Source organism: Podarcis bocagei, assembly GCF_964188305.1.
Source record: "Podarcis bocagei genome assembly, chromosome: 4".
Lineage (NCBI taxonomy): Eukaryota > Metazoa > Chordata > Lepidosauria > Squamata > Lacertidae > Podarcis > Podarcis bocagei.
The window spans coordinates 76,196,155-76,340,333 of record NC_138128.1 but is presented as its reverse complement, the minus strand read 5'-3'; the positions used below and the strand labels follow the sequence as shown (position 1 = coordinate 76,340,333).

General features: G+C 42.8%; 2 protein-coding genes and 5 long non-coding RNA genes across 11 annotated transcripts in view; 6 read left to right on the top strand and 1 right to left on the bottom strand.

The window, feature by feature from the left end:
* Positions 1–10,007, top strand: part of REEP3 (receptor accessory protein 3) — a 28,688-nt gene extending 18,681 nt beyond the window's left edge. The window contains exons 3-8 of the mRNA XM_081190973.1: positions 1,864–1,940; positions 2,247–2,367; positions 2,549–2,662; positions 7,437–7,587; positions 7,854–8,005; positions 9,658–10,007. Of these exons, the coding sequence (XP_081047099.1) occupies positions 1,864–1,940; positions 2,247–2,367; positions 2,549–2,662; positions 7,437–7,587; positions 7,854–8,005; positions 9,658–9,714 (672 nt within the window). The 3' untranslated portion in view covers positions 9,715–10,007. The remainder of the gene's footprint in view (positions 1–1,863; positions 1,941–2,246; positions 2,368–2,548; positions 2,663–7,436; positions 7,588–7,853; positions 8,006–9,657) is intronic.
* Positions 10,008–22,506: 12,499 nt separating this feature from the next.
* Positions 22,507–47,618, top strand: LOC308585294 (solute carrier family 22 member 15-like). 3 transcript variants are annotated; one of them, XM_081190936.1, is made up of 12 exons: positions 22,507–22,870; positions 24,733–24,879; positions 31,828–31,960; positions 33,578–33,742; positions 36,965–37,094; positions 38,795–39,016; positions 40,092–40,232; positions 40,396–40,484; positions 40,790–40,898; positions 42,925–42,997; positions 43,594–43,752; positions 45,700–47,618. In XM_081190936.1, the coding sequence occupies exons 1-12, from the start codon at positions 22,787–22,789 to the stop codon at positions 45,724–45,726; spliced, it is 1,479 nt and encodes a 492-aa protein (XP_081047062.1). In that variant the 5' UTR covers positions 22,507–22,786; the 3' UTR covers positions 45,727–47,618. The 3 variants fall into 3 exon arrangements, with proteins under 3 accessions (XP_081047062.1, XP_081047063.1, XP_081047064.1); XM_081190937.1 differs by having other exon boundaries at positions 43,594–43,757; XM_081190938.1 differs by lacking the exons at positions 22,507–22,870; positions 24,733–24,879 and adding an exon at positions 27,395–27,578.
* Positions 47,619–49,294: 1,676 nt separating this feature from the next.
* LOC308585344 lies at positions 49,295–70,791 on the top strand. The gene is made up of 7 exons (XR_014007307.1): positions 49,295–50,189; positions 55,960–56,181; positions 58,270–58,513; positions 63,718–63,829; positions 66,709–66,893; positions 68,894–69,045; positions 70,644–70,791. It is a non-coding gene; the product is annotated as an uncharacterized lncRNA (long non-coding RNA).
* A 372-nt stretch (positions 70,792–71,163) lies between these two features.
* Positions 71,164–90,165, top strand: LOC308585343. Of its 2 annotated transcripts, XR_014007305.1 has the most exons (5): positions 71,164–71,250; positions 72,625–72,719; positions 85,454–86,552; positions 86,680–87,222; positions 89,865–90,165. It is a non-coding gene; the product is annotated as an uncharacterized lncRNA (long non-coding RNA). The 2 variants fall into 2 exon arrangements; XR_014007306.1 differs by lacking the exons at positions 71,164–71,250; positions 72,625–72,719 and adding an exon at positions 83,703–83,716 and having other exon boundaries at positions 85,454–87,222.
* A 661-nt stretch (positions 90,166–90,826) lies between these two features.
* On the top strand, positions 90,827–109,024 carry LOC308585371. Its single transcript, XR_014007341.1, has 3 exons — positions 90,827–91,613; positions 107,560–107,737; positions 108,760–109,024. It is a non-coding gene; the product is annotated as an uncharacterized lncRNA (long non-coding RNA).
* LOC308585357 lies at positions 101,384–129,250 on the bottom strand. 2 transcript variants are annotated; one of them, XR_014007322.1, is made up of 4 exons: positions 129,205–129,250; positions 105,909–105,970; positions 103,733–103,849; positions 101,384–101,647 (listed from the first exon to the last, which is right to left on the bottom strand). It is a non-coding gene; the product is annotated as an uncharacterized lncRNA (long non-coding RNA). The 2 variants fall into 2 exon arrangements; XR_014007323.1 differs by lacking the exon at positions 129,205–129,250 and adding an exon at positions 125,733–126,076.
* On the top strand, positions 126,214–131,297 carry LOC308585387. The gene is made up of 2 exons (XR_014007359.1): positions 126,214–126,673; positions 130,929–131,297. It is a non-coding gene; the product is annotated as an uncharacterized lncRNA (long non-coding RNA).
* The last annotated feature ends 12,882 nt before the right edge of the window (positions 131,298–144,179 follow it).

The window sequence follows — 144,179 nt, the reverse complement described above, 5'->3', positions numbered from 1 at the left end:
ATAGTGACTACAGACGCTTTTCTTGCCCATAGCATGCTTTGAAAATCTGTGCTCTCTTTAAAAGCACATTTTAAGGAAGACTCTCCATGACATTTCATCCAGTCTGTGCTTCTGCATTCAGATTCTTTTGTCTGGTCCACTTACTGGTCACGTTTGGATGACTGTATTCACTTAGGTTGAGATTTGAACAAGATACACCCATACACACACCCTTTTCATAAGCTGTGATTTAAATCAGGAAGTCTCTAATCACACTTTCCCCTTTCTTTAGAACAGGGAGACCATGCCTACCAAATTCAGAACAAGTCAAAATCTTGAAACTATGGCTCAAAACTGTTTTAAAGAGTCTGCCTTGTTCCAGAATCGGTAAATGGGTGAAAAGGGAAATTGGTTAGAGAATGTGGTTCAATCACAGTTCATGCAAAGGGGTTGTAGGCACAGGCCAGAGACTTATTTGGAGAAGGGCTATAGCTTTATAGGAGAGCATGTTTTGTTTGCAGAAAGTCATAGGTAGAGCTAGGAAAGACTTGCACCTGAAACTATGGAAAGCTACTGCCAGTCTCTATAGAGTCAGTGGGTCAGTGATGGAACAGTGATTTGGACTGGTGTGTTTCTGTGTCTTATTAAATCAAGATAATGAACTTCTGAACTGGATTGGAACATGGTATCATTAAGTGAGTGTAGCATGCCAGTGGATATTTTGCTCATAAAGTATAAGCCTACCCACTGGAGCGAGGGATAGCTCTGATTAGCCTCTGTATAGGATGCTGGAAAGGGACGCGGGTGGCGGTGTGGGTTAAACCACAGAGCCTAGGACTTGCTGATCAGAAGGTCAGCGGTTCGAATCCCCGTAACGGGGTAATCTCCCGTTGCTCAGTCCCTGTCCCTGCTCCTGCCAACCTAGCAGTTTGAAAGCACGTCAAAGTGCAAGTAGATAAATAGATACCACTCCGGCGGGAAGGTAAACAGCGTTTCCATGCGCTGCTCTGGTTCGCCAGAAGCGGCTTAGTCATGCTGGCCACATGACCCGGAAGCTCGGCCAATAAAGCGAGATGAGCGCCGCAACTCCAGAGTTGGCCACAACTGGACCTAATGGTCAGGGGTCCGTTTACCTTTACCTTAGGATGCTGGAGGTCTCAAACTGAACACAGGCGATGGGACCCAGCTAAACCACTGTAATCTTTGCAGTGATCTGGTAGCTTGCTAAGGGCTGGAACTGTTGGACTGTATAGATTCCCATAGGTTATATTATAGCTATTGGGTTAGCAACAGTCCTGTGATACAAAATGAGTAGGGTTCCATCTGACACTAACACAAAATTATCAGCACTCTCACAAAATTAATTTGATATAAAATTTTCTTTTGGTGGAGATACCTATCTATCCATCTGTCCTGTACTGTGTACTGCTACTGCCAACACTAGCTTAAATGGACATGTATCACTTTCTGCAGCTTGCTTAACCAGTAAGAATTATATTTAGAAGATTCTCAGTGGTGCTACTTTTCGAGTCCCCATTTTAAGGAAAGCGATGGAATGGAGGGTATTTTCTCCTTGTTGTATGATTTAACTCATGGTAGTGAAACAATAGCTGCTTCTTCCAAATAGGTTGTTTTGTTCCTTTTCCGGCAGAAGTTGGTCAGACTATCAGAGCTGCTTTGATTTAAGCTAGAGTAAAAGGGCTGTTTATCAGAAAGGTTCTGACTCTTTCAGCTGCTGTCTGCTACCTATGGTTCCCATCTTTCTAAAACATATGAATATAAGCAGCAAGTAAGCATAGTTTAAATCATTGCAAAATCTGTATCCTGTGTTCCTGTCATTGATGTATTGGAAATTAAAATGGTTGTCACATCTTTCCTTTTCAGGTGCGGTGGATGATGTACTGGATTGTGTTTGCTCTTTATACCGTTACTGAAACAATAACGGACCTCATGATATCTTGGTAAGATATGTTTGGGTTCAGAGCATAATGTTACAATTCCAGTTGTGTTTTGACATATTGTAGTTTATAGTGTGACATACCCTTTATCCAAATTATCCTATGCTAGTTCTGAAAAAGGTAGAGTTATAAAATAGCAGTAATATGTAAAACTAGATTAAGGATTATAGATAATTAAAGTAAAGCCAAAAAAAGCTTTTGATTAAAACGCGTTATTATTCAATATCATCCAGAGCTTTCTAATCTAGAAGGAATGTACCTGTTTCTAAAATAACAAAACCCAATTTTGAATTCTGATTTGTTTTGCAGGTTTCCATTGTACTACGAGTTGAAGATTGCATTTGTTATTTGGTTGCTCTCTCCATATACTAGAGGAGCAAGTTTAATATATAGGAAGTTTCTTCATCCTCTTCTTTCTTCAAGAGAAAGGGTGAGACATTCCTCTCTTTGTGTTTTTAAAATAATTTATTCCATAATATAAAAAAAATTAATGCAATTGGGGTGGGGCGGGGTGGGGAGGAGAAACTTGCATTAGTACTTTGTATTTAACACTGAGAATGCTATGTCAAATTAGATTAATGTCCACACTGTTTGCCTGTTTTTCCCCTTAGGAGATTGATGAATATATTGTGCAAGCCAAAGAACGCGGTTATGAAACAATGGTTAACTTTGGTAAACAAGGCTTAAATTTAGCTGCTACTGCTGCAGTGACAGCAGCTGTAAAGGTAAAATATTACTTAACCGTTCATTATAAAAATACATTGCATATTAAGTTGGATAACTTTTTTCTAACAGCATGTTCTAAAAGTATGTCCTCTCTTAAACACTAGCTATATTATGATTTTTTTAAAAAATAGTGAAGATGACCCTTTCTTTCTCTCTTGTTGCCTTTTCTTGCTGGTAATCACACTCCGTAGGATTTCTGGCTTCTTTCTGCTGTTTTCCTTCAATCAAGTTGAGGTAATTGTTCATGGAAATTAAAGCATGAAGCAGTGCTACAGTACATATGAGTTGGCAAATTAATATGAATCCCCACTGAATTCTCTTTACCTTTTTCAGAATAAAATATTAATTCACTACTTGAACTTGAACCATAACTATTCTTGCTTAGAGTTGTGTGATATTGGAAAACATTAATTTAATTGGGCTGCTGCACTTGGACTCAAAAGGTGTGCTCCTGACTTTCTGTGAGGTGTCTAAGTAATAAGCTTCTCGGCTCTTCCTGTAATTCAGGCATGTAGCTAATGGACACTAATGAAGTCAACATTTGTAACTATAGCAATATAAAAGGAGAATCTATACACCTCCAATCAAAGATGTGCTTAGAATAAATGGTACAAGACAGGTTGAACAAGATGGACATTGCCTGCAGTAAATTTCCATGCATTAGTGAAGGGTAGCTTCCTCTTTTCTCCCTGTCTTTCATATTTCTAGGAAATTATAACTGCAACTAGTAGAAGTGTAACCTTCCTAATACTTGTAGCAATGCTTTGTAGACAAGTTTCACCAGCAGTCAATGGATCAGAAACAAAAAGGTAGTGCTTAAAAATATATCTGGCTAACTTTAAAGAGGTATCTTCAGAGCAAAACCCCTGCCCTTCTGTTTCACTTTCCTCAAGGTGAAGGAAATCTCAGAACAAGAAATGTGAACATTTAAACAGTCAGATTCACATTAGATATTACAAGAGAGGCAAAAACAAATCAGTAGAGCAGGAAAAACCAGCTTGCAGCAAGGCATGGATATGTCAGAGCAGTCAGGCTGAAATCCTTCCTAAAAAAAACCAGATGAACCTCGTGCCAGAAGAATCAGTTGTTGAAACCCTAAGGAGAGTATTCTATAAAATTGACACTGCCGCCCCAAAGGCCTTACTCGTAGCAGATACCTGATGAACTTCAGCTGGCAGCAGGACACTGGACATAGCCTTAGATCAAGCATAGCCAGTGATCAGGGATGATGGAAGTTGTAGTGCAGCAGTATCTGGAAGGCTACAGGTACCCCATTTCTAGTCTAAAACTTTGCATATGAGTGGAAATGTCTGTACAGCACTTCAGTGGCCCCTGCTTTTGGGTTTGATGTGCTAAGAATAATTGAGATTGTTACCACTCCTCAAGGAGTGCTGCCAAGCGAAAAGCTTTCAAACAGCCATAATCTGTGTGTTGTGTTTAGGCAGCAGGATAACGTTTGAACTGGTTGTCAGATATTCTTGGTAAACAACTATTCAAATTCTGCACACGGCCATTTTATTCAGGAAATAGCTATTGCTTTAATTGACACTAGATGAGATTCTGAGGAGGAATAATTACTAGTTGGCAAGGGTATGCAGAATTTGCCATTCTTAGGGGAAATTGCTTAACTGCATAAGGCCTCAGTTGATCAAATCATGCCTGTCTTTGGCATATGTGCACTCACACATCTGCACCAGGGAGAGAGTATGTGAGCGCATGACTTGCTGTGGCTTTTTTATTTTAAACTATGGCTTAGTGTTATGTCTACCTCATCAGTTCTTTCTGAATTGGCAGTAGCCTGGTTTGATGTGACCACTGTGTTCTTACAAAGGCAGAGAAACCACACATCCAGGATTTCCTAAGGCTGAGACATGAGACCTAACCTTCCTCTCTTGAGTCTTGATCAAGGCAGGATTTTCCTGAACGTTGGAGCTCAATTTATTGAAAGAAAACAATAACGTAGGGTCGTAATGTTCAGCTTTTGTCCTATTTGGCTTGTTTATGGCTTCCATTTTTGCTGTACCTGCTCTTCTCAAGGTTTCATTTCCTCAACTTCAAACGTTGCAAACTGCTAATGGTATGCAGCCAAAGTAGCTCCTCACTTCGCTTTCATATGTAGTGTTTTATATTTGGCCATGCTTTGCCTATTTACTCTTATCCTGAGAACTAGCTGTTTAATGAAGACCATTATATTTCCAAATGCATAATTTAGTGTTCTGAGATGATTCCTCTGCTGGTTTATCTACAGAGGTTCAAAACGGCCTTTGGTTACTGCCAATTTGTAGCTTTTTGTTCAAGGACAAAGATTTGTATGAGAAGTTCTGACCATTTATACCATGTTTCAGATCTATGTTTAAACAGGTTATTATATATCATGCAACCTCTAAGGATGTTACTACAGTACTAATGTGTTGACAGCTGAAAACAAGAAAATGAATGGCATAAGGCTACTTTGTCAGCCATAACTGCAGCCCTTTGTTAAACCAAATTTCTCCCAAATGTGCTTGAAAGGATTGCTGGTCCTGTTAGTGAATTAATTCACGTGGGCCGAACTGTTTAATATAGCACATGGAAGTTTTACAGCAAGGAAAGTCACCATCTGCATGCTTAAAATAAATAAGGAAAAGGTAACTTGTATGAGCTTGCATGCTTAAGTGTACATTCAGTAATTATATTTTAAGAAAATTCGGAACTTTATGGCCAGGCAATTGTACCAGATGGAATGGATATATGAGGCACAGTTGGGTTGGCTGCATTAAAGATCCTATATGACAGGAGGACACAATTAAAGGCAATATAGGATAGGAAGCTAGTTGGGTCAAAGATGCTGTTCCCTGACAACTGGAGGCCTATAAAAGCTGGAGAGCTGTAAAAATTCTCAGAGTAAGTACATAATTATAGGACTATTTTTAATATATTGGGGCTTATTCATACAGAAATTGTGATCCAGATGCTAAATAGAATTTCACAAAAATGAGTAATCTGGGTTGGGTATTTGAAATGGTCCTGACTTACACTTAAGATGGAGGGAAATGCTTTTAGTTGAGAATGCTGTTTCTAACAGTAACAAGCCAAATACTTCCAGGAATCCCACAAGCAATTCATGAAAGCAACAGCAATTTGTACATCCCAGCACCTCTGAACACTGAGGCTCCATTTAGCTGTGGTAGCCAGTATCCATTGATTTACCAATTTTCCATGATTTTGTTTAATCTCTTTTAATGCCATCTAAGCTTGTAGCTATAACTGCGTATTATGGCAAGCAATTCCATAAACTGAGTGTTGTGTATGAAGTACTTTCATGTGTTCTGTATCTACAAAGTAGTTACATGACAGGGGACCCTTTGCACAGCCAATACAGTGGTACCTCTGGATAAGCACACCTCTGGTTGTGTATCCTTCAGGATGTGAACACGGCAAACCTAGAAGTATTTTTCCAGGTTTTGCTGCATGCGCAGAAGCGGTCCCTCTGGTTGCGGAAACCTCGGGATCCATCCGGAGCTCCGGAACGAATCCCATCCGCAACCGGAGGTACCACTGTGCTGACTATCTGGGCAAATACATGTGGTACGTAGTGCAAAACACTGAATACTGTGCTTCTACTGGCTTTCTACTTACATTTTTACTGCTGGTTTTCTGCATTGCCCTACTAGTACACTTTTGTCACTTTGGCTTCTACAACTTGGATGGATCTCATGATAAACCTTGTTAATGACTAGGAATGAGGCTATCCGAGCCTCAAGACTTGTGCATTCCCACCACCACCACTTCTTGTGCAGCTGTGTGAGGAGCAAATCAGAAACTTTTGTTCCGATTAACCACAGTTTAGTGTTTCCTCTGAACCCTAAACTGTAATTAATCTAAAACTCTGGCTCGATTTAAAACAAGCTGTTTTGTTTCGAACCAACCATGGCTGGGTTTGGGCAGCGCAACAAGTGGCAGTTAATCTAAAATGGAAGTGGAAGTATCCAAAAAACCTTCTTACACACATACCGGAGGAAAAAGCAGAGAGAGAAGTGCAGGAGCCTCAGGCTTGCACAGGCTTGTTCATGGACTATAGAACCTATTGCAGGTGCTACATGCACTTGCATGCTTCAGCCCCGTCTTGCACATGCGCGCGCGCACACCCCCCCCCATCCTTTTTTAAAAAAACAACAACAGGTGTCATCTTGACACTTGGAAGCATTGCTAGATAAGAAATCTTATTTGTTGCATTCAAAACTGTCAGCTTGCCCAGAACTTTATATGCCCCTTATAATTATTTAAAGTTGACAAGGGATAGAGTTTTTCCAGGTGTATTTTTTGCAGCTCCATTTCCGTAGAGGCACTTGTACATGTGCTATAGTGCAATAGTTACAGCACGATCAGGAATAAGCTCCAGTGATTTCAACGAGAATTATTCAGTGGAAGATGTATGTAGAATTGCGTTGTCACTCCCTTAATCTACAGCCAGGAGTGTAACAATACAGTTCAGCTCTAATACAAAACTGGGAAACCTCCATTTGTGCAGAACATCTGGCATTATTTTTAAAGAGATAATGTGATTTTATAAATTGGTTTACTAGTGTAAATTTTGTATTATGGAAGTTTTAAGTTTATGTTTAAGCAAGGTGCTACACAAAAGAACACAATATGCTTGATGGAAATGGAAGCACTGCATGTAATGCCTTGTAATAGTACAATTTGTATTTTGACTGTTACAAATAAACTTTGGGGGGAAATGATCCTTTTCCTATTGAAACATTTCTCTTCCCCCCCCCCCTAATTTTTCAGGGTCAAGGGGCAATAACTGAAAAGCTGCGGAGTTTCAGTATGCATGACTTAACAGCTATACAAGGTGATGAGCCAGTGGGACAAAGACACTACCAAACATTACCTGATACAAAAAAGAGAAGCAGAAGCTCCACCACCAATGAAACTTTAGGTTTGTATATTACTAAAAGAATTGGGATGTTTCTGTTTTTGCTAGATCATGTGATAACTGATATTGGGTGTTGCCCATTAAATTTTGTATAAAGCAAGCAGTGGATGAATACAACCATGTTATTTTACTGGAAACTGAGAAAGCCTTGTTCCTGCAGATTTTATCAGAACAGTCCAGCTTTGTCTAGTCCCCAGTATTCACCTTATTTAAAGATAATTTATACCAATGATTTCTAATTTAACAAACTTTCAACTTTGCAATCTCAGGTTACACTATTCCATTAAAAAAAGATTCTGAAGATGATAAAACAGATGAGGAGAGGGAAGGGACGTATTCAGAGGATGAGACGTTCACTCAGAGAGGTCTCCGGCGAACACAAAGTATGAAATCGGTAAAAACTATCAAAGGCCGCAAGGAGGCAAGTACATCTCTACTTAGTAATATAAAGTTCTGTGTTCAGATGGTACAAAGAAATAGAGCTGTATGTCATTTACATATTGGCAACACCTCACTCCAGATCTCCTGATGGACAGCAGTAATGCACTCTCACTCCTGTTTGGTTAGGTTCAGATAAGAATTTATGCTATCTGCGCTCGAGCAGTTGATCTTCCTGTTTATCACATGAAGGTCACTAGAGTACCAAGACAACCTTCATGCTCCATAATGTTGGTGAGGGCACTTGGAAGCCATTTTGTTGACGTCCCTTTGTGTCCTGCAGTTCAGAGTCCTGTTAGCCAGAAACCCTCCCAGACCATTCTGCCCCCAGCAGAGTGGGGTAGCTGCTCCAGGTCATGTCTCTGACAATGGGCACATGACATAACACCTAATAAGCTGAATATTTCCAGCTTGCTCTGCAGCAAGAACCAGATCAATGGAAATGTGTGTTTTATGCAGCTTTTTCCACTGTTGTTACTGACATCTTTTTGTTTTGCTGATTTTTTTGGTGATTCTAAGGCTGCCTGGAAGAGAGACTCCCCCCCCCCCCCCGGTGTTTTATGCCTTTCTGGGGGAATATTTTGAAACATAGCCTTTCTTTTTTCAAAATAAGGTTTTATTAAAGCTTTTTCATAATACAAACGGCCTTTAAATATTGTTGGCTCATCATGCTACCATAGTTGGATGTTCAAAGTGTTATAATTCAAAAGGTGCATCTGGCAGTCTTCACCTATGAACGTTTTTTCAGTGATGCACTGGTTGCCTTTTAACAGTAGTTAAGCAGCCTTCCCAAGCATGATGTCCATGGGAATTGGAGTCCCAACAAAATCTAGAGGACACCAGCTTGAGGAAGGCTGGGTTAAGCAATGGGGAGCCCCCTGCTCATTCTTTCTACTCCCTTCCCTCTCAGGACTGCATTCCCCCTTCTCTTGTACCATAGGTCAGGGTAAGTTGGAACTGAATGAACATGTGGGTTCAACGCCTGCTTAAAGGAATAATGCTGAAATCCCTCTGAGTTATGCTGAAGCTGGGAGGGGGAACATGTTTTCCCTAGGAGGGAGGGAGATTGCTGCTCTAGCAGTTGGCTCCGGATCTCTCGAATTGTGTTTTAAGTGACATTCACACAGCATTAATATGTTCCAGCTTTCAAATATATTTGTTTTTATCTGTTTCTTCTTCATGTCCTGCTTTGCCAGGTTTTTCTGTTCAGTATTTTGTCAAATCATTCATATGCTAAGGGAAATAAAAATGGGCAGGGGGTGCAATAGCTCTTGATGACTGTACTGTATGCATCAACCTTGTTGTGTGTTCTGTAGTGGTCATTTGGGGTAACCAACATAAAACCATCCAGATGTTTTGGCCTACTATCAGCTGGCACGTTCAGAGATGGTGGGAGCTGTAATCAAACCACATGTGAAGGACACCATATTGGCTACCCCTGCGCACAGACTGGCAGTTTTTAAAGGCTGCTAATGATCTGAAGCTGTTTTTATTGCACATAATTGGATTAACACTTTCATTCATGTCCTTATGCTTGATTCTATTCCTGACAGAAAATAAACAGCCAGTTTTACAAATTTTGCACCAGATTTTGCTCTTTGTATCTAAATCTTCCATGCCATTTTTTTCTTTCAGGTGCGGTATGGCTCATTAAAATACAAAGTGAAGAGAAGACCACAAGTGTACTTCTAAACGATCTTCACAATTCAGCATGTCAAACTGCTATATTAGTTGCTTCCTGCAGGCCCACAATAGGGCCTTGTCCTGCATAGGACTTCCCCATTCTCTGAAGGGAAACACTTGGCACATGTGTGGATTCCCTTTGCCAGTGTAGAGCATTTTCTTGATCATTGAAGAGGAAGGGGAAAGCCCTGCATGCACAGAGCTCTGTGTGCATATCTGACTTAACTGGCCACTATGTTTAGGGATTATCCTTATCAATAATTCAGTCATGGTGGTAAGAATATATTGCTTTAAAGAGTGGAGTTCTGTTTAATCTCAGTTTCTTAAAACTAATTGCTAATATGTTTAGGTTAGCACATTACGCTTTTGTACTTCATAAGTGAAATAATTTAACAGCTGACTCTTGGAGACTTTTAATTGTGGCTTTGTGGATGAGCATTAAGTGCTTGGTTAACACTTACTGAAAATCTCAGCACTTCCAGAATTTCCTTTTTATACTTGGAAAGCTTATACTTGAATGCATCATTGTGCTAGATTCCTTAAAAATTCTTAAAATGCAATGTAAGAGTATTGAGTGTGAAAGAAAAAGTCATTCACAATTAATCATCTTAATGGCTTGGATCCAAAGAACAACTTATGGCTGTTCGAGGGGTTTCTGCTACCTAGTGGAATTCACTTTCTTAAAACATGACAAACTACTTTTGATAATTTCCTCACTGCTATGTGACATGGGGAGACTGCTTTATTCAGTCTGAAGTTGGTTTTAGGTGAAATTCTGTACGCTGCATAGATATATTTTATATGAATTTGCAGTATAGAACTAAAATAACAACAACAACCCCAGAAGGCTCACATAACTTGCTTCATTGTTTGGAGATCTGTATATTGCTTTACTGTAACCAGGGATTTGAAGGTAGCCTGTGCATACAGCCGAGTTGATCACTCAGAACATTATCTCTTTCCAGAGCAGCCCCTGTGCTAGTCTTTTGCAGCAAAAACAACAGGCATGAGCTTCCATGAACTACAGTTCACCGATACATGAAGTGTTACCCTGAGTTACAGGTAGATGTGCTACACAGGTCCCTTTGCTATCTGTATCTGGACACTTGCATGCTGTGATCTGTAGTATTGCAGTTCCAATTGGTTTTTTCAATGCAGTGTTGACCAAGGAACACAGAAAGCTGCAACACACAGTCAGACCGGTGGTCTTATCTAGTTCAGTATAGTCTACACTGGCAGCACCTCCTCAGTGTTTCAGACAGGTATTTCTCCAAGCAACACCTGGAGACCATCAGGGATTGAACTTAGCACTTTCTGCATGCAACTCTTACCAAGTTTATCTTCGTGTGGACTTTCTCTTATGGGTTCACTGCTGCATGTGAGAGCACGCAGCTGAGCAATATTGGCCAGGTGCCTTTTCTTTTTGGAATGTATATAAAGGAATTTAACTACAAGACCCAAAAGATTTCAAACCTTTTTGTTGGATACCAGCAGTCGTATGGTGTACCGTGTACTAGACATGTCAAACTCAAGAAACAGGAAAAACTTGCACACTCTAAATTTAGTTGTTCTATTATTTTAGAGTCCTGTGTTTCTAGTGTTTAATAATCATCTTGCATATGCTTTTTATTGTGCTTGTTTTTTTTAATTCTTTTGTAAAACATTGAAAGTTTTATGTTGGCGCACTGCAGAGAATTGAAGGCCATTTCAGGAACACGAGGGTGGTATGCAACCAAGCAGTTGCAAGATTTTTCATTTCCAGTGTCATATTTGCCCTTTCCCTGCATGTCCTCCCCAAATCTGCTGCAGAGGGTTGGTGAAACCCCAGAACAGATTTAGGGCTCTCATGGGAGAAGAAAGGAGAGGGAAGGAAAGTTCAGCTACACAGCCAGATACTGAAATACTTTGTTGGATACGACCCAGAGCAACTGGGTAGTTGGGCTTACATATATGTACATATCTTATGTAAAACAAGCATAATATGTAGAGCTTGTGTTAACTTGATACACTTCTGTGATGTTCATTATGCCATTCAAGAGTAGCACTTGAAATGTTCTAAATCTTGATATTCTTAAGTGTTAAGTAGTGAACACTTAAGAATATCAAGATTTAGAACATCTGGCTCACAAAATACTATTATTTTTGGCTAGATTCCTGAGGAATGTCTTGACTTGTCCTTTTTAGACAGGTGAATCTTCCAAAACTATTAGAATAACCAGGAGTTTTAGTAATGCTTCTGGATGCAAGAACCATGTCAGACCCTCAGCCATTAAATGTTATTTAAGAAATCACGATAAGAGGTTCACATTTTAAGCCTGATCTTCACAGCTTTGAGTGCTGCACACTTTTTAACCGAACACTTGAAAAAAATTGCTGCTGTTATATATGTTGGTACTAGGGTTTTAACTTGGTAAAGTGGTTCCAAAGGAAGTGGTTCCAAATATGTATATGTTTCACAATTTTTAATTCATGCCATGTGGAAGTGTCTCTTCTCCAGAAAAGAATTTACCATTTATTCTGAATACTGACAGCTTGCCCCAAATAAGGAACTAAAGAACTGTTTTCTCTTCAGCTTTGGAAACAGAATTTTAATAAGAAACAATGCTTGCTTTTACATTTTTGTACCCAACTTGCTAAGATGCTGTTCACAAAATTAGATACATGATTGATTTTTTAAAAGGTAAATTACAGCTGCTGGGGATGGGGCTGATTGGCATGGAGCATCCCCCCCCCCAATTGAAAATCGGGGGGGGGGGTACTCCCACACAAAGTTCCCAATTCAGACTGATGTCTCTGTGGCTGCAATTTATTTTTAAAAAGCCACCTATGTAGCTGCTAATTGTTGAATGGTATCTTCTCTAGTTTGGCCCTCAGAGTAGCTACTAACATGGTTACACTGAGTGTAGGGAGAAAGGAGTATAGTATCTGAATTGGAGGTATATTCCCAGCATGATCTTTCAGAAGTCTTTGTTGTATAATCTCTCTGTTAACAAAATTTAAATCAGCCTTAGGTTTTTTTTGAAGCCTACATACGGGAGGACCGTAGTTCTAAAATAAGCCAGCCTAGTTTTCAACTTGTGTCTTCCACTTTTGCTTTTAAAATAACTTGTGGCTTGTTATGTAGAAGCACACACCATACTGGGTCAGACAAAACAGTTTTGTATCTTCCTACAACTGATCCAACCAGATAATTTCAAAGGAACTGTATAGGAAGTGATTGCGAAATGATATGTTATTTCAGTTATTTTTTTAAAATATATCCATGCCTTTTGTCAAACAGACTCATCCTGAAAATTTGTAAGGCTTAAGAGCTGCTTTGTATGTTATGTTGTTGGTGTGTACTTGTATCATGAATACTCAAAAGTTACATGTAGTGCTTGCATGTGTATGATGCAGGTGTGATTGTACTTGTATGGTATGGGTGTGATACAAAGGGAGCTCTTGGTTGGCTGAATCGTCCTGGTTCAAGTATATCGAAAGACTATGGTGTACACCCATGGCAACTACAAGTGGCACATTCCTTGGACACTCACCCAGTGAGGTTGTCCTTCAGTGAAATGAATGAAAAGCAATTCCTTTCTCCCATTTTTAAAATCCATTTTTTAGCTTCTTGGATTCAAAGAATGGCAAAATAATTGCTGCAAATTAAATATAATGGTTTTACCACGTCAGAAACAAGGTATTTTGTTGAAAGATGATAGATCAATGTTGAATGAAGTACGTATTATGCAAAAGAAACATTAAACTATTTTCAAGGACTGCGTCTACTTACCAGCTCTTACAAATGCAATTTCAACATATTGACTAATTGCAGCTTTAAGACTGTAAGCTTTAACTTTCCCATCTGTAACAGACTGTCAACTTGTTTACATATTTGTAGTACTGAGTTTTGTACTGATACTTCTTTACCTATGTATATGCTATTTTTGAAGATGCAATGGCTCTTGAAAAGATTTTTTTTTTTAAAAGATACTTAATAAAATGAATACTTTCAATGTCTTTGTCCTGTCTCATTCAAATGCCATGCAGCTTAATATCTGTAGGGAAATAAAAACATTATAGGAAGTAATGTACTGAGCTGCCTCAAATCTAAAATGGTTGGAATCATACCAATTGCAAATTGTCATTCTTCCACATCTCTCTTTAAACCTGCTCTGATCCCATGGATGCTTGCAGGGGCAAGACTCCTTTAGCCTAGCTTAAAGCCTTTGTCTCCTCTCCAGAAAAGATCCCCAAAGTGATCTGATACCAAGCTGAACTATCTCACTTTCAAATGCAGTCGGGGGGTGGGGGAGTGAACTCCTGGTTGAGCAAGAAATAGCCTGAAACCTCTTTAGTTGTGCTGAAATAGTTTTCATGGTTGTTTTAAATCCTGATCATAATCTCAGACATCTGTCTAAATCAGTGTTTCCCAAACGTTTTTGGGCAACGGCACACCTGTTAGCCGGAAAAAAATCTCGCGGCACACCACCATTAAAGCCCCGCCCCGTGACGTCAGCGCGCAGCGTCACGCCGGGAGGGACGCACAAAAGTGAACGTTTTTTCCCTTCCCCTTGCCGGGGTGGGAGGAGGCAGCAGAGCGAGGGCAGCTGAGGCGGCGGCGGCTGTTGTGGTGGTGGCGGCGATAGCGGGCGGAGGAGGGGGCGGCGGCGGGAGTTGCTGCTGCTGTTGTTGCTGCTGCTGCCCGGACATGCCGGCCTCCTCCTCCTCCGCTGTCTCGCGCTCCTCCCTTTTGCGCGCGCTGCCCCGCCGCTCGGCACCACCACCGCGGAGCCGCCCCCGGCTCGACGCGGATCCTCGCCGCCGCCGCCTCTCGCCGCCCGACTCGCCCGCCTCCCTCCCACGGCACACCAGCCGATGTCTCACGGCACACTAGTGTGCCGCGGAACACCGGTTGGGAAACACTGGTCTAAATCAGTGTTTCCCAACCTTTTTTGGGCAAAGGCACACTTGTTTGATGAAAAAAATCTCGAGGCACACCACCATTACAGCCCCGTGACGTCAGCGCGCAGCGTCACACCGGGAGGGACGCACGAAAGTGTAAGTTTCAATTTTTTTTCCTCCCCCTTGCCGGGGAACCTCCAAGCTTTGGGGGTGGGGGGGGCAGCAAAGCGAGGCAGGAAGGAGAGCGCGGCTTGGCTGGGTGAGCTTTGGCAGGGGCAGGGAATGAGAGCCGCGAGGCGGGCGCTGCGGACGGAGGCGCTGTCCGCCGAGCTCGCAGGCAGCCAGGCAGGCAGACGGCGAGAGCCCCGCGCTGGGCGGCCTCTCCTCGCCGCCGCCGCCCCGCCTCTCGCCGCCCGACTCGCCCGCCTCCCTCCAGGCAACATCTCGCGGCACACCAGGCAACATCTCACGGCACACTAGTGTGCCGCGGAACAGTGGTTGGGAAACACTGGTCTAAATGTGGTAGGGTCATTTTTAGTAATGGTGGCACATAGTAGCAATGGTTACATTTTATGGAAGAGTAAAAGCACAAGCTACTATTTATTTTGAGCCAGAATATCCTCAGGCGTGCCCTCTTGAGTTGCAATGATCATGTCTTGCCAAGCTTGAGAAAATATTCTCACGTTCCTTTCAAAACTAAAATATAAGGATGTGATTTCATCGTTCTTATAAAAACAATTGTTTTTATTTTTCTTCTGAACATATTTTTCACTTCCATGGTGGTTGTTTTTTTATTTAAAAAAAGCTTACGCCAGCACTGTTGATAATTTTGGGAAGGAGCTTTTGATTGGAAACACTTGTGTGAGTGAGCTATATGTGACCTTCCAGCGTCTTTCCTCCACTGGGATGGGAAACGTGCAATTTTGCTGAAGACGAAATGTCTTGGAATCAACTAAGTGGGTTGGCTGCTCACTCCACCCCCTGAATTCTTCATGTGCAATGCTTTTAACATTTGTATTAGATTGTCTGTGCATCTTGTCAGAGACAAGTACATCTTAGGATTCTGTTGATTTGTGTCTTGCCTTACAGTAGAAAGATGTTTGACAGTGGGGAGTTCTAATGTTTTTGCTTTTTTCACTTAAGATGTTTAGGATAATTTATTAAATTATCCTATAATTTATTAAATAACATAGAATGAATTTTTTGCTACACTGGAATTTTGGTGTCAGTGCACAGAGGGATGTGGATTAGTGGAACTGCTGAGTGGGCAGCATCACTTGGAAAGATGGATGTACAGGCCACCATTTTTATATTTCTGAACAGCATGGATATCTTTTTATGCTGTCTTGTTGGATGTGACCAATTTTCTCATGGGAAAGTTACAGAGCAATAAGAGGGATGGAATACATGAAAGGAAAAATGGGTAGTTGTAAGTGGCATACATTCACCTAGCTGTTGGGTGTTGCCCAGGAAGCAGAACCCAGTGCCCAGTGGCACTGTTAAGACTTGCAATTATGGTTCATATGCACACTTGAAGAATTGCACATGGAAAATATTGCTCTGCTAAGAGGGGCAGATCTAATAAGTGTTTGTTCCACTGTTCTGGTTTCTGATACCCTGTACCATACATGCTGCCTGTTTCTAACAACCTTCCTCACTGAATAAACCATTGGGTATGCTGCCTTAGAGATTAAAAAGGTTTTCATACATTCTATGAAATACGAAGCTGAATGCTGGAAGAATGTACTTCTTCACATAGCGCATAGTCACACTACGGAACTTGCTCCCCTAGGAGGTGGTGATGGCCGCCAACTTGGATGGCTTTAAAAGAGGATTAGACAAATTCACGGAGGAGAGGGCTACTGATGGCTACTAGCCATGATGGCTATGCTCTCCCCCCACAGTTGGAGGCAGCAATGCTTCCAGATACCAATTGCTGGAAACCATGGAAGGGGAGAATGCTCTGTTTACTGGTTTCCCAAAGGCATCTGGTTGGCCACTACGAAAACAGGATGCTGGACTAGATGGGCCTGATCCAGCTGGCTAATCTTAGATTCTTAGGAGAGTAGGGTTGCACTTGGCAGGTACCTTTCAATGCACCAAACTGTTTGCCCTGCTCCTCAAGCTCTTTCTTCACAGTCTCACAACATACTGCTGGCTTAAAGTGCAAGTCTCTTCTCTGTGGCTTCCCAGCTCTTCGAGACGGCACAGTGCAGAAGCCCCTGAATGGGTGCTTTTGTAATTTGTAGTCTTGTAATGTCAAATTGCACAGGATGAATGGGTATTATGGCAATACCGTAATAGCAGCCATGCAGCAGCAGCAGCAATCAGACCTCACAACATAGAGCTCCCCAAAGTCTCATCTCTCAACAAATGCAGAAAACTCCTTTTGGATTGTCTTAGGCATTAAAAGTACCGTACATTCCAATATTTTTCAACACACACATCTCTGCCTTCTATTCTTTGAAGAGTAAAGTAACTTCCCTAGCAGTATTCAAAGCCAAGCTGGCAATGAGAGTGATAGAGTGCTTCTAGGAAAATGGCCCATTGCATGATCTTGAAGTACTGTCATTCCTGTTGTGATGCCCTAATTGGAAACTCAAAGAGAAAGCCCCAGAGCAGTGTTTCTGTTTACTAAACTAAAAACCATCAAGCTACAATTATCAGTGCTTTTTGCCAGCAAAGAGGAGAGATGCATGTTGTACAGTGGTACCTCAGGTTACATACGCTTCAGGTTACAGACTCAGCTAACCCAAAAATAGTGCTTCAGGTTAAGAGCTTTGCTTCAGGATGAGAACAGAAATTGTGCTTCGGTGGCGCGGCAGCAGCAGGAGACCCCATTAGCTAAAGGGGTGCTTCAGCTTAAGAACAGTTTCAGGTTAAGTACGGACCTCTGGAACGAATTAAGTACTTAACCTGAGGTACCAGTGTAAAATGTTACAACCCTAGTCTCTGAATGGTGAGAGACTCCAAGGGTCCCAAGTGTTTTCTCAGGGTGTGGTTTCCTTAGAACGAATGTCAGTTAAGGCTGTGGATGTATTTAGGACATATGGTTATATTTACACATATATACAACCTGAGCGTAGGATGGTGGGGCATGATCATAGCATTAACACCCCAACAGATCTTACTTCGCCTTAGGTTTCCAGGGGAGCCCCAAAGTCCAGCACAGAGCAAAACATGGCTCAATCTTCAGCTTTTCAGCTCACAACTGGCTATTGTTCTATGTAGCTGCTGGGTGTGGGAAGAGAGGCCTACCCATTAGCTTGGATAGTACCATCACTTAGTTGTAGCTCTTGCAACCTAGTTCATTCTTTTAGATACTGAGGAGAGCACTTAACTAACAGTAAGAGCTGTTCTGACAGTGAAGCGGGGTGAACTCTCCTTCCTTGGAGGCCTTTAAGCAGAGGCTGGATGGCCATCTGACATGGATGCTTTAGTTGAGATTCCTGCATTGCAGGGGGTTGGGTTAGAGGACCCTTAAAGTCCCTTCCAACTCTATGAATCTCCTCTTAATAGTGGATGCCAAGAGAAATTGTCATGTCGTTCTCATGCTCTGTATGCGCATTGATGGAGGGGTTGTGTGCATCTTGGAATGTTTTTGGAAGACCCACACAGTGAGACATATGAGAACTTCCAACCACAGTGGTCACTAAAGGACAACAATCCCAAACTCTTGTTTTTTTAAAGCAGGGGCTCCCTGATGGAAACAATTCTCAGATCCTGTATTATAACAGCCAAGAAAAACACTGGAAATAGTATACATAAACTTAGTAGTGTCAGTTAAAGTGGAGTCGATTTCTTTACAGAATTAATTTTATGTTGTTTCACTGCACCCTATCTCAAAGGCTTAAGATACAATGTATTTAATATGACACATAAAAATAAACTTTACCTAAAACGGGTGGGCAATCTGTGGCTTTCCAGATGCTCAACTCCAAATCCCATCAACCCCAGTCACTGTGGTTAGTTGCCAAGGTTGATGAGTCATTAGTTCCCCATCCATGATCTGAAAGATGGAATGCACACACCCCAAGAAGTTCAAAATATTGCAAACAAAAACCTGTCCCTTGCTGCCTCTTTAGCCCCGCCCACTAAAGGATGGGGTTTTAACTTGGGTCAGGTGGTTTTACAATGATTTTAAACGTTATATGTTAATTTGGTTTTTTATCTGTATTTGAGGGCTGGGGTATTGTGTAGGAGCTTTTGTTGGGAATGTTTGTGGGGTTTTTTAGCTTGTATTGTTAATTCTTTCAAATTTTTTATTACATATTTTGTACTTTATGTTGTGAACCGCCCTAAGACTTATGGGTATAAGGTGCTGTATAAAGAAGAAGAAGAAGAAGAAGAAGAAGAAGAAGAAGAAGAAGAAGAAGAAGAAGAAGAAGGAGAAGAAGGAGAAGAAGGCGGCAGCAGGCAGGCACAAGTGGCTTTCAGAAGTTGCTGTGCTGGGCAGGCTAGTTTTCATCATCTGTGGCCACTGGCTATCCTAGCTGAGGCTAATGGCTGCACTGTTGCAGCTAAAACCACCACACCCCATAGGGTAGTCATTTCATACACACATGGCTTTTGCTGCAGTTTGACTTCAGATGATTTGGCTTTGTGGTAGTACCCAACCTGCACAAGCAACAAGAGTGAACAGGATGGGCTTTCAAGACGTCTATTTCCAGAAAAGTGCTTGAAGGCCTGCAAGGAGGAAGATACAGTTATAGAAGGTGCAAGGTGTTATAGAACTTGCTTTACACATTGTATATTTAGAGGTACATCCTGTACAAATCTTGAGTGTGGTCCCTATACTACATTTGCTAGACAATTCTATTTATTCAGGTGGTTTTGTGTTGTTTTTTAAATTCATTTTATAAATTGGCAAGCAATTGTGTTGTTTTCTTCTGTATTCTCTTTTTCTTTGCAGGGATTTGTTTTGGTAGCATTGCTTCAGTTGAATATATCATGGATTCATCTAGTTTCATGCCCAAAGCACTGTCATGATCTGCAAGAGAACTGAGTTGCCCTACTAACACTATGCCTTTTTTCTTTTTCGTTTAAGTAGAGGATGAAAGTGGAAATACGAGGTTCCCAGAAGGTGCTTGAGGAAAATCAATTGGGTCAGAAATCTAAATACGGATTGTGTGTCTGGTGTAATGTCTAAGCTCTTAAATCTAGAGTGCACCTCAAGGTGGTTGTCCAAAGAATAAGAGAACTATGGTCAGTTCAGTGAGCTTATGCATGCTTTATTTATGAAGTGCTCTAAAATTTGAAATGTTTATAAACATTGGGTCATATTAAAGAAAATTATGTATGTAGGAATTTGCTGAAAACCCTTTGTATTAATGCCTAAGCACCACCAGCTGGTTTGCTGCTAGCTTAGCCTCTTATCAGGCAAGCCAGATGATACCGAAAGATACTGTTTTCCTACCATATGTGCCTTGAGACATAGGCATGCTAGGCTAAATTAAAAACAGCTTTAGTGCTATCCAGCCATTTCCTGACTTTTGTTAGTATAAGCCAGACATTTGTCACAGTTAGTTATTTGCTTGTGGGTATGTCTACATAAGCTATTGTGTTTGTGGGTTCATCCTGTCCCCCCTCCTCCCTCCCCATCCTATTCAATCTTGCCTATATTAGGTATGAAAAGGTAAGTTTGCATGAAGAGGGGAAAAACAGGTAGCACACAGATGACCCGCTCTGTTCATAAATGATTATAGGCTTATTTTTACATTAAAAGGAATTTCTGAGCTGGGAAAGCTGTGTATATTATCTTTGCTTAGCCTAATCAAGTACCAGTGCTTCTCAGTCAGATGACATCCTTGGCTGGTTCTTTTATAGCAGTTATTCTCTCTCCCACAAGGCATGATCCTGATTCATGATCAGAACTTGTGTGTAAAAATAACAACAAAATCTACAACAGTGCTCCAAAGAGGATTGGGAAGGGATTAAACCATAATCTTCAAAGCACACATACTCCCAACAGAGAAAATATTTAGTCTCCTTATTTTTGTGAACAGCATAATATGAATTCTGAGAGGGCCCATTATTTGCTGTTTTGGTCTTAAATCAGTTTTTATGATGCAGAAATGTATATTCCAAGAATGAGATGTTCCTGGTCTGTTTGTTTGTTTGTTTGTTTGTATGTTTGTTTAAAAGCTGCAGTAAGTGACTCAGTATAAGAATGCAATAAGAAACCTGTGGAAGAAGTGGGTAGCGGAGTTTTGGTAGAGAACCTGCCTGTACACTGCAGGTTGCTTTGCCAGTAGGCATATTCTGTGTACATTCCCCCTTGCCAGTCTCCCCCACTGGTTCCTACTATACTTGCTCCTTTTCCCATACATTGCATCAGGGGCCTGTGTGGGGCTAGTGTGATGTCACAACCTTCCAGTTTCTCTCCATATTTATTCACCTGGAACAGAAGTATCTAGGCATGGGTAGGCAAACTAAGACCCGGGTGCCGGATCTGGCCCAATTGCCTTCTAAATCCAGCCCACGGACAGTCCAGGAATCAGCGTGTTTTTACATGAGTAGAATGTGTCTTTTTCTTTAAAATGCATCTCTGGGTTATTTGTGGGGCACAGGAATTTGTTCACCCCCCCAAAAAAATATAGTCCAGCCCCCCACAAGGTCTGAAGGACAGTGGACCGGCCCCCTGCTGAAAAAGTTTGCTGACTCCTGATCTAGAGCGTACACGAAAACAGCTATATGTTAGGTTGCCTTATACTACTATCCTTATGCACACTTACTAGTAAAATGGTTACAATGAAATACAGTGGTACCTCGGATTAAGAACTTAATTCGTTCTGGAGGTCTGTTCTTAACCTGAAACTTTTTTTAACCTTAAGCATCACTTTAGCTAATGGGGCCTCCCGCTACTGCACGATTTCTGTTCTCATCCTGAGGCAAAGTTCTTAACCCGAGGTAATATTTCTGGGTTAGCAGAGTCTGTAACCTGAAGCATATGTAACCCGAGGTACCACTGTATAGTTTCACTTCAAATTGTGCATGAGAGAGGGGGATGACAACAACTGCAGTCTGGTGATTGGCCCCCTGTTCCCTACCCAGCAGCTGCTTCCTATGGCTTCTAGTGTCTTTTGCATGGGAGTTCATTTGCTCTTAGATGAGTCACCTAATTTTCCAAATTGAAAATTAAACAGCATGTTCCCCAGAGCAGCAAATGCATGTGTACATCCATATGGAGTGATAATATTTCTAATTTACGTGACCAACGAAAAGAGACGGTGGAAGAAGAATGGAGGAAATTTAAAAGTTATCTTAAGGACTACTATAAACTTAATGAATGTTAAAATGTTGTGGTTGCCAGAAGCAAACGGGTACAGTGATATAAGGCCAGAACATAAAGAGGACTAAGATGACAGAGGTTGGAAACTAACAATTGGGAGTTGCTATGAAATTATGGACATTGGGATGCAGAGAGGGGGGGTATGGGGAAGTCCAAGAAAAGAGGTTTATGAAAATACGTTATGAAATTATATGTGTATGTTTGTCTTTTTAAGTGTTTGTTTGTTCATTAAAAATTCCTGTAAAACCAATAAAAAATTTATAAAAAAAAAAGATAATATTTCTAATTTTGCATCTATACATGGAAATCGGCATATAAAATTTTAGTGTTCTTATGTGATGTATGGGAGTTCCTAGAACTAAGTCTTATTATTATTATTTTTACTCTAGGATTTATTCAAAATAGATGTTAAAGCTATAAACCAGGCAGGTCCTCTTTTGTGTGCGCACTTCACAAATGAACACGTGAACTCCATGGGACGCGCTTCCGAATGAACACGCTTCAGGAAGAGGCTGACAAGAGAAACGAATTAATTCCGCGCAGGCGCTGTCCCATTAGCACCCTTTTGTCCCAGAAACCCTTGCGCACTCAGGCCACTCCCCCCCTCGCTCCTGCCTACTTTGATCCTTACGGCTGAATCGGGGAGAAAAGGGGCGGGGCGGGGCTGAGAGTGGCGGCGTCCTAGCCCCGCCCCCCAAACGCCTCGCCATTGTCCTGTCAGCAACCGCCGCTAGAGGTCGCTTAGGAACCGCTTCCCTCTTTCCCTCCCTCCCCCACACTTCGGCCACCTCACCACCTTTGGACGGCGGCGGCGGCGACCGCCTAGCGCAGGACCGCTCGAGGCCCTGCGGCGCTCGCTCGCTCTCTCTCTCTGACGGGGATGCTTCGGAGAGGCCCGGCGGAGCCATGGACTTGGACGAGGCCTTCGGCTTGGTGGGGGAGTTCGGCCCCAGGCAGAGGCGCCTCACCGCCTTCCTGGTGCTGCTGCAGGTGGGGGCGACGCGCGGGGCCCGCCCGGCCAGATGGCAGTTGCCCCCATAATCCCCTCCGCCTCAGCCCCTTTGTCACGCGGTGGCGCGTGGCGCGCGTTGCCAAGGCAACAGCCAGGGCGCTTACGTGGACCTGGGCGCGGGGCAGGCAGGAAGCGGCTGCGCTGCCTCGTGGAGGTTGGTGGCGCCTCCCGAGGGAGGATGCTGAGTTGGGGGGGGGGAGGCTTTGAGGGGAGCGACGTCGCTTGTTCCTGCAACGCAGCTGCTGGTGGGAAGGATGCTGCTTCCTCCCTCGGAAGCACCTCACCAGCGAGACTCGCCCTCCGGGGCGCTGGGTGTGTGGAGAGGGGAGAGACCTCCCCCTGTGGGATATTTCATAGACTTGTAGAGGGGACCATGAGGGACATCTAGTCCAACCTCCTGCCCCACGTGGGGCTCCGACCCACAGCCCTGAGGCTCAGATTCTCATGCTCTGCACATGCTGCGGAGAGGCTTCTCAGCCTGAGAAAGTAGCCCGTTTGGAGAAGGAAAGCATTGGTCCTAAACCTCCGCAGCCATGAGAGATATCTTGCGGAGAAGAAATGGCTGATGACCTATTCCCCCCCCCCTACTAATGGACCAACTCACTCCCCACCCCCAGAAAAGTGCTCCTTAAGATTTTGAAGTCACTTATTGTTTGCATCTTGTGTTTTTATGTTGTGAACTTCCCTGAAATATGTGTATGAAGGGTGGTATACAGATTTAAAAATAAAACCTTTTGAAGATGGCATTTCTAGTTTATCATTCCCAAGTTGTAATGGTGTTCAAAGTAATATTAATAACATGGTTATTACCTTGGCACAAATGTTATGTTCTGGTTCTGATTAGTGGATGTATGCTGGGCTACTCTAGATACAGTAAGCCCACAATTTACATTCATTTAACTTGTGTGCATTCAGCTTCAGGCATGTGGCAAAAAAAATTAAAAGGAGCAGAGGGAGATGAGGTTCCAGGAAAATGACTTTGGCAATCCCATCCACCATTGAACCCAATGGGTTTTAACTACGTAATTTAGGAAAGAGTGTAAGTTGTGGGCTTGCTGTATGATTGCTTTGAGTTCCACTGTTGTTAAAGGCCACAAAAAATAATATGTGGAAAAGGAGATGTGATTTAAACACCGATTAAAGAGCTGCTGAATATGATAATGGAAAATTCACATCATTGAATATAATAAAAAGTATATTACTAAGGAAGATTTTCAAGACCCCCAAATCCCACCCCGTCCTTAAGATTAGATAGAACAGGAGATTTTACCATACCCTACTGGTTTTAAATTGCCAGGCATTTCAAACTGTGTGATCTTAGGCATAAGCTAAGTCCAGTGGGGCAAACTCCATGTGCATGGGGCTGTAGATTCACTCAGTGGCAAATAATTAGTCTTCTCTTTTTTGTTGTTGGAATGCCTTTGTATGAACATTTGGAAGGTGCTAATTGTTTTGATGGCCAGTTTGTTTGTGAAGTAGAAGATTATTGCATACTGTCTGTGTGGTCAGCTACACAATAAAACCCATTGCAGGATTCTTGTCAGTGAGAGAAAGTCCAGCAAGCATCAGATCTTGCCTTTACAGAAACAGTGGTCTCAAGTACAGTGCTTTACTTGGTTCCATAAAAATGAAATAGCAACCAATCATATGTATGGCAGGCAGTAAAAAGGCCTAGATGCAATAGGTGTAGGAGCTAAGTTCAATTTTTTCTGTCTGTACAACTCTATACTGGGTTCTGTTTCTTGGTCACACCAGAGCATGACTGAGTGTTGGGACCTGGCATGTGTATTTATTTATCTGACTGATTGCTCTAATAAACTCTCCTTGTTTTGCTTTTAAGGTGTTTGTGGCCTTTCAATCTATGCTTATTGTGCTAGTGGGAGCAGTGCCGGAATATCATCTCGACCTGGAGGAGATTCCTACTAGTAGGGAGGCTCTTGCAAAACACGTCAGGTTTACCAGCAACTTCACATCCATAGCAACAGAGGCAAGTATATTTTGCTGCTATTTCTTAGCATTCTTTTCTATTTTTTAGGTTTCTTATTTTGCCCATATGGCTTCAATATAGGATGCTGCCTCTTAAAACCTTGGAAGAAAAGAACAGGTTAGGCTTGTGTGTATGTTGCAATTCTTTTTTAAATGAGAACATGGAATTTACTGCTAAAGAAAAAGTCACTTGAACTAGTACTCTAATCTTTAGTGTTTCATAGTGAAGAGATTATTTCAACCCAACACATAGTTCTAACATTTCTCCTTATGCCGTTCAACGTGTAAGTACTACTCCCCTGAGTAAAAATAATTTGTTAATTCTAATTCTTCAAGGCTAAGAATTTACTACAGTATGATCTGAATCCTTTTATAATGAAAGTGTCATAGTGTAACACCACATATTTACATTTATATATTTTAAAAGTCTCACAAACCTACCGTATTTTTCGCCCTATAGGACGCACCGTCCCATAAGGCGCACCTAGTTTTTTGGGGGGGAAATAAAGGGGAAAAAATTATTTCCCCCTGAGGCGTGGGGCTGGGGCGGGGGAAGCCCGAGCTTCCCCCAACCCCAGCCCCCAAACAGGCAGCTCTCTGCAAGTCGTGGGAGCCCAGCGCTGGTTGCTGAGAGGTCCGCGAAGCCTGGACGCGCTGAGCTCAGCGCGCGCAGGCTTCAGCATGCAGGCAACTCTCCGCAAGCAGCGGGAGCCTGCAGAGAGGTGCGCGAAGCCTGGAGCACCGACCCCTCTCGCTCTCCAGGCTTCAGCGAAAGCCTGCATTCGCCCCATAGGACGCACACACATTTCCCCTTCATTTTTGGAGGGGAAAAAGTGCGTCATATAGGGCGAAAAATACGGTAATTAGTCTGTTTAATGTACAGTCAAATACTGTTGTGGGCATTTTGAGCGTCTTTTGCTGTTGGATCTCTTCTCTTTTGTCGTCTGTATTTTTTAGGATCCAAATAATTTTGCATCTTCTTTCATGTGTCCCAGGGTACTTTGAGTTTATAGTACTTAAACAGCAGTGCTCCTGCTTCTGCCACTGGCAACCTTGCTTATGGAACAGATGAGTTTCAGAAGTAGTTTGTAATATGTCTGGCCACAGTTATCCATGTCTAGGTGACTTCTCAGTTTGACTACTGCAATGCACTTTACATGGGGCTGTCGTGAAAGACTGCAGCTAATGAAGAACACTATGGCTAGACTCCCAACTGGGACCAGGTGACGAGATCACATTTCAGCTGTACTAAAACAACACTGTTGTTCAGTAAGTTTCTGAGCTCAGTTCAAAGTCCTAGTCTTATTCCTGAAAACCTCAGCATATTGGAAGCTGAATACCTATTGCATTACTTCCTCCCACATCGGCTGAGATTGTCATCTGAGACTTTCCTCCAGTTGCTGCCATTATGGGCAGCAGGTAGTAGTCAGGATGAGAGAATCTTTCAGTGTGGTCTCATCACCTTTGGAATGCTCTCTCCAGGTACCCAGGCACCCTCAAAAGTATTATTTCAGCATCAGGGGGGAAAAACCCATTTATGTTGAGAACCACTATAGTTTAAACATAGAGCAGTTTTAACGTTACTGCCAATTTAAAAAGCAGTAACGTTAAGGCAGTAAATGGAGGCAATTTTCATTCATATGCATTGTTCTGTTTTCTTTTTTAAGAAGGCTCCATTCAGTGGAAGGAAAGGTTGCTTCTAGCTGGATGTCTCTGGGAAGAGCATTCTGTAACGTGGATATCACTGTAGAAAAACCTCTGTTCCACATTGCTTTAAAATTGTGCCTCCACAAAGGAAGCTCCACAGAGGAAGGCACCAGCTCTCAGAGAATGTGGCCCCACACGCAGTGCTCTTGATGGCACCTGTTATTTTGTTTTTGTTTGTTTTAAGGTTCAAGAGATACAGGATAGTGATCCCTACGTTGCATTAATCACAGTTGACTTCAAATATCATCTAGAACATTTAATAATAGGTTCGTGCTCCACAGGTACATGTTTCCTACTAAAGAAGGAAACATTTTTTTAAGGAGCAAAAATGATTTTATATCCTTGCTTGTTTCATTTTTGCTGAATACAAATTAGACTTTTTGAACCACTTCTGCTGCCCATTAAAAGAAGGTTAGTAGCAATCACTTGATTTTACAAAAGAAAAAGAAGGGGGAGGGGCTTTTGCTAGAATCATCATGTTGATAACATAGAAAGTTAAACAAAAGTTGAAACATGCATACTGCTTCTCCCTTAGGAACAATCTGGTCTGTTTGCCCAGCAGGAAATTAGTAGATTGGTTAATAAGCGGAGTCTGTATTAAGCCTTCTTGGAAGTCTGCAAGCTGTTTCTACAACATGCTCTGGTTAGCTCTGGTTCTATTACCAGCATTACCAATGTGCTTCACCACTGATAATTATCACTGTTTTTAGGGCAAATGCAATAAGGATTATTACAAAAACCCCTGGGAGCCACTGCCAGGTAGTGTAGTAGGCAATTCAGAGCTACGTGGACTAAAAGTCTGACTTGGTATAAGGCAGCCTCCTATGTCTGTGCTCTTTTTGTGTCTCAAGGTGTGGTCTGAAGGCACATAAGTCTACCACCTTGCTGAAGCTAAGCAGGTCTAGGTCTGGTCAGTGCCTGGATGGGTGACCACCTCGGGACCACATGTTCGCTGCCTTGAGTTCCGTGGCAGAAGAGAGGCAGGAAATAAATGTAAGGAAATAAAAATAATAAAGCAGTGATAAAAAGCTATGGCTATAGAGGTTGCATTTTTATCACCTCGGAATCGTATGTGAGAAAGTGATATTGTCAGATAGTTTCTGTGGCCCTGGTTTAGTGCTCTCTAGTGCACCTTTAGATTATTTTTAAACTTATTATTTCTCTTGCCACTTGTTAGCCATGCTTCCCTGCCTCTATGTGCATCTCTTTCAAACATTGTTTGAGGCAGCATTTACATATTTGAAAGGGCTTATATAAAGCATGAGATTGGGTGTGTGCAAAGCATTTGCTCATCCAGAGTTCCATGTGCCTAGCCTGATTTCAATGTTTAAGAATCATTTAAATTATTTTCTAGCCCTTATCCATGTGGCACTTGCATGCTACTGATTTGTGTCCATCAGGGAAGATGTACACATATGTACTAGCTGCTTACATAAAGGGTGCTGCGCAGGTTATGAACCCTTTAAACATGGAACTAGGCTGCTTGAAACCCTTTGAAGGTGACTGCTCTTATGGGAACCAGCATTTTGTTTAAATTTGGGCCCATCATTGAAAGAGATGTCACACAATTAGTATCTTCCAAGTAGCCTCATGTTGGTGTTCTTAGTATTTAAATTGATTTGTAAGCACATGCAAACATGGATACATTTTCTGCTTTCCTTTTTACTGCAGTATGCTCAAGTGTTTGTGCTCTCTAGCCTTAAACAGTAGCCAGCGTAGTGCCTTCCAGATGTTGTTGGACTCTAGTTTCCATCAGCCCCAGCCAGCATGACCAATGGCAAGGGATGATGGGAGTTGCAGTCTAACAACATCTGCATGGAACCACACTAGCTACACTACATTGCATTCTGGAGAATTGAAATGGTGGGAGCGAGAAGTTGCACAGTGATTTATAACATCATAAAATTCCTGCTTTTGCAGATGTATGTGTGGAAGTGCTTATGATTATTTTGAGCGGTGTACCTCTGTGTTCTGGTTAAAATCACTGCTGGAATAATCATATAATATTCTGCACATAAATCCTGATAGTTAAACGTCCATTCTTCATAAACTAGATGTTCTTGGTCATGTCAAAACTTCTGTTACATCTTAGCCAGATGGCTTAGTTGGTAGAGCATGAGACTCTTAATTTCAGGGTCATGACTTCAAGCCCCAGGTTGGGCAAAAGTTTCCTGCATTGCAGGGGGTTGGACTGGATGACCTTGGTGGTCCCTTCCAATTCTATGATCCAAGAACTTGCTAAAAGCTTGAAGGTATGATGGGCTCACAAACGTATTAAAATTATATTGGTGTATGTTTTTCTCATTTCAAAACTATTATAAAAATAGACATGATAAAGCTTGATAAATGTAATATTATGTCAGTTTTTGACAACTGGCTCTTGTATTGCTTTGGTAAATGTTTAAATGCTTTAGTGTTTGGGTGTGTGTGTTTCACTCTTAAGATCTGTATTTGAATTTTGTGCATTTATAAACTGAGTGAGAGCCAAACATGTAGGTAAGAACTACAGATGTAATAAGAAAAAAAAGTTTTAAGAAATGTCAATGTAGATTAATAAAATCTGGACATGTTCTTGGCATCACTCTTAATTTCAATATTTTATCCAACTGCATTTTCATTTCTTATTATGGTGGTTCCTGTAGCTCATCTCACCTTCCCGCTTGGATTAACACCCAATTGTATGGTGTTGTTTGTTTTTGTACTTGTACTGATCACTAACCTACATATCAAGGACTTCATCAGAAGCTCTAAATCTGTAGCTTCCTAGAATTACATTGAAATATGAGGGCCAGCTGTTTAAACAAGGAGCCGTTATGAATTCAGCTTGATATTTTGCTAGTTACCATAGTAACCAATGTCACATTGCAGTTCTTTCCTACGCAAAACTCCAAAATGTATTCCAGACCAGGGAGCTCTTCTATGTCCCTAATGGTCTGAGATGGATATGCTTCTGTGCTCTCTTCTTGAGATGGCTTCTGAACTTGGGGGTTGTAGAAGGCATTTTACTGTTCTAATAATAATAATAATAATAATAATAATAATAATAATAATAATAATTTATTATTTGTACCCCGCCCATCTGGCTGGGTTTCCCCAGCCACTCTGGGCGGCTTCCAACAAAGATGAAAAATACACTAAAGTGTCACATATTAAAAACTTCCCTGAACAGGGCTGCCTTCAGATGTCTTCTGAATGTCAGGTAGTTGTTTATCGCTTTGATATCTGATGGGAGGGCTTCCACAGGGCGGGCTCCACTACCGAGAAGGCCCTCTGCCTGGTTCCCTGTAACTTGGCCTCTCGCAATGAGGGAACCGCTAGAAGGCCCTTGAAGCTGGACCTCAGTGTCTGGGCAGAACGATGGGGGTGGAGACGCTCCTTCAGATATACTGGACCAAGGCCGTTTAGGGCTTTAAAGGTCAGCACCAACACTTTGAATTGTGTTCGGAAACGTACTGGGAGCCAATGTAGGAGACCGGTGTTATATGGTCTCAGCGGCCGCTCCCAGTCACCAGTCTAGCTGCCGCATTCTGGATTAGCTGTAGTTTCCGGGTCACCTTCAAAGGTAGCCCCACGTAGAGCGCATTGCAGTAGTCCAAGCGGGAGATAACTAGAGCGTGCACCACGCTGGTGAGACAGTCTGCGGGCAGATAGGGTCTCAGCCTGCGTACCAGATAGAGCTGGTAAACAGCTGCCCTGGACACAGAATTGTGTCTTCCCAACAGGACGCCTGGTGCAAACTAATGACTTCCTAAAAATCACTGCAAACCCCCCCCTGCCCACATGACCTGGGTTGCTGTGCGTAAGAGAAAACCTGGTGGACAAGCAGCGGCAAGGACAGGCCCATCTGCTTCATCCAACCAAGTCTCTGTCACACATGCCAGGTCAAGTCCTCCATCCATGATCAAGTCATGGATGGCAGTGGTCTTATGAATGCTTGACCTGGCATTGCACAGCAGCACCTTCAGGTCATGTGGGTATCCCTTGCTGATTCTAGTATCCATCCGGTCAGGACCAGACCCGGAGGCAGGGATAGTCCTCAAACAACGACTAAACCTGCCTCCTCTGTAATGACATGGTCTGGTCTTAGCGTAACTCCTCCTCCTACCGGTGATCACTGAGATCGGTTGTCCCAGTGCTTCCCCCCCTGTGGAACATGCCCCAGCCATTTTGTTGGTTGGGACCCACTCCCCGGCAGCCCTGACCCCCTTAAGAACAAAATAACACCTTAAAAAAAAACACCAATAAAACAATACAAACAAAAAACAGTAAAAATTACAAAAACATAAAATCAAACAAATTCCCAGGCCCAATAAACATCCATCCCACCCCCACCCCCCCACTTACAAAAAATTCAAAAGAATTTTTTTAAAAACATTTTAAAAGCACTCTGCACCCCTCCAGCAGTAACAGCAACTGTCCTAGTGAGGCCGTCAGGCCCTGCCCTGGGCCAGATGGTGAGTGGCAGGAAGGAGCAGGGCCCCCAGACACTCACACAGGAGAGTCCTCCTGGGCAGCAGAACGCAGCAGTCCCTGTGAGGCTTCAGGCCCTACCCCGGGCCAGATGGTAAGTGGCAGGAAGGAGCAGGGCCCTCAGACACTCACACAGGAGAGTCCTCCTGGGCATCAGAGTGCAGCAGTCCCTGTGCAATTGTGCAATTCTACCATAGTCCTTTTTCATTCACAGCCAGGCAGTTTTGCATGCCATGTGGGTATTAAGTAGCCTCTTGTAGAAAACCAACGTAGAATAGGAAATGCATTGTAAACAGATGCTTGGGAAGTATAGTGCACCAACACTTTACCTTTAAATCTGATGTGGGAAGGTAGAATAAATTTATGTTCCATGTGCCAGAATATGGGTCTTGTCTGTTTCCTGTAAAGTGGGAGAAAATTTTGAAGTGCAGTTTAGGTTGGCAGGAGGTTTCCTGCCTCTTTGATTTGGTAGATGTTACTTTAGCCTGACTGGGAGTTTAATGAATCGGGAGCAGCAGTTTCAGGAGTATGTAAGCAAGTATGTAAGCAAGCAAGCAAGCAAGCAAGCAAGCAAGCAAGCAGAGAAAGGATTCAGCAGTCACTTCTTAACCAATCTCCTGGCTACATTGGAAATAGCAGCAACTTGTTTCTGACTAATGGGCCTGTTGCCATTACACTAGTTTCTGACTAGTGGGCCTGTTGAGATTAGATAATTTATCACTGGTTTGTTACTATGTTTTAACTGAAAAGAGTCCTTTTTTGTTTTTAACAGTGGTATTTAATCAGACATGAAGCATATAAGGTGAGCCTGGCAGCATCCTTGTACTTTGCTGGGTTGCTTATTGGAAATATATTGTTTGGTCAACTGTCAGATAAACTGGGCAGGAAGCCTGTGTATCTAACAGGTAAGATGATATGGAAAACTGTGTATCTGGCACAGTCTTTTGGTTGTTTCAAATTTGCGAGTTAATATCAACTAGGTTTTTTTTTTTTTAGATTTAAGTGATTCATACTGATGGTGTGTGAGTGCCTTATTTGTGTGTGTATACATTTATGCACACACACATTATATTTCAGAATTGTTTCAGAATCAGTACACAAAATTATGAAATTACAAAATAAAATTACACTGTAATGCTAAATGCACTTAACTAGGGAGAAATCCCCATTGGATGCTATGGAGCTTAACCTCTAAGCCAGCAGTCGCCAGCTTTTTTGGGTCTGGAGCACACTTGGAATTTCCAGAAGCTGCCAAGGGCACCACTCACAAAATGACTGCCAGCTCCAAAAGTATAGAAATAAAAATGAGATGGAAACATAAAACATCAGCTGAGCAGCTCAAGAAAGCCCTGCTGCTGCTCCAGCTCATGTGAAATGGAGGGGAAGGGGGACTTACTCAGCTGATGCGCGGGGATGTTTCCCCATGCATCAGCTGAGCAGCCTCAAGCCTCAGTAGCTGCTGCTTTCCGGTACATCAGCTGTTAAACAGGAGGTTGAAGAGCCTCAGCAAAGTTCTGCTGTGCCTCCAGCTTGTGAGGAAACCCTCCCAACAATAACTATGGAACAGAAAAATAAAGGGTTGCCGTATCCTGCCTCCCAATATTCAGCTGAGGCCCCTCTCCTGCAGCTGCCTGATCCATGGGACCAACAGGCAGCAAAACAAGTGGCAGGTGATTTCCACACTTCCTCTACTTCAGCACAGATTTGAAAGCCTCTGAAGTAGCTGCCTGTTGAATGCTTCACATAGTTGTGAGGCAGCAAAACAAACAAATGGAAAAATAGAGCAGCAAGTGTGTGGTTCTAAGGACTAGAAAATAAGAAACAGGCAAAGTGCATTAAAGGGAAAGTGTAGCTCTGTAGGACACATGGGATTCCTGCTGCCTGGTATCCAAACAACTCACTCATCAATCACAACTCTGATTTCACAGGAAGGAGCAGCCAGGCTTCATAATTTTCTTTCAGGGGGAATGAGGGCTAGAAACCTCTCTTTTTTTAATGAATGCTCAGTCAGGTGCCAGGTTGGCAACCCTCTGCTCCAAGTAAACATGCACAGGATTGCAGTGTTGTCTTTTAGAAGGAGCATCCGCAGATTTCCATTTGGACACCTTTGACATTTTAGATATTGCTAACACATTTGCAAGTAACATACATTTATGTCCATACGAAAATAACATAGTAGGAAGACTTTGGTGTTAAGTGGTAGCTACAACCTCCTATAAATATAGCATATTTGATTATTTCTAAACAATAAATCTTAATTTGGGGTACTGTCAACTTATGTGTGTATGCATAATTTGTCTCTTGATGTTTTAAGATACTAGAAGTACAGTATGATCTATTTCAGTGGAGCTAAGTTTTCACCTAAGGTGGGGGGGAACTTATTAGTTCTCCTTTCACCTTATTTTTTCTTCATTGAAAACTGCAATCCTATACATACTCAATGGGACTTACTTCTTAGTAGACATATGTAGGATTGCACCACAAAACTAATATTTTTTTTACCCATTATATGTTTTGTGCAGGTCTTTTCTTAGATGTCATTTTTGGGTATGTTTCAGCATTTGCTCCAAACTATGACATTTTTGCAATGTCGCGCTTTTTCGTTGGAATTACAAATGGTGGTATGTCTCTAGTGTCTTTTGTTTTGACACAAGAATATGTAGGAAAATCCTTTTGGGCACTGACAGGTAAGAGATGAGAATTTGATTCAGTCTGCTAAAAAAAAATGCAGTTCCTAAAATTCTGGCAAATATATATATATATTTAGTAGGTCTTTATTTCTGATGGGAATTTGATTCTGTGATTCTGTAGAACCAGTTACTAAAAACTGTAAAATTTTAAGACTTTGTGTTTGGGGCTTTCTGCCAGTTGTGTCCTACTCAGAGTAAACCCATTGGAAATAATGGCTATGACTAGCTTAGATTCATTAATTTCAGTGCATCTATTTAGGTGGATACAACACTGAATTTATTCAGTCAATAATTGTTTTTTATGACAGACCTTTTTTCTTTACCATAGATATTTTGCTTCTTTGCTTTCAATACTCCTAATTCTATTGCTCAAAAACTTAAGCACTGGCAGAAGCACATTCCCACTCCCCCCCCCCTAAATTTCTGCTGTGGGTTTCTTTTTCTTTTCTCTCCCTCCACCCAGTCTTCCTTCTTCAAGTAATGATTCTTAGTGTTTGAATGAGACTTTCCTGCCCCTTAAACCACACATGACGTTAAATTTGTGTCTTGGGGGAGACTGAGCAACTCTTAATTCCTCACACCCCCACTTTGGTTTTCAGCAGGAACCTTAGAGCAGTCAGGGAAGCCTTTATGACCTTTTCATTTTCTTTCTTGAATGTTGTCCTGCCTGTGACAGTTAGGCACTGCATAGAATTATTTTAAAATGCTGTCCTCAGGCAGGATCATAATCCAAAAACTCTTGTTTAGCACCACTGAACTAACCATATGTCAGAAGGCTAGTTTATCACTGAGGACAAATGATAACTTGTCCTTTGCGAAGAATGGGCTTTCATAGATCCAACACAGCAGCTAGACTCCAGTGCTTTTCTCTGTGTATTTCTCATTCCAGTGAAATTTGCCCAAACCCTCCAGCCCCTATAGGCATTCTGTCCTTGTCCCATTACCATCATATGGAGGGAACACCATTCACTTGCCCCAAGCCTGCTGTTACATCCTCATTTCCACCCAGCATCAACTTCAGCAGGAGTCTGAAGACGGGAGCCTGCTCTACATGTTTAGGCCTCCCCATGTCATTATAAACCCTTCAGGATCAGAATTCTGAATGGTGCAGCAAGCGTACATGTGTAGAGAATGCTTCCCACTTCAGACCTCCCTGCCGTTGACCATTGCCTTTCACAACAGTGTTGATGATGTGTGTGTTGTCATGACAGCAGCATCTGAGACTCTGTAAGCTACAGGTTTTGAACTGCAGTTGTGAACTGATCTTATTGGTAACTAGTGCAATTAATAATACATAAAATAGATCGACAAGCTTTTTGTTAATCCACAATTCCCTTGACTGACAGATCGTTTAGAAAATTCTGAAAGTCCAAGTAGCATATAAATTAAGGTTGCAGTCATAGTAATGTGGCGACTTGCTGCACAATCTTAAGCATGTTTACTTGGAACAAGGTTCCACTGTCTTTAGAGGTGTTTAATGTAAGGGTGCATAAGATTGCAGTCTTCGAGTAAAGTGTATTGAAATTGGTGGGATTCTCCCTTCCCCCTCCCAAATAAGTAAATAAATAAATAGTTCAGTTTGAAATGTTAATACTTTTGAAAATGGCTTTCGGCCCATTGCCTACATAATTTATGTAGTGCCCATCTCTATTCTGGATTATATTTTAGATTATGCTGAGATACATCAGTTACAACATTTTCTTGCCAGTGTGGTATAGTGGTTAGGAGCAATGGACTCATAATCTGGTGAACGGGGTTCGCTTCCCCGCTCCTCCACATGCAGCTGCTGGGTGACCTTGGTCTAGTCACTTCTCTGAAGTCTCTCAGCCCCACTCACCTTACAGAGTGTTTGTTGTGGGAGAGGAAGGGAAAGGAGAATGTTAGCCGCTTTGAGACTCCTTCGGGTAGTGATAAAGCGGGATATCAAATCCAAACTCTTCTCCTCTTCATCTTTTTTTCAGTTCATATCTGCTGTTTGTTTTTCATTTTACTCACTTTAGATCCTTGAATTTCAAAAAGTATTCTTAAACAATTGGGATCTAATTTCTTAAAGTAAGTTTGCTGTGGCTTGCTAGCTTGCCTAAGATTCAAGAAGGTTAGAGTATGTAGTTAAGATAGTTTTATTGTACTTGATTCAAATACTAAATTTTATTTCCTAAATGTTTGAGTTGGTTTCCAATTGGCAAAGTCCACAAACAGTGTTGGACTTCTCATGAGTAAGGATTTATGAATTATGGTCATACTATACAGTCATGTAGAAAAAATCTGCTCCTTTTCCCTTATGGGGCATCCAAGAGCCCGCACAGAGTCCTTAAGTGGGTTCCCTATTGGTAGGAGAAAATAACAGAGGCCAACCAGAGAATATTGAGAAGCAAGGCAGCTAGTAAGCCTGATCTTTCTTAAAATGTTGCAACAGGGTGCTCACTCACCACATGCAGGAGGGAGGAGGAACCCAGAACAATGGTGTGCAAGCCATTATATAGACTTTTGAAATTGCCCACCCTGTAGCTCAAGACCACCCCAAAAAACATCATACATACATCACAGAAGGAGGCAGTCTACAATAGAAATCCTGTCTGGCAGGATACTTAACAATGGCCAGCGATTGTTTGCTTATTTGGGCAGCCGGACCATTCTTTTGTGATGGTAAATACTTTAATTCCTGAACTAATAGGCTCACCCTATTAATACACAAAGATGCCCTAAAGACAGGTAAGCAGAAGACAATGGAGAGGCTCTCCCATTTCCTTCCTCCTTGCAGAGAAACATTTGAGGTCAATTTGGGAGAGTCAAAATGGTTTCAGGATTGCTCTCCTGTACTATTTCAGACATGTGGTTTATATACTTATGTATGTGTTTGCCTTGTGAATTTATGAACATTTAATTTATATCTATGAGACCTTAAATTCTTATAGCAACAGGGTGGCCCAAAAGGAGGTATACTGCTTTAGTATCCACTTTCTTTGTTCTTGACTCAAATTCGCTGTTATCATTCACAATAATCCTTTTATCTGACTCCACTATTCTTTCCAACTGCCAGCCTGAAATTAAACTGCCACTTTGTTGTATCTCAGTTATGTGTACCCATAAAATCCGTTGAGATGAATTTTATTGATTCAACTGTATACCTACTTTTGGGTCACCCTATATGTATACTTTCTGTGTGGAGAGAGTTATAGCCATAGTTAATGAAACCTCTTGCTTTTTTTCTATTTTCAGGCTCATTAACAAATTTGACATTTGCGGTTGGCATAGCAATTTATGCATTATTGGGTTATTACATAAGAGAGTGGCGTTTCCTTGCCTTCGTATCCAATTCTCCAGGACTTTTCTTTCTCCTCCTCTCTTTGTAAGTAATGTTTTGTGTATGTTTTGTAACTTGCAAACCAGAAATAAAGTATTATTACTTGAGAGCAGACTAGTAAAGGTAGAATTTTGAAATGACTTGTGTTCTAAGTAAAATAAGTTAGAGGAACTTGGGGGACTTTTGTTTTGCTGTCCGTAATCAAATGCTTACATATTGCTTATGGAACAGTATAATCAGAAGAAAAACCCAGTTGGTTGTAATTCTCACAGACACCCCTTTGTATGCATGGAAGTCAAGGTTGGCAGTGTTTGCACATGCAGTATAGCTTTATTAGAATTAAATGATTGAACAGTTTTTGTACTTTTACATATTCATGAAAATAATTTATGTCTATGGAATATGACCATAATGGGTGGATATATAAATAATGTGGGGTTGTGGCTTTGCTAATTTGGGAGCCAGAGAACTGGAAGTACCATATTTTTCGCCCTATAGGACGCACTTAGTGTTTTTTGGGGGGGGGAATAAAGGGGGGGGAATTATTTTCCCCCCAGGCACGGGGCTGGCGCGGGGGAAGCCAGAGCTTCCCCCGACCCCAGCCCCCAGAACAGCCTGCTATCCGCAAGCCTAGGGAGCCACGCCGGTCTCCCCAGGCTTGTGGAGAGCTGCGCGAAGCCCGGGCGCGCTTTTCAGTGCGTCCGAGGCTTCAGAATGCAGGCAGCTCTGCGCAACCTTTGGGAGCCCGGCGCGGCTTCGCGCCGAGCTCCTGAGGTTTGCGCAGAGGTGCGCGGAGCCCGGGAGCGCAGGCAGCTCTGCGCAACCCTCCGGAGCCCGGCGCGGCTTCGCGCTGGGCTCCCAAGGGTTACGCAGAGCTTCCTGAAGCCTGGAGAGCGAGAGGGGTCGGTGCGCACCGACCCCTCTCGCTCTCCAGGCTTCAGCGAAAGCCTGTATTCACCCCATAGGATGCACACACATTTCCGCTTCATTTTTGGAGGGGAAAAAGTGCGTCCTATAGGGCGAAAAATACGGTAATCTTGTTTGTTGTCATTCTGTACCAGGATGGTTAAAATATTTTGATAAATTTGGCTAATCTCACAGTGGTTTGCAGATCCATAATTTTAAAAGACTGCAGATCGCTAGCATACACTAAGTATTTTTTTTATGTATATAAAATTTTTATTGGTTTTACAATGTTTTTTAAACAATACAAACAAATAAAAAGACAAACGAACATGTATAATTTCCTGACCTTTTTCCATGACCCTCCTTTCTCAGACTTCCCCATACCTCCCCGTTCTGCATCCCAACTTGCTAGATTATTTCAGCAACTTCTAAACCATTTTTGTCAAATATGTATTTTCTTACTCTTTTCTTTGACTTAATCTTATGTCACTGTATCCCTTTTTCTCTCAACACTTCGACATTTTAACATTCCTCAATTTTATAATAATTCTTAAGATAGACTTTAAATTTTTTCCAGTCCTCTTCCGCTGTCTCTTTCCTCTGATCACGGATTCTGCCAGTCATTTCAGCCAATGTCATATAGTCCATCACTTTCATCTGCCACGCATACACTAAGTATTTTTACCTGCTTTACCTGCTTTCTAATAGATTTTGTCAAGCTTTGAAAGGCTAGTAATATATGGTGATCTAATGAAAAGACAGTTGTGTTAATATACAGATTAAAAAAACCCCCAAAATAATTATCCATGGCATCTCGGTTTGAATGTTTCTCTTTACAGCATGCTTCCAGAATCACCAAGATGGTTATACTCCCAAGGGAAGACAACAGAAGCAGAGAATGTGCTACAATACATAGCCCTTGGTAATGGGAAAGAAAGACTGTCTGTGAAACTGAAGCAATGCACAGGAGCAGTAAAAAAGGATGATTCAGCTTCTGGTGTCCGAAGCCTCATTAAGCATCCAGTTCTTCGGTGGCGCACTGTCATCTTGATGTATATTTGGTAATTAATAAAAAGAGCTTCTCAGAGTACATGAATTAGTTGCACACAAAAAATAGCAAACTTTGGGCTGTTTGGAAAAATGTTATTCTGCTGATGCCTCATTGGAACAACTTCAAAATTACCTGACATTTCCAAAAGTAGATAAATATTTGGAAAGAGCTATGAGTTTTTCTGAGTCATGAGGCATTATTTTTTTGATTCTGCCTCTTCTGCCCCCAGAGCAGAGTTGAAGTTTTTGTTTCTTTCTTTTTCTAAGTTTCATACCTTCTGTGGTATAATGCTTAAAGAGATAATCATTATGAGAAGTATAATAACAGAACTATTATTATGAATTCCATTTAGAAGTGTGTATGAATGTGTGTCTAGGGGGATTTAAGAGCACAAGGTCCATTTTTTAAAAAAAGCAAATTTATTTTTTAAGGGTATCACTCCACAAAGAAGGTTACAACTGAAATAACTACTATACAGTATTCATTATTTCTTGATGGACTGTTTCATATGAGTTGGCTTTGTTTTATGACTGTAGGTTTGGGGTCTCCCTAAAGTCTTTTGTACTAAAGATTATACTTGATGTTGCAGTCAGAACCAGGTGCAAAATAATCACTTGCTGTGGACATGCAGAGAAATTTTCTTTCTCTGGTTCTTTTAGGGATTGAAAAAGAAAAGAAGTTGAGCTGCCTGTATTCTAATTTGATTTTGATCTTTCTGTATCTAGTTGAAATGAAGATTGGTGTGATTGAGGTTTTGATGGTTTCAACAGAATCTGAATCCAATTGTCTAAATTTGTTGTTTATGGCACAATTACCTTATTGGTGTATTTGAAATGCACCTGAACAGGAATTGCACCACAAATGGTAAAATAACATAAAATAACGTAATCAGACAACTAGCAAAATCTCAGGTGGAGTTCTGTTTTGGTCCTTGCTGTTATAACTTGTACATGTAGCATTGTTGTATGCTTTCTTCTGTTGTGTACATATTCTTTATATGGTACAAAGATAAAGGTTACTGTTGCATACATCACTGACCTTTGAGGATCTGCATTAGCTGATCAACCTTTAATTGATACATTTAGGTATGTGTGCAGCCTTGTCTATTACGGCTTAACGCTGAACGCTGGAGAATGGGGAGGAAACCTATATCTAAATGTGGCTCTTTCTGGCCTGGTAGAAGTTCCAGCATTTCCACTCTGCATGTTCTTCATTGAAAAATCATGGTAAGATTTATTTATTTATTTCCTCCCTTTGGCATCTTTGGCTTTCCTTTACTTGTATAAGTTGGCCCTTAATAGAAAATATAATATCATTTCAAATAATCAAATTGTAAAATACATTTTTGTAGAGATTTCAGCCTGAGCTTCTTCTACATTTTCTCTTTAGGTCAGGAAGACGTAAAAGTACAACTGCTTTTTTGATATTTTCAGGCCTTGCCTGTATATTCACTATGTTCCTACCAGAAAATAGAGCTGGTGAGTATATGTCCTTTTCTAAGTAAACATTACACACACATAATTCATCTCATCAAAAGGCATGAAAGCAGGTGCATGCAGTGTTTTGATGCCAAAGAAGAACTTTTGAGGAAGAGAACTTCTGACACAAGCTAGAAGCTGCCACTTGAACTTAAATACAAATGTCCTTGAAACAATTTCCTTGTTTTCAGTGGAATCTTCTCCAAATGTGGCCAAATCAGAACTTTGCCTTTGTGTGTCATTTTACTTAATGGGGGAAGGTGGAGCTGATAATGGTAACACATTTCTTTCAAACTCTGTTTTAGGATTTTTATTCAGTCCCAGCATCTTAGCTTTATATGGGAAATTGACTGTAAGTGCTGCTTTCAACATCGTATATATTTACACTTCAGAACTCTACCCAACAGTAGTGAGGTAAACAATTTTCTTTTTGTATTTTTTTTTTAAAGTTAGCTTCAAATCCCATACGATTCTCATATACCAAGACCAATAATACGCATAGAAATGAAACCTCATTGGCAAGTGCATTCAGCTTACAAGCTACAGGTGTGCCAGCATTAGCATTGCTGTTCCTGAGTTACATGTTTAGATGCTTGAATGTTTTAAATCATGGAGATTTCTCCACATTTCATGTCTTTCTGGGACAAAATGATTCATATATACTGCTTTTTAAGGAAGAGGATCCCATATGTGATCAGCTAATCACATTTGAAACAATACAGTGGTACCTCGGGTTACATACGCTTCAGGTTACAGACTCCACTAACCCAGAAATAGTACCCCGGGTTAAGAACTTTGCTTCAGGATGAGAACAGAAATTGTGCTCTGGCAGCGGGAGGCCCCATTATCTAAAGTGGTGCTTCAGGTTAAGAACAGTTTCAGGTTAAGTACGGACCTCCGGAACGAATTAAGTACTTAACCCGAGGTACAACTGTATTGCATGCTTGAATACACTTCTCTGCTTAAACATTTGTATTGTTACCGGCCACCCCAGTCCCTGCCAAGGCATGCCTGGGATTCCAGGGTCTGTGCTCCTTTAGAGAATTGAAGATGTGGTGGAGGTTGTCAGAGCTTTAAGAAGTATGATTTATTCATGTATTTACACCTGCGTTTGGATGGAGGGAGTCCAGATCTTATAGCATTGTCATCTCAAGAGGGACTTGTTCCCCACAACAGTGCAGCCCTGGAATCCAAGACATCTCTCCCAGCCTCCCTTCAGCCTGCTTGACCAAGGCGGATCTCTGTCCTTGTTCTCTCCCTTCCTCTTTCCAGTACACTTTAGCAATCTCTGTCTGCCCAGGACCAAGGATTCCTCTTAGATGGGCTATCAACACCTTTTGTCATGTTAATGGATTTGTTCTTCACTAGCAGGGCCAGGCTGGTTTGCATAAGCCAGGGATCAGCAGCCTAAGGCCAATGGGCCACAAGTGGCCCACGGGGGTTCTTTAACTGGCCCATGAGCCGCCCTTCCGAACCAAGCCACCTGCTCGGTGAGTCCCCACGCGGGCGCCAGAAATCGCAGCCGTGCGAGATCCGGCCCACAGAGGGATCTCTGCTGGAGTGAACCAGCTCAGGCAAGGTAAACCTTGCCAACCCCTGGCATAAGCCAATCCAGGGATTCCTTGTCTGGCACAGTTCTGCAGCTTGTTATTTTCATTCATACCCCCAATAATCAAAATCCTACCATTTATGAATTTCTAGGGTTTTAGGTTGGTTTAGGGGACGCGGGTGGCGCTGTGGGTATGGCGCCGATCGTATGGTCGGCGGTTCGAATCCCCATGGCGGGGTGAGCTCCCGTCTTTCGGTCCCAGCTCCTGCCCACCTAGTAGTTCGAAAGCACCCTTAGGTGCAAGTAGATAAATAGATACCGCTTTATAGCGGGAAGGTAAACGGCGTTTCCGTGTGCTGCGCTGCTGCTGGCTCGCCAGAGCAGCTTCGTCACGCTGGCCACGTGACCCGGAAGTGTCTCCGGACAGCGCTGGCCCCCGGCCTCAAGTGAAATGGGCGCACAACCCTAGAGTCGGACATGACTGGCCCATACGGGCAGGGGTACGTTTATCTTTTAGGTTGGTCCCACCCCAAACCTCTAACAGTATCATTTAGTAAAAATATGCTTTACAAACTATGGAGAAATTCAAAAATGGTGTTTTATCACCACCTAGTGGTAAGATGCCATTTTCCAAAATTCACCTTGCTTTCTTCCAGGTTACACAGTATGATGATTAGGAAGTCAATTGTATGGAAACTAATATAACAAGATATCCAGTATTGTAATACATTGTAAATTTTTTGGATGGGGGTAAAGATTACATGATTATTTCAGCACAACAATCTTGTTATGCATAAACTGTTTAACAAAATTAAAAGGTTTCAGTGTTGACCCTCTCTTCACAGGCAAATATTTTGCAGATATTTAACACAAATTCTCTTTTTAAAACAGAAATGCTGGCTTAGGTGTATGTTCAATGACTTGTAGATTTGGTGGTATTTTGGCTCCATTTGTCCCTTCCCTCGTAAGTAATACGACTTTACTTCCCTCCATTGTATTGCATTACACACATGATATTTAACACTAAATGAAGCAGGGATACATATGCTATAGTTATCCATGGCCATAGCTGATGTGACCATACTCTTGCACTTTCCTAGTAAATGGTAGGTTGCCTTCTATGGACTAAAAATATTTTAGCACAGTCCATTTTCTTCAGCAGAAGTAGAATATAAATGTCTTCAACAACAGTACTTTAGCACGTCAAAAAGGTATTGAGCTGTATCCAACTAACTTATACACACTGTAGATCAGTTGAAATTAAGAAACCATTTTAACCACGGCTCTAAATTTTAGTAGGTCTACTCTTGAGTAGGACTAGCATTGGATACAACCCGTTGATAACAGGACTTAAAGTGAGCTGTCATTGAATAATAATAATAATAATAATTACTGTATAATCTATGGGGATCTGTATATATACAATTTTATTTTTTCAAATGTCTGTCTTGGGAATATGCATATGAACTGAGTGGGTAATAGATTTGTTGGTATTTGTTCTTCAGTAACTTGTGTAAGTGTGTGTGTATCAATTATGAATTTATTACTAATTTCTTCTAGAAATCCCTTGGCCCATCTGTACCATTTGTGGTCTTTGGAATCAGTGGATTGTCAGCTGGTTTCCTTACTCTTCTACTACCAGAAACTGTGAATAAACCCATTGCGGAGACCATTGATGATTTGCAGACACCTACCTACCAAATACTTAAAAACAAAAAGGCAGAGTAAAAATGATTTTTAAAAAAAAATTCTGAAGTAACCTCTGTCCCTATTAGAATCTAGGAAGTCTCTAATTTATTTGAAATCTGAGAGTATTTCCCCTCCTTTCTCCTTATTTTTCAAATGTATATACTTAATATATTTTTCAATGTCTAATGAGAAAGAATTCTCCAAACGTTGGGTGTAATCTGTTTTTTATTTGTGTATAGGAAATGATGTTCTTAGCAGAGTTTCTGTGTTATCTCATTCACTCCTCTCCTTGCTTGCTTTTACTTAGTCGTGCTGTTACTGATTGGCTATTTAATGTGTGGTATCAGGAAGAGCTCCTGGTTTCATATTTCTCATTCCATCATTATGGAAGCCATCTGGAATATTTTCCTATAGCAACAGACATATGGCAAATAAAACTATGGAAATGGTTGTCTTAGTTTTGTCTGTTTTAGTGGTTGTCATGGATAAGTTTCAGCAAAATTGCCATGGCCACTTTAAAAAGAAATGTAATTCTGATTCCATAATAGCAGTGGCATTTGGGGATTACAGTTATTTAATGTAAACTCTTTAAATCTATAGAACATTTCAAAGTCTTCAGTCAAGGTTTTCAGATGAGAGAAAAGTTTGTCATTTCAGAGGAAATGAACATTTTTGTGAAGATATTTAAAAATTATTTGGTTGATGTAAAATATACAGTTGCTAATTCTTAAAGAACATGCATTGAACAAGTAAATTATTTCTATTTGACATATGTAGCTATTAGCTGTGGAAAAATTTGTCAGGTAACTTTTTCAGTACAGTCGTACCTTGGAAGTCAAACGGAATCCATTCCAGAAGACTGTTCGACTTCCAAAACGTTTGGAAACCAAAGCATGGCTTCTGGTTGGCAGCACGAAGCTGCTGCAGCCAATTGGAAGCCGCGTAAGCTGTGCCAGATGTTTGGATTCCAAAGAACAGTCTCAAACTGAAACACTCACTTTCGGGTTTGTGGCGTTCGGGAGCCGAAATGTTTGACTTGCAAGGTGTTCGGGATCCAAGGTACAACTGTATTTAAATGCTCATGTAACTGAAACACTTGAAATAGTTAGATTCAATTGAAATTTTGTTGGAGCATTTAGCATATTATTTTTTGCAAAGGCATTTGTAGAAAAAAAACAATTAAAAATCACTTTACATAGCCCTATAGAAGCAGAGGGACGTGGGTGGCGCTGTGGGTTAAACCACAGAGCCTAGGACTTGCCGATCAGAAGGTTGGCGGTTTGAATCCCCGCGACGGGGTGAGCTCCCGTTGCTCAGTCCCTGCTCCTGCCAACCTAGCAGTTTGAAAGCACGTCAAAGTGCAAGTAGATAAATAGGTATCGCTCCAGCGGGAAGGTAAATGGCGTTTTTGTTCGCTGCTCTGGTTTGCCAGAAGCGACTTAGTCATGCTGGCCACATGACCCAGAAGCTGTACGCCGGCTCCCTCGGCCAATAAAGCGAGATGAGCACCACAACCCCAGAGTTGGCCACGACTGGACCTAATGGTCAGGGGTCCCTTTACCTTTTTATAGAAGCAGAGTTATTTATAATTTGTCACACTGCTCCAATTGTTCTAGGACAACATACCCAATGGGAAACATGCTTTGCTCTCTGCCATGTTATCTGTCAGGGCTACTGGATTCTGTGTGTAATGACCTCTTGAAGGCAGGAGACCTACCAATATAGATAATATTGCTGAGATCCAAGATTTGGTACCGTGATTTACTTGTTTTTCTCTTCTTGCCCCTTTCCTTTTGTGTCTTGCTATGATTGTGAGACTTCAGGCAGATACTGTCTTCTCTTTTAATCCCTGTATAGCGCTTAGAAAATGTTAGGTATTATATGTGATTAATAATAATAGTGACTAATAATAATATTAGATAACAGTAGAAAAAACAACAACACATTCTAATAATTTATTTTCCATCTGCTTAACAGGTAAATCAGTTAGAAGAAAGCAATTAGTGTGCAATAACCATATCTTGGTTGGAAATGACAACAGTACTTCCACTGTTGAGGTGTGGTGCCATCAAGATTCAACTCTAAAAGTATTTTGGGAATGCCAGTACTCTCAATAATGTGAACTTAAATTGTGAATGGCGGGAAGGGGTTATACAAACTCACGAGGAACAATGAAGGAGTGAAATATCTAAAACTGCCACACTCTATAAACGTTATAGGACATTCAGAATTACCTGGTGATTTATGTCTTTGGTAACAAAAGGACCAGTCCTATATTGATTAGATGACTTAACTGTGTAAGTGGTAATTATACTGAGGATATTTATAGTAATCCTAAACATGCAAGCAAGAGGAAGGTATTTAATTGGTGCCTCTGACTTATTTAAATAGGCTCAGGATATCCTTAGCACAGTCTTCTTAAAGCAACTTCAGAATGGAGGGTTACAGGTCAGCCTGGAATATTTAGGCGTTGTTACTTTTTACACTCTTCATGATGCCAATATTTTTGTATTTATGTTTTAAAATGAATATTCCACAATATTTATAAAGACCAAAGATGCCTTTTGTTACTGTTTCAAACTGCCGCTGCAATATGACTTGTCTGTAGTAAGAATTAAATTATTACAGTACAAACCTGCTGTTAGAAACAGTTAAGTGATCAATTAGGAAATGCAGGATTTGTGTGAAGCAAGTTATCAATGACTTTCCATGTATCATGGCAGAAAGTGTTATTTATGATTATGGATTGGATACAAATGTGCCCATCCATCTGCAGAAAGATTCTTCCACTCAGAAGGGCTGTTATATAGCCCACATCAGTGGCGTAAAGTATAAAAGTGAAAGTAAATCCAAAACTGTTCATCTTTTTGCACAAGAGCTTTTTGCATAATCATGAGAAACACCATAGACCAGGCATAGGCAAACTCGGCCCTCCAGATGTTTTGGGACTACAACTCCCATCATCCCTAGCTTACAGGACCAGTGGTCAGGGATGATGGGAGTTGTAGTCCCAAAACATCTGGAGGGCCGAGTTTGCCTATGCCTGCCATAGACCCTCCCTACTACACTATAGCATTGCAGTGAGCTGCAAGCCCTTTGCAATATTGCATTGCCACTTCTTTTCCTTACGGTTCTTTGAATCCAATCCTAACAAGAGTTTTCACAATATGACATCATACCAAAGGGATTTCTTTTCATTTTGCCCTTGATATATGGGGAAATTGAAGGTTAAAATGGTGTTTTGATAGCCTGCTGGAAACAAGGCCCACAGTTTATAGCATTCAAGCAGACTGCTGTCAGCTGTCAAATCATTTTGGTGTCTGGCAAAGACTCAGCTGACAACGATATACATTTACAGTTTATGATTTCAGTGTCCAACTATTAAAGTAAGCGTAGCAAAATAATAATGATAAAACACCCTTACGATACCTGGCTTACAATTCTTTAAATATCTATTATTTATTTAAACACCCTGCTTCAGCACTTGGTTATTAAACTTGACGAACTATTGGGTTTGTGGGGCTTTTTTTATATATACTTCTGCATATTTCATTTTTTAAAGTTCCAAAACATAGCAGCCAGAACTTTTTGTCCATGTCATTGGGTAATTCATTAATTTATGTTGGTGTTCATGTCCAAACAACAGAAAAAAGATGGAAGACCCATTTTTATGTGGGGTTTTGCTTATAATTATGGAAAGCTTTATAAATCTATATTTTTGTAAGAGAAAATATAGCTCCTGTGGAAGCAGAAGTGAGTTGCTAAGATAATTTTCCACCAACTTACTGACACATAATGAAATAGTTCTCATGTCAGATAAATAATAATGTATCTTTAATGAGGCTGTTTTATTCCAATGATATTTCAAATGGCTAATAAAAACACCTTTTAAACGCTGTGGTTTCTATTCTTTACTGTTAAAACTATTCTCTTACATTTGTATTAAAATTTTGTAAATCTGTCTGAAGACAGGCTAACATTCTGCCTATGTCTTTCTGTGCACAGGAAGGAGCAGAATCATATAAATCCTTTGGCAAAGGGAAGGGCAAGTATACTGTATACAGGATACCATGTAAAGCATTACTGGCAGAAACAGAAGTAGCCTCTGGACAATAGAGAAGAATCAGTAGGCTGACTTACCCTGAAACATGAAGTATGTAGCTCACCAATTTTGCTAGATTGAATGACCTTGTGATTTTGACTTCGGAGGTGTCTCATAATAGTTGGCACCTTTCTGTGGTTTGAATTCTTGCAGCGATGCTTTTCCATCTCAAATACACATTGCTGCAGTTATTTAAGTCAAGAACACAGCCAAGCCTCCTTGGTATCGCATGGTCTACACACGTTTGTAGAGCCTGCATATATTTTTGGGTGAAATCCCATTATTCTTCATTTTCCTTAGCATTGATCTTTATTAGAAACACTAAACCAGGGATGGCTAGGGCATGGACTATTGACTATTGCAGGCATGGCCAAACTTGGCCCTCCAGCTGTTTGGGGACTACAACTCCCATCATCCCTAGCTAACAGGACCAGTGGTCAGGGATGATGGGAGCTGTAGTCCCCAAATAGCTGGAGGGCCACGTTTGGCCATGCCTGGACTATTGGAAGGCAGCCTGGACTCTATAGCATCCTTGCTAGTTCAATATGCAGTCTCTAGCGGGTTGACCCATGGGTCATTGTGGCACTTGGTCTGAAAAGGGTTAGCCCTCCCTGCAGTAAGTTGTTGGAATCACTGGAACCTCTTGTTTAGGCTGATAAACAACTATGGTATCTCAAACATTCAAAAAGGTGAAATCATGTACTCTGCCGTCAAGAGAGTACCTACAAAATGGATCAAACAATCTGAGGGCAGGCAATTCTGAGGGAGGGCAGGCAAGGACCCACAGCCTAGGTGGAGCTCGCTAGTTTGGGGAGTGGGTGTGTGATTCCTCAACTGGAGTAGACTCAGGATAGGTGGGGATCACATGCCTCGTCAAGCCCAGAAAGTATAACAGGAAAGCCGTCCTGGCTAGGCCGTAGCTCTCCTGACAGATGATTTGGTCTGGAGCCACAGTGTGGAAATAAAGGATGAGATTGCCCCTACTACTCCGCCCAGGGTCTCCAATGAAAAAATCCCTGCCAGTGGTGATGTTTTGCTGGGTGCTGTCTCTCTTGTGGGAAAAGGCTGCAATCTGCCCTTTCCCACAAGATTTGTGGACCCCCCTGCCCTCCCTTGGCTACGCCCATGGGTAGAGGAGATGGGGAGGAAAGGGCATGGAAAGGAAGCAACAGGCAGCCTTTCATGTGAACAACTCCAAATCCTTAGCTAGTTTGGAGTGAGGCATCACTTATTTTTATGTTTGGACTGCTTTTTTGTGCAAGCATGGTAAATCACAAAAGGTGTATGTGCACATGGGAACAAATACCCATGGATCTCAGGTTTCCTGGCTTGGAGCAACACACACACAAACACAAACATACATATGGCTGCTGTTTTGTGCAAAGCTGGTAGATTGAGAATTTTATGTTATTTTAACTAAAGGTGTGTGCTTACAGGTAAGCAGATAACAGTGTGCATGCCCATAATGACCTCAGGCATGGCCTGCCCACCCATAATTTTTTCTCTGAGAAAAATAAGTGGCTCACGTAAATGTAAACTAAGCTTTAATAATACAGAAAATTGTAACAAAATAACATCATGAGAGAAACTAAATACAGTGGTACCTCGGGTTACAAACACTTCAGGTTACAGACTACGCTAATCCAGAAGTAGTACATCGGGTTAAGAACTTTACCTTAGGGTGAGAACAGAAATCGCGGTGCAGAGGCAGCAGGAGGCCCCATTAGCTAAAGTGGTACCAGGTTAAGAACGGTTTCAGGTTAAGAACAGACCCCTGGAACGAATTAAGTTCGTAACCAGAGGTACCACTGTACAGCAACAGGAGGAAAGTCTGACACAAGAAACAGGAAGAGACAGTTGGTCCCTCTTAATGGACATTCTTAACTAACTGAACAGAACTGAACACACACTGAAGGGAGGGGCTGATTCCAGAGCAAAGCACACAAGCCCCGCCCACCAGATACCAAGCACTCTACTATTCAAATTAGGCCCTAATGTTTTTCTTACAATCCCCTTCTCAATGTGCCTAATTTGAATTAATATTAATTTAGCATGTAAATTGTCAAAACTTTCTTATATAAACATTCAGCATTTTTTTCCTGGTTTTGCTTTGAGATAGAAGGTCTTGTTCCCTTCCCCACTATTCAGGTCAACTTTACAAGGTTTAATTTCCATTACTCTCACCAAACCTTTCTTTGCCAGGTCTGCTATAATTCAGAAGTCTCTATGTCCAAGCCTTTTGTGCCACAGATGAACACAGGTTGCACTTGAATTCTTCTTGACCATATTCACTCTTTCTTGACTGGTATCCAGCACAGAGATTCCATTATTTTCAAAACCTTGTGCAGGCAAAACTGCATCTTTGGTGAGTGCACATTTGTTGCGATTAAAATTTACATTAATTTACATTTACACTTGGTCAGGGTTGGCACATTCAGCAAACTGAATGTCCCACTAGATACCAAGCAGTCTACTATTCAAATTAGGTTCCAGTGTTTTTCTTACAAGAGCACCCTCATGAGTGCCTCTTTTCGTGCCCCCACCTCTGCCAGAGAAGCGGTGCCAGTGTAGGTGCTGATTTCCTGCTGATTTCCTGCAAGATCTTGCGGGAGTTCATCAATGTCTTGCAAGATATCAAGGAGAGCAAAAGATCTCATGAGATTTGGGTAAGATCTTGCAAGCTCTTTCAGGGAATCCACTCCAAAGCCAGCAATGCAGTGCTGGTACAGCAGCCCCTCCAAGTCTCCCTATTTTCCAGAGACATCCGTGATATAGAGAAGCTGTCCCGGTTTCTGATTTCATAGAATCATAGAATCATAGAGTTGGAATAGACCACAAGGGCCATCGAGTCCAACCCCCTGCCAAGCAGGAAACACCATCAGAGCACTCCTGACATATGGTTGTCAAGCCTCTGCTTAAAGACCTCCAAAGTAGGAGACTCCACCACACTCCTTGGCAGCAAATTCCACTGTCGAACAGCTCTTACTGTCAGGAAGTTCTTCCTAATGTTTAGGTGGAATCTTCTTTCTTGTAGTTTGGATCCATTACTCCGTGTCCGCTTCTCTGGAGCAGCAGAAAACAACCTTTCTCCCTCCTCTATGTGACATCCTTTTATATATTTGAACATGGCTATCATACCACCCCTTAGCCTCCTCTTCTCCAGGCTAAACATGCCCAGCTCCCTTAGCCGTTCCTCATAAGGCATCGTTTCTAGGCCTTTTACCATTTGATTTCATCCCAGAATGTCCTGCTTTTCCCTAGGATGACCCTATTTTTCTTGGAGAAAAGTTGGAGGGGTATGGTAGGATGTCCCTAGTTTCATGCTGGCCACATGACCCAGAAAGCTGTCTGTGGACAAACACTGGCTCCCTCAGCCTGAAAGCGAGATGAGTGCCGCAACCCCATAGTCGCCTTTGACCGGACCTAACCATCCAGGGGTCCTTTTACATGGAAGATGGAAAGCTTGTTTCCTGCTGCTTCATGCCAATGGATTCAAATTACTGTATTTTTCGCTCTATAAGACGCACCAGACCACAAGACGCACCTAGTTTTTGGAGGAAGAAAACAAGAAAAAAAATATTCTGAATCACAGAAGCCAGAACAGCAAGAGGGATCGCTACGCAGTGAAAGCAGCAATCCCTCTTGCTGTTCTGGCTTCTGGGATAGCTGTGCAGCCTGCATTTGCTCCATAAGACGCACACACATTTCCCCTTTTTAGGAGGGAAAAAGTGAGTCTTATAGAGCAAAAAATACAGTATGAGAAAGGAGATTCCAACTTCAAAAAGAACTTTCTGACGGTAAGCTGTTTGCCAGGGGAATGGACTTCCTTGGAAGGTAGACCCTCCATATTGGAGGTTTCTAAGCAGAGGTTGGATGACCATCTGTCATGGATTCTTTAGTTGTGATTCTTGCATTGTAGGAATTTTGGCTTGATGTCTCTCTTTCGGTCCCTTCCAACTCTATAATTCTGTGATTACATGATCTCCCTTTCACAACCTGTCACAGCACAAGGCCTTGAACTTTGACTGTTACATTCTGACACCAACAGAGGTCACTTCCCCCAACCCAAGCACAAAACATAAGACATACCCGCACACTATCTGCAGGTTCAGATGTGGCATACATGTTGCTGAGGATACTAGCAGCAGATGGATATTGCCCTTGTGTGCTGCTTGGAAGTTTTCTCAGAGGTGTTGGGATAGCCACTGTTGAAACAGCGTGCTGAACTACATGAGCCAAAATATAACCCTCTAGACTCCCTGATCACTGAGTACTTGTTCAGTTAGACAGGCCATGTGCTGTTTCTGATTTCTAAAAGGAAGCTCCAAGATTGTCGTGGCCACCAATAATAAAGTACCAAAGCTTGATGGTGCTGGTCCAGCCAACCTCCAGGCCAATTTAAAAAGAGCAACTCTTCCCCTACATATACTTTCCAGTTCATCATTGCCTCTCCTTTCATGAATGTAATTCATATACATACTTATAAATGTACTTTTAAATTATCAAACATATTAGCAATCAGCTAGGAAGGTAATATAACTGACATGGATTTTGTGTGTGTGTGGATATATATGTATGTATGTAAAAGTTTGGTGTTGGAAAAGCTAATTACACATTGCAGGTGCTTTCAATCAGTTTAATAGGACAACATTCAACTATCAATGTTACATTTACAAAGAATCTAATTACGTGTAATTAAATAATGTTGAATTTACAAACAGCTGACTATATGCAATTATCTTTTAGCAGCTTATAGGCCATACATCATCAAGTACTTATCATTTTAAAATTGCTTCCCAAGTGAGCAAACCACCTTTTATTTACAATAATGTACCACTATGAAGCCAAGCATTTTGTAGTTAATCAAGTTTGTAGAACTTACAAATTGGAATCCTGAAATAGATGAATCCAGGAAGCATGAAAATTGATATATCATAACATAAAAAATGCAATGAAGCTAATTACTTGTGTAATTGATTAAGCTGTTCTGTTCTGCGTTGTAAATTGGTTGCTGGTTGCTTAGGAGAACGGAATCCCATTCCAAATTTGACAGGAAATTGACAGCAGTGATCAACTGTTTGAGACAGTTCTATAACTTTGATTAAAGCAGTATTTGATCACATTTCTAAAATATTAAGCTAAATAATTGAAATCTGGGGGAGGTACCTTTCAGAATTTGGTGTGAGTGCAGTCATTTAGAGTTGCTAAGCAAATGTGTTATTTATTTATTTATTCCATTCCCTTTCTCCAAGGAGCCACTGGTGACAGTCGTGGTCCCTGCTCCCTTTTGTCCTCAAAACAATTCCTTGACATGGGAGGAGGCTAAAGTATCATGGCAGCCCAAAGTCACTTAGTGAACTTCATAGCTGAGTGAGATTTTAAATCTGGATCTCCCTTGCCCAAGTCAGACATGCTATCTACTAAATGGGTCCTCAACATTGTGTTAAATGGAGTAGACTTAATACTAAATGCCTTGACATTTGATCACATTGTGTTATGTAAGCCATACTGAGCATAGGATGAGGTGAGAGATGCATAGGCTGAAGTCCAAAGATCCATGCATGGAGTGGAAATCACTTCCATACAAGTGTAGGGGGTTAACGAATTTTCCCTTACCAGCTGCAGCTTCTTGTGCTACATCAATGGCATTCTGAAAGGTTCTGTTTTCAGGAGTGTCTTGAGTCTGTCCCAGTCCCCCTGAAAGCCCTGAACTGTTGCCCATGTGGAGAAAGGAGCATGATCCTTTGGATCCTGGCCATAACAAAACAAAACAAAACAAATCATTGGCATCTATCAGGAGAATCAAAAGGAAATTGTAACTTGAGGTAATGGACACCCAGAACAAAAAATATATTAGCCAGGGTTAAATGGGAGTACTGATAATCAAGCTGTTGTGTAAGGGAAGTCCATTTACTGGTCCTGATCTTCTCATTGAAGAATCCTTAAAAGGTTACACCAGAACCCTGAGGGTCCCTGGAACACTGTTTGAAAACTAATGCAGGAGGATTTTGGATAGTTAATCAGTCTTAATTCCTTAAATAAAACCAGAGAGTTTTCATAAGTTCTCTGAGCAGCACATTGAAGGAACAAAGAGACTTCACTTAACCTAGAAAATGGAGCATTAGCTTGCTTTTGGACCTCTGATATCCCAGTACACACCTAGGAAGGGCAGAATGGAGGATAATAAACAAGGTCACAAGATGAAGACACATTAATTGGCAGTAGTACATGTGAAAAGGATGTTAGGGCTGTACTTGCACACAACCTGAAACATGAGTTTGCAGTGTGATGCTGCTACAATAAAGTCTAATACAATTTTAGGTTGCGTTACACCAGAACCATGGTTTCCAAGACACACGAAGTCAAAAACCCACTTAATTCTGCGCTTGTCAGACCTCATCTGGAAGACTGTATCTAGTGATGGGTGTGGCACCTTAAGAACAATCTAAAAAAAAAAGTCTTTTGAGGAAAAGTTAAGGCTGGAGAAGATTGAGGGGAGGAGTAATGAAAGCACTCTTTAAAGGTCGATCATGATCTACTGGTCGATTGCTCCCCCCCCAAAAAAAAAAAATTATAATGACTCTTTCCCAAAAAAAGCTCAACAACTCTGGTCAATTCAATGGGTAGATCACTGCCAGTTTTTTTTTTTTATAGTGGTTGTAGATCGCAGTCTCTTGACAGTTGGGCAGCCCTGACCTATAGCATAGAAGAGGGGAAAACTATTCTCTGCTGTCTCAGGGAGAAGGATTAGATTTAATGGCTGAGCATTAGAAGAAACTTATTAAGACCACCTTCACAATGGAACCAATTGCTTAGAGGAATAGTAGGCTTTCCCGTGGCAGACAACTTGGGCAGAGACTAGACGGCTATCTAATACAGTGGTACCTCAGGTTACATACGCTTCAGGTTACATACGCTTCAGGTTACAGACTCCGCTAACCCAGAAATAGTGCTTCAGGTTAAGAACTTTGCTTCAGGATGAGAACAGAAATTGTGCTCCGGCGGCGCAGCAGCAGCAGGAGGCCCCATTAGCTAAAGTGGTGCTTCAGGTTAAGAACAGTTTCAGGTTAAGAACGGACGTCCAGAACGAATTAAGTATTTAGCCTGAGGTACCACTGTATTGTCAAAAGTAGCAACTGGGATGTAGGTTAGAATGCTGAGTATGTTTGGGGGGAAAGTAAGCAAAGAAATATAGAAAATAGACTACATAAATAGCTAGGGAGGACTCATATCAGCAATACAGTACAGGGGAAGCCCTCCAGAGGCTCCTGGACTCTGATTCTCGTCATTCTTGACAGCTATAATTTCTGGGGCAGATGGGAGTTGCAATCCCACAACATCCAGAGGTCACCATGTTGCTTACTCCTGGCATGTGCTTTGTACTTGAATGAATCTGTGAGCTGCAGGTCTGGGACCTTGCCTGACATCCTCTGCCAGTCAGAACAAACAATCTGGGATAGATGGACCTGCAGTCTGATTCAGTATTAGGCACCTTGATAAATTCACAAAGATCTGCTAGTGATTCATTATCTAATTTATCTTGTATCGTCAGTTCCCTGCCACTTCCGCAGAGCTGTTTTAACCTACCATATCCTCTGTTCTGCAAAATGGGATGCAAAATTTAGAACTGAAAGGGGATAAAATATAATCCACAAATAATGCTAATTTTGCAAAAACAACAACAATCGCTAACATCACCACATACTTCACTTAGTGTCCATGAATAGTCCCTATTAGATTTATCTAGATCTGGAACTAGCAAGCAGAAGTTAGCCAGGTGTTGCTGGACTCCAACTCTCATCTGCCCCAAACTGCCCCAAGGATGATGGGAGTTGTAGTCCAACAACATCTGGCGGGCCTTAGATTGCCAACTCCTGATTGTTTTGGTGGATCTGGGCCTACTAAGAGGGTGTTGAGTAGCAGCAGCATAGACAGGAATTCACAGAGAGATTATTGTTTTGCTTTTACGATGTTTCAGTGGAAACCCATGAGGACATTTATGTTAGAGGCAGATTTCAGCTCATTCTTGGCAGATTGCCAAGTAACAGCTTCAGCATACCCTTTAGAAAATAGAGTCGGGCATAGCGGAGCCTTTTAATGACTGTAATATTTATTCCTTGCCATCTTCCAAACAGATATGGCAGCTTTGCACCAGGGGAGCAATATCGGCACATCCTTTGAAGGCAAACTCGATTAGCATCATCTGAAGAAAGATGACATTTGGGGAGCATTATCACCAGGCAAACTCAGATCAGACAGGGTTGAGCAGGATTCAAAGCAAACAACAACAACAGGCTTGGGAAAGGAATACTCAGAAGAGACCTGTCAAGGCAAGCAGATATAGATAAACTGTACAGGTTAGTTCAGGGAGCTAACGAGGGCAGGTGCCGCAGGTACCACAAATCAATGGTGATGGTGGCTGGGTGATGGAGGAGAGGAGCACCCTCTTGTAAATACCAAGAAGTGGCAGCAAATTACGCCTCAGCATTTTGCAAGTCTGCAGTTGCCATTGCCGGGTCAGCGACTCTGGCACAGGTGGGGCTACTAATGTCACCAATAGGGTTGGGCGATACCTGCTTTCCAACATCATAATATACAGTGGTACCTTGGGTTACAGACGCTTCAGGTTACAGGCTCCGCTAACCCAGAAATAGTACCTCGGGTTAAGAACTTTGCTTCAGGATGAGAACAGAAATTGCGCGGGGGCGGCAGCGGGAGGCCCCATTAGCTAAAGTGGTACCTCAGGTTAAGAACAGTTTCAGGTTAAGAACCGGACCTCCAGAATTAATTAAGTTCTTAACCCGAGGTACCACTGTATTGCCAACTAAACTTTGTGATATGGCAGTATATTACAGTGTCAGAAAGGAGATGATTAGTGTCACTGTGCACATCTTCTGCCTCTTCCTGATGAGGACAGGTGGTGCTGCCACAAGTGGAGCACATCAGCCGGGGCACCGCATGGCAAGGCACCCTGGAGTCGCTGGCCTCTCCAGAACCACCAGCTCCATTATGCGGGATGGGGCTTACCTGCCCACCCCCCAAATATCTTATTCAAGTTGGCACCCTTGGATCAGAAGAAATTTATTATTGAAGTTAGTGTGTTTAGATCTGTCTTGTGTCTTGAGACAAGAACAAACACTTTATACTTTAATCTCAACTGAGTGGGGAAGGAGTTTTCTTAACTTGGAACTCTGGAGAAGCCTGACTACTGGAATAACAATAATAATAATTTATTATTTATACCCCACCCATCTGGCTGGGTTTCCCCAGACACTCAGCAGTAAAACTGATGTTCTGTTGGGACACTCTGTTGATCACACTGGTTGTGCTGAAGTACCAGCAAATGGTGGGTCCATGTCTGACAGGCCAGCTGTCTTCTACACTGCATGGCCTTAGAACTCCAAATACAAAGGCCAGTTTGTGAGTCATAACTGTGGGCAGAGTTACATATAGCTGCACATATAGCTGAATGTTTTGACAGTACATGCCACTCTGTGCATATAGAAAGGTCCCTAATGGCACACCCAGAGTCTATTTATTCTGGCCCAGTTCAGATTTTTGTCTGAATAAATTTATTGATATAAGAATATTAAAAGTTTTGTACCGATAGATAACCTCAGCACTTTATGTCCGGCACATGAGTGACAGCAGAATTTAAAAAATGGAGCTCATCTCAAACACATTAATAACTCCTTCATCAAAATCTTGAGCCAAAAAAAGTAAGGACCCATTTTGCCAGTCATCGGGATTGATTCTCTATTAAATAACAAATGGCTTCCATGAAGCTGAAGACATTACTCAAAGGACTGTTCTTCATTAGTTCAGCTCATGGGTCATATGTGCAATTATAGTTATCAACATTGTCTTATGATGGATGGATTTCTTTCTCTCTCTTAAATTTCCATAAAGACAAGTGGCATCCTTCATCTTATATCTACTTCTCTGTAATTCAGAGTGCTATGAGATCTTTGTCAGAACTAATGCTTATTATATGCAAACTGATGGCCCATTAGTTTGATGGGTAAGACTGTGGTGGTGTGAAGACAGAGGTCCTGTGCCTCTACATGCTGACCAAAGGTTGAGGAAGCAACCCGTACCAGGTTCACCCAAGAGCTGAGCCCATCACACTTTGACTTGTGATGGCAGAAATCATGTTGTGTCAGAGGAAGGAAGCACTAGCATCTCTGTTTAGTCATTGTGTCTATTCATTTTACAGTGTCAACGAGTCTAGGTTTCTCCAGTGCCAGCTGATGACAGGGAAGAGGGTACTGTGGGATACCCTGGGTGGTATTGTCTTTTCATTATGTCATAATGATGTCAGAGAACAATTATTGGCAGCTGCAAAGATTCTAGAGCTGCTCTGTAAGAGTCTTCCCTGGGCTATATAGAAGAACGAACAGACCTACTTTCACTCACCATGGACCAATCAGTTCTTTTGTTGGCAGAGTTCTCACCTGAGATGTAAGCTAGCCACGAAGAGGCATAGAAGCCAAATCATGCTGGAGACCTGGCTTCCTGATGTGGATCACTCTCTGGACTGAATTTGCTACGCTCGTGCCACTACTGCGGAGTGAGGAGCAGGCCTACACCTGGAGAAGCACTCACCCCTGCTTCTTGTTCAGTTCTTAGTAGTGATGGAAAGCACTTCTAGCTGCAATCAGTGAAAATGTGAACTTAGATGCATAAAATGTAAGTGAAGAAATATGGGGGAACCAGAATCTAAGCCAGATGAGCAAAGGACCCATGTCTGACCCTGGGCTGTACCATTTGAAACTGTAAATAAAGGGATCTCCCATGTAAAATACTCCACAGACCTGCAAACCTGGCATGTTGGGAGGAACTTTTTAGAAGTCATTAGAATAGTAGTGGTGGTGGTCATTAGAATAAAGTGTTATATGGTAGACTTAAATTTTGGTTTATGTTTTGGTTTGACAATGGTGCGGGGAGCAGAGTGAAATGGAATGCCTGATCTTTAAGCAATCTTGATAGTTCAGTTGAGTGCTCTAGAAAGTTATTTGCTGTTATTCTGTTTCTTTTTCTTTGGTGATCACTTGTAGGCAAGTAAGATTGTATTCCATAAACACGGTTTTAACCATGAGTCCGTAAGTGATTGTGGAGGCCAATTCTGGATCCACACGTCCTTCCACAGTGGGGACATTGGTTTTCAGGCGGGAGTTGATAGTGGTGTGGATTTGCCAAGCATGCATTCCTTCTAGCACGTTTCTCCCTTGTGTCCTGAATCTGAGTGTCATCAAAGCCCATGACACCTTTGGTAAGGTTGTTCTCCAATTGGAGCGCTCGCAGGCAAGTGTTTCCCAATTTTTATACTATATTTGTTTATACTATATTTTTATAGTATTTTATAGTATTTTATATAGTGTTTATACTATATTTTTTAAAAAATTGCCTTGAGACAGTCTTTAAACCTCTTTTGTTGACCAGCAACATTATGCTTTCCATTTTAAAGTTCAGAATAGAGTAGTTGTTTTGGAAGATGATAATCAGGCATCTGTACAACATGACCAGTCCAATGATGTTGATGTTGAAGAATCATTGCTTCAACATTGGTGATCTTTGCTTCTTCCAGTACACTGGTATTAGTTCGCCTGTCTTCCCAAGTGATGTGTACAATTTTTCAGAGACAGCGTTGATGAAATCTTTTGAGGAGTTGGATATGGTGTTTATCAGTGGTCCATGTTTCACAAGCATACAGTAAGGTTGGTAGTACAATAGCTTTGTAAACAAGCATTTTGGTTTCCTTGTGAATGTCCTGGTCCTCAACACTCTGCACTTCAATCGGGAAAAAGCCGCACTTGTAGAGCTCAGGCGATACTGGATTTTGCCATCAATGTCAGCCCTTTTGGAAAGATAACTGCCCAGGTAGGAGAAGTGATCAACATTTTCCAATGTTACACCATTGAGTTGGATTTGTGGCTCTGCAGAAGGGTTATTTTGTGCTTGTTGGTGCAGCACTTTGGGTTTTTGGATGTTGAGGGATAGGCCAAGATTTTCGTAAGCTTCTGCAAAGATATTTAGGATGGTTTGGAGGTCATCCTCTGAGCATGCACACACTACGTTGTCATCAGCATACTGAAACTCTATGACGGTAGTTACGGTAACCTTGCTCTTTGCTTTCAGCCTGCTCAGATTGAAGAGCTTTCCATCTGTTCAATATATGATTTCTACTCCAGTGGGAGTTTCCCTTCGACAAAGTGTAGGATCATGGCAGTGAAAATAATGAATAGAGTTGGGGCAATAACACAACCCTGTTTAGCACCTGATCCCACTGTGAATGGCTCACTTTGACGGCCATTGTTATCTGTGATTGTTGCTGTCATATTATTATGGAGGAGTCAAATCATTCTGTTTTATTAGTGCTAGGAAGGCTGTGAAATTGGCAAGGAGTTATGATGCATTCATTTGCACTTGTCTCTGTGGGATCTGAATGATATGCAGAGCTGTCGACCAAGGCAGTCCTCCTTGTATATTTAATTGAATGCCTTTGTTTCCTTTGTGACAGAGATAGCTAGCTTCCGAATCTGCAGTCAGGTCATGAGTCCAATCCATGCTGATCTCTGACTTGGGACTTTTAGCCAGAAGGAAAACAAAATTTACTGTTACTGGTATTGTTAAAAGTACTATAACAGCCCCTCCAAGTATCCCTATTTTCCAGGGACAGTCCTGGATTTACAAAAACCATCCTGGTTTCTGATTTTATCTTGGAATGTCCCGCTTTTCCTTAGGATGTTCCTATTTTCATTGGAGAAATGTAGGAAGATATGGAGTTATGTGACCCCTGAGCCAAGGAGATAAATAAATTGCAACCTTTAGAAGACATTTGAAGGCAGCCCTGGATATGGAAGTTTTTTATGTTTAATGTTTTATTATGTTTTTATATATGTTGAAAGCCACCCAGAGTGGCTGGGGCAACCCAGTCAGATGGGTGGGGTATTAATAATAATAATAATAATAATAATAATAATAATAATAATAATAAATAGGATGTTCCTTCTTTCATGTTGGAGGAGAATTGTTGGAGGGCATGCTATAATGGTGATAAAAGTTGCAATTGAACCAGTATTGCCAAAGAGATAGGCTAGAATAAGATGCAACCACCAAAGTTTCTTGATTGGGATTTGGGTCTCAGTCAGCAAATAAATATTTGTTTGCTTGTCATTGCATTCATTTACCATTACCTCAGAATGTGGCAGAATCGTTGTTTACAAGCATTCAAAGAGCTACATTAAATTGCTATTGGAAAATGGGCATAGTGACTGTTTTGTAACTCTTGCCATAGAAAATGTGGTTGTGTTAATGTTAGCGCAAATGAGAAGTCCCTTCAAATTGTTTGGGCCACCAGGAACAAAAGTCAGGAACAGGAAGTCAATATATGGCATTAAAGACTAACGACCAAAATGTCATCACATATGTGGAAAAACCACCCATAAAAAAAGAGAAAAATGCACTAAATCCACACCAGCAATGACTGTGGCTGTATAATGGGTTATTTACTTTTTGGATTTTCTGTTGTAGGGTGAATCTGGATTAAATGTTTTTAAAAAATAAAAATACAGGCTGGCATTTTGATGCTAACAATGCCATGTGAATGCTTTGAAAAACATGCATGCATAAGCAGCACTGATGCCGTAATAAACTCATTTGAAAGCACTTGTCACAATCACAACATAAAATTCAGGACTGCTTGGAGGAGAACTGCCCATCCAAGTAACATCTCTATTGCATATGTGTGCAGTGTCAATTTCAATGCTCTAGATGGCAGAAAATATCTAAAAACCCACTACTCTTTTAACTTGCAAGGTTAACTTTCTCTCACAAAAACTGTAAAATACGAATACACAATGGAAAAATCTAAATGCACTGTTGATGGTTCTAGCTGTCTTCTGCTGCTGTTTTGTGGGTTAAACTCCAGTGATTAGAATTCCATGCCTGCTATTACCTTAGAATTGATGTCAGTGCTACCATAACATTTGCCTTTCATCATCTGCAGATGTTCATATTCTAAAGTTACCAAACAAGCGCTCTCTCTCTCTCTCTCTCTCTCTCTCTCACCACCTCTCCACTTGTGATAAAAGCATTGAATAATGGCTGAAATCAAAAGAGTTCTGTGATCATCTAGAGATGGCCGCCCTTCTCTCCTACTGACTCCGTTTCTTGCAACTAAACATCTTCTTCTCTTTCATTACTGCATTACTGTTGGACAAGTCTAAGACCACATTCATACCACACATTTAAATTGCTATGATACCACTTTCAACAGTCATGGCTTTCTGCAAAGAATTCCAGGAGCCCTATTAATTAAGGATGATGAGAGTCATTGGGAAACCCTTCTTCCAAGAGCAAATTAACAACCAATCCCTCTTCACAGACAACTCTGGGAATTGTAGCTTTGGGAAGGGAATGGGGTCTTCCCAAAACTTTCAGCACCTGTAACAAACTACAGCTCCCAGAATTATTTAGGGGAAATCAAGACTGCTGAAAGTGATAAGACTAGGATCACAAACCCTCCAATATTTATCTGATGTCCTATTCTACTGTTGTTGTTGTTGTAACCCACCCATCTGACTGTACTGTCCCAGCCACTCTGGGCGGCTTTCAACATATATAAAAACATAATAAAACATTAAACATTAAAAGACTTCCCTATGCAGGGCTGTTTTAAGATGGCTCGGGGTTCGAATAACTCCATAACCTCCCAACATTTCTCCAATGAAAACGGGTGTCTGAAGGAAAAGCCGGACATTCTGGAATCAATTCAGAAACTGAGACGGCTTCTGTCCCTGGAAAAATAGGGACACTTGGAGAGTCTGGGATCAGGCCCGCATCTACAGCACGGGCTGAAGAAAGCACATGAGGCAGAAAATAGCATGCAAAGTTACAAGCTTTAGATAGGTTAAAAACAGAGGGCCATGTTATGAAATGAAAACCTGTCAAGTAATAGAGTTATTTACTGTGGGACTGATAATGGTGCTTTTATTGGCAGCAGGCAAGATGTAAGGCGTTCATGAAGTGGAGTGTTCATGCTCTAAGTGAATGTTGATGGTAATACACATCTGAGAGCATTTCTGGCTCTGAGCCTCAGATCACTTATTTTGGAGTGGTCTCAGAGGGCTATGGCTTCCCATTCTAATACCACAGAAACGCAGTAAGAATTATGACTACGGTCCACTGGGAAGTTTTCTTGAAGAAGCTCCAATTAAATGTATTCTTTTGGGGCCTCTGCAGAAGAAATGCCCAATTAATTGTGCCCTGTTGTCTTGGGGGACCTGCTTGTCAGGAGCTTCCATTACACACACACCTCAATTTTTAAAAACTAGCAGCTAGCATTAGTGGAGGACCCCCCCCCATCCCATTCCCACCCACTCCTCAAATAATTATGTGAAGCACTGGACAGCTAAATAAAAATGCTCTAAAATGCAAAAATGAACAAACAATGTTTGTATACGACCTGCAGATGGCAGTAAGAGATAAACTACAGGAAAATATTCTTAATGTAATTCTGGCTCTTTCTCTCAATGGGCTGCCTGGCTGCAAAATTTGTAATCGCTGCATGCAACTTTCTTTTAGCCAGGCTAACACCCATGTTTGTTTGTTTGTTTTTTAAAAGACTTGGCATCTCTTGTTAGGAACGGAGTAACATATTCCCAATAATGTGAATGACTTCCCAATGCTATTGCTCACTTACACAGTGAGGTTTTCTCTCAGGCTTTTTATTTTCATCAGGGTTATGCTTTTAGCATAATGTGTCAACAGCATTTATTGAACACGGTCACATCATTTTACCACTGGGCAGATGCAAACAAAAATGGGGAAATCATCTCCAAGTCAAAATCATCATGGTCATCTGAATTTTTTTTAATTTTTTTTAAATGCAGGGCTACTTCAAAGGTTTAAGAAGAAGAAAAACAGTGAATTAGATTTACAGCCCAACCCTATGCATGTCTCCTCAACAATAAGTCCTGTGACTGAAATGGAACTTACTCTCAGGTAAGTATGCACATAATTGCAGTCTTAAAATGCCATCCTAATCACAGTTACTAGGAAACCAACCCCGCTGAACACATTGGACCTTCCTTCTGAGCAAACATTATTAGGAGTTGACACTTTTACCATATAATCTCATAGCTGTTGTCCTGTACCTGAGTTCAATGGGACTCACTTTCAGGTAAGTGTGCATAGGATTGCAGACTTGGGGTGGTCTACACTTAAGGTTTTTAACATTCAGGAATGGTTTTGATAATGTAGATGGACACATGATGTCCTACTTTTACGTTCATGACGTGTTATTACCTTGTCTTTTTTATCGCTTCATTTTTAATTGTTTTATGCTGCTATATTGGTGAAACACTGCTCATATGTCCCTATGTAGTGTTTTACCTTTTTTAAAAAACTGCATTCAAACTGTGACCCCCCTCCAACGGGAGCAAGGAAGAATTAAAATGGGACACAAGAGCAACCAAGAGCACAGATAGAAACAGCGTACTAGAAAATGGTGTGGCCGGGTATTACTTACAATTGACAGAAAAAACCAAGGGAAAGAACATTTTGAGTAACAAGCATGCCCTGCGACGTTTTAGAACGACATATCTAATATTGTTCTAATAGGAAATAACATTAAACAGGTCATTGTAGATCCAGCCTTAGAGATGCATATATTGTGAGCTGCCCGCAGGCATCGGGTTGACAAAAACAGGGTGCTGGATTAGGTGGGTCCGTGGCCTGTCCAAGCAGGTTCTTCTTATGTTCTTATAGTTACACTGTTATGATCAATAAAAGACTATATATTCTAGACTGATGCACAGGGATTCTCATCAGAGCCCTAGGTAGAAAGAAGGAACAATGCAATTATAATAAGAATAGCACAGGAAAGACTTGGTAACAAATAGTTTTTAAAATCAGAATGCAGGAAGAAGTGTGTGTATTTTGCAGTCTGCATAAAGGAAGGCATCCCTTTGTATGAAACAGAATGGAATGTCATGATCTGAAATGCACCCAGAGGCTGCATCATTGATTGCTATCACGCCTTTGTATTACTGAAGAGGTGATATGTTTCTCAGTCACACTACCTGTGGCTGGCTGTGTTGTATTGAGGGATTTGAGCATTATAAACGGCTTGAATTTTCTGCTCTGACTAGGTTTGCTGTTGGTAACCTCTAACACACACACACGCACAGAGCCCAAAACTATTACATTCCAAAGGAGAAGGCACTCTAATCCAAAACAGGACTTGTAGCTCAGATTAAGGCTGCAAAGCCGTATGCCCCCTTACCTGAGAATAAGCCCCTACTGAACTCAGTGGGACTTAAAATTGGGTCTACAGACTTGTATAAGATTAAACGATAAAGCCCTTAGCATTTTCTGGATCCCTCATCCTAGAAACATTGGAGGGTATTTTGTTGTTGCTTTTGGTGAGGGGGGGGGTGGCTCTCAGTTTTTCTTTTAAACAGCTTCTGCAAACCTCAGGATTTGCATGCCAACATTTCCTCTTGCTTCTCAGTGGGCCTGCTTGCTATTTGGAGTGACTATTCTAGTTTATGGGACATGGGTGGCGCTGTGGGTTAAACCACAGAGCCTAGGACTTGCCAATCAGAAGGTCGGTGGTTCGAATCCCCGCAATGGGGTGAGCGCCCGTTGCTCGGTCCCTGCTCCTGCCAACCTAGCAGTTCGAAAGCATGTCAAAGTGCAAGTAGATAAATAGGTACCGCTCCAGCAGGAAGGTAAACGGCGTTTCTGTGCGCTGCTCTGGTTCGCCAGAAGTGGCTTAGTCATGCTCGCCACATGACCTGGAAGCTGTACGCCGGCTCCCTCGGCCAATAAAGTGAGATGAGCGCCGCAACCCCAGAGTCGGTCATGACTGGACCTAATGGTCAGGGGTCCCTTTACCTTTACCTTTATTCTAGTTTATATTCATGCTACTGTAATTGTTCCATCTTTTTTTAATACTGAATTTTAAATTGCTGAAGAGTAAAGCAGCAGTAATAAATGTTGGCCAGCCCACCATTACTCTAATTTCTCTCAAGCCTAGAACATGGTTGCTCCTTCCGTTGTTTATATTAATATTTCTAAGCTGCAGAGAATTTTAAAGAAACCTGAAAATGGGGAGAAACACACTTTTAACCACTTGGAAATGCCGTGCAATTGAACCACAGCAGGGGCCCCAGTTGGGCTGGTGCATTAGTCTTAATGTGACAGTACATCTAGCTTTGCCTGTATCATGACTTCAGTATTGGTATGAGCAAAGGAAAAAACACCTTGTCATTTCTAAGTGGTGAGGAAACTTGGGTTCCTGTGGTATAAACACAGGTTTGGGTCTGTCATATGGGTATGGACTGGGGGGACGCGGATGAACTAGGGGATTTATATCAGACTTGCCTTCTGGCTGTCACCTAATGATCCAGGCAAGGAGGATACTGGGTCATGGTACACAGGGCATTTGGTTAAACTGCCTACAGTTCCTTTAAAGCCCTGATGGTGCTCTTAGAATATTATGCCCTGTTTTGGGGTGGATAGGATGAGTTGGAGCTAACTGCAAAAGGAAAGGAAAATCTATTAAAATCTACAGGCCACCCAACATATGATGCAGTTCCAGAACATAGCAGAAACCTATGGGCTGATATCTCTCAGATGGTACCATTTTTCTGGTGGCTTATGGCAAACTTTCTGACCCTCAGTTTTTTGGCATTTTGGTAGAACAGCAGCATTCAAGGTGCTACGTTTAATATTTTATTCAGGTAGGTTCAGAAATGTGCAATAAATGTAATTGGAAGAGTGTTTTCCAATTAAAATGCCATATAAAAGTACTTAAATGCATTGCTTAGCATTAAATACTTATTGAACACTAATTGCATTTGTTTGCCATTTTTCAGAGGCATTTAAAGTGGCTGCAGATAGGCTGGATTCCAATCTGGCTCATCAGTGGGTTTTGAAACTGTTGTTGCTATGCATTTGAAGTGCTCTGGAATGTATGTTCGTCCTTCGAGGTCTTGCTTATGAATCCTCACTACCAAATTTGGTGGATCAATGAAATAAAAAACATGGTTGATTCCTAAAGGTGAGCTAAAAGCCCTCCTTGCATAAGGTTTTGCAGTCTCTTCTCCCTTTGAAATTTGATGTGTGAGCACTGCAGGATGTGATCAGAGCTTTGCTGTTGACATCTGTCTGTCTTGGGAGACAATGGAGGAGTGCACTTTTGGGGGTGAAGTCAAACTGCTGGAAGGTTGCAGCACCTGCTGTGGCTGTAGAGACCGATACAAGAGAGACATGTTTTGTTGCACCTGGGGCAGATGAAAGCGTCTGGCTGTGCCGATGTGGCTTTTCTTCTCTCTATGTTCCTCTCAGAGGTCATTCCTCCTCTGGTCACTGCTATGGATGCAAAACCTGACTGTCTCTGGCCACTGTGGTCATCTGCAAGGGATTCTCACATGGTAGGCTTACGTTGCCAGCCTTCAAGTCACATCTGCAGACATCTTTGTAACTCAGAGTTGGTCTGCCAATGGGCCTGGTGCCTGACGTCAGCCATCCATAGAGCATATCCCTGGGGATCCTGCCATCTTCCATTCTCTGGACATGTCCAAGCTAGCATGGCTCACCTCTTCATACCCTTTTGGAGAGGTGAGCCATTGCTGTAGCTGCCTTGCCAATAGAGCTTTATGTATTAAAAATAGTGTGGGTGTTAGATGATCATTCAAACTCTGTGCTGGGAAAGTTGAATTCTGTGACCTTTATATATGATACAAATCAGATAATTTTGTGTAGTTTCCCCTACATTCCTCTGCAGCTTATCCTGCGCACATTTCTTATTTTGTTAGTTATGGTAAAGGGCATAAAGCTATGTAGATCACTGTGCCTCTATTATGGATCACTGGCTATCTTACCTTGCAATCTCATCTTATCTGGCTTCTAAGATTTCAGCAGGCATTGCCCACTCAATTTCAAACATGTATTTGTTTACCAATGAGGGCTAAAACTTGCTTCATTCAAATGAAAGCTAAGGTTCTCAGGAAGTTGGATTTTGCAGCCAATACCATGTTCTACACTCTTTCTATGTCCCAACTTATTCATTGCATGCACACAGTCTGGGTACATATTGCGTTGCTGTATAGGTACTGGAGCTTAAAGTCTTAATTTTGACAATGAGGGAAATGGCAGAGCTGCCAGCGGTGAAGGAAGAGTAGGTCTCTTGCGGTAGAAGATTTGGAATTAGGCTGCTTATGAAACAAGAAATTTTGAAGAGTTAACCATCCATCCCTCAGTGATTGAAAGTGAGGGAATCCTAAGAGTTTTGCAGAAGAGTACGAGGGAATCTGCAAGATCATTGAAGAAGATTTAAGTGTGCACAGTCAGATTTACTGACTGAGTAGGGATATCGGAGAATTCTGATGAAAACAGAAGCAGAAATTCCCAGTGATCGCTTGCATGTCACATGTCCAGAACAGTAATCAATCCAGTGAATATTATTGACATTTGCTGCTACTGTTGCTTTCAGTCCACAAATGGTATGTAGTTGATTAGGTTCTCCCATGCTTGCTCAATCACCCAAATTTGCATTGTGTTTTCTTTGCAATAAAATAAACCAGGTGGAATAACATAATGACAGTTATGGAAGTTACATAGTTTCGCTGCAGCAGCGAGATGAACAATTGTTGGTTTTGTGTGTGGAGGGGGAACTGCTGTGGAATGGAAACAGGGCTGCATGCAATGAGTAAAGGATGAAACAGAAAACGGGAGGTGGTTGTGAAGGGAAACAGTGTGAGAGACAGAAGTGCCTGCAGCTTTGCCTGCACTTGAAAAAACAGTGACACTGCCCCCCGCCTCCGCTGCCCCACTGATATGATGTAAAGGCATTGTTTAAACCAGACAGTGTTGTTCCATCTGAAAGGAAGGGCAGAGAGGGTAGGCAGTTGGGAAAGTCCGCCTACCTTCAAACGGTCAGGTGGCATTGCAGCCTGGCCATGTCTCTGATCGCGATCTGGAGCATTATTTTCTTGCCTGCTGAACTGTGAGTATAGTCCCACCTATTCACCAGGTTCTTCTTCAAATCAATATTTCAAGGGTCTTTGGATAGGGGAAAACCCTCAAGTGATCATGATAACATAAAATGATAAGGCAGAGGGCCTTCTGGGTAGTGGCACCCTCCCATCAGATGTCAAGGAGATGAGAAATTATATAACCTTTAGAAGACATCTGAAAGCAGCCCTGCATAGGTAAGCTTTTTAATGTAACATTTTGTTATGTTTTTATATATGTTGGAAGCCACCCAGAGTGGCTGGGGCAAATCAGTCAGATTGGGGTATTATTATTATTATTATTATTATTATTATTATGTGTTGACTTGAATGCTAGTTACTAATTAATGTAAAGTATTATTTTTTAGGGATGTGGGTGGTGCTGTGGGTTAAACCACAGAGCCTAGGACTTGCCGATCAGAAGGTCAGTGGTTCGAATCCCTGCGATGGGGTGAGCTCCCATTGCTCGGTCCCTGCTCCTGCGAACCTAGAAGTTCGAAAGCACGTCAAAGTGCAAGTAGATAAATAGGTACCGCTCCGACGGGAAGGTAAACGGCATTTCCGTGTGCTGCTCTGGTTTCGCCAGAAGTGGCTTAGTCATGCTGGCCACATGACCCAGAAGCTCCCTCAGCCAATAAAGCGAGATGAGCGCTGCAACCCCAGAGTCGGTCAAGACTGGACCTAATGGTCAGGGGTCCCTTCACCTTTACCTTTATTATTTTTTAGATAATGCCAGAGTGAAATATACCCCCACTCATTTTCAGATGTTTCTGGTGTGTGACTGAAACACAGTGGGAGATGCCCTTAAAGGCAGGTTCTAACGGCGTCCAAAAAAATAAATAAAATAAAATCCATAACATTTTGTTGGCAGGACTTTTTACATATCCAGTAAACTAGGGGTAGAGGACCTTTCTTAATCCAATGGCCATATTCCCTCATACCAGAGGTGGGCAGGGCCAGAGACCTGGGGTGTAGCAACAGAGATGATTCTTTCCTTTGTACAGTAGGTTACATCCCAGCCATATGAAAGTCAAAAACCCCATAGGCCCATCTCTCTCTCCTCAATGCAGGCAAGCAAGAGGCATTTTCACAGTTCAACGACACATTCCAGCCAGGCAAAAACTCTCATGGATGGTGCAAAGCATCCAGGGAGAGTTGTGTGGCCTGAGCAGAATTCAGTGGGTCAGCCGGAAAGGCCCGGAGAGCTGCATTTAGTCCCCTGTGGCAAACTACCTTATTATGGAGAATGAGACCATGCCATTCTCTTTAACAAAGCCGCCTTCAGAAGGGCAGCAGCAGTCATTCAGCCTCATGGCACAAATGGCAACTAAATGTATCATAACAACAGGGATGATTTCTCAATTGCTGGCTGCCAGGGGCAAAAGAGCATTAAGGACGACAAGATGTTCCTGGCTTCAGGAGAAGAGGTCTTAGAAAATGCTCATCTCATGCCTGACTTGTCAGATGGCATTCGGCATTTTCGGAACACTTTTAGAAAATGTGGATTGCAGAAAGCAAAGACAGTAGACTTTTCTATTAGCAAAATGTTGAGGAAAGCCAATGAGACCAATGCTAAGAAAGCTACCATCAGTTTGACACTATAGAAATTACCTCTGAAAGTATAGTCTTTGTGAAATATAGTCATTGATTTTTTTATATGTGTAGCATTACAATTTCTGTGCTTCTTGACCTACTTCTTTTTTTCCTATGTTTTTGACCACAATTTTTATAAAATCTCTGTATTTTTTATAATTTAGATGACTTTTCTTTTCTTTCTTTCTTTTTTGCATATTAAGAAAGAAAATACCTTCAGATTTTTAAAAGATAATCTCCATGATTAAGCTCCATTTCACAACTCTCAAGTCAGGCTTGATTCCACAAAAGTAAAGTAATCCATATTAAATTCACTGGATACTGAAGCAAATCTCTTACTGTCGATGCTGACCACAGGAAAGCATTCTAACACTATATATAATGTTAATACATTTTTATTTAGCTTTTTGTTAATTATCTGGGACAGGCTAAAGTTGGGAGCTAGGGTGAAATTAATTGTCCACAGTGCCCCAGATTCTCGAGTTCCTTGAGTAATTGTAATGCATAGCCTTTTGTACGTGCCAAATAATTCAGAAGGTTTTTCAAAAGAAAGAAGTTGAAATTCAGCTGTCAGTTGCAGGGTGGAGTACCAGTGGGCTTGGAAGCTGGAGACTCTCAAATTCACAGCTTTTCTTGAGGGTATAATGGCATGGTATTTTGCGGGAAGTGCTTCTCTTGCCTCACCTCCGAAAACTGCTCACTGATTATTTGCATATTTCTTACCAGTTTGCTACTTCTAAATAACATCTGCTGCTCAAGTTGCCTTAGAACGCTGAGGGCACCTGTTTCATCTAGCTCTCCACATGACAAGTAATGGAGGAACTCATTCTTTCAGTCCTGCACTGGTATGCATAGTTTAAATTGTTTAATTTCTTTCAAAACCGTGTAACTAAAAGCCCTTCAGAAATTAGAATCTGTACATTCAGAGAGATGGTGAGAAGGCGAATCTTGTCCCAAATGTCACTGCCCCTGCAAAATATTGCGGCTAGAGTGTTGATGGGTACAGGGTACCATCAACACACCACTCCTGTGTTCAAAAGCTTGCGCTGGCTGCCTATATGCTATTTAGAATCAATGAGTTGGTGAGCTATATACAACTTAAAATAACATCAATCAAGTAGGGAAAATGATAGTTAAAAAGAAAGCTGCATAAAGATAACAGAATAGTCAATTAGACAATAGACAATTAAAAGCAATTAAAAGCCAGATGCAACAGAAATACCTTTGCCAGTTTCCTAAAACTTATCAAAGACCAGACCTGGTGGGCCTCTTTAGGGGAGCAGTTTCACAAGCAATTCACTACTAATATTGGTACTGTGGGACAAGAGCATAGAAAAGCCCAAATTAACATGCCTTCTGTTTTAAAATATGTTGATTGGAAGGTTGCAAGTTCCAGGGAAGCTTTCAGGAAAGTTGTGAGCAAATATGGCCTTTTTAAAAAATGGAATGGCCTTTCAAAACCAAGTGCATTGCAAGGAAAAGTAAATTGAAGTAAATCTGTGTCATCTTGTCTGTAAATTATAGTGTTTGCATAGTTTTGCCTTTGTTATCCGGTTCATTAACACTGGGGACAAGTGCTTGTTATATGCTATTTAAGTAAGTTGGCATTTCTTTGTTCACACACTTTTGCTGGCATAATTAGATGTCAGATGAAGTTTGATGCTCACTGACCTTTACAGCAAAAAGGAAAGTATATACTCCTAAGCAAAACTTTAATTTCTTAGCCAAGATGACATACAAAAAAGGCTGCAAAGTGAGAACAGTGATCTGTTATATTGGATGAGCATCTGTTGATGATAGCACATCATCATGTGTGTTTTCGGGGTTGTTGGGTGGGTTTTTTGGGCACCTTGCCAATTTACATTTTTTAAATAGCTACCTTCTTAACTACTTTCTACCTAACTCACAGCTCCTTACAGTCAGTTCTTCTTCTTCAACCAGTCTGCTCTTTCTGCCAATCCTATTGCTTTTGCTAAACCCTAATATTCTATTCGTTTGTAGTTCCTTCTGCAAGAGAACAAACTGTTTTGGGGTTGTTGTTGTTTTTATTAAGCTCTGCTGTGTCCCTCCTGTTCTCTCTCTTTGCTGAGAAATTGCTGTTTCTTCAATCTGTGGCTTTCCTCTGAGTCACAGAGTTGTTCCTTCTGTTTGCTTTTCTAATTCTCTTATTTTCTTCCTCCTGAGCTGACAGGGGCCTGGATTTGATAGTGGTTCATTCTTCTAAAACCATCCTGGCAAGAATACAGCCTATAGTCTAGCAAGTAGTCCTTTATTTTCAGGTAGGTAGCCGTGTTGGTCTGACACAGTTGAAATTAAAAATTAAAAAATAGTCCAGTAGCACCTTAGAAACCAGCTAAGTTTGTTCTAGGTGTAAGCTTTCACATGCATGCACACTTCTTCAGATACACTGAAACAGAAGTCACCAGACCCTTATATATAGACCCACCCCACCCTCCCACTATATATAAGGGTCTGGTGACTTCTGTTTCAGTGTATCTGAAGAAGTGTGCATGCACGTGAAAGCTTACACCTAGAACAAACTTAGTTGGTCTCTAAGGTGCTACTGGACTATTTTTTAGTCCTTTATTTGTTTGCTTGTTTCTATAACGCTTAAACTGATACCGTAACCACAGATATCACCATCATAACTGAAACCTCATGCCAGCTTGAAGGCTTACAATCAAGCTATTATTAACTCTGGGGTCATAAAACTGATGATAGGCAGGAAATGAATCTAAATAAATAAATGCTAAGGGCAAAACATCAGGAAAGAGCAAGGAGAAATATGGAGAAGGGACATACGGCTATGCAAAAATATGTAATGTATTGTAAGTTTGTGGGGTTAGCACAGGAATGGATTAATGGAGCCAGAAGGACTACTTGGAACTATATAGTTTCCAGGAACACCTTCTGTTAGGAGAATTATAGGTCAAATGCCTAGGTGTGGACATGGTTGGAGAAGATTCTTCATCCTTATCCTCTCCTTTCTAGTCAGAGAGGAGACTGCAAACTAGAAATAGTTTTAGAGAGAGAATGAATGAGCTGGAGAGTGCATGTTTACCTTAGGAATCATTGTTTGGTGCTGGCTATCCGACAATCTACAAGAAAAGGTGAGGTCTTGAGAGGTATTCTGAAAGATGAAAGAGAAGAACTGAGTTAAAGTGCAGGGGAAATATAATCTCATTAAGAGGCTAAAGTGAACGAGAGCGACAAATGTACAAGCAAACAACTCAAAGAGATGGCCATAGGAAGGCAAACTCTAGGTAGCAATACAGAACAGTAAAATGCTGACTCCTGGACTCTCTGATAAAGGAGCAATATGAAAGGAAATCAGCAATTCAAGTGGACTGGCAATAGCTAAGTGGTCGGAGTAGACTATGCCCTCCAAGCTTCGCTGTGTGACAGTCAAATCACGGAGCAACCTATATTGCCAGTTCTGGAATCAGATTTTTCCTATAGAGCCTTTTCCTTTAATCTGTGTTTTGGTTACTTTTACCTCTTCTAGCTCTCTTAAATCAGAAACAGGGAATCTTTTTCTGACAATGGGCCATGTGGAAAACTGGGTGGGAGCAGCAGAAGCCGCATAAGTGGCCACAATCACACACTCTTAATGTACACAGACATGCTTCACACATGCACAAGTACACACACACAGCAAGTTGATGTGATGGCTTGTGAATGCTCTTCGCAAGAAATGCCTCTGCTCACTCAGAGATACATATATACAGTCTTTATTTTACATATGTACAAGCAGCGCATTACAATCATGCATCCGAATCCTCCAGCTTAGATTCTGGGAGTGGCTTATGCCAGCTCCTTCTCCAACAGAAAAGGCGGGAAAGTTTCATGTGATGCCTCTCCCCTCTCCTCTTTAACACTCTCCTTTCCCTGGCAGACGGAATAGGCATTGTTTCACTGTCTGTGCCAGAACTTCCTGTGCAGTGTTGAGGCTCTGGTTCAACATCTGTGAGCCATCCCGCTCTTTCCTCAATCGCCACTTCCTGCCCCCCTCCCTCTGTCTGTCTCTGCTCCTCCCCTGCATTCTCTGGCAATACCATGACAGTTGAGAGGGAGGAAAGAGAGGGAGGTAAAGGGATGTGTGTGTGAGCGAGAGAGTTTCTGTGTTGTGTGGTGGCTGGCAAAAGTTAAGAGTCCCTTTCTCACTGCAGAGCGCAGGAGCCAAGCAACTTGGGGTCTTAGTGGACCACAAGCTTAACATGAGTCAACAGTGTGGTGCAGCAGCAAAAAAAAAAAAAAAGCGCTAATGCTATTCTAGGCTGCATCAACAGAAGCATCGTGTCCCGATCAAGGGAAGTAATAGCACCACTCTATTCTGCCTTGGCCAGACCACACCTGGAATACTGTATTCAGTTATGAGCACCACAATTTAAGAAGGATGTTGACAAGCCAGATCATGTGCAGAGGAGGGCAACCAAGATGACCAAGGAAGCCAAGCCTTATGAAGAATGGTTGAAGGAGCTGTTTAGCCTGGAAAAGAGGAGAGTGATGAGATATGATAGCCATCTTTAAATATCTAAAGGGCTGTCATATGAAAGATGCAGCAAGCTTGTTTTCTCCTGCTCTGGAGGGTAGGACTCGAACCAATGCCTTCAAATTACAATAAAGGAGATTGCGACTAAACATCAGGAAGAAATTTCTGACAGGAAGAACTGTTCAACCGTGGATCAGTCTTCTTTGGAAGGTTGTGGACTCTCCTTCCTTGAAGGTTTTAAAGAAGAAGTTGGATGATCATCTGTCATGGATGCTCTAGCTGAGATTCCTGCATTGCAGGGGGTTGGACTAGATGACTAGAAGCAGTGGGCAAAGAAGAGGCTGATAGGCTACAAAGCCAATTGGGAAGACTTCTTGGGGGAGCCATAGGACGCTAGTTCCCCAAACTTGGCTTTTATGTAGGAAGGTGGATCCACTTGATTCCAGGATCTAGTTAAAAGAAGGTTAAAAGAAAGGTAGACATGGAGACATTGGGTATCACTGATTTTTTGAGATAGACATTCTCCATTCTTGTGGAGGTGGAGGCAATGATCAGGGCAGTAAGAGAAGATTGCAGTAAAGTACTCAGAAGTTTGGCTACACTGTTGTAGAGCATTTCAAAATTGCCTGGAAAAAGAAGTTGTTGGCAAGAACTAGTAGTCTCTTCAAGTGACATGCCCAAGCATTGCACTGACATATTGATGCTTTGCTGTTCCAATATTCAAATGAAAATGATAAATAGTTGCCCATTTGAGGGACTGGGCCTCGGGAAAATTCTTGTCTGAAATAGCAGCGGGCTGCCAGATGTTGCTTCAAGCAGTGTCGTTTTGTTCTTGTCAGCTCATCCAGTTAATGGAAGCAATTTTGGTGCACTCCCTAGAGCACCTCATGTATATGTCAAAAATAATTTGCATGTGTTGGAATGAAATTAATAGAGTTGATTAGGTGGAGCATATTTCTTGCGTAAGGTTTCACACGGGGTTTTCTTCAGCAATGTGAGAAGTTATTCACGTCAGCAGGTACAAATCGGTGCTTTGTGGCCACAAGCTAGAGAAGGGATGGGCAAGTGGCAGTATGCAGGGCACATCTGGCCCTCACAGCAATATTGTCTGGTCCCTGGCAGTCCTGACGAATTTTAATCAAGGCGTGATCAAAAGTTCTCAGCTTCACTTGCAAGGAAAAGAAAAGTTCCTGCAGTAAGACATACAGAAACCCCACACATAATTAGTTCTCCCTCTTGGATTTTGTACATACTGTGTAAATATGCATATTTGTGTATAATTTTATGACAGACTGCATAACTGGGAAGCCTTTACTGCTTTTATTAGGGAGTCTGCCCATTTGTGAAGGAGTCTAGACAAATCACATTTTGAGCTTTTGGACCACTGTCTAGAGAACAGAATGAGCCCTGAAAACACAAGCCATCCCTTTGAAACATGTGCATCTAAAGTGTTTTCAGTGTACATAGCAAAGTGTACGAGTAGCAAATGTGGGTATTATGCAGTTAAACCTGCCAAAGAGCTTCTGATTGGGAAGGGGTCCTTGTTGAGTATGCACACAGTGGCAAATGAATGTAAATGGCAATTATACCTAGCAAAAGCTATTGTGTGCTCAAACAATAATTTAATTAGAGTAAAAATAACAAGTCAACAATTTCCACTAAAAAGAAATTAACTATAAAATGAAGTTCCACAATAACATATAGCTCACAATAAGTGCAACTCATGGTGGTGGAAATTATGTATTTGCATCTTAAACAAAATGAAAAGACTTCAGGCTGATCTTTTCTTCTTTTTGTTGTCTCATATATATGAAATCTGCATGCCTCACCAGTTTAGCTCTGTTTTGTAATTTACGTAAAGGTTTTGAAAGGCTATAAACTGAAACGAAATAGCAACTTTATGAATCTCAGCATATTTGCTATTAGTTGCAGTTTTAATATTTGTTGGCAACTGGCATTTAATGGGTTTTGTAAAAAAAATAATGACAAGTTTGCACTTTCCCAATCTAGCCATGATCCAAAGACCCTAGTTACATGTTCTCAAGTGGGGTTTGACCTGGCATTTGTCAAACAGCAGCTGCTCAAGCTGCCTTACCTACAGTAGCTAAATATTACATGTATTTAGTAATTAAGAGTCGGTGTGGTTGAATAGTCTGAGCATTAGAATTGGACCCATGAGGTTTCTCTGCTTCGTTGGGGACTCAGTTCTCTCCAGTTTGAATGCTTGGTCCCTAAACTGGTAACCCACTAAAGAAGGATGTCAGAGTGAACACAGGGATATTAAAGCATTCTGAATGCTAGAAATATGTTTAAATCATCGTATATCTGGTAGCAAAAATGTCCACATCATTAAAATAGCAAAACATAAAGAGGACTTCTCTGCCTGAACCCATCTTGTAATAATAAATTGCTAGTAGCTGGGTTGATAATCTGATGAAGTATCTCCTCTCAGTGAAAACAGTTGATTCAGGGCTTGATCTAGTCCTCTAGCTGTAATCTTGCAGGAAAAATAGATTTGGAGCAGAAAATGCATATTCAAACGAGCCATTTTCTTAATAAAAACAACAACCCTCAGAGCAAAGCCTGATTCACAAAATCCTTCAACATTCCAGGAGTAGGCAACAGCAACAAATCTATATTCTAATGATTGCCTCTTTCCAACACATGGGAGGAGGAAAGGAAAACACAACAGGCGACCGGTATGCCGTCCAGGTGGAGCAGCTTTGTGGCAGGCGAAGCCTTCCCCACTAATGTCATTCATTCATGAGGAAGATGCCCAGCCAACCGTGAGGAGCAGCAGCCAGAGCTCCTTCCCAAAAATGCTGGGGAAAGCAGACACGATGTGAAATTGTTAGATTATGACGAGGGCAGAAAAGTGGAGATGTTTGGGTGAACTGTGAGAGGCACACAGAAGGGCTCGAGAGGCTGCAAATTGATTTCATTTCATTTAAATATTTCGGGGCCACTTTTCATTCCAAATCTCAGTGTGCTCTACAGTAAAAACAAAACAAAAGCAACAATACTATGAAACATCATTTTAAAAAAGCCTCCGCAGCAGGCAGGTTAATTAAAAGCTGGCACCCTGTGATTTGGAAAAGCCTGTGTAAACATACATTTTTAGCAAGAGAAACAAATTGCTGTTGGTGCCTCCTGTATCATGGCAAGGAGATCATAGTAACAGGTCAGGGAGCTTAATGTCTGCTCCAGTGAAACCGGTGCAAAGCAATGTAAAAAATAAAACAACCAAGCATATAGAAGAACAAGTGTTTCTGAAGGGGAACTAGCATGTTTGCAAAGGCCAGTTCTCTGGCTCAGTAACCCTTTAGAGTTCTTAGAGAGGATCAGCAAGTGACCCAGCTTACATTATGCACTTGGACTTTCAAAAAGCTTTTGATGCAATCCTTAAGATTCCTGAAGAACCTTGGTAGTCGTGGAATAAGGGCACAAATCCTCCTATGGATCAGTAACTGTTTAAAGAGCAAGAAGCAGAAAGGAGAAATGAATGGACTTCTCCCAATGGAAGGAAATAGGAATTCCCAAAGATTGATGCTGGGACCTGTGCTTTTTAACTGATTCATAGATGAGTTGGAGTTTGGGGATGAGTTAGGTAGTCATGTCTACCAATGACACCAAATTGCTGAGTTTGGTAAATGCAAAAAGGGATTGTGAGGAGCTCTAAAAAGATCTCTCCAAGCTAGGTGAATGAGTGTTCAAATGGCAAATGGGATTCAAAATAAGCAAGTGTAAAAGTGATGGACATTGGGGCAATAAATAAATCCTAATTACCTTATGCAGTGACTAGCCAGGGAAGAGATATTGGGCCATGGTGGGATAGTTCAACGAAAATGTTGACCCAGCATGCAGCAGCTGTGAAAAAGGTGAACTCCAATCTAGGGATCATCAGGAAATGAATTGAAAATAAAACTGCCAAGATCCTAATTCCATTATACAAATCTATGAGACAATGCACTTGAAATAATGTGTGCAGTTCTAATTGCCATACCTCAAAAAAGACATCATAGAGGTAGAAAGGGTGCGGTAAACTACAACCAAAATAATCAGAGATGTAGTGACTCTACTAAGAGGAAACGTCATGGGATTTAGATTAGGAAAATGGCACACAAGTGGGGACATGGTAGAGGTGTATAAAAATGGATGGTGTGGAGGAAGTAAATCAAAGCTCTTCTCCCCCTTTCATAATACTAGAACTTGGGGACAATGAAGTGGAAAGTTGAAAGATTTAGAACATATAAAAGGAAGTACTTATTCACATAGTTCATTGTTTAACTGTGGAGTTCATTGATACAGGATGTTGTGAAGGCCACCAACTTGGATGGCTTTAAAGGGGGTTAGATAAATTCATGGAGAATAAGGCTACCAATGACTACTAATCACGATGACTGTGGGCAGATCTACATGCGTCATTTATTGCGTTAAAATACATTATTAAAATGTATAAAACCAGAGGGTGCTGCAGAACAGCAAACCACCAGCAATGGGAAACTGCCTTAAAGGTTTTGAACATTATTAAATATAACATTCTATAAGATCAATGTAGATCCAGCCTGTGTCCTACCGCCTGTATCAGAAGCAGTATGCTACTTAACACCAGTTACCAGGGAAGTCTCTCTCAACTTCTCATTTTTTCAAGCTTAAATTCAGTTTTCCACATTAGTGGTGGGGGGAGTCCTCATACAAATTCTTCAGCATTTTAGTGCAATTTCCCCTAATATGCACATTTTTGTATGCAGCTTTCCCTACGCATTTTTCTATGTTATTTTCTTGAACATATGCAATTTAATGCACATTTTGTACGCTTCACTTGGATGCAGAATGGCATTGAAAAATTCAGGGAAGTGCCAGTTTCAAAGGATGGCTGCTTTTCAGTTTGCACTTTGTTTTAAAATTGTGCACTAGAATCACCTTTAAATGCACATTGCACAGTATTTCTTCCCCACCCTTAGTCACTGCCACCATAGGTAGTGTTCAGGGATGATGGTTGTTATACTCCTGCAACTTCTAGAGTGTCACAAGTCCCCCACCCCTGCTGTACCCTATAGTGAGCATCCATTTACCTCTGCATTTTCTATCGCTAGCTAAATAAATACAATTCCAGGAGGCCAGTTAGCGTTACATTTTCTGTTGGCAGGAAATGAATACAGTGCACAAAGCGGAGGTAGAATTGGCATCTTTCATAGAAAGGGATGGCAGATGTAAGAAGTGGATGGATGTTTAATTATGCAAATAGAGTTCTCAGATCTGATAATGCAGTGACATGAAACTGTCTTCACTGCATAGTCTAAAACATATGACGAGGAAGATTTTATCCCTAGGCTCTGTCTTTGGAAGGTTTTTTTAAAAAAGATATATTCTAGAAGGGCTGGTCCCTTTAAAAGCACCAAGAAAAATACATCTGAGATTTTAATATGCCTTGCTGCTGCCAAGCCCCATTCATAATGACAACTGAAGTAGGGAGACAGTTCTGTCTCCTGTGCATTTATTAATTTGAAGAGGAAAAAAAATGTCAGTGGGAAAGTTTTATAACTAGCTCTAGGAGATTAAATTTTGTATAAAATATTGGGCCCAACTCGGCCTAACTTAAAACTCTTATCAGTCTGATTAATTTGAAAGGGCAAGATTTAATCTCAGTTGATTAAAAACAACATGGCTGTACCAATCTATTGTCATTTGACTCCAGTTCAAATGTACCCCAAGAAATCCATACAAATAAAATACCTGGCGGAAGTAATTAAGCACAACACCATTAGCAGGTTAGAAAACGATGTCTTTACTAGAAAAGGGGTCTCAATATAACAATATTGAGTTGTTGGGGTCCACAATACTCCGACATAAAGGACAAAAACCTACACAAACAATATGTGATCATTACACACCTTTAGGCACCAGGCAAAAACATTACTTTGACTGATTAGCATCCTATATGCTTTTAAATGTATTTGTGGGAGAGGGGGTTATTGGTTTAGTTTATTTTTGTTCTTGTTTTTATTATGTATTTTGTGTTTTTGTCTTGTATTTTTATGCTGTGAACCACCCTGATATCTTCAGATGAAGGGCAGAATACAAATTTAATAAATAAATAAAAATTAAAGATCTAACTGATCCCACTGGTTTTTAAACACACCAAAAATGTGTCATTAACATACATAAAATATAACAGTTTATATGCAGCTTATTTGTCTGATTATCACATCTGTGAGAATTTTCTGAGGCGTAAGAACATTCCTATAATAAAGTGGACCTTGACTGGATCTTGTTGAGGAAATATTCACCTGTAAACTTTGAACCCAAGTGCCACATGAATTGAACACTTCAATGGACCTCTTGTGTTTCTTGCAAAATTGCCCAGTGAGACTGTGGTGACTTTAAGAAAGACTTGGGAATTTGGGAGCCTGAACTCAATAAGCCTAACTGCTAGCATGTGACTGTGATTACACTATACCTATACAAGAGTAGGGAAGAACTTTAATATTAAGGGTCATAGCATCGAACGTAGTCGGAGTGATTTGGGCACCAGTGGGGAGGATACATCAGTCACCAGCAGAAAAAGGTTTGTATTAATCCTATGTAATATAATTTGAATGCTAGTGTTGTTTGTATGAAGGAGAATAAAAAGAGGTTTGTATCAACTTTAATTAATTTAATCTGAGCACTTTTACTACATGTTTATATAGTCTACCTGATTGGGTCAGCAATAAGGCTAGGGGTTTATCAGAGAGGAAAACTGGTAATTGATGGGAGCTGTTATGTATAAATATATTTGCAGATGTATAACCGAAGAAGCAAATAATGCAAGGCAGATAAATATTGGAAATCCTTATTATCTATCCGTGAAGCAAGTTTTGTAAAATAGCAAGCTCCTGTGAAAGTTTCCTCAATGGAGAACATGTTTTAGAAAATGAAAAGCTCCTGTAAAAATAACAAGATAAAATTTTGTTGGAGCAAATCTCATTGTAGTAATTTATAAGCTATGGCCTGCACAGGTTGTTTTCTCCCTCTCCCTCTTTTTGCAAATCAAGCAGCCTAGGCACAATCACCATAATTCACAATGCCAGGAGCAGAACAGGCAAAACAGTTACATTAAGCACACTGTTGCTGTGATGCTTTGTAACTGCATCACTCGCACAGATGGCACTTCACTCTCTTTTTTTGGTATCGGCAATGGCAAGCCATTCCAGTTCTGAGACCGATCTCCTGTTGTCCCAGACAAGCTGGCCTCAGCCCAGGGTTTATTTGATCAACTCTCTTCTAGGAAAAGACATCTTTGGGGATGCTGACAGCATTGTGGGTTGTTCGGCTTCTTCCTGTATACTGTCTTATTGTACATTTTAATTAAGGATGTTTTAATGATACTGTGGGTTTTAATTATGGATTGATGTTATAGTTGTAAACTGCTTAGAAGCCATTTTGGTATATAAGTTATATAAAACAAATTTCCCTGGAAATTACACTTTCTGTTTATTTTCTCATGTGCCATTCTAATCCTTCAAGAGCAGAGAAAGGTGAAAGAGCAATACTTTCCCCACTTCCTATTTCACCTTTATATTCTTTGGAAATCTCACATCAGCAGCTTGAGTGGGGAGCCAAACCTTGAAAAGTATATAGAGTTGAAATAAGAAGTAGGAACGAGTGTCAATCTTCTGTACTTCCTCTTTTACCTCCATCTGCGCTTCACAGGGGGCCAGTGCCGGATTTACATAAAAGCTAAACAGGCTATAGCTTAGGTGCCCCCCCCCAAAAAAAATTAAAGGAAAAACCCACTGTATGTACATTTCCAAAATATAAGATAAAAAACAAATAAAATAAAACCTACATACAGCAACAGTGTTTTATGTTGTGTAGGCTTCTATTTTGTTATGTGCAAATGGCTTTAGATACTTATTAGGTCCATAAATTACCATATAGCATATATTCAGCACAAAAAAACACCAACAATTTGTTGCTGACAAAGGACAGCGGGACATATAAAGGGTCCCATTACCTTCAGTAGTTTAAAGGTAAAGGTAAAGGGACCCCTGACTATTAGGTCCAGTCACGGACGACTCTGGGGTTGTGGCGCTCATCTCGCTTTATTGGCCGAGGGAGCCGGCGTACAGCTTCCGGGTCATGTGGCCAGCATGACTTCAGTAGTTTAGGGCCTCATCAAATCTAAATCTGGCCCTGCAGGGGGCAGCCACTCTCACCCACCTCATGGCAAAGGGAACGGTGGGTGTGTTTGGTGGGCCCTTGGGCTTCATGAATGCCAGAGGAGGTCCTCAAGGGTGCCACACTGGTGATCCCAGCACTAGGGCAGTTGAGTAATTTCAGTACCAAAACTCTGGTGGCCAGAGTGAAATGGATCCCATGACCTCCAACATCTCTGGAGGGCAAATCAGGACATGCACACTGCACCATGTCCCCCACCCAGGTTGCGCCATGGCAACCCGAGGCCTCCTTAGAGCATCCTGGGAGTGTGTGCAAGCGCCAACAGTGGGCCTCACTCTCCCGTGAGCTGATGGAGCTGTAGTAGAGAAGAAGGGTGTCATATTGGTGGGGAAGGGCAGGAGCTCTCATGCCTCCTCAATCCTGCTCCCACCGCAGGAGCTGATTCTGCAGCCCCCATCTGCAGGCTGTGCCAAATGGGTGTGTCCCAGGACAAAAGCAGAGCCTGTGGTGCCTTCAAAGGAATTGTGAACTTCGCACTTGGAAGTTAGGGGATACAGGTGATTGGTTGCATCTAGGCAAACTGGAAGTTGGACTTTTAGCATACTCTAGCAACATATTTAGGTATGAAATACTCAGTATAATAATAATAATAATAATAATAATAATAATTTATTATTTATACCCCGCCCATCTGGCTGGGCCTCCCCAGCCACTCTGGGCGGCTTCCATAAAAACCAAAAATACAGTAAAATGTCACACGTTAAAAACTTCCCTGAACAGGGCTGCCTTAAGATGTCTCCTGAATGTCAGATAGTTGTTTATCGCTTTGACATCTGCTGGAAGGGCGTTCCACAGGGCGGGCGCCACTACCGAGAAGGCCCTCTGCCTGGTTCCCTGTAGCTTTGCTTCTCGCAGTGAGGGAACCGCCAGAAGGCCCTCGGCGCTGGACCTCAGCGTCCGGGCAGACTGATGGGGGTGGAGACGCTCCTTCAGGTATACTGGACCGAGGCCGTTTAGGGCTTTAAAGGTCAGCACCAACACTTTGAATTGTGCTCGGAAACGTACTGGGAGCCAATGCAGGTCTTTCAAGACCGGTGTTATATGGTCTCGGCGGCCGCTCCCAGTCACCAGTCTAGCTGCCGCATTCTGGATTAGTTGTAGTTTCCGCGTCACCTTCAAAGGTAGCCCCACGTAGAGCGCATTGCAGTAGTCCAAGCGGGAGATAACCAGAGCATGCACCACTCCGGCGAGACAGTCCGCAGGCAGATAGGGTCTCAGCCTACGTACCAGATGGAGCTGGTAAACAGCTGCCCTGGACACAGATTTGACCTGTGCCTCCATGGACAGCTGTGAGTCCAAAATGACTCCCAGGCTGCGCACCTGGTCCTTCAGGGGCACAGTTACCCCATTCAGGACCAGGGAATCCTCCACACCTGCCCGCCTCCTGTCCCCCAAAAACAGTACTTCTGTCTTGTCAGGATTCAACCTCAATCTGTTAGCCGCCATCCATCCTCCAACCGCCTCCAGACACTCACACAGGACCTTCACCGCCTTCACTGGTTCTGATTTAAAAGAGAGGTAGAGCTGGGTGTCATCCGCATACTGATGAACACCCAGCCCAAACCTCCTGATGATCTCTCCCAGTGGCTTCATATAGATGTTAAAAAACATGGGGGAGAGGACAGAACCCTGAGGCACCCCACAAGTGAGGGCCCAAGGGTCTGAACACTCATCCCCCACCACCACTTTCTGAACACGGCCCAGGAGGAAGGAGCGGAACCACTGTATAACAGTGCCCCCAGCTCCCAGCCCCTCAAGACGGTCCAGAAGGATGCTATGGTCGATGGTATCAAACGCCGCTGAGAGATCCAGCAGAACTAGGAAACAGCTCTCACCTTTGTCCCTAGCCCGCCGGAGATCATCAACCAGTGCGACCAAGGCAGTTTCAGTCCCATGATGAGGCCTGAATCCCGACTGGAAGGGATCCAAATGGTCCTCTGTTTGGTGGCCTTTTATTACTGTGGAGGAGTCATTTTAGATTTTGGTGGTATGCCTGTCAAGCAAGGCTTGTGAGAAAAAGAATTATTGTCCATATAAGGTGGTAAAAGTGATAAGAAAGAGGCAGTTTTGTTCTTCCAAATCCTGGCATGACTGCAACATGCATAAGCAGGCCATTAGTTCCATGTGACCTGGCTACAAATATTTCCAGATCTTTGCCTAGGCAACAGACTCTGGCCTTGCTTGTGACTCCTTCAGGTGTTCCATGTTTCTCTGTGTGCCTGTTCTCCCTCCCCGTCTCTCTCCCCATATCCACTTCTTTGCCCTGCTGTTTTCATGTTTGTTCTAACTCCCTTCCAGGTGGAATTTTCAGTTTTGATTCTGGTTTGCTCTCAAGTCAGTCCATCAAACGTTCACCCTGTGATACTGATCCGATGTCGTATGCAATCCTAATCCTTCTGGGCTTCCTACTTCAGCCTCCCACATGCTCTGCTACCAGTAAAGGTAAAGGTAAAGGACCCCTGGACAGTTAAGTCCAGTCAAAGGTGACTATGGGGTTGCAGTGCTTATCTTGCTTTCAGGCCGAGGGAGCCAGCGTTTGTCCACAGACAGCTTTCTGGGTCATGTGGCCAGCATGACTAAACCACAATCTGGTGCAGCGGAACACTGTGATGGAAACCAGAGCACATGGAAACGCTGTTTACCTTCCCACCACAGTGGTACCTATTTATCTACTCACACTGGTATGCTTTCGAACTACTAGGTTGGCAGGAGCTGGGACAGAGCAACGGGAGCTCACGCCGTCGAGGGGATTTGAACTGTGAACCTTCTGATCAGCAAGCCCAAGAGGCTCAGTGGTTTAGACCACAGCGCCACCCATGACCCTTTAAAAATCTCACACCCAACATGGAGCTGGAACCCACAACCCTGAGATTAAGAGTCTCATGCTCTACCGACTGAGCTAGCCGGTGTTAACACTATTTTCCACCCCCTGGTATGTTGAGTTTCACCTGCTGTCTTAGTTTGAGACAGGCCTTCCCTCTTGATTTTTTCTTTTTCTCTTGAATGCTTGTTCCTCAATTAGGTCAGTTAACCCACTCCACACCCATCCCCTCAGAGTGCTCCAACTTTCATATTACAAATGCATTAAGCACATTAATTACTTATCTTTAATCTTCTTTCTTCTTAGCTAATAATCTTATATAAAGCTTGGCTCATCAGTCCCTTTGCTATCATTTGCTAAGCTGAAAAGATGCCAAATGTTCCATTGTGAAGTGTGTGTATAGATTTCAGTATACTGATAGCTGTACAGCAACCATAATTCCAGCACACTGACACTGGACTAACACAATTTTACTTGTACTTGACACTTGACGGGGGAATGGGAGTTGGCGTGGCATACAGATGAAAAATAGACCTTGATCAGAGACAGACGCGTTGAAATAGAAAGGGAGAAAAGGTCTGTTTACTTGTCTTTACAAACATTGCTTGCAGGACTGCTCTTCTTCCGCTCTGTGTATGCAGGTCTCATTAGGAGAATTTTGCAGCAGGGAAGGAAGGTAATTGCATACATTTCAGTTTTCCAGGAACAGACTCTCAGCTGTAATGGAATCATGGTTTTGATGCACTTTCCTCAGCTTTCTGACTCGATGAGAAAAAGCAGTGACTAGACTGGAGTGTTTGGCGTCACCGGCACATCACTCATGAGCCACAGAACTGCTCTTTGTACCCAAATCATATTGCTTGCCCTTCTTGGAATCTGCCATTTCTTCCTTCTTTAGAGGAGACAGTCTGTACTTCCACACTGCTACTGTTAGTACAGGTTTGCAGTGTCAGTCTGAATGATATTTGTGGGTTCCTTCCAGCTATGCCTTGAGGCTTCCCTGGAAACCTGATGTGGAGGCAAGATCTGTTAGAGTCTATTAATGATGTGTGCTCTTCCATCCAATGCTGACATTATACAGCATTGGGTCTAGCATAGAGCAAAACAGCCTTCTGTGTTTCCAGCTTCCAGAATCAGTCAAAACTTATGAACAGAAAGCTCCCCTTGGCCTATTGTTCCACATCCTTGATGGGAAAAGGCCCAACAATTTGTCTCTACACCAACAGAGCTCATTCTCTAATAACCGGTATCTATAAATTTTACATAATACACAACTGTTTATTGTACATCATATTAGATACCATACGACTATTAATTACGTATTATCAACCTATTTATTTGATTTAAGAATGTTATATCTATCTCATGCATTATTGTAAACACTCATGAATATCCACTAATCACAACCCTCCATACTTGCATTAATAATAATAATAATAATAATAATAATAATAATAATAATAATAACAACAACAACAACAATAATTTATTTATACCCCGCCCATCTGGCTGGCTTTCCATTGATGAGCCATAATACAATGCTTTCCACCAGAGAACTACAAGTGAAAAACTTGAAACTCAAAGGGTGTCCCATATCAACCTAGAGGAGAGTGTCCTATAATCAGTACCCCCCGTTCCACCCAGGCCCCACTAGCACCACATCAGCCTATATACTGCCATCGACAGTCTACCCCATAAGGGCACAATAGTACAGTGTTTCCCAACCACTGTTCCGCGGCACACTAGTGTGCCGCGAGATGTTGCCTGGTGTGCCGCGAGATGTTGCCTGGAGGGAGGCGAGGCGGCGGCGGCGAGGAGAGGCCGCCCAGCGCGGGGCTCTCGCCGTCTGCCTGCCTGGCTGCCTGCGAGCTCGGCGGGCAGCGCCTCCGTCCGCAGCGCCCGCCTCGCGGCTCTCATTCCCTGCCCCTGCCAAAGCTCACCCAGCCAAGCCGCGCTCTCCTTCCTGCCTCGCTTTGCTGCCTCCTCCCCCCCCACCCCCAAAGCTTGGAGGTTCCCCGGCAAGGGGGAGGGGAAAAAATTGAAACTTACACTTTCGTGCGTCCCTCCCGGCGTGACGCTGCGCGCTGACGTCACGGGGCTGTAATGGTGGTGTGCCTCAAGATTTTTTTCATCAAACAAGTGTGCCTTTGCCCAAAAAAGGTTGGGAAACACTGCAATAGTAGACACGATAGCCCCACTGCTAATACCTCAGGTCAAGGTGTAGCAAATGTGAGGGAAGAGATTGGCTACATTTTTAATTATAAAAACATGAAAAGCACTATGAAACCCTGCATGAAGGCAAATTTAGTAGTAAAATAGATAAAGAGTATCTCTTTTAATAATGCTCTGGGATGCACGCGCACCACCCCTCACCCTCCTCAACAACCAAATTCAACCTTTATAAACTAAAAGTAGTAAAACAGAGGAGGTAAGTTGTAACATGGTAAGTGTACCAAAAGGTGTGCTTGGACTAACAAAAGGTAGCTTATTTAAAGCACCCAGGTTGCAACTAGGAGATGTCGCACAACCACAACTTTTTTGAGCCCCCAAATAAGCCGACTAAACCCCTACAAAATCACCTAACTATACATTAAAACAAACCATTTACCTAGGTTAGTAAATGAGATTAAACACCACCACCCAGCCTTATAAGTACCGCAAGGGAGCAATGAAAGAATAATGAAAAACTTTAAGCAACACATAGCAAAGATAAACCGCTGTACCTCCTGCATCATGGTCTAGCAAAACACTATCAGACAAAAAGAACCTTTAGCCTGACCTCCCGAAACCAAATGAGCTATTTTTAGGCAGCACTAAATCAGAGTGCACCCGTCCCTGGAGCAAAAGGGTGGGAAGGCCTAGAAAGAGGGGTAAAAAACCAATCGAGTTTGGTGATAGCTGGCTGCTCAACAAAAGAGTTTAAGTTCAACTTTAGGCATAACATGAACTAACCACTAAAATTCCATTTCTAAATCTAAAGAGAATTAATGGGGGTACAGCCCCATTGAACCAGAATACAGCCCGAACTGAGACCCTTTTACCCCTTTCCCCTACCATAGGCTTCTAAGCAGCCACCAAAATAAACCACGTCATAGCTGAACCAAAGCAAATCCCAACCACCCTCCCAATCCATACCTTGAGTTATTCTATAATAATATAGAAGCACCAATGCTAAAACTAGTAATAAGAAACAATTCTATTTGCACTCCTTTAAATCAGAATAGAAAAAAATGCATTGACAGTCATTTATTATCTTCCCAAGGCATCACAGTAGTTGCTCATATACAGTGAAGTAAATTTGTGGTGTAAAATCATCCTATAGAATAAGACATGGCTGTTTTTATTACATACACACCTGCTGTAAAATCAGTGCCACTATAGCCTCAAGAATTGACATCTTTGGTTTGATTAGGATCCTAGATGGCTGGCTCATGGCAGATCGTCTTGCTAAATGGAGACAACCTTTGCACTCTGATCTTTTTCAGAGCATCCCTATGCCCACCTATTCAGAAGCAAAAGCCCCACTGAATTCAGTGCGACTTAACAGATAAATGAAAAAACTTAACAGATAAATTAAACTGAATTGCACTCTTAAAATAGTTTAAATGTACATCAGCATAAAGGAAAAAGCAACCTTTTGGAGCTGGTTGCTGATGTAAGCAATGTGGGTTTTTGCTGCCGAATGAAATGAATGACTTGTAAAGCAAGCCTGCCAGTTGCCTTTATAATTTTGGAAATAATAAATAAAGGATCTACCCATGGCAATTTAAACTTGATGTGAGTAATGAACTCAAACTTTAAGGTCAGCGGCTGAGGGATGTGGTGTAGGGATTTAGCATCACTTGTTTCTATTTTAAAGGTTATTTCAAGTTTTTCCCCCTCCCTAAGGGAAAGAAACGCAGAGAAGCTGGTCCTGTCTGGAACATCAGGAGTGAGACATTTGTACATACAGACTGTCAGTATAATTGTCAAGCTAAATGAAGCTGTCCCTGGACTCTGACAGTCTTGTTAGAATGGGCTCCAGAAAAGCACCATGAGCAGACAGCCTGGTGAAATAAATATGAACAGGGAATGGATACTGGGTGAGTGTTGTTTCTAAATAGGCTTTGGCTGTAAATAATATGTGCAGAATGGCTTACCCCTTTCCCAGGTGGGCGGCAGTTGTGGCCCCTCATGTTTGGCCACCATTCCCTGAGCATACAGGTTTGGGCCAGCCATTTAGGAATTCCCCTGACCAGCCACGTCGCAAGGTAGGACTGCCCTCCAAAAAGTCAAGTTAAACTGGTCAGAGCCCCTCCTAATGGGCAGTGCCTCACTGGCTGATCGGGTATTGATTGCTCCCATGCCCAGTCAGGCAGGGGCACGTAAAAGCCAAGAGCAGAAGCAGAAAGATAGAACAGTGTGGGACAAGGATCAGCGAGGGGCAGGTAGCAGGTAGTGGACGGGCAATTTCTAAGCACCGGGAGATAGAACAGCAGCATCTCGGGACTGCAAGTAAGAATGGTTTCGTATTTCCCCTATTCATGCAGTATGTACATACTGTTTTGGGTAGCTTTGCGGCAAGGCTTTTCAATGCTAATACGCTGATCGGAAATTTGCTTGCTGAGTGTTATTTTAAAATAGGCTTTGGCTGTAAAGAATATTCACAGAAGAGAAATATGATGCAAGGAGAATTGTCTGGGCAGTTGCATCCTGTCACAGAAAAATTGCTCGCAAAAATGCATAAACTAGACAAAAAGCGGGTAGAAAAATATGTATGTTAGGGGAAATTACATACAACGTTTCCCATGAATTAAAAAAATGAAATTGGAAAAGCTGAATTTAAGATTGCAAAAATAAACTGGAATTGACAGATTCACCCATACCTACCTCTCACCAACCCAAAATGTCACCTGGACCTGATTTCCCTCTCAGTGCTGCTTGTTTTACTTTTTTGGTTGCTGAAATCTAGGCACTAGCCACACAAAGGAGAGAGGTATTGATTGGTACACTTTGGAATTTGCAAAAGTGAAAGAAAAAAAAAAACAAAAGCCCTTTGAGGGGGGGGACCCTCTCCCCCATACAACCTAATGAGGATTAAGCATGCTTAGTGGCCATGGAATTGCTGATCTGCAGTCAGAGTGGGGGCTGGTAACCGAAAAATTGATAGTGAGAAGTGGGGGGATGGAATGGAGCATCTAGAATTCTGAATGAAGACATTCCACATTGCAGCAGTGTGGCCCACAAGTTCCGTGTCGAAGCACTCTTGCGGCCCACTTGGTATGAAAAATTGGACTGCCCTGATCCAGACTAACCGCAAACTATAACCAAGGTTTGTTTGGCTCAGTGTGACATGCAAACCAAGTCACTGTGTTCACACCTCAGTTCTAGATTTTTTTAAGGGGGTCAGTAATGTCTTAACACTTGTCCAACACTTTGTCCATCATTTTGCTATTCCCAGGAAGGTTTTCTGCCTCTGCCTCAGTTCCAGAGGCAAAGGCAGAAAAAATGTTGGAGAGATTGCTTTTGCATAATTGACTAAAATAATGTAATTACAAAGTTTTGTTCAGCCCGCCTGTGTTTTTCTAATGATAGCCAGAATCTACGGTGTCAACTGTAAAGCAGTTCATTCAGTGGACATGCTGTGTTACAGCCTAGGTACAGCATTACCTCTGAAAATAATTAGTGTCTGATCTGCAAGACTTATTTTCCTTAACATACTGCATGATTTTCTTGTCCTTGTGTTGAAAAGTATGTTATTTCTTTAGCAGTTCCTAGTGACCTACTAGCTAATAATTTCACATTGCTTTGTTGATGTCAACCTTTTCATAATTGCCAGCCAGGGCAGGGGCCATACGCTCCCGCTTATAGATGAGATATGCTATGTTTTTACAGCTGGTCTTCCTCTCTCTTTTTTATGACAAATTTTATACTCTGGTTGAATGGTAAATTGTAAAGCCTTGGCAATTTACACTAGCAGAGTGATACATGACATGTTTTCAAATCAAAGTTGTTTGCATGCTGTTTCAGAAGAATAAATGCAGCTACATGTCAGCAGTTTTAAATTTAATGTGGAAATGGGTTGGTGAAGCAAATAGCAGGAGAGGCAGCTCACGCTTCTCTTATACTTGGCTAAGCCTGCAAGAGTCTAAGGCTATGTACCAGTAATAATTTTACCATGACTAGCACTCATGAGGCACACCAGCGTTGCAGGCAAAGTGACCACTAGTCACACCACTAAGGACAGCGCCTATCAAACAAGGTGAGCCAATGAAGACTGGATGTGAACTGAAGCCTTGTGAGCTTCTGCTTCCAGTCCACCCCAAGCCCCTTTGCAGGATGATGACCCTTAAAGGACCATCATCCCGGGTTGCAGACGACTCTCAGTGTGACTTCCTGCTTGGCATGCTTCCTGTGCCATTGGATGGTGATTCTTGGGCTCAAGGGAAGGTGCTTGTGAAGGTTGTGGCTCCAGTTTTGCTGTTCTGCAGGTTCCCGCCCTTCAGCTGTAGGTGCTGTGGCCTCAAACTCAAATGTCAGGAGCCCAGTAGAAAAGCCTCAAACTCCTTTGACTATGGAGCCAGAGACCCAGCAGGCTGCCATTCAGTGTTGGGAGCAAGTCCCATTGAACTCAGTACTTCCATGGAGGTAGGTCCACAACACATAGTTCTTCAAGTATTTACTAGTTCTACCTGTAAATCTCTTGTAGCCATGGAGCCCTTCCCCACCTTTTGAACAAAATTTGTTTGGTGACAGCATCCGTGAGCAAAAAAGTTATTTATTTAAAATAGATATTGCTTTATTCATGCCTGCCCGTGTCTGTATTGCCCATTCCTGTTCCTTACTGTCTCACTTTATGCCAGTCCTTCTGCTGAATAAAATGCCACAATTTGTTTTTAGAATGTTAAAAAATCATTCACAGTGCACAATTTTTTCTGGCTATTGTAAACTCTCTAAATCTACTCTAGTAGTTTATAAAGAAACCAGGGTTCTGCAAATATTGCTTTTAGTAGTGAACGAATAGGTTGGCAGTGATGTTTTTCTTTAACGATCTCTGTATTTTACAGATATATATTGCTTCTGAGGGAATGCATCTTTGGGGCTTAAGGTGCAACAATACCTTAGCATCTAACCAGGCCTGAACCTAGCTTTTTTTCAGGATGGAAACTAAGATACTCATATACTTCATCTTCAGCTCCATGCAGAAAGCTCAGGACACAAACGAAATACAATTACAGTGCAATCCTATTCATGTCTACTCAGAAGTCAGTCCTACAGAGTTCAGTAAGACTCCCAGGGAAGGGTATACAGCAGGGGTCAGGAAACATTTCAGGAGGGGGCCGATCCACTGTTCCTCACTGTTGTGTATTGAGTCAAAGGATTTTATATCTGTATTATTATTGTCTGTATTTGCATTAGGGTAAAGTAACTGCCTTTTGGTTTCAGAGGGTACAGCTACTATTGGTTCATTTAAGCTGCTGTATTTGGATCCTCTGTCTTATTGGTTCCCTCCAAAAGGCAGGACTGTGATTGCCTGATATCGTTCCCTCCAAAATGTATCCTTCCTAATTAGTCCCCTGTCCCTATAAATGTAGCTTTCCCCTCCTCAGTCTTCAGTCTTGTTGCTTTAATAAAGAAGTGTTACTAGAGAACTGTCTCCAGCATATTATGTCAAGAGAGCTGAAATCACAAACCCCACGTCACAACAACTGGCGACGAGGATGGGATCCGGAATGCTGAGGAGTGGTTAAACGCAGCCCTGCCTCAGAGTCCGGATTGCAGCTAAGAACAAGACTCACTGGCCAGCTGAGAAGACGACCCTGCCACAGGACAATGGAGAGTCCAAGGGTATTGGAGCCCTTCCAGCCATCAGAGCCCCACACGTGGGAAGACTACGTCGAACGCTTCGAGTTCTTCGCAGTGGCTCAAGGGATCACCGATGCCAGCAAAAGAAGGGCCACATTCCTGAGCTACTGTGGGCCTGAGACCTTCAAGCTGGCCAAGGCATTGCTTGCTCCAGCGAAGTTAAGTGAGACATCGCTCAAGGATATTCTTGCCTGCCTAACAAGCCACTTGGCGCCTACTGAGACCAAGATGGCCCGGCGGATGGAGTTTCATAAGAGGCAGCAGCGTGCTGGGGAGTCTGTATCTGCATTTCTAGCTGAACTGCGGAAGCTCGCTCAGCACTGCGACTTCCAAAATCTGGAAGAGACTCTCCTGGATCGGTTTGTCGGTGGTCTGAGCAGCAAGAAAGCCAGAAGACACATCGTGGCTAAAGAAGAGGTTACCCTTGCTTCAGCCTTGAAGGAGGCCACCGCCACGGAGAATTATGAAAGAGAGGAGCTTGATGCCAGTCGCAAGGCCTTTAAGCCACAGATAGAAGTTGCGCATGCCATGGACGAGCTAGAGGCTACTCCGAGCCAGAGCCCAGTCCGTGGGGTCGAGTCAGTGCGTCAGGCCTGCACAGTGCACAAAGATCACCGAGGCAGGTGCCCAGGTTGTGGCGGAAACCATGAGCGGAAGAGTTGTCGTTTCCGGGATGCTATGTGCCGGACGTGCGGGAAGACAGGTCACATCGCCAGGGTATGTAGATCGGCGGCGTTGGGAGCGACAGGAGCACCTAGACTGGAGCATCTCAGACCGCCCACAGCAACCCATTTTCTAAAGGACTGCCACTACGTAACGGAGATCAACGGGAGGGTCGTGGAGTTCCCAGCGCAAGGCAAGGCACACGTCAAGGTGAAGATTGAGGGTCAGCAGTGCGACATGGAGGTGGACTCCGGATCTGGATTCACTATCGTGTCGGACCAGACCGCGAGGACATTCTTCCCCAGGGGTAAGTTGCCCCCTCTGGAGCCCTTTCCGGCAACCTTGCAGTCATACTCAGCGGGCCGCATCCATGTTATGGGAATGTGTGCCGTGAGAGTACAGTTCCGGGACAAACAGGCTGTACTCAAACTGGTGATTGCGAAGGGCAGTCGCCCCAGTCTCCTGGGCACTGACTGGTTCCCTGCCCTGGGACTGAGTATATCAGGGCTTAATTCAATCCAAACCTGCCCTGAGATGAGCGAGGCATTATGCAAAGAATTTGCTGGTCTCTTTAATGGAAAACTGGGTTGTTATAAAGGGCCCCCAGTTGACTTCGAGTTGGACCCTGGGGTGGCCCCAATCCGACTCAAACCAAGGCGAGTGCCATTTGCACTGCAACCCAAGATTGAAGCAGAGCTGGATAAATTGGTCAAGCAGGGAGTTCTCTCACCCGTGGACTCTGCTAAGTGGGAGACTCCAATCGTCACGCCCCTTAAAGCAAATGGGGAAGTCAGGATCTGTGCAGATTACAAATGTACTATCAATAAGGCACTCAGGGGAAACTCATACTCCATTCCAGTCGTATCACATCTGTTGGCTAAACTGGCTGGGGGCAAGGTGTTCGCCAAAATTGACCTGGCACAAGCTTACCAACAGCTGCCAGTAACCCCACAATCAGCGGAAGCACAAACTATTGTCACACATAAAGGGGCGTTCAGAGTTAACAGATTACAATTTGGAGTTTGTGTGGCCCCAGGGATTTTTCAAGGGCTCGTGGAACGCCTGTTAAGAGGTCTGCCGGGGGTCTTGCCATTTTTTGATGACGTTTTGATTGCTGGAAAAGACCCACAGGAACTGGTTGCGTGTGTCCGTGCAGTGTTGCTCAAGTACAAGGAGGTGGGGTTGCAACTGAAAAAGGAAAAATGCAGTTTTGGGGTGCCAGCTGTGGATTTCTTGGGGTTTAAAATTGATGCATCAGGCATCCACCCCACATATGCTAAGATTAAGGCCATCATCGAGGCACCACGACCACAGAACAAGACGGAGTTGCAGTCATTCCTGGGACTTATTAACTTTTATCATTCGTTCTTACCCCAGAAAGCTTCGGTAGCTGAACCATTACATAGACTGTTGCAGAAAAAGAATGTGTGGCGATGGGGGCAGGGGCAGCAGAAGGCTTTTGACTCCTTGCGAGGAATGCTGAGTAGCAGGAGCGTCCTTGCTCATTATGATGAGTCAAAAGCGCTGGTCCTGGCATGTGATGCCTCTCAATACGGCCTGGGGGCGGTGCTGAGTCATAGGGAACCGGATGGGTCGGAAAAGCCCATCTCTTTCTATTCCCGTACGTTGTCGCCCATGGAGCGCAACTATGCTCAAATTGACAAAGAGGCGCTTGCAATTGTGGCAGGAATCAAAAAGTTCCATGATTATGTGTACGGTCGCCATTTCACCATTGAAACGGACCACAAACCACTGTTAGGGTTGTTCAACCCGAACAAACAAACGCCACAAATTCTCTCTCCCAGAATGTTGCGTTGGTCTATATTCCTGAACGGGTTCCAGTACACCTTGACCCATGTGCCGGGGAAACGGTTGTGCCACGCTGATGCGCTGAGTCGATTGCCCCTCCCTGGCGGGAGCAATGAGGATCCCGCTCCAGCGGAGCACATAATGATGCTACAAACACTTCCGGGGGCTCCTGTAACGGCTACTGATATAGCTGAGAAAACGAGGAAAGATGCTGTTCTCTCCCGTGTGCTCACTTGGGTGGGGAGGGGGTGGCCAGGTGGTCCGCATGAAGACAAATTCAGGCCTTATGCGACAAGGCAGCACGAGTTGTCCATGCATAAGGGGTGTCTCCTGTGGGGAGATAGGGTGATCATCCCAGCACCACTGAGAAACAGGGTTCTTGAGACACTTTACATGGGACACCCGGGAATGGTCAGGATGAAGTCGCTAGCCCGATGTTATGTGTGGTGGCCTGGAATGGACCAGAACATAGAACAATGGGTACGAACATGCAAGGCATGCCAAGAGGTGCGGCCAGAAGTGGCCAGAGCACCAGTCCACTGGTGGGAGCAGTCCAGATCTCCCTGGAGCCAGCTGCACTTAGATTTTGCTGGGCCATTCCAGGGGAAGGTCTTTTTGGTTATCGTCGATGCATATTCCAAATGGTTAGAAGTGGTGATGGTCCCTAGCATGGCATCAGCTGCCGTAATCAAGGTGTTGAGGCAGCTGTTTGCAACCCACGGGTTACATGAGACCATTGTATCAGATAATGGGGCAGCTTTTGTATCCCAAGAATTCAGGGCATTCTTGGCTGATAACTTCATAAGAGGGGTCACATCCGCGCCCTTTCACCCATCCTCCAATGGGCAGGCTGAGCGCATGGTAAGAACAGCTAAAGAATCAATTGCGCGCTTAATGGAGGGTAACTGGTCAGCTCGCATCGCACGAATGTTATTTTTGCAGCATGCGATGCCGTGTACTGCGACGGGCAAGTCGCCAGCTGAGCTGCTCTTGGGTAGAAGACTGGTAACGGTGCTGGATTATGTCCACCCGGATAAAATGCCAAACTGTAATTCAAGAGCAACCCCCCAGGCTGAAACTGACACAACCAGGTATCTCGCCCCTGAAGATCTGGTCTGGGTGAGGAACTATTCACAAGGTTCGCGGTGGGTGGCTGGTGTGGTCACCCGGGCTAGTGGACCTGTGTCCTATTATGTGACCTTGGAAAATGGGCAAGTTTGGAAGAGACATATAGATCAGCTGAGGCGCCGGGCGCTCAGCAGGGAGGAGTCAGATAATTCATCCCTGGCTAATGACGCAGAGCTGCAAGACCAGAGTGAAAATGGCCCAGAGGTGCAGTCACCAGGGGCTTCAGCAAATGAACCAGGGTCTGCTAGTCCTCATGATGACGAGGTACAGGTAGGGGACCCTGAGATGTCTGGGACTCCATCTGTTCCTGACAAAACCCCTATAGCAGCCCCTCTACCACAGGTAACACCCAATCCAGAACCGGCAACACCCGTTGTCAGGAGATCAAGTAGAAGTTGTAGGACCCCACAGTACCTGAGAGATTACGTCTGCTGTGCTCACTAGGGGGGGAGGGGTGTTGTGTATTGAGTCAAAGGATTTTATATCTGTATTATTATTGTCTGTATTTGCATTAGGGTAAAGTAACTGCCTTTTGGTTTCAGAGGGTACAGCTACTATTGGTTCATTTAAGCTGCTGTATTTGGATCCTCTGTCTTATTGGTTCCCTCCAAAAGGCAGGACTGTGATTGCCTGATATCGTTCCCTCCAAAATGTATCCTTCCTAATTAGTCCCCTGTCCCTATAAATGTAGCTTTCCCCTCCTCAGTCTTCAGTCTTGTTGCTTTAATAAAGAAGTGTTACTAGAGAACTGTCTCCAGCATATTATGTCAAGAGAGCTGAAATCACAAACCCCACGTCACAACACTCACATCTTATGGGGGGCTGGACCCACTCTCTCCCTAAAGCACCCCCGAAAGCACCCCTGTTCCAAGCAAGAGCTGGAAGTAAACAGGCATGTGACACACAACAGCCTATTCCCTTTTAAGGTGGAACAGAACTATATCCTAACATCCCCCTCCCGAAAGGACCCCCACCACTGCCTTATCTTCGTCATCGTCGTCCTCTGCCTTGGCCAGGGGTCTGTGGGGCACAGAGCCCATGCCGCTGGCCTGGGCGCCGAAGGCAGCCTCCCCACAGCTGATTCCTCCCGCTTGGCTCTTGGCCATATGTGGCTACCTCAGCGGGAAGGAAGGGGCATCACCCAGAGGCGTCTGCGGCTTCGGATTGGCTGCAGGAGCTTCCTGCAGCCAATCCAAAGCCACGCCAGCATCGTGGAAGTCAGTCCCCACACAGTGAGGCCTCCGCACTGCTCCAGTTTAGCAAGGGGACTGACCGAGCGGGCGGCAGGGTTTGCAAGGTTCATGGGCCAGATTAAAGAGCCTGGTGGGCCGCATCCGGCCCCCCCGGGCCTTAGTTTGGTGTATAGTATTGCATCCATAATTATGGTTGCCATCTTCTATATAGTTGTCTGGGAACAAGTCCCATTGCAGTTACTTCTTAGCAGACCTGTGTAGGATTGTACTGCAAATGAGCAATGTTTTGACAAAATGGAGCAGTTTTGTTAGATCAGATTATCCACCGCCTGTCATATTGTTAGTTCTGCACTGAATTTCTTACCATTTTAGTTGTAAAGGAGTCTAGTCAACTTCGCAGCCTGAAATCTACCCAAAACATGTTACTGAAGAGTGTAAGAGATTCATAGTTCATTTGAAATGCATGCTTTTGATTTATGCTTCTTTTCTTGTTTCATCTGACCTCAGGAATCTTACATTTTATTGAAATACTATTTTCAATTTAACATATTGGGTAATAATAGACTAGAGGTCAGCTACCTTGTATTTCTGTGTTAGTGACACCCTGAATCTAATTAACTGTTCATTTGAAATGTATTTGCATTTTCAGATGATACGCTTTGAAAAGACAGAATATTATTCCCCCACATCTGTAGCAAGATCTTAGCCTTAACAACTTTTGCTTCATAGGAAATAGCCTTAAGATAAATTGCAGCAATTTCTCTCAAGGTCATCAATTGAGTAGCAATGGCTGTTAGCAGAAGTTTTCTGGGGATTGATGAGTATGTAGGAGGAGTTGGTACCTCAGTCCACATCTCATTGTGAATATCCAAAAAATGTTAAGGCACTGTTTTTTTGTAAGCAAAAATCTACAGACAAATGAATAGGTAGCTCAACCTTGCAGAATTTTAACCCACCAAGCAACATGCAGCCTCTGAATATGTGAGCTATGTATCCATCAGACGCATCAGAGGCTCAATAAAACTCTGATCCGCTTTGCCAGCACAAAGACATTTTCTTGTACTCATTTCTAAAGATGTACAGCAGCAATAGGAGATGTTTAGCCCTCTAGATGTTGCTGAACTCCAACATCCTTCAGCCCAGTCAGTATCGTCAATAATCTGGGTTAATGAGAGAGAGGTTTCCTGACCTCAGTTTTCAGGAATTTTCCATTTTCCTGATTCTCTGGTCATGGTTTGGTTTGCTCTTTGTGACCTGCAGGTCAGGGTTTTCTTTCTTTCTTTCTTTCTTTCTTTCTTTCTTTCTTTCTTTCTTTCTTTCTTTCTTTCTTTCTTTCTTTCGGAATTTCCCTTTTTCTTACCCCACCAGTCACCATTTTGTTCATTTTCCACATATTTTGGAGTTTTCCTGACCCGTTTTCCATGGTTTTGTTTGCTTCTCAGATGTTCTTTGAATTTTCAGTCTTCCCAATCCACCAATCATAGTTCTGTGCCTTTCCCCCATTTTGAGGAATTTTGGGCATTCCCTACCCTCCAGTCACAGTTGTTTCCTGTTTCCACCTTTTTCTGAGTTGTCCATTTCCCTGAAACACCAGTCCCAGTTTTGTTTGCTTTTTACATTTCTCAAAATTTTTGGTTTTTCTGAACTGCCAGTCACACTTTCCTGCATTTTTCACATTTGCGTCAGTGAACTGAGCTAGGTATACCTGTAGACATCATTCCAGTTCAGTATCTAAAGTTTGTATGTACCGTAAATTTCGCTCCAAAACACGCACTTTTTTGCTCCGAGAAAGTAAGGGAAAATGCCTGTGCGTGTTAAGGAGCGAATGCACGGATCAGAGCCATGGCTGCCGTCAGTCAGGCAAAGCGGGAGCCACTTACACGCTCTACGAGGCTCTCACTTTGCTTTCTTTAAAGCGACCTGGAGCCAGGAAGGAGGGAGGGAAGGAGAGCCATAGCAGCAAAGCCGGCAGCAGCCGCTTACACGGGAGGGAGAGACGCTAGCAAAGGTCTGCACGCTCTCTAAACAGAGCAATGAGGCTGCAGAGAGACGGCAGGAAAGATAATATTTAAGCAACCAGCAGCAAAATAAAACCAACCTCGAGCTCTGAGCCAGCGCAGTGAAAACCAGGAAGTAAAAAAAAAGGCTGGGGAGGGCATGAGGGAGAGGGGAAAACTTCGCAAATCCCCCGCGTCTCAGCTGATCGGCTGGGATGGAGCAGCTTGTTTTCAGGCAGGATAGATTTGAGCAATGTCTGGGTCCTAGTGCCCCTACTGCTTTTTTGTGCTCCATTCTATGGCGAATCCCCTGCAATCCAAGTCCTCCTCACTTGCTCAAATCTATTCCGCCTCAAAACAAGGAGCGGAAGGAAAAGGCTGCAAACTGTTAAATGGAAAAAAACCCCAGGCACAGGGCAAATACCTTAAGTATACCTTTAAAGCAACAGTGCTCTTTCCCTCCCTCCTCCCCGCGGAAAAGCTCCTTGTCCCTTGAGTTCTTTTCCTTCCCTCCCCACTTAAAACGTGGTTACAAAGCACGGATCCACATGGATCCTCAGGATTTTTGCATTGGGCTACCCCAAACTCACTGTCAGATCACATGTCTGTGGCCACAGCATGAACCATAAAAATCATACATCCACTGTTTCATTTAGAATATTTTTTCCTCGTTTTCCTCCTCTAAAAACTACATGCGTGTTATGGTCAGATGCGTGTTATAGAGCGAAAAATACGGTAATCTATAAGTTTTCTTCAGAAATTAAAGGGAAGAAATGTGCCAATTGAATTCTTATAGAACTGAAAATATGCATAGCGTTAATTAAGAACTATCCTACCTTTCCATAGTTGTTCAGGTAGAGTTGGAACAGGGGCTCATTTAGTTCAGTATTGTCTACACTGTTTGGTAGTAGCTGTGTAGGGTTTCAGACAGGGAGCATTCTGACTCCGACCTGGAGAGTTGGGGACCTTCTGCATGCCAGGCAGTAGCTCTTCTCCCTCAAAGTATGCTTAAAAATGTGCATACAGACCTGATAAACTAAAAAAAGACCCTTCAAAAACTTAGTTGATAAATAGAACAAGTTTTTTGTTTTGTCTACAGAGGTGACAACACAATAGAATTTTTCTATTGAAGCAAGGTAGGAACTGGACGTAAGTTTTTGGTTCCTGAATAACAAACCTCTGTAGAGATACTAGATTTCGGAATAAGAATGGTTTTGCAGCTGAACAAGATAGAAACCTGAGAAAGTAAGAAATAAAAGAGCAAAGGACCAACTACGCCACGGAAAGAACAATGGGAGGAGCAACTATGACCAAAGGAAATTAAAGGCCTCTATTAGACTGGATTTTTGAAGTTAAACAGCATCAAAACAAGCAAATTTAAAGAAAACCGGCAAGATGGATTGAGGAAAATTTGGCTGTGGACTTGAGAACTCCAGGCCGACAACATACAGACTGATGGACATGGGGAATCTAAACCGGGGAAGGGAGGGGGAATTCTAGAATCCAAAGGCTATGTAACCAACTTTTTGAATTTTCTTCTATCTTTTATCTTTTATCTTTCTATATAACTTTGGTATTTTGATTTAACATGTTTTGGAAAAAAAGGGGGAATTCGTGGAAGGAAACGGGGTAGATCTTGGGGGAAATTTTTTTTTTTCTTTTTCTATTTTGTTAAAGATGAGGAGTGATGTTAAGATTGTAATTTAAACTGGCTAATAGGCACAACATACTAGGTTTAAATTGGGAATGAGAACTTGTGGAACCAACTTATGGAAAGGGGAATACAGTCGGGAGGGGAAGGAGGGAGTCCCAGAAAGAAGGTTATGAAAATAAGGGTTTAAAATTGGTCTTTCTGTTTCTTTCTTTTCTTCATCTTTTCTATTCTTTCTATTCTGTCATTACTGGAAATTTTAATAAATATGATTATAAAAAAAAAGATAAATAGAACAAGTTTTTCCATCCCATCTATCCAACTCCTTTTTGTAAGCTAGGGTTGCCGTTCATTCAGAATTCCCCAGACATAGCTGGTATTCAGTGTCTAGGCAGAGATTGCTCAAATGTCTGGGAAACTCTGGACATATGGCAGCTCATGTCAGAATTGTAGATTTTCATTAATAATAATAATAATAATAATAATAATAATAATATTTATTTATTCCCCGCCCTCCCCAGCCAAGGCCGGGCTCAGGGCGGCTAACAAGCAATAATAAAAACAAGTTGAATGAATACAACTTAAAAACAAGATTAAAATACAACATTAAAATATTGAAAGGTTAAAATATTAAAATGCAGCCTCATCACAGGAGGAGAAAGGAAAAAGAGAAAAGAAAAAGGGGGAGGGAATCAAATTGGCTCCAAGCCAAAGGCCAGGCAGAACAACTCTGTCTTACAAGCCCTGCGGAAATTAAATTAAATTAAAAATAGCTCACATTGTTGTTGTTGTTGTTTTTCAAAAAGCTCACCAGCTTTCCCTCAAAAAATTACAACAACTTTTGAGTCCGGATTTTCACTTTTTGAAATATGACAACCATATGTAAGCAAAGGGGCTCTAGTGCATAAATATCTAACGACTGGACAGGACAAGCATAGACCTACCTCCTGGGTTAGGTTGTTTTATAGAAATGTTCCTTGCATATCATAATGTACCTTGATTATTATTTTTTAAAGGGATTTCTGAAGCAGGTCCCTTTGAAGGTGGAGCAAACAGGCTCTTTTGGGGAGAAACTATTCAGGAGAGTCATTTTAACGATCAATGCAACATTGATTGTTGTGACAGAGGTTGTGACAGGCTCAAAGTTGCATTGCATCTGCCTTTAAAAATGCAACTCACATCAGCAATCCTGATTTTGTGCATTCATTGCCTAGTTAAATGACTAGAAAAGCTAAATGACAGCTGCTCACGCTACTGAGTTTGTTACTTTCTTTGAGATTCATGATCCCATAGGTACAGCATCAGGCCTGCCATTCTCTACAACACATGTTTTTCTCTGTGTACTTAGGAGTATGATTAAAAGTCTATTTGTAAATACATGCAAAGCAGGCTTTCATTAGTATTTGGGGGATTTTTAGAACATCTTGACACATATTCTGTTATTCGCTTTGTGTAATTGTCAGTACATACCTGTCAACATATGGAAATCCAGGCAAACTAAATTGCAGCTTTTCACCTGGATTGAAAAATCCCTCAGCCCCAGCGTTTCATAACTCCCTCTGCTATTGGGAAACATGCTCTGGAATCCTAAAAAAGACAAACAAAACTGGGTGTGGTATTCAATATCTGCATTTCTTCTAACTGTATCCTTCAGCATGTGGTCACGCTTTATCTTTTGATTTAATCATTTAATTTTTCTAATTTTCTAAGTTGAAAGCCTGTGACTGACTGCTGTTGAGCATAAGGTGCACTTTAGTTTTCCGTAGGGGATAATTTATTCATTCTGGTATCACACTCTTGTTTTCATTTGCGCAGTCATCTGAAAGTTTTACTGAAGCCTTTCAGAAATCTTATAAAGCAGATTCAACTCATTGATTTTTGTGGGTTTACATCTGAGTAGAACGTTGGTCTACTCAGAAGCACACAGGGTGGGGGAAGTCAGAGTCGATCGTCCTTCCACTTCTAGGATAGGGATTTTCAGGGTCTGTTGCAGGTGGGGCCCAAAGGAGATGCAATTAAAGGGAAGGTCAGGGCTGTCCTATTTTTCTTGGCAAGAGAGTGGGATCCTTGTCCCACTGTGAAGAAGGGAAGAGATGGTGCACACTCGATGGATTGCTTAGAGCCAGGTCCATGGTGAGAGAATGACCTGGGAATGAGCTACTGAGAGCAGTGGTGTAGCGTGGGGGGTGCCAGGGGGGCCGGCCGCACCGGGCGCAACATCTGGGGGGGGGCGCGCTCGCTGCCTCCGGAGTCGCCGAAGAGCCTCGGGCGCAGGCTGTAGCGGAGCCGCATGTCTCGCGGAACCGACGAGCTGTGCGCGCGCCCGGGCTGAAGGCACCCGGCAGGCAGCGGCTCTCAGCGCTCGCCGCGGAGGATGCGCCAGGCAGCCCCTCCTCACAGCCCCGCCTCCGCTGCTGCTGCTGCAGCTGCTGGGCCGTTGCATTTTCCTCGCCTCTCTGCCCCCCTCCTCCTCCGGGCAAGCGGCGTCGTTTGGGCGGCAGCGCCAGCGGCAACTCGCAGGTTAGGGGTTGGGGGGGCGCAAATTACTTGCCTTGCCCCGGGTTAGGGGGCGCAAATTACTTGCGTTGCCCCGGGTGCTGACAACTCACGCTACGCCGCTGACTGAGAGTAGCCCCTTTCAGGTGGGCAGACTAGATAATGTGTTTATATTGTTGTAAACCTCTGTAACACACAAACACACAATGCTTTTTTCTGGGGGGACGCATACCCCTAAACATTTTGTGAATCTAAGTTTGGCCTCATTGAGGGGCAGTATTTCAATAGGAGTAGGAAAATGAGAGTACCGCTAAACATTTTTTTAAAGAAAAAAAGCACTGTAGACACACACACACACACGATGCAGCAATATATAAATGCTTTTATAAATAAATAATTTCTGTCCTTGTGTTCACAATCTGGATTTATTTCTTTTTAAAAGCTCTCTGGCTTTGTGGTGCTTGATTCTAGATTTTTGGCAGTGTGAGTTTCGGTGCAGGCTTTTTTGGCAGAGAGGAGGAATTGAAGAGATTGGGGAGAAGACTTTGGATGCCACAATCTGAAGTGTGATAAGGAGAGGGAGGTATGGCTGTGAGGGGTAAGATATCTGATGTCCTCGCTTCTGGTTTCATTCCCAACCAGGAGTGACCTGGTTACTACAGCAGTATCTCTCTGCCTTGTATTTTTGCTGCTTAATGCTGGTCTGCTTAATTATAAGTTTATTCCATTGCAAGATTTAATGACCAGCTAGAAGATGGAGTTTATCATAATTTTATACCTCTGTTTTGCCCTTTGTCTGAGGAGCGGATGGCTCATGTGTTACAAATAAGTTGGGGAAAGCAGAATCTGCTTGAATAGCAACATGAAAGAGAAATTATTTGTAGTACTTTACTTTTCAGATCCTGTAGAATAAAATCCACCAATCTGGGCACTGCCAACCAGATATTTTGTCAACAGTAGAAAGTGATAAATTCATCAAATGAATTATTCACTATAAATTTATTTTACACAGCTCTGTTAAATATATAGCTTCCCACCCCTCCACTTTTATTAACTTCTTTACAGCTGCCATGTTCAAAATGCCAGCGACTGGCACACAATAAATATTAATGGTCCATAAATTAAGGCATTACTCTTCCTGACAGCCCACCATTTTTTCAGGGTCCAGTAGAAAAGACACAGGAGGCTGCTTATCAAACAAGAAAGATCAACCTGGAAATAAAGAGAGAGGAGGCATTTTAAAACAGTTGATGTATGAAGATTTAAGAATAAGTGTGGAATAGCACGTTCATGTACCATATTTCCACAAATGTTAAAAATGAAAGCATTTGCTATTTTAATGTATGACTTCATTTAGAGGATGTACATTTATGAGTCGAAACTAAAATAAAAACCAATCAGATACATTAAACAATAAAGTGCATCAACACTAACTCAGCCCTTGCAGTTTAAGAGGTGATCTTTGAATGTCATATTATGTTGGCATCATCATGATGGCACTAGAATCCGTGGGACACATTGGACAAATTCATACTGCCAATGCCACTTCAAGTTCCTGAGGGATGAAGTTAGCATGGGGAAGATCTGCAGTGTGGACTCTTTCCATATGCCCTGTGGCATCTTGTATTATCCCAGTATTGCAGGAAGAAGGAGCACTGCCACAGCTCTCAAATGTAAGATAAGAGCCCTTTGTTGCACATGAAATAAATATTCTGATAGACTCACTAACCTATTTGGTGTTATTACCTAGAGGCAGCTTTAGCTTGTGCCTAAAGAGGAGTAGGGACACGGGTGGCGCTGTGGGTTAAACCACAGAGCCTAGGACTTGCCGATCAGAAGGTCAGTGGTTCAAATCCCCACGACGTGTCTGACTGATCACTTTCCTTCCTTAGTTATATCTGTTGCTGTTTATCTTGCCTAGAGCAGCAGATGGGATAGCTGCCAATATATGCACTTTACAGGCAACTAACTTTCATCCATCAGCTAATTAGGAAAATATTGTATTTGTTTAAAAAACCAATGAAAAATAAGGAAAGCTTTTCTTTAAAAAGTGACACACACACACACACTGCCTCAAAACAATTGAATCTCACATTTGGAACTTGGGTTTAAATTTCAATCCTGCATTTCAGAATTAAAGGCCACATTTTATCAGAAAAATCCAAATTGTGAAATCTGAAACATTGTCCTTTAGTGTAATCCCCCTAGCTGCTTCCTGCCATAGTGGACAGTGATGTAAACAAGGTCTCATTTCCTGTACTCTTCACTTCTCCCTCCTCATTCTACGAACATCAGCCCAGTCAGGTGGACAGGTGAAAGGCAGCAGCAATTTCCACTCCATCTTGTGTTTGTCGCACGGTTTCCATTCTTCCACATTTCTGTTTCTGTTAACACCTACGTTATTTGTCTTGCTATGCACGGAACTAATGTAATTAATTATGTGGTTAATTTCAGTGCATGCCAATGTCAAAAACAATTCAGAAAACAGTGCAATTATTTATGTAACAGTTGCAGACTGAAAAACAATGATAGTGATACCTCTCATATTCTCTTGCATAATTTCCATTCCTGACCTCAGACAAACATGCAAATTGAAGCAATTTACACTCTCATTTCCATTTCCAATAGAATTCTCTGACAACCCATAGAGACATAATAAGGCTTTCTTTCTTTTACATTTCCAAATCCATCTCTCTATGCACGGGCTCTGTCTAAACGAGATCTTGCAAAGGTTTAAGCTAGTTGGTCCAATACCATTTCTATGAGGAGAAAAATTAAAATATTTTATTTGTTGAAAACAGGTGTGTTCCCTCTTAATGAAAGCATTTTTGTCATGTGAAGAGGCCAAGAAGAGAGTACAAATTTCTCTGTGTGTCCACAATGGGAAGCATTCTGCACTGGCTAGAGCTATAGTTTTGAGTTATGAGAAGAGATGAACATTAATAAACTGGGAGGAGGTCAAGGCACCCAGTGTACAAGGTATATTTCTATTCTGCTAGCGTTTGTCACCAGATGCTAGCCCTCAAATAAATCTTGCTTTGAGAAATGGTTGTTAAGACTTGCTTAGATCCGACAGCTGTAAATGTCCCTTGTGAACTATGAAAAAGCAATCTCAATCCAGCTGCTAGTGTTTAGGGCAACACAAAATGAAAAGTGCTGTAAATGACACCATTTCCCCCCCCCCCATAGGTTTGACAAACAGTAGGGCTGAGCTGGCAAATGATGGGGGCTTTTTGTTATTGAGTTGCCAGTAGCAAATGCTGTCTTTTTTTATTGGTGTAGGTTAAACATAAGATTAACAGCAGTGACATGGAATTATGCACGCAGATCAGTAATTATCCACCTCTCCCCAGAATACTAAACTCCCTTTCTTAGGGTGCCTGCAGACTGTCAGTGTTTAGTCAGAGGGATTCAAGTACAAACTGGGAAATTTAGGCTCTCACCATTAAGGTGGATTTAAAGTGCCCTGAAATTGCAGCACAATAAATCAACTTTACAAAACAAATGGACTTTTTGCATTTAGGAAAGTGATGGGGAAATGCGTTGAGAAGTGTGGAACGAACAAGATTAATGTGATGATGTATAAATACCCTGCAAGCAAATGAGGATGAATACATGGTGAATACTCACTGTCATATAGCCTCCACACAAACAAATCGGAACAAAAGATTCATAAAGAAAAGCTTTAATCTAACTTCTGCGTAAGGAAATCAGGATGTGTGCTCAATAAATAGGTCATCTGGAGAAGCCCTTAGTAGCCAATGAATGCAGATGGAGATGTAACTCTCCTCCCTCCTCCTCCATCCACATTCATCAAGTGCTTTAGACTGTTTAACAGCAGGAATTCAAAATACAAATCTGAAGGTGCTCTAAGATGTCATGCTTTTCCTGCAGTGTTACAATATTGCGGTTTTGTCATCGCTGCAGTGCATAGTACAGCATTTCACCCTGAAAATATGGCTTCTGCAACTGATTTTCAAATTCCTTCCTTATATTTGTAGGCTGCAACCCTGAACCCATTTACAGTGGAACTTTGGGTTATGTACTGTCCTCCTTACAAACTTTTCGGGTAACGAGCTAACCTGGAAGTAGATGCTCCTTGTTGCAAAGTTTGCCCCAGGATGCAAGCGGAAGTCGCGTGGCATGGCGGCAGCAGGAGGTCCCATTAGCGAAAGCACGCCTCATGTTAAGAACGGTTTCAGTTTAAGAATGAACCTTTGGAACGAATTAAGTTCATAACCGGAGGTACCACTCATTGTACCTGGGAGGAAGCCCCATTGTACTCAATAGGACAGGAGGGTGTATAGGGTTGCACCACTTCCCCATTGGTCTAGCTGGCCAGAGGTGGCATGCCAGCAGTAGCTTTTGCCCATAAGGTAAAGGTAAAGGGACCCCTGACCATTAGGTCCAGTCGTGGCCGACTCTGGAGTTGCGGCACTCATCTCGCTTTATTGGCCGAGGGAGCCGGCATACAGCTTCCGGGTCATGTGGCCAGAATGACTAAGCCGCTTCTGGCGAACCAGAGCAGCGCACGGAAACGCCGTTTACCTTCCCGCCAGAGCGGTACCTATTTATCTACTTGCACTTTGACATGCTTTCAAACTGCTAGGTTGGCAGGAGCTGGGACCGAGCAATGGGAGCTCACCCCGTCGCGGGGATTCGAACCGCCAGCCATCTGATCGGCAAGTCCTAGGCTCTGTGGTTTAACTCACAGCGCCACCCGTGTCCCTTAAGGTATGCTTGCCATATGTCTGGAATTTCCTGGACATATCCGGAATACTGCCCATCTCGGCAGTGCCATTTTTGCCACTTTTCCTTAAAAAAATTTCAACAACTTTTCTGTCCCGAATTTCAACAACTTTTCTGTCCCGATTGTCCCGATTAGCCGCCCTGAGCCCGGCTTCGGCTGGGGAGGGCGGGATATAAATAAAATTTATTAATATTTATTATTATTTCACTGTTTGAAATACGGCAGCCCTACCATAAGGCTGATTGCAGCATGTCTACAATTAGACACAGAGATAAGGGTCCAGTCTCCCCTCTCTCCACACTATGGTCCCTGTGGAAATCTCTGCTCCACCCCTAAATCTACGATTGCATCTTTGAAAAAGAATCCTGTGATGTGGCTGCAAGTCCCATAATCAATGCAACATGCAGTTAGTTACATTAACACCTCTATAGGAAGGAATTGACTAGATCAGATAGGTGCTGGCACATATTCCTGCACTGCAGGGGGCTGGACTAGATGACCCTCACGGTTCCTTCGAACTCCACATTTCTATGATGTAATGCTCATAATCCCTCTTTGAAGAATTTGATGTGGGTGTTCCTTATGCTGCATTTTCCTTCTGGTCAGAAATTATTTTTCATATTACCTTTGTTTTGGAAAACTCTCGATATTTGCAGATGCTCAAACATTTTGAAATTGTATTCCTGCAATGGAGGGATTAACAGATGGATAACAGAGGTGGATCCTATTAAGCCCTTATGGTTGCAAAAAAATACTTCAAAGCTGGAAGGATAAAAATCACATCATCCACTACTTGGTGGCCTGAAGTTTTCACTGCCCTTTCTATGTTTGAACATGTACCAGTCTTGTTCGGATATCTATTTGGACATATGGACTGCTTATATACGGTAAATACATAGGTTTAAGTCAGAATTTATAGATTATTTTTATGGTTAAGATGAGCTGGTGGTGTTTTGTTGTTGTTGTTGTTGTTGTTGTTAGATGTTACATGTACTTAAGCATGCAAGAGCATCTCTTTGAAGAGACAAGGCTTCTTGTGAACATTTTCCTGACAGAACTCTGTTTTGATTTTGGATGCTTTCAATAGAAAAGTTTTTCTTAAAAGCCCAAAGAATGCTATTGTTGCATCAGTCTGCGGGAATCATCTTCTCAGCTAGAAGCCTGATAATTTGGGACAATGCAATGGCAACTTATTAATGGCAACAATCCATTTTTTCCTTTTACTTAGCCAAACTGTTCTCCCAGCTAGAACCGTTGCAAGTGTGGTAAAGCAAGATAGAGTGTCAGGGACTGGCAGTGCTCTGGCAGAGGCAAGGGGACTGGATACTGACCCAGGAGAGGGGAGCAGTGATTGATGGGGTTTTGTGCCACCCATGAGACAGGAGCCCAGACTGGGGGAAGAGGAAGGGTCGGAGCAGTCAGAGACAAAGGTGGGAGCACAAGACAGGTTAGAAGTGGGGGAAGAGACTGTTCGGGTGAGTGGTGGGCTGACTGAAACCTTGCCATCCCCTGTCCCACTGTCTCCTAGATTTGGGAGGGGCTTGAAGAGGGAAGAGCAGCAACATTTTCCAAGCAGGAAAAGTCTCAGGTTGCATGTGTGCTCTCTGTCAGATGAGGGTACGTAAGCGTGAGAGGGGGGCATTGTGCCACTGTTGCTTCAGCTGCTCCATGGGGCATGAACCTGGAAAAGTTAAGGCCAGCTAAGAGAACTCTCCTTCATGGATCACTAAGATCATGGCCACTGGGCCCATCACCTCCTGGCAAATAGAAGGGGAAGAAATGGAGGCAGTGAGAGATTTTACTTTCTTGGGCTCCATGATCACTGCAGATGGTGACAGCAGCCATGAAATTAAAAGAGGCCTGCTTCTTCGGAGAAAAGCAATGGCAAACCTAGACAGCATCTTAAAAAGCAGAGACATCACCTTGCCAACAAAGGTCCATATAGTTAAAGCTATGGTTTTCCCAGTAGTGATGTATGGAAGTGAGAGCTGGACTCAGAAGGCTGATCACCAAAGATGCTTTTGAATTATGGTGTTGGAGGAGACCCTTGAGAGTCCCATGGACTGCAAGAAGATCAAACCTATCCATTCTGAAGGAAATCAACCCTGAGTGCCCACTGGAAGGACAGATTCTGAAGCTGAGACTCCAATACTTTGGCCACCTCATGAGAAGAGAAGACTTCCTGGAAAAGACCCTGATGTTGGGAAAGATGGAGGGCACAAGGAGGAGGGGACGACAGAGGACAAGATGGTTGGATAGTGTTCTTGAAGCTACCAACATGAGTTTGACCAAACTGTGGGAGGCGGTGGAAGACAGGAGTGCCTGGTGTGCTCTGGTCCATGGGGTCACAAAGAGTTGGACATGACTAAACGACTAAACAACAACAAAGAGACTTCCAGAAATGTGTGCGTGCTTTGGTTGCAGCTTAGGAGCAGCTGTAAGTGTGTGCATTTGTCAATAAAGAATTAACTATTGAAAATTTGCCTTCCTTGGCTGGGTGGAAGCAGGAGATGGGGTTTGAAGTAGGGATTCAATTGTGTTTGATTTCACATGGTTTGTTATTTTCGCACATTTTGCTCTTACCAATCTCAATTGATACAAGCTGCTTCTGGATGTCAAATGCTATTTCCCAGCTTTTGCTTAAAAAGGGATATTGCAGAACAGCAGGCTTTAAGCAAATTAGCCATCCACTGTTCCTTTCACTCTCTGGCTTTCTGAATTAGAATAAAGAAAAAGGAAGAGCTAGTCCAAGCCAATTTTCTAATTTCCCAACTATTGCCCAAAACTGCACAGGATGGTTGATATGCTGGAGGAGTCTGGTCTCCAGAGGGAGCTCTATGGCCTGTAGTTTTGCCAGAAGATCTGGGAAACCCTGAGGGGTGCTAGGGAATCAAACTAGGATACCAGGATTATTTGTGGCAGGGGTCAGCAGCGTGGTGGCTATGGGTCCAAATGTGTCTATGGTGGATTTCCATGGTGCCCGCAGGGTCCATTCTGCTTTCCCCACTGAAATTAGGCATTCTGTTATAGCCAATAGAAGAGGTTTCAATGTGTGCTTCATTATGGTGTGTGCAAATATTTTGCAAATATGCCCACAAGTGGTTGGTGAACCCTGGATTATGGGAAGCTATTATTGTTAAACTAGTATAAAACCTGTGTATAGTGTTCCTTTGCAAAGTTTCAAATACATATACCTACAAGCTAATTTTGGAATTAAATAACCACAAGCATCAGTCTTATTAATGTGTAGCATCTTGTTCTACGTTGTTGTTCCTGTTGTTAAAACACATTTTTGTTGTATTCTGCCCCTAAACTGACTTCCACTGTAGAACAACCCTGAAGACTAGATAGGATTTTGTTGTTGAAGATGTCAGTATTGGGTACATATATAATTCCATGGGCAACTTTTGATAGACAAAGGAGGTGTCATTTGATTAAAAATAATCAACAGAACCAGAGTTTCAATGGTGTCATTCCCTTCAGAGAGAGAGCAGGTGGGGGGGGGGGAGTTGGGGAGCTGGAGGTCTTCAAAGACGCAGTACTTTTGGTTGGTGGACATCATGACAATCGGAACTAGATCAGGTTAGGTATCTTTTCATTCACAAATGTAATGGTATCAAATATAATTGATCAAGAGCAATTATATAACAATTATATAAGCATATGTTCAAGAAATATGTACAAAACCCAGTACTTGAAATACATCTACAATGCTGCTATTATATTTATCTATGAGTATTATTTATTTTTATTATTTATTATTACATTTGTATACCACCATATACTCCTAGATCTCAGGGCAGTTCACAACATAAAATTACAATATAAAAAACACAAAACACATAATAAGGCAGGGACCACCTTCTGGGGGAGTGCCTTCGGCTCTGGACCCCCTGGGCATGCGGACATGGCCACTCCCCCCAGATCCCTTTAACGGAATACCCCAGCGTCTGGAGAGGCAGGCAGGGATTACAACCTCCCCTCCATCCAAAACAAGGGATTCCCCCAATGCTCAACCAGTTGTGATGAATTGCTATGAAGTAGGCAAAACCACTGGGTAAGAGCCAATTATCCCAGTGGGCAAATTCCTACCCGGCCCCATAAAGAACACTGTAGCCACAGCAAAGTCATTGCCTATCAGTGTAAGCCATGGGTAGGTGGGATGGGGGGAAACCTGGCACAGGAACAAACAAGCTGTGTCCCAGGTGTGGGCTGCTTAAATGGGCAGGGGGCAGAGGGAAGCCCACTGTCGGCTCCACTGGCTCTGCCCACGTTCCAGTCTGCATCCCCATTCGCCAATGCAGGGTGCAGGCTAAGATCCAGCTCCTGATAGGCGGCGGGGGCACATGACCCCTCTGCCTATCAGGAAGGGCACTGCCATTTGAATTCCACCGTTAGGGCCCTAGTGAAACCTCTTCCGTCTGGCAATGCTGCCACACCAAGATTGGTGAGCGGACTTCCATAACACATTTAAAAGTGCATCAGGTGTCAGTCAGCCAAAGGCCTGGTTAAAGAGGAACGTTTTTGCCTGGTGCCTAAAGCTAACTTCCTTTGAGGCATCCCAAAGTGATTTTTATGTATAGGTATATCATACGTCTTACATACAGTTGGTTCATTATAATGAAAAAGCATGGAAATCTGGGAGCACAGTAGCTTTTCATGAATTGAGCAGTAGGAACATACCTCTGAGGACTAGGAAATGTTTTGATTCACTAGCGGCAATAAGAAAGAAAAAAAATCTTACAGTAGTTTTGGACAGTCTTGCAGAAAGCACTAAAACATCTGCATCTGGGGGGAGGGGAACCGTCTCTGTGGCATTGATGACAGACAAGATCATTTTAGAACTTGCCTCCACTTGGAAACGATGAAAAAACTCAGCTGAGCCGTGCAAGGCAGTAGCTTCATTACACTCTGCAATGATTTTTTATTTTATTCTCCGCCCCCCTTGCAAGGTATTCCAGCACTTCACTCTTCTTTGCGATATTATGAGACAGTAGCTTTTCTGCGACAACATTAGAGGCATTTGTGGAGTCAGTGGCTTTCAAATTGGGCAGGAGGAGTGTCCTGAAGTCTCTCCTTTCTGCTAATGTGACTTCACCACAGGTACTGCATTTCCTCTGCAACCTCGTAATGAAGTGCAAGGCTGAATATTGACAGGTGAAAATAGTATTCTGGTTTGTTGAGAGCTTGCACCTCAGTCACCTCAGTGACTGCTATACTGAATGCCATTTCCTGGTGGCAACAAATATCGTTTGTGTTTGCCTACTTAGTAAAACCATGAAAACCATGTATTAGTCTAGTTATCATATGTTGCTTCATCAAAGCTAAGCAATCATCATGGGATGAGAGTGAACCTGTACTTTCCCCAATATTCCTCATGTAAGTTTAACACTATGATGAGATCTAGACATGACTACAGGCTGTGCAAACAATGACAGATCTGCACTTTGATGATATTCCTATTGCTATCACTTTCTTCTTTGCATTTGAGCAAAGCTTAGGAGCATCAGAAATTGCCGTATATGGAGTCAGATCATTAGTCTATACCATAGTTATGCAGGGAGATCTATGACTACTCTCATCATGTTCTGTTTTCCTTATTGCACAGGAAGCTGCCCTAAAGTCAGTCCAAACTAGATGAACCAATCTAGTGCAGCAGCCAACTCTCTGGCCCCTTAGGGCTTTAGGCAGGGGTCTTTCTTATCCTTACCTGGAGAAGGCAGGGACTGAATCTGAGATGTTCTGAGCACAAAGCATATGCTGTACTTTCAGTAGAGTGGTGATCCTCCTCCGACATAGTCATGAAGTTGGGATAAGTGTTGAATTCTGAAGTCTTCAACGAGTTACAACCCAAACATTTCCATTTGACTGACATCTTTAGCTATCTTATCACTGAAGACTGTGTATGGTATGATTTTAATTATTTCTAAGCTACAGTATTTAAGTGGGTAGCTACTTGAGGCCAATATTCACATTGCAGATCTCCTGACATCTGTTTTTCTGTTAAAAGCAGCAGGAGGGCACCATGATTCATCAGAGCTCTCTGGAATATGGGATGGTTGCCCTCTGGTTTCCGTTTGTAACCATTCCCTCTCTGTGCCATTTTTGCTTTTTGCCTGTCAGTGGTTTCTGTTATGGACGAACAGCACTGAAGGGTTAGCAGCCCTGGCTTAAGGAGAGAAAGCACCAGAGACCCATGGAGAATAATGTAGAACAAAAAGGAGATTTGAAAAGGCTATTTAAAACAGAGAGTTCTCAATGTCCAGGCAGAGATATGAAAAATCAGACAGTCCTTATGGTATCGTGGACCCAAGTTGTTAAGGGATGTTTAAATTAATATTAGAACCTTCAACTTGCCCATGTAACATATGGGCAGCCAGTACAAGTTTTTAAACACTGAGGTTACACACGAGTAGTTTTCTGCCCTGCCAACAATCTAGCTGCAGCATTTTGTATCAGTTGGTGTTTCTAGACTAGGCCCAAGGGTTGGACAGAGATAGAGGTAATTGCAACAGTCAAGTCTTGAGGTTACCAACGAAGGAATCACCTTATGTAGAACAATGGCCTTTAATAAAATTGCATGAGAATATTTTGATCACATCCTAACTTTCCTAGTGTCTGCAGGTGGCCAGATGACACAAGATATTGTCCAGTTTATATAAGTATCACTTGTTGATTTTTGGAGAACTGAGGAGCAGCTGGTCCTTCTCCCCCCCCCCCAATACTGTTTCAGCTTAAGGGGACAATGCAGAAATGCTACATATAAGGAACTGAGAATCATTTTGGTGTGGAATTGACTTCCATGGAACTAGGAGTCCATTTGTTAGCTGAGGCTTTTTCAGTGAAACTGAGAACTTATGAATTAATGGGTTGTAAGATGAAGACACATGGAACAAGTAATTGAAGTGAGCAGTAATACAGAATGGGCTGGGTCACCGGAGCACTTCTAGCTATTATTCCAGGCAGAGTTGCTCAATAAAGGAGAGAGAAGAAAATGTATGTTCTCTTGCTACAGCCTTGTGGTGTTTTCTTCCCATCATTAGGAAATATAAAAGGTTTCTATCCTTTAATGAATTTTTCTGCATACTTACGGCTTCACAGAAGTGATACATTTGATTTAGGCTTGCCTCAGACAGCATCATTTTGTGCAGAGTAGTTTTGTAATTAGAAAAGTGGCATTTGAAACGTCAAAAAGAAGACTTCTTTTGGTTTGAAATTAAATTATCATATTAAGTTGAGTGTGTCTAATGTGAGGTTTGGATGTGTGTCAGAATCTCTGTGGTGTGTGTGAGTTACATGGAGGCTCAGTGGTAGAACCTGGCATTTGCAGTTATGAGAAGCTCAGGGAGCAGGTGATGAGAAATACCTATGATTGAAATGCTGGAGATCTGCTGCCAGTCTTAATAGGCAGTACTGGGCAAATAAAGCAACTTTTATGTTCTGATGGGGTATGAGGTATGAAAGAACCTCACCTTGATCCCACTGAAATGAATTGCCCAAGTGTCATATATACTACAGCAGAGCTGTAGTAGTTTGAAGAGAGATCTGGTTAGTTCTCCTGGAGGGTCATATTAAAGGAGGATTGGTGAGCTAGTGCCTCATCCCTAACTCCACAAAATAGTTCACTGGTCGTTCTTTTTGGAATTCCCCCAAGGGGGGCAAAGCTGCAAAGCCCCAGAATTTGGGGTGTTAATTGAGGTATCATGTTTTTCGCTCTATAGGAATCAATTTTTCCCCTCCAAAAATTAAGGGGAAATGTTTGTGTGTCCTATGGAGCAAATGCAGGCTCCTTGGCTTCAGCGAAAGCAACGCAAAGCCTCCAAAGCGCAGAGGGAGCGCTCCCTCCGCGCTCCGGAGGCTACGCGTTGCTTTCGCTGAAGCCTGGAGAGCGAGAGGGGTCAGTGCGCACCGGGACTCCTGGATTCAGCAAAAGGAACCCGAAGCCTTTGGAGCACAGCGCGAGGTCCCGCTGCACCCCAAAGGCTTCGGGTGCCTTCACCCCACTGCCCTGCGGAGGCTTCAAAGGCTGTCCCCGAAGCCAGAACAGCGAGATGGAGCGCTGCGCTTTGTGCGAAGCCTCCACAGGGCATGGGGCGCCTTCATCCCCGTGGCCTGCAGAGGCTTCTGGGACAGCCTGCGAAGCCTCTGGAGGGCAGTGGGATGAAGGCACCCCACTGCCCTGCTGAGGCTTCACAGGCTGTCCCAGAAGCCAGAACAGCGAGATGGAGCGTTGTGCAGCGCTCCGTCTTGCTGTTCTAGCTTCAGGGTTAGTGGCGCAAAGCCTCCCCAGGGCAACGGGGTGCCTTCATCCTGCTGCCCTCCGGAGGCTTTGCGGGCTGTCCCAGAAGCCTCTGCAGGGCACAGGGATGAAGGCTCCCCGTGCCCTGCGGAGGCTTCGCGCAAAGCTAGACCAGCTATCCCAGCGGCTATCCCAGAAGCCAGATCCCTCTTGCTGTTCTGGCTTCTGGGATTCAGAATTTTTTTTTCTTGTTTCCTCCCCCCCAAACTAGGTGCGTCCTATTGTCTGGTGCATCCTATAGAGCGAAAAATATGGTACTTAAAATAGGTGCATCTTCTGTTTAGTGGCTCAGTTGTGATTGCCTTTCTAATTCTTAAATGAGAACTACAAAACTGCAACATTGTGTGTGTGCTGATGAGTTGCAGTTCAGCAACATCTGGGGGGCCAAAGGTTCCCCACACTTGAACCAGACCAAAAATTATGTATGGAAACATTAAAATATTTGGTTCCAGAATGAGCAAATAATGACCTACAGCGGTCTTGGTTTAGCTGACCCAGAAAAAGGATGTAATTTCCACACATCCCTCATCTTATCAGATATGCTTTTAGTCTCTAATACTGGCATGAAAGTCTCAGACATTCTTCTGTGCTTGCCCTCCTGTCCTGGGCTTTCCTTTCTCCATGGTCCCAGACTGGGAACAGATTTTACTTCCAAAATCTATTTCTCTGTTTTGCAATTTTGCACTGTAAATTCCTCAAGCCCTCTTGTACACTCTGAGTGATTTACTGAGAGCTCAATAATGATTTATTTTCTCCAGTTTGAGTGATCAATGAGAAGCAATGAAGTGTACTTTGAACTTTAGAAGGCAAAGAATAGCCATTTGTAATGGGGAAAACAACTGGAGAAGGGAGACATGGCAGTTTGATTAAATATTTCAGCAGTGGCACCATTCATATCACTCAGAGTGAAGAGGCAGAAAAAAGCACGGTCTAACAAAATTAGAGAGAGGCAAGTCTTAATAAGAACTGTCATTTTTTTCTAAGACATTCGCCTTCAACTGGTAGGTTGGGGGATTCACAAATGGGTCACTCCCACGTACCTTTGGTCAAATCAGCTGATCAACCATTCACTTTATTAAGGGAAGAAAGAGAACAATAATGCAAGAGAAACATGCTAGGGTATGGTCTGAAAGTGCATCAGGCTTCCACCTTGCTGAAGCTAATTAGTTCTGGATCTGGTCAGTGTCTGGCTAGGGTGACCCATGTAGAACCACATACACACTGCCTTGAGTTCCATGATGGATGAAACATAGGCTACAAATTTTCAGTAAGTAAGTAAGGCTGCAATTCAAACCCCACTTACCTGGGAGTAAGCACCACTGAATTCAATGGGACTTGCTTCTGTGTAGACGTCGTTAGCATTGCAGCTTAAGCACATAAATATAGTGTAAAAAAAATAAAAGTTGGTTGCAGATTTAGCCTAAAAATGGGTCCAATGCCTGGAAAGTTTAAAAGCTGCAACATTAAATATAGCACTTCAAATGCCTGGATGCTTCTGAATGAATTGCTGTCATGGACTTGTCCATGGTCCTGATTATAATTGCAAAAATAATAGCTGAAGGGTAACATAGCTTTTGAAAGCGTAATGGAAAAGAGCGAAAAAGAGAAATTGGCTCAGCAATAGCTTACTTAATTTTTCAAGAAAACAAGCAAGTATTGTGAGATTCTTAAATTGAAGGAATATATATTGTTAGCCTCCACAGGTGTCTTGAGATGCAGCACATAATTCAGAAGAATTTTTCCCCCTTTAGAAAAAAGGGGGAGAAAAACACCACTTTGCTGCTGCTTTCTTATTTACTAGCAGGCTTTTGCTTAAATTGAGAATGCTGGGTTTGATTTATCTTTAAAATGTTAAGTGAATTGTGAGATTCTTTTTATCAATAACAAATAGCAGTGTGTAATAACCAGCTGGCATCTATCTGTCTTGGGAAACAATGGAGGAGTGCGCCTTTGGGGGTGAGGTCAAGCTGTTGGAAGTGTCCTGTCCTATACAGAAGCCCGGGCAGTGTGTATGGAGGCCCTGGGCTACCCAGACGACAAGACCCCCCCCTCCCTTGGTGATGTGGGCGAAAGGAAAGCAATATGTTTGGCACCAGTTCGGCTGCAGGAGTTGCCAGAAGGAGGCATACAAGACACCATCCAACCGTCTTAGGAACTCCACTCTGGATTTGTGTCAGGTTTACTCCTTAGCCTTTTCTTCCCAAAGATGTCCTGCAAGGCAGCAGAGTACATATTTTTCCTCAGGGTTTACTCCTGAAGCCTTTGTCATGTATTAGTGTAGCTGCAAGGCTGCAGAGGTTTAGGATCAGAGTTTTCCTTCTCATAGATGGGCTACCTTCCCAGGTTTACGAGCTCCATCTGCCCCTCACTTCCCTCTAGGGCCCGTGCAGAAACAGCTTTATTGACCGTTGGACCCACTATTGGTCTCATCCACTCAATCCACCAAAGCATGTCTTTGCATGCAGGGGAAGTCCCTAACTCACTGAGGGTTGAGACCCATCAGCTAACCTCACCTGGTTTAGCCGGACACAGAAGCCGTTCCTGGGGTATGGCCGCTGTCGCATGCTGACAGCTTCTAGGAGCCACAGATGAGAGCTGAATGGAGGGGGGGGGACAAATGGTGGGTGAACATGCCATGTCCCCCACCAGAGATACTACTTCTCCGCTAACACCTCATACACCTCAATGTTTAATAGGAAAATTGGCTAAGGAGGCATTTGGGCCCTTGGATGTCAAAGGAATCAAAGGTGTGTTAAAGGAAGAAAAACAGAAGCTGAATGAATTATATGCATCTGTCTTCACAGCAAAAGATATAGGGCCTGAATTCACTTTTGCATATATGCCTGAATTAACTTTTGCAGGAAGGGCGTTTGAAGAACTGGTGGTGATGAGAGACAAAGTTCTGGGCCTAATAGGCAAACTAAAAAAAAGGGAAATTTGTTGGATGAAGAGCATCCACTTGAGACATCTCAAAGAATTCAAATGTGAAATTGCTGGTTGAACTTGTCCCTAAGAACTACCTCCATACCTGTGGACTGGAAACTGTTTTACATGCTCTTGTATATAGCCAACTATATGCCTACGTGTGTGTGGGGTGTGTGTGTGTGTGAGAGAGAGAGAGAGAGAAAGAGAGAGAGAGATTGTGCCTACATACTGCTTCTGCTGTCTGCTTTAGTAACACAGTCACACTGAGGCACCACTGTGATTTCATGTTGCATGCCAGAAGAAGGGAGAGTGGCCACTGGCCTCTTCCAGCAGCCTCTTCTTATGATTTTGGAAGCAAGTAAGATTTTTTAAAAAGTGCTAAAATACAATATATTTAACACCCCCACATATTAAAAATCTCTTCTGCCTTGGTTACTGCATTTACATAAAACAATGAGATTTTCACTGCAGTATTACATATTTGGAGTATATTGGGGGAGGAAGTTAAATATTGATCGTTCAATAAATACATGTGGATATTTAATGCACGTAGGCACATTAAAGCTGCAGAATAAGCAACACAGCTTTTTGAACCAAATACGAGGCTTTGGTCACCCATATAAAGGTGTTAAAGGTGTTGGAATTAATGAAGTAGTGGGAGAGAAAGTGGGAATAGATTGGGCTGAAAGCAGAACTCAGTGGATGTTAATTAAAATGTCTAGAGTTTCATTGTGTGGAAGGAAATGAATTCATAGTTAAAATAGGCAAGACACTGAGATCTATGATTGCATCTCACACTTGTTTTGTTCAATGCTGCTATATAGGATGGAGGGAAAATCAGCTCAAGAAACTGGTGCTGTGGAGAAGGTGTTTAATCTTGTTTTATGTTCCTACTGTGTATCTTTGTCCACATATGTTGAGAAATACGCATGTACTGGAAGAATATGTTTTGTCTTTAGCTAGGAGTCATGGTGTGCCATGGAGCAAATTCTGCAAGGAATGGGGAATAAGCCACAAGATGGCAGACCAAAGTTTAGAATAGAAGAATATGGAGTTTATTACAAAACAGAAATATACATTGCAAATGTATTAAAGAAAGAAAGAAAAGAAAGAAGAAGAAAATACTAATAGAACCCCCCCCCCCGAATAGAATGGTAATTTAATGATGAACACACATTAGATTGTCAATCTGAAAAAGATCTGAATGATTGATCAATGTCAGACAGGCTTGTGCTAAGCAAGTACGATGAGCTCAAATAAACAGAAACACAGAGAATGGAAATAAGTGGCACCTGAAGCAATGTATGATTACAGAAAATGAACAGCAGCCAGGGGGGCCTGCCTCGATGTGCCTGGAAGCCAGTTGCCTGCCTTCTTATTAGAGGGAAAGAAGCAAGCATTTTGTTGGAAGTACCTATTGGGGAAATTGACCTTGGCAATGTTCAGAATTCTAATGAATATGTTTTGCTATTGCCACAGAGCCAGTGGTGAACAGATTAAATTATAGGGAATAAAAGAAGAGTCCTGCTAGATCATGCCAAAAGCCAACGTAGTCTAGCATTCTGTTCTCACAGTGACCAGACAGATGCCTAAGGGGAGCCTGCAGGCAGGACCTGAACGCAGTGGCACTCTCCCCATTCATGATTCCCAGCTACTGGTATTCAGAGGCATTCTGCCTTCGATGGTAGAAGCAGAACACAGAGCAGTCCTTGTACTGAGAGTGAAGCAGAGGTACTTGTAGAATTCAATCTTTGTAAATTCCAACTCGAACCAACCCAATTTGCATTCTCTAGACTGATGTGCAGATTCTGGAGCATAGTTGTTCAGATTTTGTACATCTCTAAACTTTGGAGTGCAATTATTGGCTAAAAATGTACCAACATGCCCATTTTTGGATCAAATAAGTTTAGAAATCTGTTTTTTTGAAAGAAAGTACTTTGAGATGTGCATTTCTTTTTGTATATAGGGCTAGACAGAGGCACTGACTTGGGTCCCAGGTTATGGGTGCTCAATGGTGCCTGTGACATAATGTGGCATCATGACATCATGTTGTGTCAGCGGCATGGCAGTGCTTCCTTGGTCTCATAGGGTCTCAGAGGTTATGTCTGAGGCGTTGCGAGACCTCTGATGTGACTTTCGGTTTCTACTGGAAGTTGTGTTCAGAGGCCTGGCAGGGCCTCCAGTGTCGTCCATCATTTCACATTACTTTGTATTTTTTTAAGTCCTCCTGAAAATTCACCAGCATTTTAGTGTGAATTCAGTTTGCATGCAATTTTGCCTCATATTTCCCTAATAAAATGTATTTGTGTGTGTTATTTTCACTAATACAGTGGTGCCGCGCAAGACAAATGCCTCACAAGACGAAAAACTCGCTAGACGAAAGGGTTTTTCAGTTTTGCGTTGCTTCGCTAGACGAATTTCCCTATGGGCTTGCTTCGCAAGACGAAAACGTCTTGCGCTTTTTTTTTAGCCGCTTGAAGAGGTGCAGTTGCGACGGACCGTGCTTCACAAGACGAAAAACATCGCAAGACGAAAAGACTCGCGGAACGAATTCTTTTCGTCTTGCGAGGCACCACTGTATATGCATGTTCATGCAGACTTCATCCTAGTATATGCATTTTTTGTACATGCATTTTTGGCTTGAGAACTGTGTTTCTAACTCTGGAGAACTGCCAGTTTGAAAAGATGGCTGCACTTCCGTTTGTGTATTGTTTCAGAACGTGTGAATTAGGTAAATTCACCTTTAATTGTGCACTGAATCAGATTTTTCTCCCATACCTAGGCACCAGGCTGGGGAAAGTTGCAGTAGTAAAAGGTAAACTTAGAGGTTCTTTTTGTTTTCTCATCACTCACTCAACCTGGCTTTTAGCACAGATTGTCTCTCTTTGTTTCCAATGAATATTGAGTAATATATTGAAAGTCAAGCTATAACTCTGGACTCATGGTCATTTGAGTTTGTGTCTATTCATGCAGATACCAATATTACTGGCCTTGACACAGGTTAGAAGAAAGGAAATAGAGTGTTCCTGTTACCTTCCTGTCACTATTATTTGTCAATAGTGGTCTAGATAACAACTTCTAAGTGACAGCAATCTTGTTCCTCTTTTGCCAGATAAATGCTACCTGGAAAGATAAAATACATAGCAGTAAGCTTTCAGCAGAAAAGACTTTGAAAATCATCTCTGTTAAAACTAAGCCGTGGGGTGAGCCATTACTTTAGAATTTCAGGTGCTGCCTCATTTGCCCAAGTGAAAAATGGAGCAGGCAATCACAAAGATTCTTGTTGGGTTACCATTTACAGTTTGTGTGATAGGCCCAGACTGCTGAATTTTGTTATGCTGACTGGTAAGATCTAGGAAGGTGTGTCCCATGTGTCTTGGAAGCCATATTCAACATTGGTGGTGAAATGCCAGTGCTTGATCTCAGATGCTGTGACTTGTTGCAAAACCTCCCTGATCTGTACTCTGGATATTACGGGGGCAATCCTTTGAAAGGTAAGCCTTTCAAGTGTATTGTACAAAAAGCTTAGGAAAGAGCTGCTAAAGAAAGGCAAGAAGTTTGAAGCCTGAAAGCACAGTGGAGAGCTTGCTTTGTTCTCAACCACATTCTTATTTCGGATAGAGATAAAGGGATATGACTTTTCGCTCTAAATGTCCCTGTTCTTCTTTATCAGCACTTCAGGGAAATACAAATGTTTGGAATACAACATACAGAGTATGTAGAACAATAAGGAGACACAGCTATGCAGGGAGAGGATTAGAAATCGGGACCTCACTTTCTTTGCTGTATGTAGCTTTTGTTAATGTGATTGGGTTTTGCCAGATTTGTTTACTCATTTCCTTCTTTCCAGCTTTTATACTAAGTTGCTGCTGCTGCTATTTTGGTTGCCTATTGAACCTGCTTCCTTTCTTCTGAGATGAAAGTGTTGACTCTGCCTACCGTAGCTTCTTAAGTATCAAAGAAACAAGTGATCCCATCCAAGTTGCATAGCAAAACAGCAGCAGCAGCGGCAGCAAGCAGCAGCGGCAGCAATAGCAATATTCATAATTGCAACCCAATTTTACACTTTAGAATGATTTGCAAAAATTCAAAGCTAAAAGCATTCAAAGGCAATAAAAGGGCCAGTCTATAAGACTGGGCATTTTCTCAACCTTTGGAAGTGCACACTTTTATTCCAAGCTTTTAATTAAAGATTTGTCCTGCAAACCAACGTTTAAAAGAATGCTGTTCTATAAAACAAGGGAGTGAAATGCTAACAACAGGAAAAGAGAAACAGTGCTGCTTATGAGTTCCTCCCCAGACTAAAAAGGAATATCTATCTGGATGGAGAAAGACAACCTGGTATTTCCCCCTGAAACTAGTAAGATGATTTATGTATAGAAGCAGGGATGGGTGACCTAGGATGTTTGTTGCCCCTCCCCACTTCCTTAGTGGCTATAGGTAGCCTGTTGCTAGGCCTGGTGCCAGTGGTCAGCATATGCCAGGGGCCATACCTTGCTATTCCTAGTGCTGATGCAGGGTTTATTGTGTGTTGAGGATGAGGCACAGTCATTGTATAACCCCACCCTTTACCTGTGTTCATAAAAAGCAGTCCAAGCTATACCTCCGAGAAAGAGGTATGAGCCACAGAGTACATCCTAGGCTTGCTGTGTCCCATGGTGGCCAATTAAATGCTACCCTGTCACTTAAGAGTCAGTATCCTTTGGTGCTGATGTTAACTCCTCACCAGCATTTTAATGTGAATTTCTCTTCATGCACATTTTTATATGCACTTTTGACTAACGTACACATTTTTGCAAAGAAATTTTCCCAACTACAATGCATTTTTGTATGAGATTTTCACTAATACCTTTGTTTTTATACACACTTTCCCTGATGTATGCAGTTTTGCAAACAATGGATAACTATCACAAAAGTTCAAATATCAAAGGATAACTGTGTCCACACATTATTCCAGAAAGTGCTAATTTGATTAGATTTGGCTTTAAATGCATGCTTACCTGAATTTCCCCCATCCCATGGTGGTTATTTGGGGTTACGGGGACCTGGTCAGTGGATGCTCCACAAAACTTTCTTGATTCCTTGAGAAGCTGGTAGTCAAAACTACACCTTGAGGGTTCGGAAGTCTCAGCGAAGAACCTGCTGCTGACAGGCCTACTGGGGGTGGGATGGGGAACGAATCCATCTCCTCCTTGGACCCACTACTGCTTCGGGTCTCTAAGCCTAAGGACTTGGGTTCTGGGGCCATGATGGGGGGCATTGCCTGGTCCCTATGTGAAGATAGCCCTACTTGATCTTCCCATGGTAGCTCCCCTTTCTCCTGTCATGTAAGCTTAGAAGGTTCTCTGGCAACAAGGGAAAAAACTTGCCAGCTGCTTATTTCTCACCACACCTGGATTCTATTTGGCCTCTCAGCATTCTCTAGTTCCCATGGCAACCAGAGTTAGCCGGTAGTCACTTCTCTCTTCCTTCAGTTGCTCCAGGGTGGGGCACCCTTTTTTTCTCCTGAGATGTACCTTTTCTTGGGGGACAGGCAGGGTCCTCAGCAAATATATTACTATGGGTTGGGACTTCTCCTAAGCTCCCAGGCTCTCTGTGCTTAGATAATAGGCAGCAAGCTCCTGGCACTGCTTGTATCTGAGCTTTTATGACAGTTTGATTTTTCCCTCCAGTGACTTATTTTTCTTGTGGGACAGAAAACGGGACTTTACCATAAATGCCCTGTTCTGGTGAGAGTTACAGAGGGTATCTGAAGGAGAGGAGTAAGGGGACAGGGCTTCTTGAAACTTGACTCCGCTCTGCAGGGGAAGGTCTCCACAATTCACAGGCCATACTGGAACAAGGAGGGACTCCTCCCGAAATGGAAAGGAAACACTCTGCTGGGCAGCCAGCATGGCTAAACTCTGGAAAACATCCCGATAACAGGCCCCACAATGAAAAGGTAAGAAAATTTGAAATGAAAGGTAGAAGGCAGTCCAGGAAGCCCTAACTACATCCTTTCTGTGGTATTTATATGTGCAAAAGCTGCCCCAGGTCATTTGACCCTTTTAAAAACATAGTTCTCTTTTTCTGTCCTGGAAAAGACTGCACAAGAATCTCTGTTTAGAGTTTAAACATAACACGTTACTTTACTTGGAATACTAAAACATTTACGTGTGTGTGTGTGTGTGTGTGTGTGTGTGTGTGTGTGTGTGTATGAGACTGACTTATGAGACTTTACAGACTTCTGAGGCACATAGCAGCATAAAACAGACTCCTGCTGCTCTCACAGTAAGACTCACTAACTAATACTGTGCAGTGGATAGCAGACCTAACTGAAAAACTGCCTACTGGGGTGACATCATCGAATTATATACTACATTAACTCTTTCCATAGCATTTTGTATGCACCGCTCCCACACTTTCCATGGAGCCTATAGTCCATGAGAAGCTGATATGCACAGAAACAGAGGTGGCTTCAATGTCTTGACTCTCTCTGAAACAGGAAACGCCCCAGCTAGAATATTCCTGCTTTCTCTGGTAAGAGTAAGGTGCTGTTGTTGGTTTTTTTTTAAAAAAAGATCCTTCAGGATATAGAAAAATATTGCATACTAGGGAGGGGTACTGCAAGCCCTATGGTTTCCGAACCCTGTGAAGGAACCTGCTCCCAAAGGCCGCATTTGCTGAGGCCAAGACATGTGCTTTGTAATGCCGTATGAATGTGTAGCTGCTTTGAAAGTCTCATCCAATGGGGCTCTACCACACTCTTTCCTTTAGGAGAGAAAACTTTTGTAACTCCTTTCCTAGGTGGCCATATACCCAAACTCACTTTATTTTCGTGAGTTGGTTTAAATTGAAATGGGCTGAGGACAGCTGCCCCATAAAACACCTCTGGACATTTATTGATGGTTTCCTGTGTGCTACTGACTTAGGAAGATAATAGAAATGTTTCACAAAATGTCCTGAAGATTTCTTCTGACCCTTTGGCATGTAACACTTTCCCAATAGTTCACTTATGTTTCTTGTTCCTCTGTTAGTTTTATATTACTCCGCATTTTGTCGATATGTGTATGATGGATTTTTTTTTTTATGGTTTCACAACGTGGAGTTCTTTCCAGATGGGGAAAGATTTAGTATAATGGGTCTTTTTTGGTCTTCTTTTTGTTATGGTCAAATTGAGGCTATATTTTTTGAACAACTGTGTAACTATCCCTTTCTAAAATGTCAACAGTCTTTTGTTTTGGCAGTACTTTCTTCTATTCCATTCATTTTCAACTAGGGCAATGCTTTCAAAAGGTGAGGCAAACAACTGCCTCGGTTTCCCTCCTCCTTCCAGTGATGAATTGGTTTTAAGATTTGTCAAAAAGGCATTTCAGGAGACCTACGGGGTAAACAAAGTAAGTACAGGATAGTGATCCACAAACTTGCTGGAAATTCATCAGCATTTTAGTGTGAACTTCTCCTAATATAGACAGTTTTGCATGCATTTTAGCTTAATATAGACATACTTGTAAAACAGTATTCCTTAATAGAATATATTTAGTATGTTGTTTTTACTAATGTGTGCATTTTTAGGCACACTTTACCCTAGCACATGCTTTTTTGCATACATTGCCCCACTGGAGAATTGCATTGCAAAATTCAGAGAAATGTGACTTTCAAAGAACAGTTGCGTTTTGGAAAGTGCAAATTGGTAGATTGGCCTTTAAATGTGAACTGAAATTGAATCTCTGTTCCATTCCTACTACAGAGTGAAAGAAACTAGGACAAAGGTGAAACATATATACTGAAATTCTGTGGGAGGCAGATTGAAGTTACGGTCTCATAGGGAGTGCTGTCAGGACAGGACTTTAGGGCTAATGTTCAGGATTCCCACCCTGTAGAATGAGCAGGAAGATCCCAAATGCAGCAGGGCAAGATGGTTTTGATTTAATTTTGAATACACAATACCATCAGGAGAGGGTTGTATTATAAGGTATTTTGAAGTTAGCTCAGTAATAATATACACTACCTTGACCTAGTTCAGCATGACGCGGCCGGGGGGGGGGGGAGAATACACAAAAACATTGTAAGGCACATTGGCCAGATCCAACATGGATTCATGAATACACAACCATGGCTATAGGTTTGCTTCTTTTTGCCCCATTCCCTTTGTGTGGGATCCAATCCAGCAAGGAAGGATATCCTGCACAGAAACCTTTTTGCATGTGGGTTATCCTTCCTAGTCAAGGTACCAGTCCATAGAATGACAGATTTTCATTGTAAATTCTCGTTGGATAAAATACAGTTCATCTACCTGTAGGCAAATTTAAGTGATCGCATGATTGTGGATTGTAACACTTTGAATTGCAAGTGGGGTGTGTGCCATATTTTTGATTGCCCAGCCATATTAAACTTGAAGTAGTAAACTATCAGGGAGAGAGCTAATGTCTACATACAGGGAGGTGTTTTTTGGTTTTGCATTGAAAAATAAGCAATGCTATGATCTCCCACCTGCAGTTTGAAATGGTAGAGCCCAGAATGTTCCATCTAATTTTGTAAATGGTGTAAATCTGGAATAGAGAGAAAAATGTATGCATATACTCTTGGTTTATTTTACAGTGTTTTATTTGTGGTCATTCAAGGAATGGTTACAGCTTGAGTAATCAGCTCTGATCACCGCTCTTTAGGGAGCAATCCTAACTCCCCTCTGCCCAGTGGCAGATCTGTAGGGAATGTGGAAGGTATCTCTGCATCAGGAGTTTGACATTTCAGGTCAGCCAAGGCAGAAGGTGTGTGTGTGTTTGAGAGAGAGGTAGGGTTTTAATAAAATCATAGAATGGTAGAGTTGGAAGAGACCCTGAGGGTCATCTAGTTCAACCCCTATCAACACAGGAATCTCAACTGAAGCATCTATGACAGATACCCCATCTTTTGCCATGCCTGCTCCAGGCTGGTGCAGAACAGAGGCCCAGATTGGGACCACTGCCCATAGCTGGGCCAGCTTTAGGATCCAGTCTAACTCTGCCCCTTCCCACCCCAGAGATGACTGTTTTGGATATTTCTGCTGGCTACTTTCAGTGGGCCTAGCAAGGACTTTCACAGAGCCCACTGACCAATGTAGCTGAACAGAGCCAGACAAAAAAGGTCACTTCTGTTGCATCCAAACCCTGTACAGCATGCAGATTAGGGTTTTGGGTTGCTGTGTTATATGCTTCCTCTGTATTTGCTTTCACCTTTTGGCCCCTCTAAATCAAGGTGTGCTTTTGTGTCAGAGCTCAAGGTGTCTGCAGTTAATCTCTTCTTCAATGGCAGCTACGGACAGATTTTTCAGGTGTAATTATAATGTGAAGAAGGCCTATTGATTAAAGGTCAATAATTATCTGAGCAGGAAAGTAATCCTCCGCAAATCTCAGACCTGTTTCAGAGACATTTTGTATTATAAATCTGCTACTTAAACAGAGGAAAAGAAGACAGTAACTCCTTTCCTAAATGACTTGAGAAAAAGATTTTGGAGGCAGAGAAACATGAAAAATAAATTCAATAAAACCCAAGCAATACTCTTCCCCCAAACAGTATGGAAAACTTATTTTCTGAAAAATATCGCGAAACAAAAACTTCATTAATATGGTTGGTCTGACCCCCCCCAATTGTTACCTTTCATTAACCCAGTGTTCAATTCCTGGTCGTTAACATATGATAAATGATTACATGAACACTGTTTTATAGTTTGCATACTAGGTCCCATGACACTGCCTCTTCTATTCGTACTCTCTTTATATTTTTACTCCTATTCCAAATAATGTTCTAAATCTTCTCTCGTGTTCACACACATACCTGGAGTTTTGACTCCAGAGCTGAGGTAGTTACTCTTAGCATCCTGATTGTCTGTTCCATTGCATTTCAAGCATTTTGTAAACTACTTTGAGTAGTTCGGTTGGTAGACAAGGTATATAAATATTTTAAATAAGCAAATTCTATGCAGCACAGTACTGTCATAAATTACTGTAAATGCAATCTTAATGGGTATACAGACTTTCATGTATTTTTGTGTTCTGTGTATGGTTAAATAGTTCTTATATATTAAGAGAAGAAACAGATGCTGGAGAAAGGAATCTGGTTTAACCCATTTTCATTGCTACATTATTTGCTTTCTAATAACACACTTGTTGCTAGTGGGTTCTGAATAGATCTCCAGTACTGAAACTTAAGGCCATTTTTTACCTCTTTGGTGTCAGAGAACTGGACTTTCTGACAAGCAGCGAAAGAGCAGGCACAGAGGAAGAGGTGGGGAGAAGCAGTTAGCCACAGGAATTCAACCTTTATACACGCACAGAGAGACGGAGAGACACAGAGAGCAGGAATTCAGCTGCAAGGCTCAGATAGTGACACAGACACAGAAATAGAGAGTGCAATCACCCTGATTGCGTAGACTCACGAGATTAGCCAAGAAGCGCAAAAATTACAGGAAGAGGAGGTGAGGGTTTTCCTGTTGGGGGAGAAGGGGGCGGAGCTCAGTCCAGGCAACCGTGGCATCGGAGGAAGACTGAAATTAGTGGAGCTCCAACCAGGGCTTTTTGTTGAACCAATAAATCTTAATGAATTAACTGCCAGAGTCATCTCATGTGGGGGGGGGGGACCCAGGCCTTACATTTGGCTTCACCACACCTCTCCTCCTCTGCTACATCAGTAAGGAGGAGATTGGAAGCTTTCGCTTCCATTTGCAATTATAATTATTGAACCTGGACAAACCGTGGTTAGTGTTAGCTAGGGTTTAGTGAAACAAACCAACTTCAAGCATGTTCCACTAACTAAACCATAGTTAATGGTAAGCACAGCTCCTGGTTCAGACTGTTGTGATATACAGTCACTGATTCACATGCATGAAAGGGTTAACCTGAGTCCTGAGCTCAAGTTACCAGAGTGTATATGGTTTAGCAGGCTCTTAGCAGCCTCTGCTTCCCCTTCTCAGTCTCTCCTCTCTTTGTGCTTCCTGTGTAAGGCGTCTTGAGTCCAGTCAGGGGAAAAGGCAGAGTTAAAAAATAAATAAATCATAATAAGCAAGAAGCCATGTGGCCATGGCTCCCTGCAAGTGAAAGGAATCTCTGTAAAAGAAGATTTTACGGCCTGCAACTTTACTAACCCAAAGATTGCATCATCCTTTTTGGTAAGGAAACCAAGTTATTTTCTTTTAAAGTTATTTGGAGGCTTTTTTCATCTTAATTTTACTGTCAACAAAGATCTGGAAACTTTGTGAGTAAAATATTCACTTATTTTCAAAGTGATTTATTCTAGCCTAAGTAATTTTGTGGGGAATGTTTGTATAAAGGTGCATGAGGGCAGATGAAAATCTAACCAAGTTTTAACATGCTTGGAGCAATCACCACTGTGCTAACACTGGCTCCTCAGAGATCTGATGATTGTCTTTGTTATTACAGTCAATAGTCACAAAAATACTCTGTCCTATGCTCTAAACCAGATATGTATACAATAATAAAATTAGCAACAATATATCATCTCCATTGACTGGCTTAGCAATAGCTAGTAATTTTCCTCTCCTGTAACAACCAGTGCACAATAGAGTACAGCTCTAACTGAACTATCTGTGAACCAAATTTATCTGACAAGGACATGCACCCTCTAAAGACGTACTTGACAGCTGGATCCTACTAGATAGGGCTGTTTTGAGAATAAAGGTTCTGTGTTAGTGCAAAGTAGAATGATCAGGATTTAAAATACTTGCTTTGCTAAAAAGTACTTTGTAAATTATTCATACTAAGCCTGATCATAAGCATAACGAGGTACAATTATTACATTACTGGAGCTGCTTCTCACATAAGTTGGCAACAAGATGAGTTCCTTCTCATGAAAATATTTGTTATCTTATTTAGGTTTTTTAAATATCCTATTCTTGTGTTCCCAGGGAACTCTCAGCATGGCTTTCAAGGGGTAGTTGTAACACCAATAATCTATTGTCAGGGAACTGCCATCGGAGCATCAGGTGGTGGAGGGGCTCAGGGAGGAAGAAAGAGACTCAACAGCTGAAGCAGGCACCAGCAGGGGGAGGAGTGATTCTCTGAGGGAATGTGAGCAGGAGGGAGGGCTCAGGGACGCTTCCAGCGAAAACAGTGGGGAGGTATCTGAGTCTCACATAGGGAGACCTACACCTCGCCGGAAACTGTCACGCCGTGAGTCCAGGAGACGCGTTTCCGTTAAGGAGCTCCTTTGCTGGAAACGCTTCCGCAGACAGCCACTGTTGGACTCTACTAGTGACTAGAGCAGACATGTCTGAGGAGCTCCGTCACACACTGAGGTTTGTGGGGTCGCACAAACTCTGAGGGAGCACGATTTTACGCACAAGCAGCTAATCAATCCCTAACAGCAGTCCGACAGTCTTTGTACGCTGCCTGTGCAAGAGAAAGCATCATGAGCGAACCAACCGGAACCGGAGGAGCTGGGGTTGGGGCTGGTCCAAGCTTGGAAGATAGATACCGAGCGTTGGAGGTCCAACTGGCGCTGCAGACGGCGAGGCTGGAGGAGAGAAGGGCTCAGGATGCAGACAAGAAGGGGAGAGCCACTCAGTTCCCCAGAAAGGTACCAGGATTGGTGCAGAAGTTTGGGGGGGACCCCAAGGATTACCATGCCTTTAGGACAGAGATGCAATATGCACTTAATGTGCAGTTTGATGAATTCCCTGATGAGGAATCACGAGTTGCTTTCGTGATTGGGCATCTTGAGAGGGGGGCGAGAGACTGGGTTCGACCCCTGATGGCAACGCACAATGACGTACTAAAGGACACGATGAAGTTCTTTCGTGCAATGGATATCATGTTTTCCAGCGATATTGAGGAAGGGGTGGTGCGCAGACAGCTAATGGCTTGCAAGCAGGGAAGCCGATCTGTCCGTGAGTACTGGACTGAGTTTACCATGCTGGTTCACAGACTGGGTTGGGATTTATCGGCGGCACCTATTCAGATGCTATTTGAAGAAGGTCTTTCGTCGGCTGTGAAAGACGAGCTGTCACGGAGCCCCAGGGCGGGGTCTATGGATCAGCTGACCAAATCTGCGCTGACCATAGGAGCGCGTCAGGAGGCAAGAGCCTTGGAGAGGCGGGAAGGGAGAGGGGAACGTTGGAAGGAGTTCCGCATTCCAGACATTCCTGAGCCAGCTTTCCCGCCGGCAGAGCCGATGGAAATCGGGACAGCGCGCGCGCGCGCATTTTCAAAACCCAGCGAGGGGGCTAAGAAGGAGGGAAAGGGCGCCCGGAAATGCTATCTCTGCCAACAGCCAGGCCACTTTGCCAGAGTCTGCCCCCAGAGGAAGGAATGGCAAGGGATGGTGGGAGCTGTTGAGGGGGAAGAGCAGGGGGAGACGGAGCAGGTAAAAGCCAACGCCTGGTTGCCACAATCGGGGCACTGCAGCCAGGCCAAAGAGCAGTGAAAGTGCCCGTGCCAGAAGCTCCTCGACCTGCTCTAGTGATTGAAGTGTTGCTAGAGCTGCAAAATGGACACCCCCTAAAAATAAAGGCGCTATTGGACTCAGGCAGCTCCTGCAATTTTATGAGCAAGGAGTTTGCTGCTGAACACCAGATACAGACTATCCCTTTAAGCAACCCCCTGCAGGTGACCACGATCGATGGCAGGGAGTTGTTGGGAGGAGGAGTCAGCTTGCAGACGGTCCCAATGATCATGAGGGTGGCAAGGCACACAGAACTGATAGCGTTTAATGTGGCCACCTTGGGAGGCGCTCCCATTATTTTGGGAATGAGCTGGCTAGCTCTACATGATCCGCTGGTTGGCTGGCATCAAAGAGTGGTGTCCTTTGGTTCAGCACATTGCTTAGAACACTGCAAAGGGGAAAAGGGTTCAGCAGGGGCCCAAGCCACCCTAGCAGGGACTGAAGTAATGGAGAAGGTGAAGGTACCACCACAGTATGCAGATCTCAGCGACGTGTTCAGCGAGAAGGAAGCTGACCAACTACCCCCGCATAGGCCCTTTGATTGCCAGATCAATTTACTCCCTGGAGCACAGCTTCCTGTGGGCAAGTTGTATGCCATGTCAGACAGGGAAATGCAGGAGTTGCGAGAGTTTATTGACAAGAACCTGAAGAGAGGTTTCATCAGAGAGTCCAAAGCAGCGGGGGGTAGCCCAGTGTTTTTTGTGGACAAAAAAAACGCGGACAAGCCGAGACTTGTATGTGACTTTAGGAGGTTGAACGCAGTGACTGAACCAGTGGTGTTCCCTATGCCCAGGATTGATGATATTTTGACCAGGGTGCGGAAGGGAGAGATTTTTACAAAGCTGGATCTAAGGGGGGCGTACAACCTGATACGCATAAGGAAAGGAGATGAATGGAAAACCACCATGTTTACCCCTTTGGGGGCATTTGAATATCTCGTTATGCCATTTGGATTACAAGCAGGCTCCGCGTGCTTTCAATCTTTTATGAACCATGTACTGGGCCCTTTGCTCTACAAGAATTGCGTTGCTTTCCTAGATGATGTGTTGGTGTATTCGGAGAATGAGGAGCAACATGTGAGAGACGTCAGAGAAGTGTTGAGGAGACTGCAAGCCAACAGGCTGTGGGTGAAACTGGAGAAGTGTCAGTTTCATACCAAGGAGGTGGAATTCCTGGGGTACCGCCTGTCAGACAAGGGATTGGCCATGGATCCCGGCAAGGTGCAGGCGGTGCTGGACTGGAAAACACCAAAAACCAAGAAGGATGTGCAGAGGTTCCTAGGGTTTGGAAACTTTTATCGTAAGTTCATCCGCAACTTCGCCCATCTGACGGCGCCCATTACTGACTGTCTCAGCAGTAAAAGAAGCTTGTATGGACGGCGGAGGCGGAGCGAGCGTTTGAGGAGCTGAAAAGGGCCTTCGCCTCTGAAGAACAACTTCTGCATGTGGATTTACAAAGGAAGCTAAGGGTCGAAACAGACGCATCTGACAGAGCCATAGGGGCGGTGCTTCTTCTGCAGCCGGGAAAGGAGGAGTCAGAGTGGCGACCGTGTGCCTTCTTTTCGCGAAAGCTGAACAAATCCGAGAGGAACTACACGGTGTACGACCGAGAACTTCTTGCGATTCATGAGGCGTTCCGGAGATGGAGGCATCTGCTAATTGGTGCACAACATAAGGTGCAAGTGTGCACGGACCATAAAAATCTAGAGTATTGGAGAACTGCGCGAGTGCTCAACCAAAGGCAGTTGAGATGGGCCCAGGAGTTCTCCAAATTTAACTTTGAGATTTGTTACGTGCCAGGCCCAGAGAATGTTAGGGCGGACGCTCTCTCACGCAAACCTGAATATTTGGAGGGGGAGGGAGCACCTGAAGAAACCCATATCATCCCAGAGGATCGCTGGGTGTGTGGGGCGACTTTGGTGGGACAAAGGGAATTGGTAGAGGGTACGGTGCTTGATGCATACGCCCAGGACAAACTCAGGGGTCTCAGGAGGGAGGAAGACAAACCCGGTGGTTTTGAGGAGAGAAATGGGGCATTGTATTACAAGGGAGCGTTATATATACCCGAAGGGGAATTGAGGGAGAAGGTACTCAAGCAGTTGCACGATAGTCCCACAGCAGGGCATTTTGGGCAACACAAGACCCTGTGGCTGGTTACTAGGGAATTTTGGTGGCCCAAGGTCAGGGAAGATGTGCGGGAGTATGTGAGAGGGTGTGAACAATGCCAAAGAGCCAAGGGGGAGAGGCGGGCGCCGGCTGGTTTATTAGAACCACTGCCCACACCTGAAAGACCGTGGGAAGCAGTGGCAATAGATTTCATGACTGATCTGCCAAGGTCTAGAGGGAAAACAGCCATCATGGTGGTGGTAGACCTGTTAACTAAAATGGCCCACTTTATAGCCTGCTCACATGCGGTCACAGCAGAAGAAACAGCCAAATTGTTTGTAGAGAATGTGTTTCGGCTGCATGGCGCCCCCTTGAGGGTGGTTTCAGACCGGGGAAAACAATTTACTTCCAGGTTCTGGAGGAAGCTCATGAGCTTACTGCATGTAGAGGTTAATTTCTCAACGGCCCGTCATCCAGAAACCAACGGGCAGGCGGAAAGAGCAAATGGGGTTCTCCAGCAATATTTGAGGTGTTACGTTAATGACAGAGAGAATGATTGGGTGGAGAAGCTGGCGTTGGCAGAATTTGCCTACAACAATGCAGAGAACGTGTCCACGGGGATGAGCCCCTTTTTGGCTAATCACGGGTGCCATCCCAGAGCCTTCCCAGGGGGGGAAGGGGAGAACTGGAGCGTTCCAGCTGCAGAACAGTTCGTTGAAGAAATGGAAGCGATTCATCGCCAGCTCCAACTCAACTTAAACAGGGCTAAGGAGGAATATAAGAGGCAGGCAGACAAAAACAGAAGAGAAGGTGAAAGCATTAGGGTGGGGGACCAGGTGTGGCTGTCAACCCAAGGGTTGCCATTCAAAGGAGGTTGTAAGAAGTTAAGACCCAAAAGGCTGGGTCCGTTTGAAGTCATGCAGCAGGTCAACCCAGTGGCTTTCAGACTCCGGTTACCGAACCACATGAAGCTGCACCCAGTTTTTCACAGGTCGTTGCTGTCACCGTATAGAGGAGACAGTGAAGGGAGGGTCACTAGGGGACCAGCAATGGAGGAGAAGGAACACAGCTACCATGTAGCGGAGATCCTTGATTCCAGGTGGAAGGGAGATCAAGTAGAGTATTTGGTAATGTGGGAAGGGGAACCGGAGTCGGAAAACACCTGGGTTAGGGCAGAGGATGTCAATGACGAAGTTTTAATAGAGACTTTTCATCAGAGGTTCCCACGTAAACCTCAGCCTGTAAAGAGGTTCCGAAGGGAATACTTTGCCACCACCGATGAGGAAGAGGAGTTGGAGGGGTTCCCAGATTCTGAAGAGGAAGAGGATTCAGCGAGCCAGGACGACGATCGATGGAGGGAGTTGTTCGAGACGTCTGAAGATGAGGAAGATTCTTTTCGGGGTTTTAGCCCTTCACCTCCCAGAGGGGAGGTAATGGGAGGGGGTGAGGGGGGCCCTGGAGGGGAGGTGGATGTCAGGGAACTGCCATCGGAGCATCAGGTGGTGGAGGGGCTCAGGGAGGAAGAAAGAGACTCAACAGCTGAAGCAGGCACCAGCAGGGGGAGGAGTGATTCTCTGAGGGAATGTGAGCAGGAGGGAGGGCTCAGGGACGCTTCCAGCGAAAACAGTGGGGAGGTATCTGAGTCTCACATAGGGAGACCTACACCTCGCCGGAAACTGTCACGCCGTGAGTCCAGGAGACGCGTTTCCGTTAAGGAGCTCCTTTGCTGGAAACGCTTCCGCAGACAGCCACTGTTGGACTCTACTAGTGACTAGAGCAGACATGTCTGAGGAGCTCCGTCACACACTGAGGTTTGTGGGGTCGCACAAACTCTGAGGGAGCACGATTTTACGCACAAGCAGCTAATCAATCCCTAACATCTATATATCTATATCTATATCTATATCTATATCTATATCTATATCTATATCTATATCTATATCTATATCTATATCTATATCTGTCAATATATCATCAGCAGCACAGCTATTCATCATTAAAAATGGAGATTGTGGAAATGAATAATGTGGTCTTTTAGAGTAGAAATTATGGAAGTGATGTGGTGGGACCAGATTACAGAAAAGCAGCCCCCATTCCACTTGGGTAACCAGTGAATCAGGTCATGTCATTGAGGAAGCCATTTTGAGTTCTGCTCCACTATTGGGGCTCCCTCTTCCCCTCAGAAGGTCACCCAAGCATGAGCATCTTAAGCATGTGCTATACAGCTTTTATGTTTGATTTTGCTAATGAGACGCAGGTGGGCATATGTATCTTATTTCTTGGTACATATCTTAATCTTGTGTGTTAGTGTTTGTGTGTGTGTGTGTGTGAGTGTTTTAAAAATGTCTTGTGTCTGTTTATTTTACATACCTTATTGTAATGGCTTGGGTCTCTCCCACAGACGCGAGACAACTCCAGCAGTAATTATCTCAGATTTATTTCTCAAACACACAAATCATTTCGGAGGTCAGTCACTAGCATCATCCTCCAAGTTAGCAGTTGCCCGGACTGAGCTCCGCCCCTCCTCCAACAGGGAACACCCCCCGTTTCTTCCACTCTTTCTCTTTTTTAAAAAAATAATATTTATTGAGTTTCCAAAAATTTAAATTTAAACACTACAAACAAAAAAACAAAAAAGAAGAAACAAACGAAAAACAACACAATACAGTGGTGCCTCGCAAGATGAAATTAATTCGTTCTGCGAGTTTTTTCGCCTTGCGAATTTTTCGTCTTGCGAAGCACGGTCAAGTCGCAACTGCACCTCTTCAAGCGGTTTTAAGAAAAAGGAAACAAACTTGCAAGACGTTTTCATCTTGTGAAGCAAGCCCATAGGGAAATTTGTCTTGCGAAGCAACTCAAAAAATGAAAAACTCTTTTGTCTTGTGAGTTTTTCGTCTTCCGAGGCTTCGTCTTGCGAGGTACCACTGTATCATACAAAAACACTACAAAACTAACACATAAGACAAATAAAACAAAACAAAAACCATTTAAAACATATTAAACAATTTCAATGTCATATCTTTCGTTCGCTTATTTTCACGACTTCCTCACACCTCCCTTTTTGTATTCCACATCAATTAATTATTTCAGCAATTCCTTTCCATCTTCCCCTGTTTTCTATCCTATAATTATCTTAACACATTCTAACCTTATTTTGTTCCCTTTAATACTCTATTGATCTATTTATACTTAATTCCTTATAACATTTCTGCTAAAGCCATATAACTTCATTCCAACTGTGTTCTAACATTCATTAATTTTGCAATATTTCTATAAATAGTCTTTAAACTTCCAGTCTTCTTCCACCAGCTCTTCTCCCTGGTCTCGGATTCTGCCGATTCTCTCAGCCAGCAAAAAGCAGATGATTCACAACAAAACTTAGGGGTTTGGCAGGGCAAGTCCACCTCCTTCTTTAGCATCCGTTAATATCTTAAGTTTTACTCAGGGCTTACTGCCCTGCCAAACAAATCTAGAGACGTCCCTCTGCCACCTCCTGGAACATAGCTTGCAATGTTTGAAACAAAAGCAACATCCCCAACATCACAGCAACCCTCATCCCCACCACAACAACTCGGCCCAACAATAACCACTTCCAATTTAACCCTGTTTCCAAATCCCCCTTCTCTTCAAGCCAACGTCCTTCACAATTGCCCTTGAATAAATTCACATTTTCCTCGGGTAGGGCTCTGATCCTCAATTTCATCTGTTTCTCTTTAAGTTCAGTCATAACCAGTGTCGGCTTGAATTCATAAAGTTGTACTTGAATGGATGGGACTCTCTCCAGTTGAATTACTTTAACTTCAGCAGCAAGGGTTTTCTCCTTAACTTCATCCGCAGTTTGCCGTATCAGGATAGATTCCTGTATCAATTTCTGGGTGGTTTCTATATTAGTATCCACAACATCCACTTTCATATTTATCACGTCCATTTTCTTGTGAAGTTGTTCCAGCGAGTCATTTATTTTCACTAATACAACCGCTAAGGCCTCTTCTGGCGACATTCCGTCTTTCACATCTGCCATAACACTCAATAAATTCAAGGTCAATCTCACAGTCTCACGGATGTTATCTTACCGCTGGAAATTTCCCAGCCCAGATCTTATGTAGCCGCCAGTTTCAAGAACTTCCACTAGAGGGAAACAGTTTCTATTTGTATTGATACATAATATCCTCTTATAGGCACAGTTGAAACGACCCAAAACTAATTTCAAAGTTACTTTCACTGCTGGAGACAGTAGAAACAATGTATCTTCTCTTATGCTAACTGTCAATGAACGATCCAAACACTGTCAACAAACATCCCACCAAACGTCGGACCTACTAGCAGCCCGTTCCCAGGGTCCGAGCAGTGGTATTTTGCCTCTCTTGGTCTCTTCCGCAGGCAAACTCAGTCCACAACTCCCCCCCCTTCTCCTGCCTCCAAGCGGGGGGTTATATTCTTTACTTATGGAAATTTAGTCTTTACAAAAGGCTTTCCAAGACTTCAGCTTGCAGCCTCAATTGCTTCAGTCTATTTACAAAAGGGGAAGGCGGACTTCCTGTATTGAACCTTCCCCGTTTCGATGCCAAATTAGACGTTTTTAAAAATCCAATTTTCCCGATTAAGCTCTACTCATGGGTAGTTACTTTAGAGTCAAATTCTCCACAGGAAAAAGTCAGCGCTCTCTGACAACAGCTATGCGGCTTCGCTCTGTGGAAGAAGCAGATGATTTGAAGCACCACGCCGCTCACCCCACGTCACTCCGGATCCCCGAAATCGGGTTTCCCCGCGAGTGGGGGAGGCACAAAAGGTGCCTGCCGAATCCCACGCTCACAGGCTACTCCCGCCTGTGATTTTTAACGGGTCTCCGCCTTCGCCATGGCGGCCAGACCCAGATTTCCACGGGGCTGATTCCTCCCGATCAGAGGAATCCAGCCATTGCTGGAGGCGCCTCCCCGGAAGTCCTCTTCCACTCTTTTTCTCACCTCTCGTGAAGTCTTGTAGTGCAACGATTTTTTGCAGAGATCACATCCGGTCTCTCTGTCTCTGATCCAGAGCCTGAGTTGCCAGGTTGCATTCCTTCCTTTCCTTTAACTCTTTGCTCTTTGCTGGAGCCTGCCTTTTCTCCCTCCTCCCTGCATTCCAATCTGATCTGGCTGTCAGTATTTTGACTCTCTGTCAGCGGAGGCACGGAGCTGACAAGTATTAAATATTATTTTTGAGGCTGTTTTTAGTTAGGCTGGAAATATGCTAGAACAATGTATAGAGCACTTGCTGGCATTCTCCTGTCTGGAGAGACAATGAAGTGCATCTCTGGGGTGAAGTCAAACTGCTGTGTTAGCAGCACCAAAGTGATCTCCTTAGGACACAAGCCTGGGCAGTGTATATGGAGGTCTTGGGCTGCCCAGATGACAAGACCCTTCTCTTGGCCTCACTGATGTGGTCCAAAGGAAAGCAGAGCAATACACTTGGCACCAGCTTGGCTGCAGGAGTTTCCGGAAGGAGGTGTACAAGGTGCCATCCAACCGTCTTAGGGACTCCACTCTGGATATGTGTAGGGTTTACTCATTAGCTTTTTCTTCTCCCAGAGACATCCCGCAAGGCAGCAGAGGTTTAGGATCAGTTTTTATTCTCCAAGACGGCCTACTTTCCCAGGTTGATGAGCCCCATCACTTCCCTCTACAGCATGTGCAGAAACTGCCTTCTTGACCCTTGGACCCACTATTGGTCTCATCCATTCAACCTGCTGGAGCCTGTATTCATGTGTAGGGGAAGTCCTGAACTCACTGATGGTTGAAACCCATTGGCTGCCCTCATCTAGTTTAGCCGCCAGTTGTAGCCATTCCCGGGATGTGGCTGCTGTCACATGCTGATAGCTTCTAGGAGCCACAAGTGAGAGCTGAGTGCAAGGGGGGGGGACCAAAGGTGGACAAACTACCCCAGAAGTAGCATGACGTGTCCCTTGCCCCTCCTGTAACACCCCCACCCCAAAATAACACACTCACCTGTCCTTTAAACTCATTCCCTTCTATTCGCTATTTCTGCTCATAATGGCATAGTTTTTGGTGGTTTTTTCTTCTCTTTTTTATATAACCCAAACCATGTCTACTGTTCTTTATCTGTCAGTTCAAACTCCAGAGAAAGGTTACAAATGTTTTGACATTTTGCCAAAGTGTACATATTTCAGGGGGCCTAATATACATGATTAGTGGGACGCGGGTGGCGCTGTGGGTTAAACCACAGAGCCTAGGACTAGCTGATCAGAAGGTTGGTGGTTCGAATCCCCACGACAGAGTGAGCTCCCGTTGCTCGGTCCCTCCTGCCAACCTAGCAGTTCAAAAGCACGTCAAAGTGCAAGTAGATAAATAGGTACCGCTCCGGAGGGAAGGTAAACGGCGTTTCCGTGTGCTGCTCTGGTTCGCCAGAAGCGGCTTAGTCATGCTGGCCACATGACCCAGAAGCTGTACGCCGGCCAATAAAGCGAGATAAGCACTGCAACCCCAGAGTCGGTCACAACTGGACTTAATGGTCAGTGGTCCCTTTACCTTTACCTTGAATATACATGATCAAGGTCATGATGACAAGGAAACCAAGGGTGGAATTTTGACAAGGAATTCCTGGGTGGAATTTTGTTTGAGATTCCAGAAAAAGTAGCTTTCCTCAGAATGGCAAAAAGTTTTCTCTTTCTTCAAAGCCCAGCCATGCTAGACAATGTGACCCAAGGACTTGTCAGCTCAACTTGTAATAGTGAGGGGTTTTCATTCCATCTTGTCAGTTTTTCATTACTTTTCATGTCACAAAAATCATCCGCACATATTTCAAAGTCTCGTGTATTTCTGACCTGAATTAAATGAGCTGAGCCCTCTAGAGATGTATTGTTTTGTTTCTCCTTGCTAAATGAATGCAACTTGCTTTTAACTTACTGTGTAAGGAGGAGATGTGTACAGGCATGCAGTCCTTCAGAAAATGAGGAGGACTGAGATATCAATAATGCAAAAGGCTACTCTCTTATTATTGTGAACAAAGGACTGCAGCAAGCCAGGGAACAACAGGTCCAGAAGATTATCTCCTGGAAGCACAAACTGGTTATAATGGCCTAATTAGTGCAGATCTAGAATGTGACAAGGAAAATGTTGCCTCTTAGAGTCCATGGTGCAGTGTTGTGATTTTTCAGATCTGTACCAGGAAACTCTGGAGTTCCTCTGAAGTGTATCATGTATTTTGCAGTGAGAAAACCAGAAGCAACAGGCAAACTTCCCTTAAGAATAGCTCACCCCCCTCTATCCCATGCTGAGCTATCCAGGTAAGGTGCAACAATGCTGATGTCAGAAAGGTGGATTGCACCACCAGACCAGCCAGACCTGCTACTTACTGCACTGGCCATTCTAAGAAAGTTGCATCAATATTGTGACAACTAGGTTCTCTCTCTCTCCGTTTGCCTCTAGCAACTCTGAAGGCAGGGACCTATATGGGGAACTGAAGCTTTTAGCCAGCTTGTCCACATTTCCAAGCAGATATTGAATAAAGGCTGTGGTCTTGACAATTTTTATTTATTTAAGGAGCTGCCATTCTCAATTAGCTGAGTTCTGTATACAATACCATATGCTATGCTTTTTCTGCAGTCCTGTAGAATGATAGCTTGCATGTTCTTGTGGTTCACAACTCCAAACCGAGCACAGCCTATTCAGAAAGCAAAGTACAGAATATTTCAAGGGTCTCCACATGGTGAGGCAAAGGGTTACACCCTCCTTGGAGCATTCCATTTCTGAGTTCAGTGGGACTTACTCTACGATAATGGGGTACAGCACTTCAGCCTTTTTTTCTCTCAGTAAGGATCATTATCCAAGCCACTGCTATCCAAATTGCCACTCTTCTTTCCTTGCTATGCACTGTAATTCATTTGCTCTGCCACAGATTCTCCTAAACTGGCTTCAAAGGGGGATTTTA

What these genes read in the sequence shown, in the direction of transcription:
- LOC308585294 (XM_081190936.1), top strand. Translation starts at nt 22,787, where the DNA reads ATGGACTTGGACGAGGCCTTCGGCTTGGTGGGGGAGTTCGGCCCCAGG. An exon ending in CTCTACCCAACAGTAGTGAG is followed by an intron (nt 40,899 to 42,924) that starts GTAAACAATTTT and finishes TTTTTAAAACAG; the next exon opens with AAATGCTGGCTTAGGTGTAT. An exon ending in CTCCATTTGTCCCTTCCCTC is followed by an intron (nt 42,998 to 43,593) that starts GTAAGTAATACG and finishes AATTTCTTCTAG; the next exon opens with AAATCCCTTGGCCCATCTGT.